Source organism: Bombyx mandarina, chromosome 23 (genome assembly GCF_030267445.1).
Source record: "Bombyx mandarina strain Sakado chromosome 23, ASM3026744v2".
NCBI lineage: Eukaryota > Metazoa > Arthropoda > Insecta > Lepidoptera > Bombycidae > Bombyx > Bombyx mandarina.
In genome coordinates, this window is record NC_143229.1 from 16,310,325 (window position 1) to 16,454,503 (window position 144,179).

Below are 144,179 nucleotides of genomic sequence, written 5' to 3' on the forward strand. Positions count from 1 at the left end.
CACCGGGTGGGCTATGAGCTCGTCCACCCATCTAAGCATTAAAAAAGTAATGAACGGGAAATTCTGTATTACTCTATTCAACACATTAATAGTAATCCCTTATAGGTACATATTCTAGTTTCTATTTACAAAGATCATTTGGTAATTCAAAACTCCGTACCGAAATGAACTTTAACAAAAACCAGTTAGAGTCGTTTTTGGTATATCAATAAAACGCACATGATACTAAACGTGTTCGTTTTAACAGAACTCTGTTATTAGCTGTCAATAAATCAACAAGGTTAACACAATTAAAATTGTCAATAGGAATTGAAAACTCAAGTACGACTCAAACGCTTGGACACAGTTGAGTAACAAAGCAGTCAGGATATTAAAAACATGTCTTTTTTGTAGTGATAACTTCTGATGCGAGGGTAAACCGCTTCGTTACGTAACGCGTTACGGCGTCAGTCTGTCTGGCGTCTCTTTCTTTCTCGCACACGGCAGCGGTACTGAGAATGTATGTAACTCGTAACTATTTATATATCTTTTTTTATATAAATATATGTATTTTTTATTGCTAAGATGGGTGGATGAGCTCACAGCCCAGCTGGTGTTAAGTGATCACTGGAGCCTTTACAGATCTACAACGTAAATGCGCCATCCACCTTGAGATATACGTTTTAAGGTCTCAGTGTAGTTACAACGACTGCTCCACCCTTCAAACCGAAACGCATTACTGATTCACGGCAGAAATAGGCAGGGCAGTGGTACCTACCCGTGTGGACTTACAAGAGGTCCTACTACCACTAAAGTATTATATTTTTGAAGTGAAACTTCTTTAGAATTGTTGGGAGTGATTTCAAACTCGATAAAACGAAAAAATGAAACCTGATATTAAAATATCAATTCTCAGAGGGCGGTACCTCATACTATAAAAGATGATTTACAATTATTTCTATTTAGTTTGTTATCAACAGATGTCGCAGCACGTAATTTCAACAATTCCTGAATCGCGTTGAGGCGATGTTGCACAGTTAATAGACGTTCTCGTATTTCTCTTGCTAAATCATACCTGACGTAGAGATGCCGTGATCATGCAGGTGGTTCCCCCAGGGGGAGGTTGCTCCATTGCACTGTGGAGTGGTTGGTGGTTGACTCTTGCGATGATTCTTATTTTTTATAAGTTTCACTTCTACCGTGTGTGACTTGCACACACACAAAATTTTTTTTATATTCGTTATTCCAATACTGAAGTGCTTGCGCGCTCACTCAGTATTGTTGGCAGCTGCTGGTGGCAGCAACCAGAGCACAGTCGCTGACTCATGGGATCTTCTTAGCGGGCCTCGATTCTGGTGGTTGAAAGACTGATAGTGGACGAAGGAGCCGCTATTGGGCTGTTAATGCTAATCTAGAGGCACGGTCAATCCTTAACAAACCTTCCTCCTTCGTTCCTGCTCTCCTGGATGAGCTTATGAGTTATCCCACTCAGCCTAACTAAGCCCCAAGATTTCGGTGGCATTGCTAAAGCCAATGGTCGACGATAACCACTCACCATCAGGTGGGCCGTACGCTCGCCTTCCTATAATGGCAATAAGAAAAACCAGCGCCTCCGTTTGAAGCCCGTTTTCTCACTGCCTATCTGTTCCAAGAGCTGTATTTAAAGTAATAGATTCGAAAACTACTTTACACCAGATGGACTGCAAACTAGTCCGTGAAACTAAGCGAACAAAAATAAATTCTATTAATTGTTACCTGAAAGTACTCACGCAGTATCACAGCGAGAGGAGAATGTAGATACTTAATTCTATTTACACTGTGGCGTTGTCCACAGACCGAAAATATAATAAGTCGACTTAATTAAAGGTAGGTCAGTTACATTTTTTATTAGTTTGACCTAGATTTACCATTAATTACAAATTAAGACGAAAATATTATCCGAACTGCGTCTAAGTGTATATTAGACTTCAATGCTTCAACCAAAGCGACTTGTCTCAACTAGAGACCAGACTATTACATATTTATGATTTGGTTGAAAAATGTTCACGGTACTAACACTATATGCCCATGCCCAAGCATGAGCTTGCGATGATGATGACGATGATGGCGACAATGATGTCGATAGTGACGATGATGACGATGATGACGACAATGATGTCGATAGTGACGATGATGACGATGATGACGACAATGATGTCGATGGTGACGATGATGACGACGATGATGATGATGATGATGACGATGATGATAACGATGATGACGATGACAATGATCATGATCATGATGACGACGATGGTGATGATGATGATGGTGGAACAGTACGCCTTAAACCGACAGCATGACGAGAATTTTAAACATTTATCATCTGTGCATTTTTTGTATGTCGACGTGAGAACTTCCTCATCTTCTGGTCCTTAGTCCACATTATGGAGTTCGATAGACCATATCCTCTTATCATGTTGCATAGGAATTTGGAAGGATTGTACGACTGGTCGCCGTTCTGACTTCACTCACCTCAGGTTTCTCCAGTAGTAAACCGTCTTAAGAAGGAAGCAACGTGTCTTAAGAAGGAAGCTAAAAGTCGTCGTGGCCTAAAGGATAAGACGTCCGGTGCATTCGTATCTAGCGATGCATCGGTGTTCGAATCCCACAGGCGAGTACCAAAATTTTCCTAATGAAATACGTACATAACAAATGCTCACGATTGACTTCCACAGTGAAGGAATAAGATCGTGTGATAAAAATCAAATCCGCAAAATTATAATTTGCGTAATGGATGTGTTGTGAGTCCCACGGGTAGGTACCACCACCTCGCCTATTTCTGCCGTGAAGCAATAATGCGTTTCGGTTTGAAGGGTAGAGCAGCTGTTGTAACTATACTGAGATGTAGATGTCTATGGGCTCCGGTAACCACCGAACACCAGGTAAAATAAATAAAAACTTTGGTACGTCAAAGGGATTTTATGTTCGACTTGCAAAAGTCTTTGGTTCACGTTAACAACATTGTTTGGGTTAAAGGAGTAGTTCTTGTAGGATCAGTATCTTTGACTTAGTGGCTTGAGGTCGATGACTCAATCGTCTAGTGTAGCGGCCAGCCTTCGAATTGGAACGCACGACTGATTTCCGGTAGATAAATGACGCGACGTCACGGCTATTTTTTTTATAAACGTGGGTGAGACGTGTTGATTTCATTCTAGGCCACAACACAGCCAATCTATAAGTGATAATGGTAAAAAAATAAGTGTTAGTACAAGATTTCTTGCGTTCATCAGAAGAATACTTGACCAGAAGACCAATCGCGATTTTCTTCTGTATAATAAAAAATACCCTACCATCAGTGATTACACAAATGCATATTTTTACGAGTTTGATTTTTATAAGACTATTACTTCATCGCTATATGATGAGCTCTGCTCCGGTGGCGGGAGATGTAATGGTAAAAAGGAAAGTGGTCCTCTCGAACAATTCCTCAGAGCACTCGCCATGGAAAATGTGGTACAAAGACAAAGAGACCGAAGTTCCTCCGTAGACCCAAACAAACATCCTGCCTACTTCTGACTGAAGAATATTACAGCCAAGATATCCCATAATTGTGAACTTCAAATACTTGGTTACCCGCACGTATACTTTTCTTTCCTATACACAGCTACAAAGAATACTTCAACTTTAGAGTTGAATTGTTTTGTGAAACCGAAGATGTTTTTAAGCCATCGCCTTTCTTGCGATCTAAAGAGTCATTCATATTGACGAAATTATATCACGATAATATTTTTTTTTATTGTGGGGCATCCGTTTTAACTGAGTATACAACTGAGATTTAGAACTCACGTCTAAAGATGAATTCGGGCGTTTATGCTGATAATGTCTATGGGCTCCAATAGCCACTTAACACCGGCTGGGCCATGAGCTCGTATACCCGCTTAAAAACTAAACAAAAAGTTTAACGCCGTAATTAATCTACGCATTAAAATGTCTCAGCAAAGTGTGTACTCTAGCGTTTCTTTTATTGCTTAGATGGTTGGACAAGCCCACAGCCCACCTGGTGTTAAGGGATTACTGGAGCCCATAGACATCTACAACGTAAATGCGCCACCCACCTTGAGATATAAGTTCTAAGGTCTCAGTATAGTTACAACGTCTACCCCACCCTCCAAACCGAAACGCATTATTGCTTCACGGCAGAAATAGGCGGGGTGGTGGTACCTAATCGTGCAGACTCACAAGAGATCCTACCACCAGTAAAAATATGTATTTACCAGCGTTTAATAATATTACCAGCTGTGTGAATCTAGCCTTATATTAAACTTGTTCTACACGATTTCAGGAAATACACGCAGTATTTAATCAGCCATTAATACCTTAGTTACTGTAACGGCGCTCCGAGATAGAATTCCTTGAGTAGGTAAGACGCTCCATTGCTTTCCGATCAGCCTTCTAGTTTTCCTAACCCTTATCCCACTAAGTGGGGCGGGCGCAGCGTATCCTCTTTTCCAGAGAGGTCTATCATACGTCATCTCTGCACTAGCACCCTTCTTCCGCACATTCTCTTTCACACAATCCATTCCACTCTTAAAGGTCGCCCCCACCTCACAAATATCTTCCCACCTCACCATACTCTTACCGACTATTAGTCACTACAAGATCCTCCTATAGATATTGCAATTATTACTATCATAGCTTTTTTGTTTCAGTTAAATGAAATGCCAATTTTCTACGTTCAGTAATGCACGGGACGTTTGCCTTTCTCCAACTGAGCTTGGTTTTATGTGCGAAAACCGAATGTGGTTATAAGGTGGGTACAATAATTAATAAATACTGTGTATCGCGACCCGTGGACCACGCTTGAGACACGCGTAAGACGCGAAACATTGTCTATGACAATGCAATGTGAAGGTAAAAAGCCATACATTAAAACACGCGCCGTTACCTAGAATGAATCTAAGAATACTTATTTTCATGTTCGTTCAGCAATGCCCTCAGACAAGAGAAGGTGCCTTGAATGTCCATCTGATACCACATTCGCACATGGACGCCGGCTGGGTCAAGACCTTCGACGAATACTACTACGGAAGTGAGTATATTGTATGAGAAAGTCTGGTTTGGAAAGATCGCGATCATACCAGAAAACTTCCGACTTAACTGGAACGGGTGGGTGTACTTGAACGGGCAGCCGGGAGCGGAAGATTTGCCCACAGAATCCTAGTAGATCAAAAGTAATCCTTTTGTGATTAAATCTACCAACAGATGGGTATCAAGCCCGCTGCGAAGATCCGGTGAGAAACTCAGCCGGCTGATGCTATTGGCTAACCTTTCGGCGAGTTCGGTGACCCGGGCACTAGTTGCTGCTAGCGTTTGTGCTAGTACCACTGTGGCGGGTAGCCATCATACAACGCAAGATAATTGACAGATGCTTGAATCTCGCTTACGACATTTTCAAGATAAAGCGCGTATATAAAAGTTCCGAACAACAACATTCGGACCGTCGGTCTACCGAGCAATATCACCCGCTCGGTGGAAGATCTTCCCTTTGTCGTAAGCCCCAAACTATCTTTATAAATACGGATGGATACGATAATCAGCTAAGACTCCCATATACTCATCACCTAAGCCAATAGCTGTTCACTGCTGTACCTTAGCCTCTTTAATCGATCTCCACCTGCATCCAACGCGACCCAGCGATTTTCAGGTCATCGGTCTATCTGGTAGGTGGCCATTCTACACTACGCTTGCCAGTACGTAGTCTCCATAATATACCCTACTACTAGCAAATTATGTTTGTTGATCCGTTGGTATATTAAACAAAAAAAGCTACTACTTATTCATTCTCCAGTAAATGCCTTAGTAGCATAACGACGCCCACGGAAAGAGAAAGAGTGGCGCTATCGTAGACCAGCCCAAACTATTGAGTCTTGTTAAATATCTCACGTATAGATCAATTGTTTCAGCCAAAACATCGATTAGTTCGGCGAACGTTCAGTTGATATACCACTCCGTTATTTCTGAATTGCTGTATGATAAAAAAAGAAAGTGAGTTCTCTGATTTGTTACTCTTTATCATCATCATCATCATCAGACCATTGCTGAGCCCAGGCCTCTTCGACCTTACACAACTAAGCCCTAAGGTCTTCTCCTAAACCATTTCTAGCCGCCCCTGTTAGAAGAAGTCATCGCTGCCAGAGAATTTCTTACTCCTAAACAGAGAAGATTAAATAGCCCTTACTGATGTTAACTGCTTACAGCAGCCTATATACACTTTGAGATGCGACGTCGAAATCTGAATTGTATTGCCTAGGAGCGCCTCTTGTGAAATAGGAAGGACACAGGGCTATAATGGTTTATAAATTTGTGAGGATACAGGAGAGGGTTTTACTGGTTGTAGGAGATCAATTCCTCTGGTGTGTACCAGCGCTCTGCTTATTTCAGCCGTGAAGCAGTAATGCATTTCGTCCACACACCTAAGCAATAAAAATAAAATAAAAATTTCTTCAAAGATGCGCTTCTTTCATCGTGGAAAGCATTCGTGGCTACGCATTTTGAGTACTTTTTTTTATTAGAAGAAATGCTTTTAAGATATACTTAAAATTTAATCTGCCAATCCAGATTCACCTTCTCCGAAACGTCGTATTTCTGGCGCTGGTGGAAAGAACAGCGTCCTATAACGAGGTCCACCTTCCGTAGCCTCGTGCAGGAAGGTCGCGTGGAGTTCGCCGGAGGAGGATGGGTCCAGAACGACGAAGCGACTTCCGATTATCTCCAGATCATTGACCAATATACTTGGGGATTGAGGTATATTTGTAGAAAATTTAACATACTACTTTCTGTATTCCTTTCTGAAATATTCTGTGGAAATTTGTAATCGAGAATCTGTCAACAGTGAGCAGGACATATTTTTTTAGAAAGGAAGGGTTACAGGTGGCACTAAGGCATTTCCAATTTCACCAGGACGTGGTGAGCGAACAAAGGCTCATCTAGAAAATAGGGATTTTCTAACAGTTGCCTCCAAAGGAGACCCAATCACTCAAGCGTAGCTGCTTCGCGAATGAATCTACTACCGAATCGGAATCGCGACCCGCTGTTAAGATCCGGAGAGAAACTTAGCGGACTAGGAGGACATATTGGGGGTGAACCTGCTCACTTCCAACATAGCAATGAAACTGCAGGAAAAGTTTTAGCACTTACCACTAGCTTAGCTGGCTTCTTATCAAAAAATTTAACTGGCTATAAATTTTCCAGGAAACTGAACGACACTTTAGGCCTGTGTGGTAAGCCTAAAGCGGCTTGGCAGATTGACACATACGGCCACACCAGGGAACAGGCATCTTTACTGGCACAAATGGGCTTCGATGGCTTATTTATCAGTACATATTTCAGTTTTATTTATTTATGGCGTAAACTGGTGGTAGGGCCACTTAAGAGTCCGCACGGGTAGGTACCACCGCCACGCCTATTTCTACCGTGAAGCAGCAATGCGTTTCGGTTTGAAGAGTGGGCCGTTGTAACTATACTGAGACTTTAGAACTATATCTCAAGATGGGTGGCGCATTTACGTTGTAGATGTCTATGGGCTCCAGTGACCACTTAACACCAGGTGGGCTGTGAGCTCGTCCAACCATCTTAGCAATAAATAAAAACTGATGATCAATTTTACGATCCACCTTGTATTTAATGGTTCCCGGAACCTCTAGGCATCACAAAGTTAGCCCTGGATGGCTTAGATTCACAAATCATCCCGGCAGTTGGCGCTGCCGTCGGTATCTAGGTTATTTATCTATACTGCAACTAAACGGCTGGATAGACTTCAATGAATTTTTGTGTATGCTTTCAGAGGACAACATCTGTCGGGTTCGTTAATTTAGTATAAATTCCTCACCTTGTTAAGTTTTAGGTAGTAAATCTAAGCTATGGATCCCATTGACAGAGTTGTGATGTGTGCTACGCATTCTTCTTCTTTTTGCTCTTACTCACTATGCACGTGGTGGAGGCAGTATGCCTTCTTATCATGCATGCTGCATAGGAATTTGGCAGGACCGGCTGCCTAACGTCAACCTTTTTTAAGCTCAATAGGGAGAAACTGTTTCTGTTTTATCTTTTTTTTTTCTTTTTAAACTTATTCTTTTTTGGTTCTATATTTTGCATTTTATTATTTCAAACATTTACACGATTTGGTATCTCAAATAGTGAAAGGATAAAAATATCACATTTGATTTGTTTTTTTCTGTTATGTCAAAAAAAATTATGGTATAAGCTATATAAGTACACTGTGGATATTACAAAACTGTTGAAACTTCATCCTCATGTCACAAAGTGGGTAGCAGCAGACATGTCCATTTCCTTGAGGTCTTTCTATACACCTAGTATTGACAACAGCAGTAGCCCTTATCTTAATGAGTAACAGTTTAATTTCACCAGGTCGGGTCGATCACAAAGAAAGAGAATCTATGATCGAAGAGGATAGAATGGAATTCATTTGGCGTGGTAGCGACGTATTAGGTAAATTGAGATTGTTTTTTTTTATTTATTGCTTAGATTAGTGGACGAGCTCACAGCCCACCTGGTGTTAAGTGGTTACTGGACCCCATAGACATCCACAACGTAAATGCGCCACCCAGCTTGAGAATAAGTTCTAAGGTCTCAACTATAGTTACAACGGCTGTCCCACCCTTCAAACCGAAACGCATTACTGCTTCACCGCAGAAATAGGCAGAGTGGTGACACTCACCCGCGCGGACTCACAAGAGGTCCTACCACCAGTAATTACGCAAATTATAATTTTTGCGGGTTTCATTTTTATTACACGATGTTATTCCTTCACCGTGGAAGTCAATCGTGAGCATTTGTCATGTACACGACGTATTTCTTTACAAAAATTTGGTACTTTACTGGTGGCAGGACCTCTTGTGAGTACGCGGGGTGGGTACCACCGCCCTGCCTATTTCTGCCGTGAAGTAGTAATGCGTTTCGAACATGAACATTTGTGAACATTGTTGAGTACGTATTTCATTAGAAAAATTGGTACCCGCCTGAGATTCGAACAGTGGTGCATCGCTCAACACAAATGCATCGGACGTCTTATCCGTTAGACCACGACGAGTTATATTTATATATATTGTCGAATAGTCCCCCTTCCATATGCTATAGCTATTACCTAGATGAGTCATGGCGGTCCGCGTTTCTTACAATATTCAATAGAAAACTTGCGGTCAGGGGTATTCTAGGGCAGGTGAGTTGCGGCGGTCCTAAGGGACCACTAATTTTGTTTTGGCAAATTAATAGTATCCACCCACCGGGACCGCTCCGGTTCTTAACCTATTAAAAATGTATTTTTCATAGTGCTTTAACTAAAATTAATTTTTTTTTTAGGTAAAATGTCTGATATAATGACCCACACGTTATTCAATCTCTACAACCCTCCTGAAGGATTTTGCTTTGACATACTGTGCAATGACGAACCCATCGTCGACGATCCTGACAGCAAGTCGTACAACGCTGATAAACGAGTAAGTTCTAAGGTATCAGTGTAGTTACAACGGCTGCCCCACCCTTCAAACCGAAACGCATTACTGCTTCACGTCGGAAATAGGCAGGGTGGTGGTACCTACCCGCGCGAACTCACAAGAGGTCCTATTTCATTTGTGGCACAATTTGTTTAAATGGAAAATAATGTGTTTCCCTTCAGGTAAACGACTTTATCGTTCAAATAGAGAGACAAGCAAAATATTATGATCACGACAATATCTTGGTCACTGCCGGAGGTGACTTCACATATCAAAGCGCTGCAAATTGGTTTATTAATATGGATAAATTGATTAAGTAAGACACATTTTTTACTTGTAGACTTGACTCCCGGCTCTCTTGTATTTAGTTTGGTTATAGAAGCCTATAGACATCAGAACAAGTGTCGTTGATCTTATTTCATCTGGTCAAGAAAGCAAACTACAACACCTTTATAAGGGATCACAAATCAAAATATTATGAATTTGATTTCTTCAACAAACATTACTAAGTTTGGCTAATTGTTGTATTTTAGTGTATATTCTACAGTTAACTTGTTGCTTATTGCTTATACCATCAGGCTTTGGTATGAACTTTCCACCGCGGTATTTCCTGAGCACTTTGACGTGTTGTCCTTCAAGGCTTGTGGAGAGCACGCAGCTGCAGTCAGGGACTTGGCTGTGCCCCTGAAATTGCTATTGTTCAGCAACGGTAGAAACTCACCACCATTATGACGTATGCTGCTCATCTACCTACTCCTCCTTCTCCTTGCGTCGTGCTCCTAAGTACTAAGGATTTAACTTTACAGACCACTTTTGGTTGGACTATTAGTCTGTTACTCCATTCCCTCTTATCCTCGTCACCTATCCAGCTCATCTGCCTACTAAGTAGCTACAGACCCTGGTCGCTTTTTATTTTTAGTCACGTGAACACTCATCCGGTCAATCTATCGGACGTGAATATATTCTATTCGTCTCCCTCCTGCTACTTGAAGGCCATTTACCTACACGGACGCAGAGATAAAGCCGTATTCACCGAAAGGGTAAATATATAAACAATTATTCTCGGTGAAGCAGCAGGATTATTATTTTTTGCTACCCATTCCCTGGTAGCCTAAGGGACTATTCCTGCTACTCGCGGACGGGTAGGTGAGCTCGCGGGCTTAACCTGAGAAAATTTGCTAACACTAGCTCCAGCAAGAGCAGTGCTTCGCCAAGTCTACGACCGGATCGGAATCGCGATTCGCTGAAAACATCCGACGAGAGTTTCTCATTGAGTTCAATGGGTTGTGTCCATGGGATCGTGTGTGACTTTGAACGTTGTATTTAGGAGAAGCTTAATTAGACTCACTTTCTCTCAACCTACAGTTTTAATTGGTTAAATCTTAGTTTAGTTTCGATGAAAAGACATTTTTATGAAAAGCTTCAAAATGGTCAATAACATGGACACTAAATTTTAGTTACACATTCTTCATTTGCTTAAATGGGTAGATGAGTGTGCGCCAATCTGCGCACATTAACAACGCAAAAACCACCACGCCACCAAACACGTCAGTTCAATATCTCAGTTTTAAAACACAACGGTAGCTTCGGCCTTCAAACTAAAACGCATCACTGCTTTACGGCAGAAAGGGGCAAGGTGTTGATACCTACTCGTGTGAGCCCACAAGACTCTTTACCAGCAGTAATTTTATCATGATCTCTTACCAAGGCATGGTAGCTTTACTGGGTCCTGACTAAGAAACTTCCCAAGCAATAAATTGCAGTACTGACAGACAATTACATATACAATTCGCTATGATAACCCGCTCATCATCAAAGATTTGTTCATAGAAAAGTTTTTGCTGTGAATTTTCAGTCAGACCACATGCCTTATGGAAGCGATTCATCCACATACTGGTCGGGCTACTACTCCTCAAGGCCAAGCTTCAAATACTTCATTAGGAAGGCGCATGTGTTTCTGCAGGTATGCAATTAGTTCTAATATTTCCTCCTTCATGTTTTCTGGTGAGGTCTTGTCTAGTCGTGAGGCACTGGATGTAGACAACACTGGACCGGTCCTTAAGGCGTAGCTTGGAGGAGATCTAAGTCCAGATGTGGACGACCGTAGATCGACGATTATAATTCATGTAGTTGGCGACTATCTAGTTGGCACTAAAGAAGTCTATCCCCATACACTTCTGTCCACTACATAGGAATTTATTCATAATTCATACATGTCACAGTCGTTTACTCTTGGCAGAGCAGTCTTAATCAAGTGGAATCCTTGTTTATTATAGCCTTGACAGCTGTTCTCCATAATTCGCGAACTGAGGCTCGATTCACGCACTCATTAGGTGGGGTTTTGGTAAGGCTTTTCACTTGATCAGTCCGGCCCATGGGGTTTCGTCCACGAACTCTTTAAGCGTTGGCCCTACCCTGAACAACAAGTTTAGACTCTTAACAATTGATACAAGATCTGTCTATTCCTGACGCAAGGCAGTTAGGTTTGAGAGGTTTCGAGGCTAGGTCAGGCCTAGCCATACAATTTTCAAGAGTGGCGACATACACATTGTGATACCGATAATAATAATTTCAGATCGCAAAGCAAGTAACAGTCCTTGCCCGTATGGGGGATTCGTACGAACTACACCTCCTGAGGCACGCTGTCAACCTCGTGGTACACCATGACGCTATAACTGGTAACACAGCAACGGATATATACCCAGCTTTCAATACAGCATAGAGGAGAACAGCGTCAGCAACGCTGACGTCATCATTTTAAAAACATGGGACCAACCTCTCCGCGTCATATAAAAATAATGATAAAGAAACTCGAAATTAACCCGTAAAAGTAGGAAAACTACTTAGATAAGTAGCTTTTTCAGGAGTAGAAGATGCCCTGAAGCCATGAAAATGCTCGTGTTAGTCAGCTTCATCAGAATTAAATGATGATGAATCGTTTTACTGAACAGGAACAAGTCAGCAGCACGTCACAAACGACTTCCTGAGTATTTTGAGCGAAGCCGTCGATGCTTGCACCAATAAAGTATCATACTTACTCAGGTAATGTTATGTTTGTAAGTTCAAGTGCTAACTCAAGAGATATAAATGTCAATAGGTAATTCCTCCCTTAAATTTTCCTCACTCGTTATTTATTTCTACAGCTTAAGCCTTCGCGGCCTTATTCTAAATACTAGATGTAATTTAAGGGGATATAACCAATATATTTACATTTAATAAGGCTCATTCGCGAAGCAGCTACTCTTGAGTTGTTAGGTCTCCCTTGGCGTTCGGGTAGCTGTTATCAAATCTCGTACCTTCTGGTTGAGCCCTTGCTCGCCCACCTGTCTTTGTGAAATTGGAAAGGCCTCCGGGCCACCAGTAAACGCTCAAACATAAAAAAAAAAATATATTAAGTCCTTTTGAGCCCTCTATATTTTGGACATGTTGCAAGCGCCGTGATGCGGAAGCGGATTGGCTCTGCCCCTGACATTGATGAGGTCCATGAGTGACGGTAACTAGTCACCATTAAATGGGCGTTATTCTCATTTGCCTAAAAGGGCAATAAAATAAGCTTAAAGCTAAAAGCATGTAAACTATTGGTACCTTCTTTAAAGCCTGCTCAGTTAATAAGAATACATCGGTCTTCTCTCTTGTCTGGCCGTAAACACTTCAATAACTCAAAACCATTGTAATGTTTAATCTTATGTCGATCTCAAACAGTCTATTTTTTTGACTCACTTTGAGATTTGAGTTGTCCGGTCTCCGTTTTTAAAGTACAACACCTGTCCCCCATCCTTCGAACCGAAACGCATTACTGCTTCACGGTAGGAATAGGCAGGGCGGTGACACCTACCCGTGCGGACTCACAAGACATCCTACCGCCAGTAATTACGTAAATTGTGTTTTTGCGGGATTTAATTTTAACACGATGTTATTCCTTCACCGTGGAAATCAATCGTGGACATTTGTTAAGTACGTATTTCATTAAAAAAGCCTGCTGTATTTGAACACCAATGCCCCGTAATATCGCTAAACGAAAACCTTGGTAAGAACCCGACGAATAACAGTGTGCGATATTTTTAATCTTGTTAATTGTTCTCAGCAACTTAACTCCGACTTGGGGCGCGGGCAGACGGTCGAAAAACAGCCAGCACTTCACCGTGTGCCATCAATTAAACATCAGCCAATGTAGAGTGAGTTTCAATAATGACACGTACATTTTGAGGATTAGAGCTATTTTCTATTATGCGGGTTTGTGGTTGGCCTTTGATATATGGTAACACACCTGGCCGTTACACTTTTTTGGCCCTAGGTCTTGATCGCGGGGTAAATTGCCTTCGAAGATTTCGTCCCCAGTAATTCGTGCGATTTTCTCAGTCATTAGACTCCACTGCAGTGGCGTAACTATATGGTGTCGGGGCTGACACAATGCCACTGGTGGTAAGGAGTTTTGTGAGCTTCCGTGGATAGGTACCACCACCCCTATTTTTACCGTGAAGCAGTCATGCATTTCGGTTTGTAGGATGAAGTAGCCCTTGTACTGTAAACGAAGTGAACTGTTTAAAAAGGGTGTGATGATTCGATTATTATCTGGCGTAAGTGTATCGTTTCTGAAGGAGTAGAGTTTGAAGGTAGCGAAGCAGCTGCTGCCTTTGAGTTTTTAGGTCTCCTTTGCAGCCGGGTGGCTGTTAGCAAATCCCAGCGCTCCTGGCAAGGGCTTTGCTCGCCCACATGTCCTGGTGAAAGTGGAAAGGCCTCCGGGCCACCAGTAATCCTTGCTTCATAAAAAAACTTTGAAGGTGATAAAATAAATTTGGATGAATAACTAATATTCTGTGTAATATTAATCTCTTACCGCTACTTTCTTGTCAGAGTACCATAAATAGTACATAATAATATATTTATGTATCCTTTGCAATACGCTATAGGGAAATTTTTGTTTCTGCATTTCCCATTTCTCTTACTTCATGTATTTTGATTATTACAAACAATTACACAACAAAATAGTAAAAAAATAAAATATGATTTTACACATATTTTATATTTTAACAACTATCCGTTCCAACCCTAAGTATGGGACTCGTATATTGGCCGGTATTAATTCTCTAATACAATTCTTTTTCAACAGTTCACAGAGACTCAAGAAAGCATGGTCCTGCTAATTTACAATCCGCTAAGCGTCAAGGTCTATCAGCACTTGTGCTTTCCCGTCAAAGCTCTCCACTTCACCATAAGAGATTTTAATGGTATTTCTAATTTTTTTTATCATCGAAGGCTTTTGGTCTCAAAGCTTGTAGCCAGTGATCTGTGCAGAAATGTTATGCCGAAAAGCGACCGTATACGAATGCTTTGTGAGATCAAAATAGTCCCAAGAAAATTCTTGTTTAAAATGTCAGCTACTCTTTGATGACAAGTACTATAAATCTTCTTTGTCTTTACATTATACCACTAGATGGGAACGGCACAGCTAATTTTTATCTTCAATTCTCTTCTATTCGCCGCAATCTCAACATACACTCCTCTGCCTCTCATATCGTCATTCACACACTCCATCCATGTCTTCTTCGGTCGCCCTCTTCCCCCTCCACTTTGTATTACTATTTCTATACATCTCCTAGTCAAATGCATCTCCTCTCTACGCATCATATCACATCATAGTGTACACTTAGAACAATTTAAATGGACCTACTGGAATAATAGTACTACTAATTAAAATCTTGCCAATAACCAAGGCTATAAGACCGCTGAGGACAGGAAAGTAGCTTGGAATTGCACGTGCTTATCGACATCACCATGTTAATGCAGCCACCATGAACCATGAGATATGGGACACGAGGATCAAGCCTAATAGGCTCAATATTGTGAAAAGTATATGAATATTTTTTATCCCCTACTTATTACCCGCTACTTATTACCCTCTACTTATTACCCTCTACTTATTACCCCTACTTATTGCCTCCTACTTATTACTATAATACTTATGACCCCTAACATACTATCGGATATAATAAATGCTTTTTAACATTAACGCAAACTCGTTAAAGTGCGCAGAGATCATTTCTAATTGTGTGACAGAATCTTTAATGAATATGGTATTATCCCTCTACACAGACGAAGATATAGAGTATCAACTAGTGCCTCTCCCGGCTGCAGTACTAAGTCTTACTGGGCGAACGTCTTCGGCGATCCAGGAGCTGTGTTTTGAAGCCGAGAATATTCCGCCCCTAGGCTACACTTCATATTACGTAACGCTTGTCCGTGATCAACTGGTGAGTTACTTCGGTATCTGATTGTCTTCTCCCTGATATGATGATTTGTTAGGACGATAGCCTCGACTACAGTACCTTGGGTTTTAGTTTTAGAATTTCTTTTTTATATACAGTCAAACCTGGATAAGCGAGAGTTCAAGGGAGCACAATCTCATTCTCGCTTAAAGAGGTTTCTCACTAACCCGAGTTTCTCGCTAATGCTCCGTCTGAATTTCATTTCGCGATTTTCCGGATTCAAACGCATTCACTATTTTAAGTTTATCACTTAATGACAGTACTTTAAATTTCCGTTTTGACATGATGCAGAACAGAACTTTCCTTCGCAATTGATTAACGATAAACTGAGTAAGTCCGACAAACAGGACGGTACACAGGCGCACGTATCCATTCAAAAAGAATGCGATAAAATAACAACGTTATTTAGTTCCACGAAATAGATTAGGTTCAATATTGACGAGAAAACAATACAAAAACAATGGAAGGAAGTTCTTTCTACAAAAGTTAAGAATGAGTCATAAAATAGCAGATGTTAAATTTGTAATTAGTTTTTTCACTTGTTCCTCCTGAATAATATAAATAAATAAAGCTCGACTGTCGCTTAAAGAGGTATAGATAAGTAGCAGTCTCACTTACGGAGGTCCATGAGGGAAAAACGACTCTCTCTTACAGAGGTTTCTGTTTCTCGCTAATAGAGGTTTTGGGAGCTTAAAATGACGGTTCCTGGCTATTACTCTCACTTATAGAGTTTTCTCACTTATCCAGTTCTCACTTACCCAGGTTTGACTGTATTTGCAACAGCAAATAACATATTATCAGTCATAATAAACATATTATCTTAAGTGTTATATCCAATAGATCTTAGCTCGAGACAGTTGAAAAGGATTGTTTTGTTTGAATTATTAGTTTGTATCAGTTGTGTTATTAGTTCTGTTATCTATATCACATCTATATGGACGTGAGAGCTATAGTCCGATAGTCCCATTTCAAAAATATACTATTGATGTATGGACATCTTCACTGGTGGTAGGACGTCTTGTGAGTCCACACGGATAGGTACCAGTAATGCGTTTCGGTTTGAAGGGTGGGGCAATCGTTGTAACTATACTGAGACCTTAGAATATAAAGCTCAAGGTGGGTGGCGCATTTAAGTTGTAGATGTATATGGGCTCCAGTAACCACTTAACACCACGTGGGCTGTGAGCTCGTCCACCCATCTAAGCAATAAAAAAAAACAGAGCAACGTGAATGGAGACTCACATTGAGAGTAGAGTCCATTTATATCTTAGTGACTTTCCTAGCTTTAAAACCGGAAAAGAATGAGAGGCGAGGTAGAACATACGTATACTCACTAATATTAGTTAAACAAATTTGCAAAACGATTCTCCAGAGTAGAGGTAGAGAGGGAAGAGGTCGACCGAAGAAGATATGGATTGAGTGTATGTATGATGATAATAGAAAAAGAGGAGTGTATGCAGAGATGACGACTGATAGAGGAGAATGGAAAAGAAAAATTTGCCGGTCGACCCTACCTAGTGGGATAATGTGATGACAAATAAAAAGATTTACCAAGCTAGCCAGTCGCTATATCAGAACATCTCAGTTATAATAAATTTCTACGTCTTATTAAAGCTAATCCTAAAGGTTTCACAATGAAATTTCATTTTAATCTTACCTGTATTAGATGATCGGTACTAGGATAGACTTAATAAAAAAACTTCTCGAATTCAGGAAGAAAACGAATACGCCAAGAAATCAGCTAAGGGCCACGTCGAAGCGGAACAAGAGATTGCCACTTCTATATCCAATGAGGTACTAAATGACATTTTCTAATCTAGCTGACCTCGGTGTAGAAGAAGGACAATTAGTACAGATCTCTGAAGAGGAGTCTAAAGTAGGACAGTAAGTAGCCGAAAGCGTCCTCAGTAAGCGCCCGGTCAAAATGAAAAAGGTACGAATGTAACAGGTTCATTGAAGAGGCCGAGGTCAGGGTCCCTTAACACCACTGCACCACAAATAAAGCCGGTATTCTATGGTATTGTATTTTCTCCAGTTTTCGCGAATCTTAGACCGTCTTATAGATCAGTAAAAGGAGAGATTAAACAATAAAAATAGTTTTGATTAGTATATGGTAGTGATATTAAATCCAGTTTTTTCGAGCCGGAGGCCGAACCGCTTATGAGGTCCACGGTATGTGGGACTGGTCTGCTGATGTTGAGAGCGGACCATGAGCCCAAGGGATGGAATTTAGAGCCCTACCCACTAAAGGACTCTCTTGCGCTCTCACCCAAGCGTCCGATCCCCCCAAGATCAGAACCCGGGTTATTTATTTATTTTTTCCCCCAGTATCTCAAAATCTCGATCGAACAATCCACTGGTCTACTGTCGTCGATCCAGCACGTTGATGGGGTGTCAATAGCTGTATCTCAGAACTTCCACTACTATGGTCAGGGTAAGAGCAGTCAGCAGTCTGGGGCATATAGCTTCAGGCCAGAGACGCAGCGACCAGTGCCGGTAAGTTAACTAAACAGAAAATTATAAGTCGCCAAGAAGCTATTCATTGGAATGTACTAGTAGATAAAATTAAAGAACCATGCTCAAGAAAGAAACGATATTTTTGGTATTTCCTCTCTGAAAAGTTCGACACTTCACAAAATTACTGAATCAAAAAATGCGTAGTTCAGATTCAAAATATAGACTTTAGTGGAGAGAAACGTATCTAATTATGACAGTAAATTACATTTTGCCTTTACTTGCTTTGATACATCGATTTCTATGACAGGTCACCGACAAGGCCACTTACAACGTGGTACGAGGTACGCTGATAAAAGAGATCAGACAAAGATTTAATGATTGGGTGTCCCAGGTCATAAGATTGTACCGTGGCGAGGAGTTCATTGAGCTTGAGTGGATTATAGGCCCGGTTCCTGTAGGGTAAGTGAACAACAGAAGTGATATTAATACTTCTCTCTTCGACTTTTGTCCACCCAATACCGAGTGTAGGTCTTTTCACAACGGTAGGCAGCGGTTTGGAACGGTAGGCAGCGGCTTGGCTTTGCCCCTGGAATTGCTAATGTCCATGGGCGACAGTAACTACTTTACACCAGGTAGCCCGTATGCTGATCTGCCTACAGGGCAAAAAAAATAGACTATAATAAGGGTAGTCCCTTTGCTGTTAGTTTACAACCTCCTTTAGAATAAGCATCGTGAATAACATTCCAGGACAGACTTGGGAAAAGAAGTCGTGATGCTGTTCTCAACTAACATCAGCAACAGCGGAGAATTCTTCACCGATTCCAACTCACGACAGATGATGAAACGGACCTGTTGGAACGAGACGACTAGTGAGTTGAAGCAAAGTTTTAATAAAAGTAGAACTTCTGACATTTAAGCTGGATTTGAATTTATTTATTGCTTGGATGCAACAGTCCGAATCGGCATTATAGAGAAATATATACAAAGTTAATTTGGAGAAAATTTAAGCAGTGTGACGGGTTTATTTGTGGCTTAGATGACTGCCCTAGCTCACGGCTTACCTATGGTGTTAATTGGTTACCGAAACCCATGGATATCAACAACGTGAATGTCGCGACCCACCTTGAGATACGAGTTCTAATTCACAGTTTTACAGTACAACGGCTGCCTCACCTTTCAAACCGAAACAGATGACTGGTTCACGGCAGAAATGGGCATAGTGGTGGTACCTACCCGTGCGGACTCACAAGACTCCTACTACCAGTAATTTTGGTTTTTATTAGACTATATAAACATGTGTCGCATGTCGGGTCGGTCGAGTATAGACGTGTTATAGTGACTTTCGTATTTCTCAAAAAAAAAAAAAAATTATAATAATAAGAAAATGGCTTCGTTACGCATTGAAGAAACTGTTCGCGAGTTACACCAAGTGGTCAGTGATTTGGTTACTAAAGTCGAGCGGTTAGAGCGTGTTATTTCTGAACAAAATACGATCATCAAAAATCAATGTGAGGTGCTGGCTATGACAACAAATACATCGGTTACTGTTGCCGATGACACAAGTACCCACAAAGATAGTGATATTTCTGTTCCTGCGTTAACAAATAAGCAGAAAGTACCGATTCGATTGGCTCGTACTCGGGCCGTGTCAGCAATCACAGCGATGGCATCTGGACGCAAGAAAGGGACAACGAGTGCGACAACAGTATTTCCTACGTCTGCCGCACATTCCGTTTGCACTTTGCATGACAAGCCACTGGATCAACCTTCATCGGATGCCCCTGTTACCCATCACAACGTCACTAAAGCGCAACTATCGCTTTCATCCGGGACAGCTGAGGTTCAATCTGGAACACTCAATGAAAAGTGGGTTGAGGTTAAGTCGCGTCGTTCCCGAGGTCCACCAGCTAATGTACTCAAAGGAACGGCCACGCCCGGAACTATGACCATCGAGGCTGCTGAGAGATGGAAGTATTTACACCTTTATTTTGTTAAGGAGGGAACTACCGATGACATCATTCGCGATCACCTTACGCAGATTTGTAAACAAGATGTATGTATAGTCGAGTCACTAAAACCTCGCGGTAAATACGCCTCTTTCAAAATAAGCGTTCCCGTTAAAATGGAGGGTTTGGTTATGTCTTCGGCAAATTGGCCAGAGGATATTTGCATTAAGCCATGGCGGCGGGGATTTCGTAAGCCCAGCGACATTTAAAAATACAAAAAATATTGGTAAATCGTTTTCAGTGTATATTTTATATCAAAATGTACGCGGTCTTAGATCTAAGTTAAGTTTATTTAAAAAATCACTTTTGAATACGAATGCACATTTGATAGCTGTTACCGAGACATTTCTTGTTAGTTCGGTATATGATGGAGAGCTGTTCCCTAGGGGATATACTGTCTATCGACAGGATCGTGCTAACGATGCAGGCGCGGGTGGCGTCTTGCTCGCTGTTCGCGACACTTTCTCCTCACGCCGTATTACTAATATTGATGGTCTCACGGCGGCGCAGGAGGTTTTATTTGTATTAATAACTTATAAAAATATTAAGTTTCTTTGTTGTGTAGTATACTTACCGCCTAATTATAATAATATGGAGTATATACATGTGTTACAAACCATCGAAAATGCTATTTGTAAACTTGCACCGGTGGAAGTAGTTGTTATTGGTGATTTCAATTTAAATTCTGTGTCTACCTATGTACGCGAGCAATTCGAATATTTCTTAAATTTTTGTAAATTAACGCAATTTAATACTATTCCAAATCATCATGGAGGTATCTTGGATTTCGTTTTGAGTGGACTACACAGAGAACGTGTCTGTGTTGTGAGGGGAATCGGTGCTCTCGTGCCGGAGGACTGCTATCATCCGACGCTTGAAGTATCCGTGCGATGGCCTAGCAGGCGGAGCTGTGTCGGCGCCGGCATGCCCTCCCTCCCTCTATCATCCGATCCAGCCTACGTACTGGATAGCGGCTTCCAATGGAATTTTCGTAAAGCTGATATTAATGTACTATATGCATCTTTTGCTGAGATTGATTGGAGTGACATTGTTTCTGAGACAGATGTCAACATCGCTCTTAATACATTTTATAACAAATTATACTCTATAATCGACTACTGTGTGCCGACCAAACGTTGTATAGTAACAAATCAAACCAATAAATACCCAACTTGGTTTACTTCCGAAATAATACAAAACTTAAGATTCAAACATTTTAACCACAAAAGGTACAAAGCTGAGGGAAAAGAAGTAAATTTAGAATTGTTTAAATATTATAGGAGTAGAATAAAATATCTGATCGAGACAGCGTATAAAAAATATTTGTTGAGTATAGAGAGAGACATCGGTGATAATCCAAAAATATTTTGGAAGTTTATTAAAGATAAGCGACAAAGTAGGCATAATTGTAATAAATATTATGATTACTTGGGAAAACCTGTGGAAGGACAATACGCGGCAGATGCATTTGCAACTTACTTCAGTCAGTTTTCTTAGCCGATGAACCCAAATTAGATCCAACTGAGGCCCAGCATAGTGCAGCAATAACATCACAGTTTTGTTCCAGTGCTCGAGTAGCTTTATTGACTGTAGATAATTCCGACCTGCGCTGTGCTGTGAAGCGCATTAAGCCGTTCTCCGCATCAGGTCCAGATCGTATCCCTTCCTTTTTGGCTAAGGATTGTATAAGTGTGCTTAGTGTACCACTACTACATATTTATAATCTCTCACTCCAAATGCCTACATATCCATCTACGTGGAAGCACACTAGAGTAACTCCGGTCTTCAAGGGTGGTGACCGCACAGATGTGAAAAACTATCGACCCATCGCAGTATTATCAGTATTTGCAAAGATATTTGAGTCCATTATTAATAAACATGTTAGTGCGCAGATCCGGAACCAATTGACTGACAGTCAACATGGTTTTCGAGCTGGTAGATCTACGGCAACTAACCATATTAATTTCGTCAACTATGTTGCTGCTGAAATGGATGCAGGGAAACAAGTCGACGCTGTATACTTAGACTTTGAAAAAGCCTTCGACCGTGTCGATAATGACGTACTGTTGATGAAATTTGCTTCATTCGGATTTACCCCAAAACTCCTCAAATTATTTTCTTCTTATCTCTCTGATAGGTCTCAGCATGTTGAGTTAGCGGGTTTCAAATCTACAACTTATTTTACAAGATCAGGGGTCAATCAGGGTAGTAACCTTGGTCCCACTCAGTTTTTAATCATGATAAATGATCTATCTTCTATTCTCAGTGAGAGGACCAAGTGTCTTATGTTTGCTGACGATCTTAAGCTGTACGTTGGGGTCGGGTGTGATGCTGAGCGCCATGCTTTGCAACGCGACATTACTCGGGTTGCAGAATGGGGAGAGCGTAACCGCTTGCATTTTAATACTAATCAATGCAAGGTCGTTGCTTACAGCCGGTCACGGTCGCCCGTGTTGTTTCCATACCATTTATCTGGAGTCATTTTGAATCATGTGGCAGTTATACGTGACCTGGGAGTTATTTTCGATTCCAAGCTAATGTTTAAAGATCACATACAAAATATATGTAAAAGGGGTAGTGGTCTGCTCGGGTTCATAATTCGTCAGACGCACGACTTTGTAGGCCATCGTGTGATTGTTATGCTGTACGATGCCTATTTGCGAAGTAGTCTTGAATATAACGCACTCGTGTGGGATCCTCGCGAAGCAGTTCAAAAGCTAATGCTGGAAAAACTACATAAAAAATTTTGCAGGTTCCTATTCAAGAAAATGTATGGATACTATCCGTTCTTGTATCCATCACTTTATGTGACTGGTATGGTCGGATTAGATACTCTTGAGCTCAGACGGAAGATGACTCTTGTGGTGCATTATTATCAGCTATTGCATAACAAAATTGATAACTCCACTGCACTGGAATCAGTGTCGTTATATGTGCCTGATGGCTACATGCGCGGATGTATGTGTGGAGGGGTGCGTCGCCAGCGGCAGCTTCTTAGTACTACGCACGCGCGTACGCAGCACACCGCTAACTCCCCGACGCATCGTGCTGTGTCGCTACTCAATGGCTTGCTAGCTCATGCTCCGGAAATGGATATATTCCATGATGGTTTGCAGCGATTTATTTTTGTTGTCAGGAATTACTTAAGCTAATTATTAATAGCTTACAAATGTTTTGGTTTATACTGTTAATTTGTAAGTAGACTAATTAAATAAATAAATAAATAAATATATCATTTCTTTTACACGGTCTTTCATCTATAAAGTTCATGGTACTGACAGTGTACATAACTTCATTAATGTCCCCTCAAAAGCCTCACCCGTGGCTTTCGCCGGAGTTTCAACCAATGACTGTCGGTCCTAGGTGCTATTTATCCAACCACTGCTTCCAACAGTTTCCTTTGTGACTCTATAGTTCCATCAAATTACGGATTTTGAAACTGGGGGGTGGTGGGGGGGGGTTTATTGCAGGATTTATCAAAATATTTTCAATATCAACAGGCCAACAGCAAAAGAAGAGTATCTCGTCATGCTATTACCCAGTGACGTCAAGAATATGTATTCGCTGCGCAAACAGCAGCATTGAAATGTGCGTTTTAAACGACCGAGCCCAAGGTGGTACTTCATATAACGACGGAGAAATCGAGCTAATGGTGAGTTACTTCGAAACTCTGAAATAGGCGTTAAATCTATATATACCTATATATAAAAATGAATTGCTGTTCGTTAGTCTCGCTAAAACTCGAGAACGGCTGGACCGTTTTGGCTAATTTTAGTCTTAAATTATTTGTCGAGGTCCAGAGAAGGTTGACAAGGTAGATAAATATGAAAATGCTCGAAATTAAATAAAAATAATAATTTTGTTTTCCCTTTGATGTGTTCCCCGTCGGACGGATTCCTTTTGTTTGTCTTAAGTTTATTTTATACAAAATTTTAGGTATTTTATTTATCGATTAAGACACTACGAAGTCTGCCGGGTTAGCTAGTAGCATCTAAAATCAAATATAATTGTTTTTTGGCCAGCAATGGAGGACAAATTAATAGACTATGTCTAAATTTCTATGTATATGGGTATATTAAAAAACGGACTTTTGTGAAGCCTATCTGATCACATACATGGGCACTGCAAAGAAGTCCAATCTTGCTTCGAAAAAACCTCATACGCACTGGCTGAAAGTTCCTTAAATATAGTTCCCCAGTCAGCGAGTCAAGCCATGTCCGTGAACCTCTAGAATCCACTAGTCTCCCCTTTCCAGATACATAGAAGACTTCTAACAGATGACGGGTTTGGCTTGGAAGAGAGTCTCAACGAGGAGTCTTACGGCACAGGGCTGGTCGTTAGAGGGAAACACAGAATTCTCTTCGGAAACTTCAGACAAGAACGTAAGTGATTCTATTGAAAATGTGTACTGTTTCAGCCCTATTTCCATAAGAAAAGCGGGTTAAGTAGTGCGAATATCGCTTGAGTTTATTGAACCCGCTTGCCATTGTTTTTATTACATTGATGGCTAAACGAGCCCACAGCTCATTAGAGACCAGTAAGCGTAAATACCTTCTTTGGCTTTGAGACATCAAACTCATCATGTGTATCACAGTTGTATCACTCTTCGCTTGAAATATGGCTATTTCGTGGTAGTAATAGGTTGGTCGTTGATATTTCACCACTTCCAATATGCTCCCATGTGATTCACCAGGCCTTATTATCTTGGACTCCAAAGGGCATCCAATCCCAACCCGAGACGAATCTCGGATCAGGGTAGATAGAGGTCCGCGGTCAACAGCATATAATCCATCACATCCGCCGTTTAATTGTCTTACATTCGTTGCTGATTCCATACCCCATTCCATATGAGTTCCATACCCCCAGTTGAGGAGCTATCGTTCTCGGAGAGAGTATCTCAAGCGGCCAGGCGCTGGAGATATGAGCCGTGGTTGTTCTTCGCGCCCGGAGAGAAGATTAGCAGGAGAAAATGGCAGAATGTTAGAAATAAACGTGTAAGTTGAAATTCTGCAGGGTTTTCTTTCAGTGAATGAGTCCGAACCTCACACATGGTGTCGGCGGCTAGGGGGCACACGAGGCAACCCTTTAAGACCTCAACATAAATACTAAACACTTTTTTTTGCTTAAATGTGCGGACAATCTCACAGCCCACCTGGTGTTAAGTGGTGGCTAGAGCTCATAGACATCTACAACGTAAATGCCGCCACCCACCTTGAGATATGAGTTCTAAGGTCTCAGTTTAATTACAACGGCTGGCGCACCCTTCAAACCGAAACGTATTACGGCAGAAACGGCTTACTAACTGACTGTTTCCGTGTCATCACTGCAACGCTTTTATAGCCTATACGACATTCCTAGAATTATCGAGAACATTCACAAGTCGAGTACTTTCGATATGCATTTCTGATATCTGACAATAGATGGCGTTGTACTTCTCCATTTTTCTAGTACCTTCGATATTTGTTCGGCTATTCAGCGATAGATAGCGTTACTCTTACCGGCGTATCAGTATACGTATTCTGACAGTCTCATATCAAATTAACTTGGCAATCCACTCAACACGGTCAATCGACTGGTCTATAAAGAAAAAGGCCACACTAAAGCCAAGCGATTCGTTAACTTTGCCACAGTACTCATTGCTGAGGATGCGAGGTCTTCCACGACATATCCACATCCTCACCCTGGAGCCTTGGAAATCTGGGAGCGTTCTGTTGAGGCTCGAAAACGTATTGGAAGAATCCAGAGGTACTGTACATTTCAGTAACAAAATTAAACCTTAATCAAACCATTTAAAGCCAAATGAATATAATTCATACGCTTTTATTATTAGCTTCAGACGTATGTATTATATGTTACTATGTAACGGAATCTTTTAACATGATTTTGACCTCCTTCAAAACGTCGCATTAACTCGAAATTTGGTATACTTATTAAGGACCCTCACGCTTTTTTACAATAAAATCATTTTTTCTTCTTTTTACATTATTTTGAATTCAAATTTATTAAATATTATTTTATATTTTTAGTTGGATTTTCTATAAAAGCGTATTTTGTTAGTTCTTTTAAACTATTATTTAGTTTTAAAATAATTCAAGTCACGCTTTTCGCGCCTTTATGGCCCAAATCCAGAAATCTTCAATTTACTAACAGTCTAGCCTTGGACTATCAACCTTATCGGGAAAATGACGAGTGATATAAAAATGGACGCATAGCACAAGAAACAAAGCAAAATTCATTATTAGTTGTCTAAATTAGAAATAATAAAAATTTTCAAAACCGCTTAAATCATAATTTGCGTAATCACTGTTGTGAGCGCCGATTGGTAAGTACCACCACAGCAAAGCATTACTTGAAACACCAGAAAAACAATTGAAGCTTATACTTCAAACCTCAAGATGGGAATTGGCATTCACGCTCTGATTACTATGCGCTTCGGTAACCACTTAACACTAAATGGTCCGTCTGTTATTTCACTCATTTACGCAATACAAAATAAAAGTTAAACTTGTGCATGAGTCTCTGGATAACAAATATAATGAGACAAAACTTAAAAGTTTACAAGTAGCCTCATCTCCAAACTGAAGGCAACAATTCTTTCATATTATTGTATTATTTTCCGGTATACGCTTACACAATTTCGCAATCCCAAATCAGAATCGCAAGATTTGCAACTGCATCTTAAAAACCCTTACAAAAGTTTGCAATCCCAAATCAGAATCATCTTAAAATAAGGCCTTGAAAATTGCACACTTCAATATTATACGCACGACTTGATTTTTAATACGCTTTTTATTTCTTCAGACGTATGTATGTAGACGGATCAACTCGAAATTTCGTATAATTATTAAAGACCGATGACAATTCAACATTAAATAAAATTGAAAAAAAATATTGTAAATTTTAAATTCAACTAAAAAATTAATAATAAATAATAGTTTAAAAAAAGCTAACAAAATATCTGATCAAGAAATCAAAACCCGGATAGAAACTGCTCGAGCCTCTTTTAATAAAATGAGAAAAGTTCTTTGCTGTCGTCAACTGCATATACAGCTCCGAGTCAGGCTACTCATGTGCTATATCTGGCCTATCGTCATGTATGGTTGCGAAACGTGGACCCTGAAAGAGGACACTACAAGACGCCTACAGGCATTCGAGATGTGGTGCTACCGTCGCATGTTACGCATTAGTTGGACGCAGAGGGTCAGGAACGAAACCGTGCTTCAGCGCGTTCATATGTCCCGGAAAATGCTGCCTGCTATCAAAAAGCGCAAGATAGAGTATCTCGGCCACGTGCTCAGGAACGATCGATACATGCTGCTGCAGCTGATAATTATGGGCAAAGTGGACGGAAAGAGATGTGCTGGGCGAAGGAAAAAGTCATGGCTCCGGAATATCCGGGAGTGGACCGGTATTGCCTCCGTCGAACAGCTGTTCCGGCTGGCTGCTGACAGAAAGGAATACAGGAAGCTAACGGCCAACCTTCAGGATTGAAGAGGCACTGGAAGAAGAAGAAGAAAAAACAACTAAAAAATTGAATGAAAAAAATTAATTTTATTGTGGTGCTTTTCAGGATATTATCAATATAACCCTTCTACTCATATCGGTTCATAAAACATTTATAACTACTAATACCATACACCCCACGCTTTTTTACAATAAAATCATTTTTCTTACACTATTTTTAATTCAAATTTATTAAGATTTATTTTCAATTTTTTTTTTGGTTTTTCTATAAAAGCGTATTTTGTTAGTTCTTTTAAACTATTATTTATTTTAATGGTGTTCATTTGATAATGATAAAGGTCGTTTGGCTTCTAGATCACCTCAGCTCTGAGAACCCCGAGGGGACCACGAGAGCCTCCCACATAACTGTGGACCTACGCAAATTATTTGCCGTCCCAATCAAATTGGCGAGGGAGACGACACTCGCCGCGAATCAGTGGCTGGATGACGCAAGACAGATGGATTGGAGCACTAGGTATCTTCGCCTACTACCCTGCGTTAGGCTAGAAAAGAAATTTTTGGTGGTAGGACCTCTTGTGAGTCCGCGCGGCTAGGTACCACCACCCCGCCTATTTCTGCCGTGAAGCAGTAATGCTTTCGGTTTGAAGGGCGGGGCAGCCGCTGTAACTATACTGAGACCTTATATCTCAAGGTGGGTGGCGCGTTTACGTCGTAGATGTCTATGGGCTCCAGTAACCACTTAATACCAGGTGGGCTGTGAGATCGTCCACCCATCTAAGCAATAAAAAAAATGATAGTGACACAAATGAAAGCTAAGTCGGAAACTATATCTTATACCCTCCTATTGCTTTCTGATGATGACCCAAGGTACAAAAGAACTTCGCTTTTCCTACCTGAACCTCACCTTTGTGTGTGGACGCCGCTGTGGAGTTTGGATATGCAAAACTTCTACGGAAGGGATTGATAATGAAAGAGTTGATAATGAAAGAGTACTTAAACTAGTGTTCCTCCCAGTAGTCGAAGTTTGACTATAATTAATTGAAATTATGTTTGAACGTTATTAAGGTTCAAATAAATGGTAGTATGTGTAATGTTTCTTATTTTTTTCTCAATTGATTTAATGTATTTTTTATGCATAATTTAAAAAAATATTAATTTTCTGCACTCCTTCTCTATATTCGAACTACTGAACCATTGGCCTAACGGATAAGACGTCCGATGCATTCGTGTTGAGCGTGCACCGATGTTCGAATCTCAGGCGGGTACCAATTTTTCTAATGAAATACGTATTCAACAAATGTTCACGATTGACTTCCACGGTGAAGGAATAACATCGTGTAATAAAAATGAAACTCACAAAATTATAATTTGCGTAATTACTGTTGGTAGGACCTCTTGTGAGACCGCGCGGATGGGTACCACCGCCCTGCCTATTTCTGCCGTGAAGCAGTAATGCGTTTCGATTTGAAGGGTGGGGCAGCCGTTGTAACTATACTGAGACCCTTGAACTTATATCTCAAGGTGGGTCGCGCATTTACGTTGTGGATGTCTATGGGCTCCAGTAACCACCTAACACCAGGTGGGCTGTGAGCTCGTCCACCCATCTAAGCAATAAATAAAAAAGCTTTGTTATTGCTTAGTAAGGTAATAGTCGCTCGGAACCTTGTATATCCTGGCTAAATTGGAAAATTCCTTTAGCGCAAGTCAATGTATAACTAGTCTCGATCAAAAATGCTTTAGGTATGTCTACAGCGGATCTAATGATGGAGTTACTCACGAAGATGGAGTGACCGAAGACTATGATAACAAACAAACATACCAGACGGACGCCGGGTCAGGTGAACTTATTCTTTTTAGATACGCTATAAAATTATTACATGAGACCTTACAACTCATGTCTCAAGGTGGGTGGCGCATTTACGTTGTAGATGTCTATGGGCTCCAGTAACCACTTAACACCAGATGGGCTGTGAGCTCGTTCAACCACCTATGCAATAAAAAAAACCAAGTCTGGCATTTTGTAATTTTACTGTTACTAAGCAGAAATAGATAAATGACGAGACGTGGTATTGATACTGTGTTTAATGGACGACTGGTTATATAAAGTGATGCTTACAATATGCTCAGTTTAATAATATCGAGGGGTGAAAGGCTATTTGCCTTAAGCGATATTTTGCTTAATATGCAACATTTATCTTTGTAATTAAAGGTGCGTTTTATATTGGTATCAACAGTTCGATGTTTTCAATTGAACTTCAACTAAGTTGAAGCTGAAAAAGTTTTGATTTTGTTATGATATTTTATTTATCTATGATTAGTTATGATATTTTTTTCTAAATTTCAAACATGAAATGGTTCTTCTGTAAAGTTGCAGGAATATCGCTTAAACCAATTAGTTTTTCAGCCCGCGATATGTAATACATAGGTAGTTTTCCAATTACAGAGCATAATGCGACTCAGTGACGCACAATGCCGAATTATGCTGAAGCTTAATTGGAACGTGAATTAGTTTTCAATTGCATCAGCAGAATGCGCTAATTTAGCACATAATTAAAATAATTAGCATTGATTATTTCTAAGAAACTACGACGAAACGAAAGCCTTACAATTTTTTTCAACATTAAATAATATTACTAACGATAATATAAACAAAATTTCGATCAATGCAACTATTGCCCTCTTATACATCGTATTTCACTCTGCTAATGGTTTGCTGGAAGAAAACTCATGAATGAGTTAAGCTCGCCTTTGTACATAGTATTTAGACATTCTTTAAATCTGTTTTTATTGTATTTTCTCTGTGTGTACAATAAGAATAAATAATAATAATAAAGAAAAAACACTTGTCAATTTTCTGTCACTGAGTCGGTATCGATTGCAAGTATCACGCGAGAGCAGTACTTTTGAGAGTGCTCGATTGTGCGAAGCGTTGCTGTAGTTGGAACATTCAACGTTGAGCATTATGCCGCATAATGCGCTCTTGTGCTGTAATTGGAAAACTACCATTGTCACGTGCCTACACGCCAACGACCTCACAATATTTAATGCTAGCCAATCCCACGACAGCTTCGGAAGAGGAAACGCAACGCAGAAGATTCCAGAAATATACGAAACCCAAAAGAACGGTCCGCCGTCACAGACACAAGAGAGCAATCGTCAATAGGGATGCGACAAAAACAACCAATGTAACATCTCGATCGGGGCTATTGAACAGAACAAAATCCGAATTCAATGATTCATTTAGTGACGCAAAATCTTATTCTAATGATACAAAAATTAAGAAGAATAAAGCGAAGTCGCAAAAAGACAGGACGCATTATTCGAATTATCAGAAAAAGATTCCATACGAGAACTACTCGTCTGAAGAGAGTTTATCTTTGAGAAAGATTTCAAAGGTGATTGAAGACGCGAAGACTGAGAAAGGTAATGCTTAGAGAATTTAAACTTTAGAACTACGAATCATAATTTCGTTGCCAAAGCCAGGGTAAAAAATATAAAGACCATTCAAATAGGGTCTCTTTAATGAAACATTATTACTTATATTCTCTTTATCTACTCTTTTTATGTCTCAATTAGTTTTAATAAAAAAAAAAAACATCCTTGTATTTGGATAATCTTCCTTCTCGTTTTTCGACTACCTGCAAAAAGGTTGTAATCTTTCTACCCAGATGTGATACTGGCCTTTTCAATAGCCATTGAGCTTTTTTTATTGGTACAATTTTTCCTTATTAGACCAACCAACCCTCTAGGCTGAGCCTGTGTTCACCCACCTATCCTGGCGAAAACGAAAAGGCCTTCAGCAATAACCCTTGCATCCTAAAAAAAGATTATCATAATTCAAGATCTCTTGACATTAGGCAGCAATTTTCAGGGATAACTTCTGATGACGACGAAAGCGATGACATCACGAAATCTATTTACGAAATGTATTACAAAGTCAAACCCAAAAAGAATGCGTTCAAGCCGTTTCTAAGGAACCCACATTTGAACCACCATACGAAGAATTCTAGAGGAAGTCACTCGAGAAAGAACGTTAATTTGAGAGCAGCCAATCGTGATGCGTCTAAAAGAACAATTGGACGTTTGACAGATAAAAGAAGAAATGTCAAAACGGACGATTACAGTAATGAATCTGAAGAATCTTCAGGTATAAGTAAATTAATTTAATTCAAAACTTTGCATATCTATACTAATATATAAATCTACAGTGGTTTTACGGATGTCACGTTGTAACTACTGAACCATGCATCCGACTGACTTGAAACTTGGTATCCATGTAGAAAATACATGTACTTAATGGATACGCTAATATTTATATGAGTGTTGGACTCCCTACACCAGTTGCGAGAGCGTTAATGAGGAGAATCTTTGTGGGGGTGAGAAATAATAAAGTTAATTTTAAATGCCCAGCGAAGCGGACGGGTACAGCTAGAATGTACATAGAGCAAATATTGGTTACGATTGTTTTCGAGTTTAGGAGACAAAAATAAAACTCAAATACACAGGTACACTCAAAAGTTAATTTACAGTTAAAAAAATTTTTTATTGTCCTCATATGCAGACGAGCATACAGCCCACTTGATGGTGAATGGTTACCGTCACTCATGGACATCAGTAATGCCTGGGGCAGACACAAAGCAATGCCAACAGCGTTTTTCGGCCTTATTATTTTAGGATCCCACGTGTAGTTGAGATTTAACAAGCTATAAGACCTCATAAAACTCATAGCAAGCGTCGTCGATACGTCGACAAGTCCCAATCCCCCGTCCGAATACAAAAACTGTTTATTTTGGCACAGAATATACTAAGATTGATGAGCACAGGGTATATTCATCTCAAGAAGACTCATCAGAGGATATTCAGACAAATGAAGAATACTGGAGAACACAGAAGAACAGACGTAAGAGGTTCGTGTAATGTTTATGACTTGAATTTAAATTTAGAGAAGTATATACCTAGTCAGGTCATAAATTCTGTCACATGTTTAATGTAAAATAATTGAAATAAGTTTATTCATTATGTAACCATTCATATACCAAAATGAACTTAACAAAACATAGATTCTTATGACACTAAAGTTTATTCAAAATGACCTCCGTGATTTTGAATACAGGCCTTCAATCTGCGCGGCCAGTCGTCTATCGCAGCACGAACGAGGTCCATGTCAATATCGGCGGCTGCCTTAATCAAAGATGTCTTGAGTGACTCCAAATTGGGATGAGGCTTTGAGCACGCCTTTTCCTCCAAGTTTTGCCATATCTTGTAATCTAACGGATTCAAATCTGGACTGGAGGAGGGCCAGTCTTCGTGCCGGATGAAGTCGATTTCACGCGCCGCCAGCCAGTCTTGTGTGCTCTTCGCTCTATGAGCTGGCGCCAAATCTTGTTGGAATACCCAGTGCCTGTTATTGAACATGGTATGAGAAACAGGTTCCACAAGGTTCGTCAGGACTGTATTTTGATACACAAATGCATTCGTTTTTACACCTTTCTCACAAAAATGTACCTCTGTTAAGCCCCAATAAGAAACTCCCAACCATGCCATGAGCGAGGATGGAAAATGACCTCGTTGGACACGCGGAATACGGTTGCTCGCTTCTTCACTACTGTGTGCGTACACCTTATCATTTTGTTTGTTGTAGCTCTCTTCTACGGTAAAAATTTTTTCATCCGAAAAAAGAATTTCCCGATATTTTTTTCCCGCGTACCGCTTCAACAAAGCGCGGCATCTCTTCAGTCTCAGGTCCATCAGACGAGCATTCAAACGATGTCCTGTTTTTCTTCGATATGCCCGAAGCCCTAAGTCTTCATTTAACACCCTTTTCACCGTGGTTCTGCTTAACCCCATCTGAAGGGCCAACAGTTTCTGCTTACGTTTGGGATTTCTTTGAATTCGCGCCTTCACAGCTTTTATCACTGCTGGAGTCCTAAGAGACCGAGGGCGACAACTTCTTGACCTGTCATCTACACTAGAGTCTTCATTGTATCGTTTGATGATACGATAAACAAATCTTTTGGTTATGTTCAAATTTTTCAGTATGTTAAAAATTTGAATTGGCGCGTAACCGCAACGATGCAACGCAAAAACTGCAACACGGTCTTCTTTAAGCGTCCACTCCATATTTAAAAATTAGTAAAATTCTAAAAGTATACATTTTTATTTTCATGAACAATTCGAAATTCGAATTCAATAAACTTTATTGTGGCCAGCATTCTAAAAGAAAAGTTTTTACTGTGTGACAATACTTATGACCTGACTAGTTAAGTGATACTTATATAAGTGCTACGAAACATACTAAAAACTTCTTTAATTTTGTCGCGAAGCGTCTAGAAGTTATAGTCGCATTAAGGGAAAGCATTCCAAGCGTCAATTTAAAAATTGTTTTAACACTGCACCATTTTCTCCTGCTACCAACCGATATTAAATTGGTGGTCGGTATGATATAACTATGGAGAGTAGAGGTAAGGAGCACAATCTTGTATAGGGGATAATATGAAAAAGAGTACACCTGTAAACAGCAAGTTATTGTTCTTTTTTTTCTCTCCTACCGATGCTGATAGCCTTGGGGCTATTTCAGTTTCGCCCTAAGGTGTAGGTGACGCGTTTCCGATCCGGTGGTAGATTCTGCGAAGCACAGCCCTTGCTAGGGCTTGTGTTAGCAACGACGTCAGGTTTGAGGCCCGTGAGCTCACCTACTCGCCCAGTTACGCTGACATAGCTTCTCAAGGCTATCAGCTTAGGTAGGGAAAAAAATCAAAAAAGCGTGTAATGCATTAGGTATCGTTCTGTGGTCGGTTTCTAGCTTATTTTGGCCCCAGTTGACGACACACACAAAAAGCTTAATCCAGTGGAGTTCTGTCGAATCAAATCTGTGCTTTGCCGTCTAACACTGGCTGATTTATTTAGCTAAAACTATACACAATTTTCAGGACTTTACAACGCGAAGAATCGGAGAGTGAAGGAAAACAGGATTACCTAATAACTCTGCGTCCGACGCAGATAAGAACCTTCGTAGTTTGGTTTGACAACATTAAGAATTAACTGAATAATTCTTAAATTATTACAAGCACAAAGTTTTGTTTGTTAATAAATCTCTATCGATGTTCGGAAAAGTGTATTAATGTAATAAATGAATCAAACTACACAAACGAATTCATTGTATAAAAGTTTTTTTTTTTATTTCATTTGGCGGAGTTGTTGGAGTAAACATGCACGAGTAGGTATCAAGCAACCTTTTTTGAACGCTGGGGAATCTGTTTACTGATCTTCGGTATGGAGTAATAGACCGGCGTTGGACTCTGGCGCCTCCAGAGAAGAGGGAGAGGAGAAAGACCGAGGTACTCCTCCTCCCTCAATTCCTCCCAGGATACTACTACGCTTTGAGGAAGGCGCGCAAGGCAGACGTCAGCTCCGATTTGAAGTGTAGAGTGGAGTGATTATACCATGCAGACACTTCGTATCTCAAGGTGGTTGGAGACATACACATTAGGTCCAAGCTACCACTACCACTTAACGAGTTAGGATTTTTTTTTCTCCTACCTACGCCGAAAAGTCGGTTTTCCTCCCGCTGTATAGGGAAGAAACTAACTTTTCCTTCCTGGGTACAAGTGCGCATGCGCGTTAGTGGTAAAATTCTCCCCAATTCTTGTACTCGGGTAGTTTGAAATATTGTATTTAGTGTAAAAGTGAAATAAACAAAAGTCAATAAAATTTAATAGTGAAGTATTAAACAAGGATGAGTTCATCAGACAGTTCTTATTCAATTAGTAGTAGATTATTTAAAAATAAAAAAACAGTTAAATTGTTTTTGCCAGGGGGGTCCAGGGGCGAAGCCCTGCCAGGGCTTCGCCCCTGGACCCCAACTCGGTACTCCACGAACTTTCGGCCTGGTAGGATGTACTAATTCAAACTCATGTCCCCTCCCCTCGTCGAGTCGATCACTCATTGCTGAGCATTGTGATACGCCCATCTGTTTTTAATACGCTTTTATTAGCTTCAGACGTAATGTTAGTACGAACGGAATCTTTGAACATAATTCTGACCCCCTTCAAAACGTCGGATTAACTCGAAATTTGGTATACCTATTAAGGACCGATGACAATTCAATATTTAAAAAGTGAAATAAAGACAAATTGAAAAATTTGAAATGCAACTAAAAAATGTAAAATAAATAATAGTTTAAAAAAACTAACAAAATACGCTTTTATAGAAAATCCAACTAATCTCCAGGTCGTCAGAGGGTTTCTTTGCTATATGACCAAAGCATTGGAGCACTATATAGGCATACGATGGATAGTCTAGTCAATTGACCATAAATTATATAAGCTTGATATACTATCTTATGACGTCATAGGTGTAGCTGATCACTGAGACATCGCTTGTGATAGCTAAGCCGTGTCATACAGCATCCAACTTAAGCTTCGGATGGCACTTAACTTATCTGATTTAGCTTAAGGAGTTCAACAGTAAAACAAATGAAGAAAACTCAAAAATGGTTTTATTAACATACACATTCAATCCACATTTCCCAAGCTGAAGAACCCGTACAATAAATATTTTAGCCTATTCTTAACAAAGAACAAAAAAAACACCCTATATTTTTTTACAAACGCAGTAATCCCCCTATAACACGATAGATTGGTTCCGCGTTATAGAAAACGCGTTGTAAGTTTTCTCGCATAACACGCTTGTAATATGATCCCAAATAACGCGTTATATACAAATATACTATACATATATACTTCAATACAAACAATGTTTTTACTAATTATTTATTCATTGGGGACACAATATACATTACAAGCTAAAAAGAAAAGATACACAATAAAAAAACAACAACAAAAAATTTGGCTTGCAACATTTACAATTCAAAGACTAGGAACACGAATTCAATAAATTAATTTAATTTTATAACAACACAATTGACACAAATGTGCAAAGGTACGCGAAATTAATTATGAACTGCCCAAATCATTATAGGTAAATTTCACAGTACAGAAATACATATCGCCTTTTCGCATTAAAAGTGTACAATATCCAAAAATATTCGAAATCGAGTCAATATGCGGAATCATTTGGTATCACCAGTATTTTTCTCATAAATATTGTCAACAGAGCGTAGTTTAGTTTAAATTTTTTTTTTTTAGTTTACCTATGTTTTGACTACTATTAACAAAATTAATACATAATTTTATCTTACTTTAAAAGACAGATAATGTAACAGGTAAAAAATAAATGTTGCCAATATGATTAATATTAAAAACATCACATGTTAAACCTTTAAAATTATATAGTTTCAATGCGAGAAGACGATATGTTTAACGTATGAAATATCCGCGTTATATGGAAGAATACCGGTGCTATACGAGGGACTGAAATCGAGTAATATGAAAATGCGTTATAACAGTTCCGTGTTTTAATGAGGATTACTGTATCATTAAACCCATGTACGTTACGAGAATGCGAACAGAATAAATAGGAAATAAAGAAATAACCAATGACTTTCAACTATGGTACATTCCTACTTCATTTTCAAGCTTAGCTTAAAAATGCAAATCACAACTGACTCTTAACGCATTATGAGTTTTAAGAGATCTCTTATTTACGACAATTTTGGATACGCTTTAAAAAAAATTTCGTTACGTAGAAAAAAAACATATTAAAATGTCGACTATCATTGTATTGAACAAAAACAAAACCTTCGAGATAAATGTAACTAAATACAGGGTGTGCAATTTTTTTTATGAATCTATATATATAAAAATGAATTGCTGTTCGTTAGTCTCGCTAAAGCTCGAGAACGGCTGGACCGATTTGGCTAATTAGCCAAAATTTGGTCTTGAATTATTTGTTTGTTGGAAGTCCAGAGAAGGTTTAAAAGGTAGATAAATATGAAAATGCTCAGAATTAAATAAAAATAACAATTTTGTTTTTCCTTTGATGTGTCCCCGTCGGACGGATTCCTTTTGTTTGTTTTATACAAAGTTTAGGTCTTTTATTTATCGATTGAGGCACTACGAAGTCTGCCGGGTCAGCTAGTCAAATATATTTTTTTAATATAATCAAAGACTGTGCTCACATCGAAAACCTTACAACACCCTGTATATGGTTAGATTTAGCGAATCGAAAAAAAAAAACATTCAGCCATTACAGGTTCATAGTATTTTCATCGCATTGTGCGCTTTGAACGGTATATTAGAAAATATGGCGACAAAATCACATGGACCAGATTACAAGCTCCAAATTGATTCAACAGCAAAGCTACAGTATTTATCGTACATTTGAGTAGCTTTGTTTTAGTGACCTCAAAACAAAACTAAATTACCACATAGACGCAATTGCCCCGGATGAGTAAATAAAAATATCGCTTTTGTAAGCCTTTGGATACGACGGTTGAGAGCCACTGGACTAAATAATAGGATAATAGGATTCGACTCTGCCATAAAGATTTTCATTCCACACTATATCCGCGAAAACGTGTCAATGGCGATTCCCGTCGCTGACAATGTCAGTAACAAAAACTCACCGTGATCTGACAGACAATTCAAAATGTTGTTCTAATTTGTTCTCCTAACAGCTGAGGGCTATTTGCGACTTGACTCCGGATCTGGTCATCAGGGGACCGCATCGGAAACTCTACCACACGATTAGAAGGAATGTTCTGTCGTTTTTTTTTTGTTTTCCAAAAACACAATTTCAAGCTACTTTTGGAGCTTTAAGTTTGCCCTAAAGAGCGCAGTCAAGAAGACATAGGTTTTATAGGAGAATAGACGGTAGTTAGATTTTAGTTAAGACTTAGTATAGGAAACGTTGGAAATAACGTCGAGATGTGAAAAGTTATTTGGTTTAAACGACATTATGCAACTCCACAAGAGAGCCATTTAAAAGTTGAAAATTTTGGAAAAAATATTCAAAACAAAGAAACAAAATTGTTCAGCTATTTGAATGCAGTAAACTTAATTGAAGTCTTTGACGTGACAACGTCTTATAATTCGATGGAGCCGACTGCACGCACGAAAAAACATGATTCACTGAGGCGTTCCATTTAAGGCTTGAAGTGCAAGCGAGAGCGCGCAACGAGCGACAGAGAGGCACAATCGGTTTTCGTCAAGTATGAAGTTCAGTGAAAAGTGAATGTGGTGTCAATTGTTTATAGCAACGATAATTGCGACAATTAAAAAATGAAACCATTCCATAAGTATTTTCTTATGACGTTGTCACGTTCAACTATCGTCAGTAAACCGACTTTACAGACAACCGATTTTTTTTATTGCTTAGATGGGTGGACGTGCTCACAGCCCACCTGGTGTTAAGCGGTTACTGGAGCCCATGGACATCTACAACGTAAATGCCGCCACCTACCTTGAGATATAAGTTCTAAGGTCTCAGTATAGTGACAACGGTTAATTACAAAGATAAATGTCGCGTGTTAAGCGAAATGTCGCTTAAAATAGCCTTTCACTTCTCGATATAATAAAGGCAAGATTAAACTATAAAAATAGTTTTAATTGTGAAACAAAAAAGTATTAATTTATAATATACACTAGGTGTTCTATTTGTCATATAATTTTGTAGGCAGCGAACCGCGACATTGCTGGAGTCCGTGGGCTACAACAACCGCTCTAACAACAATGCCAATTATAACAATAACAATCTAGAAATTATTAATCTACAAATTAATTTTATTAAATAAATCATCCATTTATTTTCAAAACTCTATATAAATTATATTAAAATTCGAATAATCATTCACATCAGCACACAACGCGTCACACGACAATATGTGAGTGGTCGTTGTGTGTCTGTGATTTGTTCGAAGTGTTTTTGGCCCCAAGTGACGTCACGCGCGATCGGACCGCGCTCAGGCGGGCCCACCAGCCCGCAATGAACAGAAAACAATATTTATTTACTAAATCAAGCATAAATAGTTATTACTCTCTTATGAGCTTGTACTTGAATAACCCGCAATGAAATGCTTACGCGACTGACTTTATCTTGCATTGCATTGCGTGCTAAATTTAATTTCCTAATACCCCCCGTCTCTGTTCGTGTCTTAATCTTCGAGAACACAGTTCCCATAAATGCTCTTATATACAATACATAAATTTTTATTATATGTATATATTTATTGTTCTATATCCAAAGCGGATATTTTCCTGACGAACTCCGACCTCTGCGACGGCGTCAGTTCCTGTGAACAATTATTAGTGTTATTTATTGCGGGCACGTATCGGCATCTCTTTCACACTTTAACAGACGTGACGTCATACTATGGCCTTCATTCCATTGCGTTATAGCTACCCCCCCTACCCGCGCCGCACTAGTCTGCCTGTCTGCTGACGGCATAAGTAAACGCCGGTATTTTATTTATGCCATGTTCGTGACGGCAGACCGCGTGACTTGGAGGCGGGCGGCTGTGCGCACCTCAATGTATGAGGTCTGGTAGTCGTACAAGAGAAGTATTATCTCATTCTCTTGTCGATCTAAATTCTATCTATGTAATAATAGTAATAATAAAATAATTTATCGCCTTTGACAGACTTAGATTATTGCAAGTTGAGAAATAAATAAATAAAACACGTGTGGCACTCGGAGACTGCCGCGGTAAAGCTATTGCATAGCATTTTTTATCCACTTAATATGCAATTATAATTAGACAATAATAATTTAATATTAAAACAATAATAAAATAAGACCATGCTATATTTATAAACATTAACAAAAGCAAAACATTAACCCTTCACACTCATAAGCTAGACCGCGCGAGAGAGATGAGCAGACTTTTCATGATGCGCATGCAGTGCGACGTCACGCCGCGCGCTTATTCACAAACACTACACAAGAGCAACGTGTGAATGTGTTGAACGCGAGCTACACGATAGGCGGAGTGGGCGTGTTAGGTTTTATTTTCGTTACGGAATTTTTTGATTCGGTCGCCGCGCTCAAAGCCCGCGATAATAGCTATGCAATAGCTTAAAAATAAATAAAAAAGGCAAAAGGGGATGGCTCAGCTAACGTGTTCTAAATAGATGCATCGGACAGCACTGATTTTCAGTCAGCCCCGTATGCCTGTCTCTTTTTACTACAATTTCCTCTTGAATAATATATGAAATAATGAAACCCTCACCGCGACTAGAGCGTTGGCGGCCTGCAGTATGGCGTCCTGCCTGATGGCCCGGAGGTTCTTCTCCAGCACGGAGTCGACGTCGCCGGCCTGCTCCTCCAGCCACCGGCACACGGCCTCGTTGTCGTGCTCCCACTGGTGGGACTGGAAATAGGCAAACATTGACCATACAGGAACCTGAACGTGATGGAGTGCACGCGAAAATGATATCTCGAGGTGAATTACCAGTGGTAGGACCTCTGGTGAGTTCGCACGGGTAGGTACCACCACCGTCCTGCCTATTTCTGCCGTGAAGCAGTAATGCGTTTCGGTTTACGGAGACCTTACAACATATATCTCAAGGTGGGTGGCGCATTTACGTCGTAGATGTCCATGGGCTCCAGTAACCACTTAACACCAGGTGGACTGTGAGCTTGTCCACCCATCTAAGCAATAAAAAAAAATTGCGTTGTTCACCTGTAACTCCCCCCGGTCCTCTGCGAACCACCTCCGCAGCGTGGGCGCGGCGAGCCCCTGGTGCTGCGGCGCGGGCGGCGCGTGCTGTCCGGCCGCCTGCACGCGCCGCTCCTGCTCGCCCTGCAGCAGCAGCCGCCGCAGCCGCCAGTACAGCAGCCGCCGGGACTCGCGCCACGGGATTATGTCCTGGACAAGTCATTACACGATTAACTACACACATAATATATATTGTTGGAAGAAAATGAAAATACAAAGTGGCAACACTGTGACCACCTTTTTAAGGAGCAGTGTTGGCTGTGCTCGCTCTCTTATCTCGCCAGGTGTCTAATAAGGCCAGCCGGCCAATAAATTGTTTTTAAAAACCCAAAATCCGTTTCTGTTTATTACAATATCATAACTACTTGCTTAGGTGGATGGACGAGCTCACGGCCCACTTGATGTAAAGTGGTTATCAGAACCCGTCGACATCTACAACATAAATGCCGCCACCCACCTTGAAATATAATACAGTTATTTTGTGCAAACATATTTCAAGAACCAAGATGGTCCCACAATCTATTTTTCCCCCTATCTATTCGGTAACAGCCTAAGAAGATAATCCAACTACGCGCAAATAGGTGAGCTCACGGGCTCAACCTGAGAGAGTTTGCTAGCTCTAGCCCTAGCATCTAGCCCTAGCAGCCCTAGATCCGACGAGAAATAATGTCGCACAAAACTTACCGAGATGCAGCCCTTCTCCAGCATCCTCTCGGCGGTGTCGTGCAGCTCTGCGAACTGTACAGCTATCTGCGGAACGACACATAATGACTTATCAGTGTCCGGCCTTTCAGCAGGGTGGCTTCGTGCTTGCGCCCCAGATGCGGTTCCTTACCTCGTGGTAGATGGGACCGAGTTCTTTCTCACGGGCCTTTACAGCCTTCTCGGCTGTCAGCAGTTCGGTCTCAAGCTCCCGGACTCGACCTTCGGCTGTGTGGAGAGGAAAAATACAAGAGTTAAATGCCATGCGAAGTGCCGGGATCCGGGAGTGGAATCCTACTAGTACACATTGTTCTAATTAAATGTAAAAACTTTCAAATTAGCGTAACTGCTAGTGCGTGTTTTGGGTACGAGATATAAATATCGATATATAGAAGTCGATGTGTGAACGTCTCCTATCGACTCAGAAGTGTTGAATGACCCCCTGCCCCGTACAAGTACTCAATATGTTGGGTGGCCCCCCTACCCCACATAAGTACTCAATATGTTGGGTGACCCCCTACCCCGCAGAAGTACTCAATATGTTGGATGGCCCCCCTACCCCACATAAGTACTCAATATGTTGGATGACCCCTCTACCCCGCAGAAATACTCAATATGTTGGGTGCCCCCCCCCTACCCCGTACAAGTACTCACCAGCTTTTCCGATGTCGGTTTTAACCAGGACGTCATCAATGGAACCGCGCCTGTCGAAGTTCTTTGAGATTTCTTTGATCTGCTCCTTCAGTTCTGCGGAGCACCCAGACGAGGTCAACGTGAGGAGTTAGTAAACATATTATGTTATAGCTCTTATTGTGAGTATTTTTTTGTGAATACATATTAAGGTTAAGGCGTTATCTTCGGGTGATGTCCACGGACCGTGCGGATAAAGCAAAATAAAAAACGAACATAAGTTTAAAAATGATTAATTTCTGAAAGAATCCACGACATTTCTTCCGTTTTATATTTTAGAAAAAAAATTTTTGTATAATCTTGTGACATTTCTTAACGAAGATCTACCCAAGATATTACAATCGCCTTAGGGTATTATTATAAATCCTATGCTATCCTTGAGAAGGTCAGAGCTGTTTTTATCGCCATTATAGACTGAAGCAGGCGTCTCACTCAATAATAAGCAATCACCATCGCCCACGGACATCAACAATGCCAAGGACGCCGTGAAACCGCTTCCTACCATAGAGAGCAGATGCTAGGCACTTCAGTACCGTCAAACAGTTCACCGTATGCTCCCCCCGTACCTGATATCCTGGCCGTTTGCCTGAGGAGTTGAGGGTCTAGCCGGTGCATAGTCTTGAGTATGTCCCGCTGCTTGAATTTAACTTCGACTATGCCCTCCGCTTCTAAAACACCGCCTCTGTAATGAAAAAGGTAATGAATAGATTCATAATGATTAATAGATTCATACTGGTGGTAGGACCTCTTGTGAGTCCGCGCGGGTAGGTACCACCGCCCTGCCTATTCTTTCTGCCGTGAAGCAGTAATGCGTTTCGGTTTGAAGGGTGGGGCAGCCGTTATACTGTTAAAAGTGAGACCTTAGAACTCATGTTTCAAGGTGGGTGGCGGCGTTTACGTTGTAGATGTCTATGGGCTCCGGTGACCACTTAACATCAGGTTGCCAGTGAGCTCGTCCACGCATGTAAGCAATCTATACTAATGTTATAAAGCTGAAGAGTTTGTTTGTTTGAACGCGCTAATCTCAGGAACTACTGGTCCGATTTGAAAAAATCTTTCAGTGTCAGGATAGCTCATTTATTGAGGAAGGCTATAGGCTATATAACATCACGCTTCCGCTGCGCGCGCTGCGGAAACGGTTAAATTTTCGCTAAAATAAAATAAAATGACAAAATTGTTCCCCTTTAAAAGATCTAAAAAAAGTCGGCGACAGCATATGTCTATATGTTAAGGTTGGCTCTTTATAACGTTTTTTATGCTAACGAAATTTGTTCTAAAATAAAGCATTATTTGTGAATATGTTTTTATAAAGATGATATTCTACGTAAATGAAGAGGCGGGTAAAATCTAGCGTTATGCCAAACTAACTATTCCACGTGAACGAAGTCGCGGGCAAAAGCTAGTAAATATATAAAGGTAACTGAATCTGTGTTATCTGAGCAGAATGATTTGTATCGGTAGATGGCAGCACCTGGCTTCGGGGTCGGCGTACATCTCCATGCGCGCGCTGTTGACGCTGGGGTCCACCACCGCCCACGCGCCCCCCCGCAGCTCGGCCCCCGGGGGCACGTACACCAGCACCGGCCCCCCCGGCCCCCGCAGCGCCCGCACGATCTCCGCGCCGAACTTCAGGATCTGCTCGTACATGTCTGCGGGCGACGCACTCTCTTATGAACACACTTGTCGAAATAGGACACAACTATAATTACTAGTGGTTCCCCAATAGTCGAAATTCGATTATAATGATTCTATTGTCACAAATTTCGCTAAGACTTGAGATTATAGCTAAATAATATTAAAAGACAAACAATATTGATTTATTCTCAATTTGACCAGACTTTAATAATTAACAAAAGAGTATAATTATGTCAAATACACGGTAGTATAGTAATCGGCAAACATCGTGAGCAAATGACCTTGACTGCGCAGAACCGAATTTTAGATCACTTTGGTGGTGAGGGTGAGGCGCGACGGCAGGGGAAATCGTATCGAGCGCGTTATTGGTAGATCAGTCGAACCTTGCGTCCCGCACCGCGCCTTCGTTCCGCTTGCTCCCAAAAGTACGCTTGCGTACAGTGAAAAGTCTATCGTTATTAATCGTTAAGTTATATTTTGTTATAATTACTTGTTGACTTTGTTGCCATTGCTATTTGTTGAGTGTTTGTTGATTTTTTATAAAAAATACACTATGCCGCGACAAACTGGTGTAGTATTCAAAAGAAAGGGTAGAAAATTTGTGTACGACGTATATTGCTTCATTATAAAACAGGGGAAGAATGATATTATGGAAAAAGTAAAACAGACTTCGGAAGCAACAAAAACATCAGTGAGTACTGTTAGGTGCATTATTAACGAAGCTAAAGGCTCTGGCTTGCTCATCGTGCTTGGGACTCCGGGTAAGAAAAGATCAGGGAAGAAGAAAGTTACCGGAATGGATAGTTTCGTTCAATCTGTAATAAAAAGATGTAATCATAATAACTACATAACAAGCAGCGAGACTCCGTACCGTAGAAAGGCTTCGAAAAATTTAAAGAAGATATAAATTTTAATGGCTCGGAATGAAGCTTACGACGGATTATGAAAGAGCTAGGCTTCAGATGGAAAAAAAGAACAGAAAATAATCGGAAGCTGGTAATTGAAAAAAGTAACATTCGATTACTACGAATCGAATATCTTCAAAAAATAATTAATTATAGACAAAAAAGAAGAACGAACCGACCGAGTCGTAAACTACACCGATGAGCCCTATGTCGACTTATCACGATGATAGCGACTCGGGTGATGAAAACAGTGATGATGATAATGGTCAAGATTACGATAACGAAAAAAAAATTACAAATACCAGCTTCGCTTCGACTGAACGAAGACCTGGCAACAGCTCTAGTTTTGACTTAATAGAAGGAATATCTATTTTACCCCAAGATTAAATTATTACAATTATTAACCTATATTTTTTGTTGATGTTCTAATAAATATATAAATAAATACATATGTTGATTTTAATAATTTAATTGCATTATGACGCAGAGTAAATAATGTTTTTGCACGTGAGTGTACCATGCGCAAACTTACCCCCACTACGTCAACAAATGCTCAAGAAGTTTGCCGGCTATTATATGTGTAGTTTTTTTTTTATAGATTTAATGTATTTATTAAGCTTAATTAAAAAAAAAATTGCATTCTGCACCCCTTGTCTATAATCTCATAAAGTATTAGAATTTTACTTTAAAAATAGTTGTATTCGGCCTAACATTAACTTCTATGTCAATCTCCTACCGACCTTTCTGTCCGCCGCTGAAGCCACGCCAATTGGCGAATATGATGATGGGCAGATTCTCTCTGGAGAAGTCGTTAATCGCCTGCGCCGTCTTGTATGCGGAATCCGGGAACCAGACCTGGTGAGAAACAGTCGAATGTGAACCTTAATATCAAAGAAATCCAAAATATCAGTCCTTCCGTCAGGCATATATTCTGTGGTCCCCGCCCGCTACTAGTGCCATCTATATACGTGTCTCGAACAGACAGGAAGTCGGACTTCTGAAGGCAGCACTATGGAGCCGCGGGGCAGGGGTTGGGCATGTTTACCGTTGAGCGATACATTAAACACCCTATATATGTATTAAAATCTCCAAATTTGTTGTCACTGGGGGCACACTGTCGCAACGGAAGGGTTCTGCCTACCTGTCCGGCTTGCTGCAGGGTCTTGGCTTCAGAGTCCAGGTTGGCAGGGTCGGCGGGCAACGTCAGCTCCACCGTTCTGGTTTCCACGGCGATCACTCCAACCGGGATGCCGCCCAGACGAGCTCGACCTGAAATATCGATATCGATAAATACTTTCGTCAAATCTAAGCTCGTTGATAATTCTTAGTTCAACATCGAATAAATCAATTTAATTCAATATGCTTCATATTTAGATTAAACCGTAAAAGTAATTTTCATTTTAGCTTTTTTTATATTTCATTTTTGTTTAATATTTAGCGTATAAAATTTAGTTTAATGTGGTATGGACATTTGATGCGTAGAGAGGAAATACATCTCACTAGGAAATCTATAGAAGGTAGAGGGGGAAGAGGTCGACCGAAGAAGAGATAGATGGAGTGTGTGAATGACGATATGAGATGACGACTAATAGACGAGATTGAATGAGAAAAATTCGCTGTGCCGACCCCACCTAGTGGGATAAAGTGGAGAAAAAAAGAGATTTTTGTTTAATATTATTATTAAGCTGGACCGACCGGTGACGACAGTCTGCGCCCAGGGGCCCATGATCTCGTCGAAGCTGCCGTGGTCGAAGAACCCTGGCCTGGTGCCGTCCCCGTTGAGCATGAGGCGGGGGTCGTGCGGGCCCCGCGGCGGCACCCACAGCACGGGCCTCTCCACGGGGTCGGAGCAGCGCATTATCGGCACCATGCTCAGTTTGTCCTGGAAACGGCGAGCGCTTTTATGATTTTCTTTTTGAGCAGCGGGTATTTGATGAAACGTAATGGCCGGATCGTGACGCGCTTTCTCGCTTCCATGAGCTTTTCGGAGACGAATACTGATAAAACAGCAAGTCAAAGGAGTTTTACCGCATCATCATCCCACCACTCCCGCTAAGGGGCAGAACTCTCTTCTTACTCAGATATTTTGACATTATGTTTTTTAGTAATTTTTTTTTTATTTATTGCATCGATGGGTTTACGAGCTCATGGTCCACTTGACGTTAAGTGGCTACCGGAGCCCATAGACATCTACAACGTGAATGCCGCCACCCACCTTAAGACATGTTCCAAGGCTCTGTTACTGCTTCACGGCAGAAATAAGCAGGACGGTGGTACCTACCCGTGCGGACTCACAAGAGGTCCAATAACCATTATAAAATATAGACATTGTTTTATCCATACACAAACTTTTTATAACACAAATCCTCTCAAAAGTTTTATTATATGCTAATGTCATTAAAAGACTTAGGTACAGCTCGTGTGACCAAGCCGACTCCGAACCCACCTTGGGCACGAAAGCCAGCCAGTTGACCGCAGTCCGGACGGCGTCCAGGTCGGAGGGCGCCACCGCGTGGGAGACTCCGTTGTGGTGCATGATCTGGACTCCTCCCAGCTGGTTGTTGCTGGCGTACACCGCCCGCCCGAGGACCTTGTTCAGCGCGGCGTGACCGGTCAGGATTATATATGAACTCTCCACTTGTATTACTCTATGACCCAATCTGCAAGCAAATCCATATAAGTTAAGTAAATGCTGCTAAAGACTGCTGTGACACTTGCTTCTTAGGTCAAAGTTGATAATTAGAATCATTAAAATGACCAATAAATTGGGCACGGATTGCATGTCGTTAAAACTAGGTTGAATTCACGAAAATTTACTGCTGGTAGGACGTCTTGTGAGTCCGCCCGGGTAGATACCACCACCCTGCCTATTTCTGCCGTGAAGCAGTAATGCGTTTCGGTTTGAAGAGTGGGGCAGCCGTTGTAACTATACTGAGGCCTTAGAACTCATGTCTCGAGGTGGGGCGCATCATTTACATTGTAGATGTCTATGGGCCCCGGTAACCAACTAACACCAAGTGTACTTAGTATACAAGTTTCAACTTCAGCTTGGTTTCGTTCTTGCGTCACAAAGCGGTTAAACAAAACTACTATAGTTTATCTTAACGACGGTCGCAAGAATCTGTCTTGAAACTTGGGATCAAAGTAGCAATTGCTTTGCACTTCGTTTGCCTCGTTCTTCGAACCGAACCCATGAATTTTTCGCAGCAGAAACTGACAGGACGGTCCTGGTGGTCGAGGGTCCTCAGGGGGTACCAGTCCTGTGACCCCACCAGTCGTTGAACACAGTTGTGTGTGTAGTTGATTGTTCAACCTTCGCTGTAATGATTGCCCTAAGCACGTCATTACGGACCCTCTTGATCCATTAACGGTGCTTTTAGGTACCACAAGCACCGGTCAACGTCCGGGCTCGGCGAGTAAACTAACCCAGAGACGCAGCCCACTGAGTTTCTGGCCGCATCTTCTCAGTGGGTCGCGTTTCCGATCCAGTGGTAAATTCTGCGAAGCACTGCTCTTGCTAGGGCCAGTGTTAGCAACACTCCCGGTTTGAGCACCGAGAGCTCACCTACACGCTAGGGTAACGCTGATATAGCCTCATAGGCGGCGTGGCGGTACCTACCCGTGCGGACTCATAAGAGGTCCTACCACCAGTAATTACGCAAATTATAATTTTGCGGTTTGATTTTTATTACACGATGTTATTCCTTCACCGTGGAAGTAAATCGTGAACATTTGTTAAGTACGTATTTCATTAGAAAAATTGGTACCCGCCTGCGGGATTCGAACACCGGTGCATCGCTTCAACACGAATGCAACGGACGTCTTATCCTTTAGGCCGCGACGATTTCAAATATGATATGACATGGCGTATGAGCCTCTTAAGGAGCTAGAGCCAGTACCTCACAACGTAGGACCCGATGCCGATGGCCCGGCACGTGACGATGGATATGGTGACGATGTCCTCGTAGGCCTGCGCGGTCTCGCCGGCGATGAGCCCCGCGTCCCGGAGACACTCCACCCCCAGCCCGTCCTCCTTGCCTGGACGAAACAAACACCAGCTTTAAGAATGCCCTTACAAATATATTCCGTTTTAATTTTTTTATTTGGACAGTATATTTTTTTCTCTAGCTTTGAGACTATCGTGTTACTATTTTTTTAATGTATTAATGTTTTCGATTTTCAACGTATTTGTTTTTAAACTATTGCATAACTTTTATCGCGGGCTTTGAACGCGAATATTTACGCTTTTTTTTTGATCGTTTTGTTCAGTGTTTTCAATTTTAAGAGGACTCATAATGCACTTTACTCTTACTATTTTTCGACGTATCCTCCGTCAGTGTAGCTGACGTCTGTGAGGATACGCTTTAACAATAAGGTTACAATGAGAGCGGAGACTCCGTACCGATAATATCCGTGATCTTGTATCTGGCCTCCCCCTCGTCTTCGATGAGCTCCGCCTTGACCGCCCCGAGCGGCGCCAGCCGGGCGTAGGCCGGGGGGCTGAGGTACAGATACCGGAAGCCGCGCTCCGGGCGCTCCGCCTCCAGCCACGCCGCGCTGAACTCCGCCTTCACCTCCTCGGCGACTCCGATGCGGGCCCCGGAGTTCACGCTCACGTAGATCTGACAAAGAATCGCACCGGCTCGATACACTTAACCGTAAAATTAAGGGATAATCAACCCCCCCCTCCCCCGTGGGTTTCCCTCAAATAAACTGATTCCCAATACTGTTTGTACCAAGTCAACGTGATTTGATCTAGGGAAGTCACGCTCTAGAAGTAAGGGTATCATCACCTTCCACGCATAAAACCCATTATTATACTGTAAATAACAATATTGTCTACGCAAAATTTTAATCCGTCTTTTGGTTGATTCTAATCGTTAATTTGGTTCTTTTTATTTATTTATTTAAATAAAACACTTAAGTATAATATAATTTAGATTATTAACATACATAACGTTAATAATCTCTCTTTTATAACAGTTTCATTAAAAACAATCACATATTGAAGCGTGAGAGACTATTTATTTGGTTTAAAAGACATTTTTACAACATTACAAAAGAAACCAATTAAAGTTTTAAAAAATTTGGAAAAGAATCATAACAAAAGCTTCTTCAGCTATTTAAATGGAGGAAACTTAATTCAAGTTCAATTAAAAACACCGTATTGTTGATGCTGATACCAAATAAAACGCCCCTTTAATTAGTAAAATAAATGTTGCATTAAGCGAATACTCTCGATATGATAGTCGAAATTCAACTCACCCTCGGTATCTTGAGTTCTCTCGCGTACTGTGACGCCTTGTAGTACACCCAGTCCTCCTGGGGCCCGAACGACCCCATGTAGTGCGTGAGGTCGTTCGCGATGAGAATGATGTCCCGACCCTCGGGGCACTCGGGCGTGAACAGCGTCAGGCGCCACGCCACCATCCCGACCTGCACGACAAGGGGGAGCCGCTGATTCATCATCATCAGACCACGAGGAGTGCAACCGTCCACATCCGGCAGCCGGCTTTCATTGGCACCATATGCAAACTAATACGGCTAAACCAATGGTGGATGGTCCTCTTACGTAGTTACCAGAGTGAATAGACATCTACAGCATAAACGCCGCCACCTACCTCGAGATATGAGTCTATCCATTAAGCACATGTATTTTCTACATGGGTACCAAGTTTCAAGTCAATCGGTTGCATGGTTCAGTAGTTATAACGGAACATCCGTAAAAACCACTGTAAATTTATATGTTAGTATAGATAAGCAGATGGGCGCTCACGTTGTTCTGTCCGGGGAGGCGCGTGACCTCCACGACCCGTCGCTCGCCGTCGGGCTCCACCACCAGCTCCACGAATGACATCACGGTGTCCGGCAGCGGACCTGGACACGAGACCATAGATAATACACATAAACTAGTTATACGAAACTTAAAAAAAAAAATACAATTCCGAACTTGTGTCGAATTTAGTTACGGCCGTTTGCAACACGACCTTTCAGCCTACTTTAATTTTAAAAAAACTATTCCGAAATGCTGTCAAATTTATTTACGGCCTTTTGTGACACGACCTTTTAGCCTACCTTAAAATATTCTAGATAATCACTTATTATACTATTATTTATGTTAATAATAGATTAACTAGTGTAGTTGTTTAATGTTTATTGTGAATAGAATTATTTCCTTACATTATAAGTTAGATTAGTTTTCCTTCCGATGTTGTTTTGTGCTATAGCTGTAAGGAACATTGTGTACTTTGAACATTTATCTTATTTAGTCGTGCGCACATGGCTTATGTTGCAAGCCAGATTTTTACTTAATGTTATTTATTGTGTATCTTTTTTTTAGCTTGTAATGTATTGTGCGCCTAATAAATAAATTAAATAAATAAATACGAATTATCCAGATCTACACAAAATTTCTTCTTTAAATTACTAACATAAGTGTACCGAGAATTTAATGAACATCTTAAATTGACTCGTGACAATTCCCTCGCTACCTTACTTATGGTGTTAAGACTATAGTCAACAAAGTCATCATTGTTATCTGCTTATATGTAGAAAATACTATATTGGTAAAATAAAACAATTCAGATGACATGGCTTATCACATTGACCGGTGGTGGGGTATATTTCAATATAGCCGGTAGAGATGGGTACCACCATCATACTAATTGCTGGCGTATAGAAATCATCTCTTCCAATTTGAAGAGATTTATAATTTTCTCGAGTTTGGTGGTGGTACTTACATTACCCATGGGTGTAACGAGTACAATGTGCTTACTTAGTGCAAGTTTTTGAAGTGAAACTTCTAATGCGACTTCCAACAAGGTTACGTTAAACGTTTAACGTTCTTGGAGAGGGGGAATAGAAAGAGACAGAGCGAGAGTGAACGCGTGGCACTCGCACGCATGCGCGTGGTATATCTGTTACAGCGCGAGCGTTAGCAACCAGTAGCATCCAATATCTTAATGAAGTATTCAAAAAATATATATAATATATTTATTTTTCTAACTATAATTTCAAATTTCAATTTTATAAAATATAAATTCAAATTTAACGGCCGTCTGGTGTAGTGGTAAGTGACATGGTCACTACACAAGGGGGTCGCGGGTTCGAATCCCGCCAAGGGAAGATATTTGTATGATAAATATAAATGTCTTTTCCAAGGTTATGGATGTCTATTAAATATATGTATGTGTATAATAAAAATCTTACATTTATATCCGCTATCTGGTACCTGTAACACAAGTTCTTTACGAACTTATCACGGGATCAGTTAACGTGGCGTGATTGTTAAAAAAAAAAAAAAAATTATATATATATTAAGGATCAAAAACGAAGAAAACCACAATACTACACATCGAAAAAGAAGTTTCACTTCATACTTCATACACGTGCACCAAGTTGCACGAGCACCGTTTTTTTAACATTCTCGATCGCGTAAAGTTAACTCAAATTTGTATGGAGTTGGAACAGCGCCCCTAGCGGCAAACGAAGGGAAGCTGTTCCAACTCCATATACTAAACACACTCAATTCCGGGTGAAGCATTAGAAACATAAGCTAACCATCGACGGTGCCATCTTCGATGCAGTCCCTCCACCTCTTCTCGACAACCTGACGGAACATATCCGGAATGTCGTAAACGTAGGTAGTTCCTTGCGATGTTGCCTGTTCAAAAAAAAGCAATAAATTGCCAATTAAATATCATAATTTTTTACGTAATAACGTCTCTTATAAATCAATTAACACCGCGCACCAAGCACACACGAAAAAGTGTCACGTTCCGCCTGAGCGTGCGAGCGAGAGCGCGAAACAAGCGATAGAGATATACTATATATCTCACCAAAGGGGATAGACTTTACAAACAAGCAATATATATTTTTTAATCTATATTTAGTTTTCGTTTTAACACGATGAGAGTCCAATACATGAGATAACGGCTCTTAGAGTGGTAAGTTGCTACCGTTTGCAACAAGACGCGTTTTTAAAACTAAACCTATAAACAGTTCTGGTATACCAAACCGTCCTCAGGTTGACCGTTGATTAAGAAAGTTTTCGCTTTTTATTATTGAATACAGATATTTTTCTTAGAAAATCGAATAATAATTTATAAATGAACAAAGAAAATACTTTTATGAACGACCTTTTTTTTGGACCATGGACATCTACAACATTTATGCCCCCCATCTACCTTGAGACATGAGTTCTAAGTTTCAGTTTTACAGTATAGCAACTGCCCCCCGTCTTCAAACCGAAACGCATTACTGCTTCACGGCACAAATTATCTATAATGTCACATTTAAAAACTTTTTTATTGCCATTGCACACAACCCACCTGATGGTGAGTGGTTACCGTCACCTATGGACTTGAGCCAAGCTACTGCCCATACTTCAATACTCTCCACAAGCCTCGTTTGAAGAAGGACATGTTATAGCGCTCAGGCAACACCGTGGAGGGGAGCTTATTCCAAAGCCGGGTGGTAATTTGAACTGAAGGTTCAGTGTAACGTTCCAACCGTGCGTGGATCAGGGGAGCTCACCAGGAATCTCTTCTGCTGCAGGTAGTCCTTGGTGAGGTAGGGCGTGGAGATGGGCAGCCCGTGCATCGGTCCCTGACGCGGCCCAAACGAGTGGAACATGATCTGCGGGTAGAGAACTGTGGTGAGTACTGGCTCGGTGGTGCGGCGACTAGCGGCGTTGACTGTTGCACTTTTCGAGCGTTCCCGATTTTACTTACTTTGATATTCACTGCCGCCATTCACCGACAGATGGCGTTGATCTTACCGACGTAACAGTTTATACAAAATAAAACCTTGAGCTGTCAGTAATTAAGGTCGAATTTCGACTAGAGGTCAAACAGAGCTAATGTTAAATGCAATATTATAATAATTTATACTCAAGCTCGGTGGAGTGATGACCTGTGCAGGGTGGCTGGCAGGAGCTGGATAAGAGAAGCCAAGGAACATGCTCAGTGGCGAGCAATTGGAGAGAGATGTCCAGCAGTGGATTGATATAGGATGACGATGATGATACTCACAACACCGATCTTTGGGTCGGATATCTCCTCGTACGTGTAGACATCGAGCGAGTAACCGGAGCCGTTGGACAGACAGAGACGGATATTCTTGGTCGGCGCCCCCGGACCTGCGGTACAACAGTTCGAAGCTACTTCACAATGCGGCAACGGACGCTTAGAAGCGCACGAGGACACGGCTGTAATGTCGCCGCATATACATAGCGGCCGAGTCACGTCATTTGTGGGTATAGATCATGCGCTAATATAAAACTCTTAGCTTTATATATGTATAGGGATGGAGCTTATGTACAATACAATTGAGTGTTCGCTCTCAAGGTGACAGGTGGATAAAATTATCCCGAAAGGGGCTCTGGTGGCAGCTGGTGCGTCAGTATAGTGAAGGGCCAGCTCCGACTTGATTGACGACGCGGACTCACCGATCCTAAGCGTGAACCGTATCTCCGCCTGCAACACGCGCAGCTTCCACAACCTGGGGCCGTACCTCATGACCATACCGAGCACCGACTCCTCGATCTGAAAGCACATTAAGATTTTATTACATTACGAGTGTACGTACACGTCACATGAGTAGTCACAGGCTAAACTTTATAAATGTATACCTGTCTCTTTCTAATGTCACTTTATCGTTACGTCAACTGTCAAATCGTGACGAAGCTAAAATTCAACGTACGAAGTAATCAGAACTGAGGAAGTAGTTTTGAACGCGATTTATAAACAATGTTATTAACCGTAGGAGCATGTTGACATGTCAGCGTCTTCTCACGGCTCTCACCTTCTTTGTGTTCATGTTCAGTCTGCTATTGTCACACAGGAATTACGGCTTAAATAGTGGGTCATGTTTTAAGGAGGTAAGGAGCCAGGGAAGGTCTACCAATGACTTTGTTTCCTACCTAAGCTGATAGAATTGAGAGGCCATTTCAGCGTAACCTTAACTAGTAGGTGAGCTCACGGTGCTCAAATCTGACGACTTTGCTAACACTAACCCTAGCATGAGCAGTGCTTCGCAAAATCTACCACTGGATCGGAAACGCGACCCACTGAGAATATCCAGCGAGAAACTCAGTGGGCTGTCTGTGGGTTATAACAATGAGCGAGTGGATTTGCGCATATGTAGGCCCATTATGAAAATGGCGTTAGCGCGATTCAGGCGTCTGTCAAATGTCTTGTTCTCTATGGGGACTACTGCCACAGTACAGTTACCTTGGCAGGGTCCATGATGACGGTCGGACCGAAGTTCAGAAATATGTGGTTGCAGTCGGTCCGCTTCGCTAGCGGGTGAGAGAACGCCACCTCCAGTTCATCCATGGCTTCCAGCAGCACCCTGTAACAACCACTCTGCTAATTCCTAGTCCCGGACCTACCCAGTCCTAGTCCCTAGTAGGTCCTAGGCCCGGATGAGAAAAGAGGAGGGTTGGGTTGTGGTTCGATCTTTCCACCGCAACACAATCAATGCCGAATATCAGGTGGTGGCTAATTAGCCGGACTCAAATAAGGCTTCAGCGACCTGGAAGAACTAAATCTCTTCCAAAACTACACTGGTGGCAGGACCTCTTGTGAGTCCGCGCGGGTTGGTACCACCGCCCTGCCTATTTCTGCCGTGAAGCAGTAAGTTGCCGGTTTGAAGAGCGGGGCAGTCGTAACTATACTGAGACCTTAGAACTTACATCTCAAGGTGGGTGTCGGCATTTACGTAGTAGATATCTATGGGATCCGGTAACCATTTAACACCAGGTGGGCTGTAAGCTCGTTCACCCATCGATCTTTTCACCGCAAAACAATCAATGCCGAATGTCGGGCGGTGGTTAATTAGCCGGACCCAAATAAGGCTTCAGCGACCTGGAAGAACTAAATATCTTCCAAAACTTTATTATCGTCACCTTTCGCCTTCATTCTGCAGATATTCAAAGCTTGCCTCCTTCGTGATCAAATCCTGGTGTCTGATGATGGAGCGTATGAAGAACCTGTAGTCCGTCACCTCCTGGCCTTTCTTCACCTGGAATCCATTTATGTAAATCTTTAATTCGAATTACGTCTTAACAATACATGTAACTATATCCATAAAATTAAAAAAAAAAACATGTGTGCAATTCATACGTGGTAGAAGTGAAACTTACAAAAATTATAATACAATTATCCTTAATGTCTATGTATATGTAAAATTTTGTCATTAGTAAATAATTGTAAATCATCTTTAATAGTATGAGGTAGCGCGCTCTGTGAATTGATATTTTAACTTCACGTATAATGTATTCTATCTCGTTCTCTCGCCGGCTGAATCCTATACATTTATGTGTTTGTGTCTCTATGGACTTATTTTTTCGTTTCATCGAGTTTGAAATCACAACGATTCTAAAGAAGTCGCACTTCAAAAAAAAAATCCTTTTTAAGAGTAATCATTTAGTTCATAACATGATTGTTCAATATATTTAATGGTATTTTATCCTTCAGCTAAGTTTTAAGTATGTGGTACATAACATGGGTATACAAAAAATCGTGATAGTATTAAAGAGAATATTTAACCAGACATTGGAAATGTTTAAATTCCTCAAGTAATTCCATCAAAATTTACTTTTATTAAGTTTCAGGCGTTTAGTTTTTTATTGCTTAGTTGGGTGGACGAGCTCACGGCCCACCTGGTGTTAAGTGGTTACCGGAGCCCACAGACAGCTACAACGCAAATGCCGCCACCCACCTCGAGACATGAGTTGTAGGGTCTCACTTTTAACAGTACAACGGCTGCCCTGCCCTTCAAACCGAAACGCATTACTGCTTCACGACAGAAGTAGGCAGGGGGTGGCACCTAACCGTGCGGACTCACAAGAGGTCCTACCATCAGTAAAAAGTGGTTTTTCAATATTCGATTTGAGCATCCATTGCGCGTTCGTACCTTCGCCTTCCCCAGGTACAAGTGCATCTTCTGGTTGCTGGTCGGCAGCGCTTCGAGCTCGTAGCTCCTCATCCTGTACAGCTCCAGCTGGAAGGCGGAGGCCGGCTCCAGGTGGCGGTAGATCGTGTCCTCGGTGAAGTCGTTGCGGGCGCGGTACGTGAAAAACTTTGGGAACTGACGTCTGGAGGGGGGAGACGCGTGTTTGGTGAAACAGAACTATGTCAGTATATATATTAATGTCAATTTATATATTAGTATAGATTTAAACCACTAAAGAAATTAAGAGACACAGACGATTTTCATTTTCAGAAAAAACTAAAAGATAATCTTATTAGTGAAAATTATTTTCACATAAATGATTTTCTAAGGGACGACATTGAAAATAATATATGGATTTTTTTATGATTACTTGAATTATGGATGGATGAATGGTAAATTATATAATATCATAATGTCTTGCACTGCACTAAAATTCGCATGTCTAATTATGACATGCTTTGTACATGCTGCTTTTAACTTCTGTAATAACTCATTTTCACTATGCTTAGTGAATAAATGATTTCTTTCTTTCTTCTAATAAGCGAAGTTGTAAGGCAAGGATAGTTTTCCTCACGCCTCATACAGCGTGTTGCTTTTCGTTTGTCAACTAACTTGATGAGCAGCATAAAGGTGATTCTTCGGATCCGCTTGTGATGCAGCTCGTGTCGGTGGGCCCTGCAGAAGTTCCCGAAGCGACGTGAGACGGCGCTGTCGTCCGCCTCCCCGTTGTCCCTCACCCCGATCATCAGGATGTGGATTGGTTCCAACGGCTGAACAACAAACACACCTTTATTATTATTATTTTTTTTTTATTGCTTAGATGGGTGGACGAGCTCACAGCCCACCTGGTGTTAAGTGATTAGTGGAGCCCGTAGACATCTAGAGCGTAATTACGCCACCCATCTTGAGATATAAGTTCTAAGGTCTCAAGTACAGTTACAACGACTACCCCGCTCTTCAAATCGAAACGCATTACTGCTTCACGGCAGAAATAGGCAGGGTGGTGGTACCGCGCCGACTCAGAACAGGTCCTACCACCGGTAATTACGTCAACTATAATTTTGCGGGTTTGATTTTTGGGAACTTTTGAGGGGATCATACTTTTCTAATGACCCTTGTAGATAGACCAGCCTACGAACCGCATGATGGTGAGTGGTTACAAGGTCAAAGGCAGGTCAAGGTCTGCAAACCTTGAAGAACATGTCATAGCGTTCGGGAAACACCGTGGAGGGAGCTCATGCTAGAGCTGGACGGTACGTGGCAGAAAAGTACTCTGAAGACGCACTGTGGATGAACACAGCGACTTTATATAGTAGGCATGTACGTACTTATCCGAATCCCGATCTATATATTAACACGGGAAGCAAAAACTTTGTACCCCTTTTTAATAAAATTGCACGGACGGAGCAGTATGAAATTTCTCACACTTACAGAGAATATAGAGGAGTACCTACAGAATTTAATTTTTTTTTTATTTTGCCTGATAAATACATTAAATCAATAAAGAAAACATTACACACACTAGCGTGTATTTGACACGCACATACACACGCATATATACTCTTATGTTTATTGTCAACACTTTCTTGTTGTTTAAAGTCTGTGGTCAAATTGAGAATAAATTAATATTGTTTGTCTTTAATATTATTGCCTATAGTGTAGTTTTGGCGAAATCTGTCATTATAGAAGTTTATTAGCCTTTGATAATTGAACCATAATAATGTTCAAGCTTATAATTTTAATTAATTAGTCACAATTTGGTAAACTACAAAAAAAAAAAACTTTATTATTAAAGCTTTACAATTTTCGGATTTAAGACGTGTGTACAGGAAGTCTCGTATATGTATTCCTCGTCTAAGGGTAGTTCTAATTGACTCGTCTGACCCTTAACACGTCACAAGCCCTATTGACTGTTCAATTGCCCAAAATGTTATTGGATCCAACACGTGCGGGTTCACAGCTGATCATGAACTCACCACCTCCTCGTCGATGATGTTCTGCTTGTAGTCTAAGCCGACGTTGATGCTCGTGCTGTCGCGGCTCTCGCTGCCCTCCTGCAGCGCCGCGAGATCCTGGAGACAAGCTTATTGACCCTCATCTTCGTTTGACATATTTAACCTTTTGATGTCCAGTAGCCACACGTATAGGGCCTATAGTCTTACATTTACATAACATGTTTACTGGTGGTAGGACCTCTTGTGAGTCCGCACGGGTAGGTACCACCACTTTGCCTATTTCTGCCGTGAAGCAGTGATGCGTTTCGGTTTGAAGGGCGAGGTAGCTGTTGTAACTATATTGAGACCTTAGAACTCATATCTCAAGGTGGGTAGCAGCATTTACGTTGTAGATGTCTATGGGCTCCGGTAACTACATAACACCAGGTGGGCTGTGAGCTCGTCCACCCATCAACGCAATAAAAAGAAACTGTTGATCTGAGGTGAGACGGGTTCACAGCTTGTAGGCACTACAGTGTCTTCGAGTTCGTGAATATACATATAAAGGGTACGTGCAAAGTAAGTACAGGGTACTTGCATAAGGCTATCGGAATCTTTAACCCTTTGCGGTACCTACCCGTGCGGACTCACACCACGTCCTACCATCAGCAATTACGCAAATTATAATTTTGAGGGTTTGATTTTTATTACACGACGTTATTCCTTCACCGTGGAAGTTAATCGAATCGTGGTACCGGCGGTGGTAATGCACCGGCCGTCTTATCCTTTAGGCCACGACAACTTCAAACTAAACTTCACCTCAGATCAACTAATTGAAAATAAAGACCTTCTCAACCGAGGCTCGTGGAGAGTACCTAACGCGGCCGGGGCTTGGCTTTGCCCCTGGCATTGCTGAAGTCCATGGGCGACGGTAACCACTCACCATCACGTGGGCCGTACGCTCGTTTGCCTACTAGGGCATTAAAAAAAAGTATAAGTAGTAAAAGCCACCAACCTCCTTCCTGACCGAGGCCGAACTAGCAAAGTCGTGGACCAGGTCCAGGAGTTCGTCAGCGTACTGCACGAACTGGTCGAACGAGAGGAACGCCGCCAGCGCTCCGGTCCGATGGTGGCACTTGCGCATGGCGGCTGCGCTCAGCTCGGCCGGGATCCCGACCTTGTCCTCGCTCGCGGACAGCTCAATCTCCGATTGGGACAGCGGTATCCTGATCAGGATCAATTGTGGGAGCAGTATTAGTAGCCAGAACAACTTGGCGTCGCTCGGTGGAGCAGGAGCTAGATGTCTTGGGCATAACGTGGGAGGAGCTAAAACAGACCGATGTAAATGGAAGGATTTGATTCGAGACCTACACCCCAGCAGAGGGTAATAGGAAATAATGATGATGAATGATGAGTATTAGTAGTGTCATACCCGATCCTGTGGACCGAATGGTAAACAGTCGACGTCGCCCTAAGCACGTCATTACGGACCCTCCCGATCCATTAACGGTGCTTTTAGGTACCTCAAGCACCGGTCACCGTCCTCGCCGAACCCGTCGCTTGCGACGAAGGGCTCGACGAGTAAATTAACCCTCAGACACAGCCACTGAGTTTCTCGCCGGATATTCCCAGTGGGTCGCGTTTCCGATCCGGTGGTAGATTTTGCGAATCACTGCTCTTGCTAGGGCCAGTGTTAGCAACACACCCGGTTTGAGCCCCGTGAGCTCACCTTTACGTCAAGCAGAAGCTGAAATAGCCTCTCAAGGCTATCAGCATAGGTGGGGGGGGGAAAAAAGTAGTGCTGCTTCACGAACGGTATTGGGTAGGCACTGACACGAAGGATGGGTAACACAATGAGTATGAATATGTACTGCCCGCAGTTTCCAAGATTATCGAAGTATCTCCGAACGTGTTTTGAACTTTGAGTGGCTAGCCTGAAATTGAGAGACTGCAGACCCGCCTTACCGGTTAGGATGTCCTGTGGGCAGGATGAACTGGAAATGTACCACTCCCAGCTCGCCAGATAACGCCAGATGTTGGAGACAGGCGATGTCGTAGGATGTGTAGGCGCGACGCACGTACACCTCCAGAGCTGCGTTGCAAACCTGATGATGAAGGACATTCGCTTTTACCACCTATTTTAACACTAAACAAACCATAACGGTTTAAATTACACATTTTGAACTTCATGACTTTTTCTTACCAATTAATCTACAGTTATTGTACTTTTTTTTTGATTTGGTTTGTTTATTTTGAGTAATACTTGTCATATACCCTCAATGGTAGAAATAGGTACCAGTGAGTCTTGGTATGATCAGTGTTAATCGCAATCAAGCAACTAGAAATACATAGAATAGACCAATTTTCAAGCACCATTATTGGCGTCACCGGCAACCATAAGCAACGTGGACGCGTTCATCTGAAGCACAAGATGCAAATCGAAGGTATAATCCAGCTGTCCATGCCCACCCTTAAAACTAAAATGTATTAATGCGCCGTGACAAAAATTCACAATTGATACATAGGTCCAAATGCGGGTTAAAAATATGCTCTCCTCCTTCTCCTGGCGTCTTTTCCTTGCTGCTGAAGGACGTGACCATAATGTTCAGACAGGATTTTATTTTTTATTATGCCTTTCCAGCGTTTCCGATTATTGGTCGCTTTAAGGTCGCTCATCGTAGAATGGAAATCTATGATCTAACACCAAGTAAATTATTCGGATTACTTTTTTATTATTTAACTGGTGGTGGGATCTCTTATGAGTCCGCACGGGTAGGTACCACCACCCTGCCTATTTCTGCCGTGAAGCAGTAATGCGTTTCGGTTTGAAGGGTGGGGCAGCCCTTGTAACTATACTGAGACCTTAGAACTTATATCTCAAGGTGGGTGGCGGCATTTACGTTGTAGATGTCTATGGGCTCCGGTAACCACTTAACACCAGATTCCCTCATCTATGCAATAAAAAAAAATAAAAAAAACATGTTATAATTATTCTTTCATCGTAAAAGTCATCCTTGGACATGAGTAAAATACCCGTTTTATTAGAGACATCGATGCATGCTTAAAGGATTTGGACCCGACATAGCAAATATCGTTTAATAGAAATACATCGGCTGACTTGGAACAGACCTGCCCGTCTGCTCGTAGCTGGAATAGCCCCATAGGTTGTCAGCGATAAGGTAGGAAAAAAGCTTGGGATAGGAATATTCAAAATATTTCCCAACACAGGACTTTCTACATCTGGGTTGACTTGTAAAAGTCTCTGACATTAAGTACACCAAAGTACTTTTAGCATCTAATCATTAATACGTGAATCAGAAACTTTGGACCCCTTTTTACGAAAATTGCGCGGACGGAGGAGTATGAAACTTCCCACACTTATACGAGAACTAGGTAACACGACAAACGTTGTTTTTCCATATAAATTATTTCTAGGAAAGATAAATAACCTATATACCGACTGTAGCGCCACCTACCGGGCTGATTTGTGAATTAAAACAATCCAGGGCGCCACCCAAACGCATACAAATAAAATCGTTCAATTCGGTCCAGCCGTTTAGGAGTTCAGTGACAAACAAACACACGCACAGAAGAAATATATATAAAGATACAGAAAAGGAGTGCAGAATGTTATATTTTTTTTAATTATGCATAAAAAATACATTAAATCAATAAAGAAAATATTACACACACTACCATGTATTTGACACTATACATATACACACATATACTCTGTGTTTATTGTCAAACTTTTGTTGTTATTGAAAGTCTGTGGTCAAATTGACAATAGACTAATATTGTTTGTCTATATTATTATTTGTCTATAGTGTAGTCTTGGCGAAATCTGTGATTATAGAAGTATAATAATAATCTTTGACAATAGAACCATAATAATGTCCAAACTTATAATTTCAATTAACGACTATAGAGGGACCACTAGTTAAGTTAATTATGACAAAGGAATTAAACATCTAAAGCATCAGCTATTGAATCTAAGCTATAAAACCACAGATGCGTTCTCCCAAATTAATTAATAAAAACATTATCAAAGCGCTCAAGCTTAGAAAGTAATTGCTCTAATTAGGACCTGAAACATTACAGACATCATTACCCTTTGGGTTTTGTTTCAAAGGTTTCATGCCTGGAGGCGTCTTTATTTATTCCTCGCAACCATATACAGGGTGTGGTCCGGAGCAGTTTGTAACAATCTACTACCCATTTCATTAAGCACGATACTATTCCAGAACACTCCAATACTTTAAACTGCAGCTCCAATGAGGCACAAGCCCGGAATGTGTTCAATGTAATATAAATATATTAAATACTATCTGACCCAGCAGACTTCGTAGTCCGGCCGCTGAGTTTCTCGCCGGAACTTCTCAGCGGGTCGCGATTCCGATCCGGTAGTAGATTCATTCGCGAAGCACTGCTCTTGCTAGGGCTAATGTTAGCAACTTCGTCTGGTTAGAGCCCCGTGAGCTCACCTACTAGTTCTGCGAATCTAGTATAACCCTTGAGGTTACTAGAATAGGTAGGAAAAAAATTTGATACGTTTGAGGATTGTGCCAAAATGAAAAATTTCCAGTCTTTTACTATTTTTTTGTTAAGAAAAAAAATCAATACGCATTTACAGTTCAAAACTAAAAATCGCAGGAAAACTAATCACTTTATATCGTGTGTTTCTCTAAAACCTTTCAAAATTGAACTGTAAAGATTTTTTTTATTGCATATATGTAAGGACAAGCTCACAGCCCACCTGGTGTTAAGTGGTTACTGGAGCCCATAGACATCTACAACGTAAATGCCGCAACCCACCTTGAGACATGAGTTCTAAGGTCTTAGTATAGTTACGCTCACAAGAGGTCCTACCGCCAATTAGACAATTAGACAAAAACAAATCACTTAAGCATACTATCTTTTGAGATAGAAACCAGTCAGATCTGACTTCGACTTATCCCTCCCAGTTATGTGCGTATTTTGGCTCAGAGTCACAAGAGAGACACAGAGACTTTGAAGTCGTCGTGGCCTAAAGGATAAGACGTCCAGTGCATTCCTATCTAGCGATGCAACGGTGTTCAAATCCCGCAGGCGGGTACCTATTTTTCTAATGAAATACGTACTTAACAAATGTTAACGATTGAGTTCCACAGCAAAGGAATAACACCGTGTAATAAAAATCAAGCCCGCAAATTTACGCGCATTTACGTTGTAGATGTCTATGGGCTCCAGTAACCACTTAGCACCAGGTGGGCTGTGAGCTCGTCCACCGATCTAAGCAATAAAAACTAAAATAAAATCTTCCACATTTGCAAGCCTGTCCTCCGATATTGACTACCCACTCTAGTCGCAGGCTTTGAAGGTTCGCAGCGACAAACCACACCCTGTACATAAGTCTACGATTAGACTGTTAGGCTATAAAACCAGCCAGTTTCCATGTAAGTTTCTCAGAATATCATAACAGGCGACTTGCTCTTAAAAATTGACAAAATTTACAAGGGTCTGTTAAACTAGTGACGTCATTTGTGGCTAGACCATTCAAAATCAAGAAACGAACGAGATACCGCGTTCGCTTTTAGCCATACTAGATTCCTTTAGGTCGTCGATAACAACAAGTGAACTAACCCACAGATACAAACCACTGAGTTTCTCGCCGAATCTTCTCAGAGGGTCGCATCCGGTGGTAGATTCCACGAAGCACTGCTATCGCTAGGGCCAGTGTTAGCAAATTCTCTCAGGTCGAGCCCGTGAGCTCACCTACCGGTCCGGACTTAGCTGGAATACCCTTTTAGGCTACTAGCAAATAGATTGTGAAAAAGTATATCATCATCAGCCCACAATTTTTAGGAACTATGTCGAACTACATCTTTAAGCCGTTTCACGAGACATACAGAATAATTACGTTCACAATGATAGCCGCTATGATTTACCCAAATCCGGCGACCGAGAAAAGAAGACTTATATACATAGGTAAGCGCAGTTTTCTAAATAAACCTCAGTCGATGCTTCTATTTAACGAATTCCTATCTTGACTGCATAATCTCGATTCGATGAATGTGAGAAGAGTGTTAAAGAATTTGTTAAAATAAATAATAACTAAAAAAAAAACACGCAGGGTTGCCCAGCCTCAAATTAAGTTTCCTTGTTTTATGGGCACCAGCTTCGATCAACAGTTACTATTGTTGATCGAAGGGCACCAGAGACTGACGTACTTATCGAGGCGTAAAAGGCGTTTAAGCGACATTTCGCTCAATACTCGACATTTATTTTTGTAATTAAAGGTGCCTTTTATTTGGTATAAACATCAACAGTCCGATTTTTTTAACTGGACTTCAACTAAGTTTACCCCCATTCAAATAGCTTGAAGAATTATTTTTTGTTATGATATCTTTTCCAAATTTTAAACATTAAATGGCTCTGCTGTAAAGTCGAAAAAATGTCGCATAAACCAAACACCCTTTCATCGATATGTACTTATATAAATAGACAATAACAACCCAGACAAAGAGCAAGCAAACCTGTTCATCACACGAATGTTTGTCCAGGACCCCGCAACCGTCAGGGCGGTAATTATTGCACCACCGAATCGATCAAGTTTTTGAATAAACCCTTTCGATTCGTTATTTAAAGGGACTTTTTGGCGGGAACGCGAGGAGTGAAGTTGTGTGATTTGTTTTATTTTGTCTATTTAGTGTTTCTTCAGGTTTAAATGGGTAATAACGGTGGTTTATTAACTGTTTAATATCTGTGAAAGTGCACAAATGTGGGAAAATGAAACAAAAACGCTAGACGTAACTTCTCGGAATCCTCCAAAAAGCCAACTGAAAAAATCTCAGTAAATGACCACCATTTTACTAAGATTATATTTCATCCCATATCATCTCATCTCATTTCATTTTGTTTCATTTCACTCCATATTATCATTTTTCATAATAATAAGAATATAAATAAAAATAAGACATGACTTAAAGGTCTTAGTTACCAGGTCATAAAATCCGTTGAAAAAAAAAGTTATTTAAAGGACATTGTTTACGTCCGCAGGGCTGATGCTTCTGAGCGTGATCCCGCTAGCGTTTATGATCGTTACGGAAATGTACGAGTTCTTCATAGAGAGCGACCTCAACAACACAATACGACACAGCACGGTCATAGGACCGTTCATAGGAGGATTCGTTAAGGTACATTTATAGCCCACGAGTTTCTCCCCAGATCTTCTCAGTGCATCGCGTTTCCGATCCGGTGGTAGATTCTGCGAAGCACTGCTCTTACTGGGGCCAGTGTTAGCAACACTTTCGGTTTGAGCCCCGAGAGCTCAGCTACACGCTAGGGTGAAGCTGAAATAGCCTCTTAAGGCTATCAGCAAAGGTAGCAAAAAAAAAAACATTCATTATTGGACCATGCAAAAGCGGCGCTAAGTCCCTGTCTAAGACCGGATAACGGTCTAATTCTCCGCAAGCCTCGATTAAACAAAGGAGTGGAAACAATAGAAGGAAGTTCATTCCGAAGCCGGACGGTAAAAACAATTTTTATTGCTTAGATGAGTGGACGAGCTCACAGCCCACCTGGTGTTAAGTGGTTACTGGAGCCCATAGACATCTACGACGTAAATGCGCCACCCACCTTGAGATATAAGTTCAAAGGTCTCAGTATAGTTACAACGGCTGCCCCACCCTTCAAACCGAAACGCATTACTGCTTCACGGCAGAAATACGCGGGGTGGTGGTACCTACCCGTGCGGACTCACAAGAGGTCCTACCACCAGTAATTACGCAAATTATAATTTTGCGGGTTTGATTTTTATTACACAATGTTATTCCTTCACCGTGGAAGTCAATCGTGAACACTTGTTAAGTACGTATTTCATTAGAATAATTGGTACACGCCTGCGGGATTCGAACACCGTTGCATCTCTCGATACGAATGCACCGGACGTCTTATCCTTTAGGCCACGACGACTTTAATTTACATAAGATTTAAGTGATAACTTAATCTTTTCTGCAGTTAATCAATTTCAATATTAAATAGTTCAACTTAGATTATTTTAAATTATCACTTCTGTCGGGCGTCCCGAGAGGCATTTTTATTTGATTTTTTAAATTATAAATCTAGACCATTACATACAATGGATCAATTGTATTAACTGACGGAGCTTTGGTAGGGGCGAGTAAAAGCCCACACGCCTTACGACCCACTTAACTATAACGAAGAAAAGGGTTACGATAATTGAAAGTCTTTCATGAGTGCTCTCGATAAAACGCAACTAAAACGGTGAGGGAATAACATCGTGTAATAAAAAACCAACCCGCAAAATTATAACTTGCGTAATTACTGGTGGTAGGACCACTTGTGAGTCCGCGCGGGTAGGTACCACCACCCCGCCTATTTCCACCGTGAAGCAGTAATGAGTTTCGGTTTGAAGGGTAGGGTAGCCGTTGTAACTATACTGAGACCTTAGAACTTATATCTCAAGGTGGGTGGCGCATTTACGTTGTAGATATCTATGGGCTCCAGTTACCACTTCACACCAGGTGGGCTGTGAGCTCGTCTACCCATCTAAGCAATAAAAAATAAATAAAAAAAACTTCTTTTTTAGGTGGCACTAATGTACTACAAACGAAGACAGGCCAATGAACTAGTCTCCGAAATAAACCGCGACCATCTAGCTTACAACGGTCTGAAAGGAGAGGACAGAGAGATCGCGGCGTCCAGCATCAGAAGCTGTCAGATATACTGCGAGTTGGGCTGGACGCTAATAGTTATGAGTTGCGGCCTGTCCTTCCCGGTCATTGCGATTCTATTGAACATTCACAGTTTCACTTTTAAATTAGACTCCACGAAGCATATGATACATGATATAAACAATCCCTTTACCGACGACCCGGAAGACAGGTCTGTTGACAATTTCCCGTGACCTTTTTTATTACTTACTTTTAAGCCCGAAAAAAATATGATTTGCGTTAACACTGTTATAACTGTACAAGTAATGCCACCTGTCGACAGATGGCAAAAAGAGATATCGAAAAAACCAGAATTGTCTCTCGAATATTCCAGTTTCATCGAGAGAACCACCACCCTGCCTATTTCAGCCGTGAAGCAGTAATGCGTTTCAGTTTGAGGGGCGGGGTAGCCGTTGTAACTATACTGAGACCTTAGAACTTATATCTCGAGGTGGGTGGCGGCATTTACGTTGTAGATGTGGGCCGTGAGCTCGTCCACCCATTTAAGCAATAAAAAATACTTGACTTCAGATGGACGCATGAAACGGTTTAAAGGTCCAAAACAAAAACACTTGTCCGCAGATTTGAGTCACCATTCTTCGAGATAATGTTCGTTTATACGTTTTTCTCCTCGTTTATATACATCATCAACTACGTGGGATACGACGGCTTCTTTGGACTATGCATAAACCACGCCTGTTTGAAGATGAAGCTGTATTGCAGAGCGCTCGAAGACGCCATGAGGAGTGACAGCAGGAGACACGAGAAGATCGTTGCGGTCATTGAAGAGCAGAGGAGGACTTATGAGTGAGTTACTGGTGGTAGTGATGCGTTTCGGTTTGAAGGGTGGAGCAGCCGTTATAACTATACTTAAGACCTCAGAACTTATATCTCAAGGTGGGTGGCGCATTTACGTTGTAGATGTCTATGGGCACCAGTAACCACTTAACACTAGGTGGACTGTGAGCTCGTCCACCCATCTAAGCAATAATAATACTCCCAATAACTTGAGACAAGAGATGAAATGATCACTCAACATCTCATTTACATCATCCTCCCTGAGTCGCGTTCATCTTGTCTGAGGGCCGTGACCCTCTCCTCCCATTATCCTTCTCTGGATGATTTTCGCCATCTTCCTCTGTTTTCGGCGGTATGTATCGCATCGTAGACTGTGGTATCTAGATTTGTGCGGATTTGGTCGCACCAGCGCATTGGATTGCGGCCACGAGATCTTTTGCCTGCAATCTTGCCAGTTACCATAGATTTTTCAAGATTGTCACCGCTCTTTCTGATAATGTGACCGAAGAATGTGCATAAAGACTCATCAAATCAAAGCATGAGAAACTGTTGAGATGGTCCTATCCATGATAAGGCAAAGCTAAGCACCCTGTGTATTCAAATCCACACAACGCCAGCTTATCCTTTTTTATTTCTATTTATGCTAATAGCCTGAGAGGCTATATCAGCGTTACCCTAGTATATAGGTGAGCTCTCGGAGCTCAAACCGGAAATGTTGCTTACACTGGCCCTAGCAAGAATAGTGCTTCGCAGAATCTATCACCGGATCGGAAACGCGACCACTGAGAAGATCCGGCGAGAAACTCAGTGGGCTTTGGGGTTAGTTTACTCGCCAAGCCCTTCGTCGCAAGCGACGGGTTTGACATATTCTTAATAGATTTCATTGTTTTAGGTACATCGCATTAATACAGGACACGTTCAACATATGGCTCGGTCTCATATATGTGGCTACGATGATACAAATGTGCACTTGCATGTATCATATTGTCCAGGTAATATTTTGGAAGCATTTTTTTTATTTCCATCGATGGATAGGCAACTTAAGACTAACGGTGGAACATCGTCAATAAATGGGACCCAGCCAAGTCAAAGCCAAGGATTCCTTACGAATAGAACTGGCCTTTTCTTAAAGGCGGCGACGAAATGTCATACAATTAAAAATCTTTCCAGAGCTTCAACATAGACGTGAGATACATTATATTCGTGATCTCCATAATCCACATCTACCTGCCTTGTCGTTACGCAGCCAATCTCAAATGCATGGTAATTATATTTATTCATTTATTATTTTACTTATTTCTTTTACTGGTGGTAGGAGCTCTTGTGAGTCCGCACGGGTAGGTACCACCACTCTGCCTATTACTGTAGTGAAGCAGAAATGCGTTTCGGTTTGAAGGGTAGGGCAGCCGTTGTAGCTATACTTGAGACCTCAGAACTCATATCTCAAGGTGGGTGGTGGCGTTTTGTAGATGTCTATGGGATCTTACAATGTTATCTTTATTTTTATTTTATTTTATTATATTATCAATGTTAATGAAGATCCTATTCATCCAGGCAGCCGAAACCCCTACCCTGATCTACTGTTGCGGATGGGAGTCCGTATCGGACTTGAGGATCAAGAGAATGATGCCATTCATGGTAGCACGCAGTCAAGTTATCGTCGAGATAACGGCTTTTAACATGTTCGCTTTTGACATGGAGCTTTTCGTATGGGTATGTGTTTTCATTGTATCCAGCTTGTCGAGAACGTTCTCGAATCTTAGAGAACTTAAATTAACCCATACTGAACGATACGACTATGCCCACAAAGCTCGCAAGCAAGTACTAATTTTAACCAATACGTGGCTAACATATGCTACTCCAAAATTAAAGAGTGGACGGTTAGCGTGGTATGGACATGTGATTTTTTTCCTACCTATTCTGATAGCCTTGAGTGGCTATTTCAGCTTCTCCTTAACGTGTAGGTGGGTTCACTTAGCTCAAACCGGGAGTGTTGCTAACACTGGCCCTAACAAGAGCAGTGCTTCGCAGAATCTACCACCGGACCGGAAACGCGACCCACTGAGAGGATTCCGGAAGAGAAAGATGCGGTAGGCAGCGGCTTGACTCTGCGCTTGGCATTGCTTAAGTCCATGGGCGACGGTAACCACTCACCATCAGGTGGGCCGTATGCTCGTCTGCCTACAAAGGCAAGAAAAAAAAAAAAAAAGAAACTCAGTGGGCTCTGTCTATGACCGGAGTTTTCCTTTAAAATCTGCAGACCCTGTATATATAACTAATCACTTTTATCTCATTTCAGATAATGAAAACTTCCTACAGCATGTTCACGTTGATGAGATCTTAGTGAAGATTTATTTTCAGAAGCACATTTCAACATTTGATTATTTATTTATTATTATTACTAGCTGACCCGGCAGACTTTGTAGTGCCTCAATCGAGAAATAAAAGACCTAAACTTTTGTATAAAATAAACTTAAAACAAACAAAAGGAATCCGTCCGACAGAGGACACATCAAAGGGAAAACAAAATTGTTATTTTTATTTGATTCCGAGCATTTTCATATTTATCTACCTTTTGAACCTTCTCTGGACTTCCACAAATAATTCAAGACCAAAATTAGCCAAATTGGTTCAGCCGTTCTCGAGTTTTAGCGAGATTAATGAACAGCAATTCATTTTTATATATAGAGATTATTATTATTATTATCAGTAGACTTATTAGATGAACGTAAAGTTCTATCATGACGACAGGAGAAGGGTACTGATGTAAGGAAGAGAGAGGGTAAAATGGAGTGGAGATATGAGAATAGAATGAAATGTTCTGAGAGCACCCGCATTACGATGTTCACGCTGATGTCTCTGCTGATATCTGTGCATTTTCCTTGTTTGCTAGAATGTAGTTGTGTTTAATAAAAAATAATTAAGAATATTATCGCGTTTTAATATCACACTGTATACGGAATCCGGTAGTGAGCCAGCAATGGAACGCAAATATTTTGTACCCTTGTTGACCTTCCGCGCCTGAGTTCATTTGTACCGGAGTGCCGGCGGTGGGTATAATCGTTTTATCCGCCTTATAATCTAAGCCTCTTGGCTGATTTCAACCGAAGCGTCATTAGATTGTCTTAATTATCATAATAAAACTGCATATATACATACAATACGTAGTCCTCTAAGGAGTAACATTAATTATACACTATTAAAAATGAAAGTTGCCAAAAATATAACCTAATTAGGACCTTCATCCATTAACATTAAAAATCGATTTTATTTTATTTAATTACAGAATATAAATAAAATTGGAGTGTCTGTTTGTAATATCGAAATAACCGCTTTTTACTACACGCATATTATATGAATAAATGTATATGGTACATACACCAAAATAAAATTTTTTACAATTTTTTTATGTCGGCTTGTTCTGGCTATTCTCTAGAACGGCTGGACCGATTTTGACGGGACTTTCATTGATAGGTATCTGATGATATAAGGAGTAACTTAGGCTACTTTTTTAGACTAGTCACCTGCGGTACGAAAATAACCGCGGGTAACATCGCGGGACTCAGCTAGTACAATTCATTTATATACCATCGTCTCTTAAGCTTAGTAAAGTTTTTTGGAGAGCACGCAATGCAGTATGCGCAATAAATCTGTTACAGCGCGAGGTCAACGACCTACAAATTCGTACCGTCAGAAAATAGGGAAACGGCTACTCACCGCTGCGTTCATGTGGTAGAAAAAGTCGTGCAGTATATCGAATATCGAGGTCTCCGACAGGATCAGCTTCTGCAGGTTCTCCGGGTGGAAGTCGTGCCCGTACATGTCGACCGCCGACAGGAATATCGACTCCATCTGGTTGTGACGGAGCTCGTAGGCGGGCTGGTGCGCCGCGATCAGCACCTGCAGCACGAGCAGGTTGTACAGGACCGGGGTAGTCTCGGGTGGGGAGGTGGTTGGGGGGGGGGGCAGTAGCTGTCTCTTTCTTTTTTTCCACCTAAGCTTATGGTCTTGAGAATATCAGCGTCGCCGGGCGAGTAGATGAGCTCACGGGACTCAAACCTGACGTTGCTGTTAACAGGAATCTACCACCAGATCGGAAATGCGACCCTCTGAGAAGATCCGGCGAGAAACTCAGTGGGCTGTGTCTGTGGGTTGACTCGTCGAAGCTCGGTTAAACAACCGGTGCTTGAGGTACCTAAAAAGCACCGTTAATGGATCGGGAGGATCCGTAATGACGTGTTTTGGGCGACGTCGACTGTTTACCATTCGGTCCGCGCGATTTGGTATGTAGTTACCGGCGGCCACGATGAGAGAGTTCTCGTGTCGGGCCGCTTTATCGAAATGGTACCTGTCTCGCTCGTAGCGCGACGCGGCTGTGCTCGGCTCGGTGGAGGGAAGTCAGTTCGTTCAGCGTGGCCGCCAGCTCGTCCGTCAGCCCTGGCTCGTTGGACCACAGGTGGTCTATCAGCAGCGTCACCTGAAACAACACCGCTAGTTTTAGCACGAGCTACAGAACCAAGTTCACGCTTCGATCAGATACCGACCAGCAAATTCTTCTTGGCGACCTGGTTGTGGGAGAAGATCATGTTGGCGACGGCCTGCATGTCGTCCTTGTGGCGCTCGCGGAGGGCCACCACGCACTTGTCGTACGAGCCTGCAACAGAAGCACGCCCAACCCGTCACAAGGTCGCCTGACTTAGCCCGTTGCTGCCTGGTCTTCAACGGCTACCGATTATATCATGAACGCATAATTTGACCGGTTCCATGGTTGTTACTGCGGCAGTCGTTCGTGAACACGTGACAACCAACATAGAGCACGAGGTATTTGACAAGTGCCTGAATCGCGCTAACAAAATTACCAAGATATGTTTGCATTCCGAACGCTATTCTAGACTCGTGCGAGCACACGGCCGCACCCGCCCAAGTGCGCACAGACGTTCCCACTCACCCAGCTGGAAGTTGCTCTCGACCTGGAAGTACTGCTTGAGCAGATCGTGCACGGCCGCCTTCATTCTACCTCTGATCCCGTTCCTGCATTAGACAAACCATTATTAAACACACATGAACTTCTACTTTTTTATTTCTCTTATATCATTAAAATAACAACATTTTAAAATTGCAAAATTCATCTTGAAGAGTATTTATAATTATTTTTTTATTGCTTAGATGGGTGGACGAGCTCACAGCCCACCTGGTGTTAAATGGTTACTGGAGCGCATAGACATCTACAACATAAATGCGCCACCTACCTTGAGATATAAGTTCTAAGGTCTCAAGTATAGTTACAACGACTGCCCCGCCCTTCAAACCGAAACGCATTACTGCTTCACGGCAGAAATAGGCAGGATGATGGTACCTACCCGTGCGGACTCACAAGAGGTCCTACCACCAGTAAGTCGCAATTTAACGTCGGCTGATCAATGTAAGTGGAATCGGCGCGCACCTGTACCGCTGCACCAGCAGCACCAGCGCCTGCGTGCTCATGAAGAACACGTCGCGGTCCGACCTCTTCTGCAGCGACGCCGCGTGGCTGTACAGACAGAACATCACGTTAATTTCTTAGTAATGGCTAGTTATCAATTCGCAGGATCTTCGAATTTTTCGGTCACGTTCGGTAAAGTGGAAGGAAAGAGAGCTAAGGGGCATAATCCTGGTCCGATCAGATTGATACGACATTGGACTCCAGCATCTATGTCGCTATCCACTGCGCGGAGGATAGGAAGAAATGGAGGGACATCATCCTAACGAGACTGCTCCGTAAAGGTCACGACCCTCAGCACTGAGGAACATGACGCAAGGTGTTATCGATATTGAATGCATGAGAATTAATCTTCATCATTTTTTACCCTGGGAAGGGATGAATGTTTGTGTTGGAATTGTAGTTGTCTACGTGTTTTTTTTTATTGCCTGAGCAAGCAGACGAGCATACGGCCCACTTGATGGTGAGTGGTTACCCCCCAACCCCCCGCCCCGACCCCCGATAAAACAAGAATGTCAGCGGATCCGGCGTGTACCACCAGCCCGCGGACCGGCAACTAACTGGTCGATGACGCTGGCTATCTGCTGGCTGGGGAACTGCGCCAGCACGCTGGTGATGTTCCGCTCGTACAGCGCCATCAGCTTGCGGACCTTCTTCTCCACCGCTATGGGGATCCGGCCTGAGGTCGACGACAGCACCTGGGTCAAAGATGTGGAGTATTGAGACGCGGTATCTCTGGTCGTGGAGCTGCTGGGGCTTGTAGACGGTCACCACTGATCATCACAATAAAGAATACCGGCAAAAATCTCAAATTTTGACAAGATTTCCTCGGATATTCAACAATTCATGTGACGTCATTTGTGGTCAGTACTTACGACAGCATACCAACAAATCATATACTGAAACAAGATTGATCACACATAAAATATAAAATCACGTTTGTGATTCATCTGATCAAAACTTAGCATACTTTCGAAGAAAACCAATTAAGTTTTGATTTTTGATTTTGAATTATAGTTTTACTAGCTGTACCCGTCCGCTTCGCTGGGCATTTAAAATTAACATTATTATTTCTCACCCCCACAAAGATTCTCATCATTAACGCCCCCGCAACTAGTGTAGGGAGTCTCCAACACTCATATAAATATTAGCCTATCTATTAAGCACATGTATTTTCTACATGGGTACCAAGTTTCAAGTCAATCGGATGCACGGTTCAGCAGTTATAACGGAACATCTCTAAAAACCGCTGTAGATTTATATACAGGGTGGCCCATAAGTCCTTTGAAAAGTAAAATTTGAATAAAACGAACAGGACGCGCGTGAGCGGTGCAGGGGAAGCGGGGGGAGTAACTTCGGTTTCTGGGAATTTAGTCGCGATGGAGCGTTTTACCGGAGCGGACCGTGCGTTTTGTGTGCGCGAGTTTTATAAAAACGACAATTCGGCAACCGTTGCGCGGCGTAAATTTCGAGAACACAAAGGTTTACACAACTTTGACGACACTCCAACTCTTCAAACGATTAAGAACTGGGTTGCTAAGTTCGAGGAGACCGGTTCGACGTTAGATAAACCGCGGTTGGGTCGCCCAAGGACGTCACGTACGGAACAAAACATAGACACAGTGACACAGTCTATTCGCGAAAATCCGACACAGTCAACTCGTAAGCGTGCCAGAGCATTAAACGTATCCAGGACATACAACGGATTTTGAAGAAAGATTTACATATGCACCCTTACAAAATTCAGTTGGTTCAAGAATTAAAGGAAACTGACGGTATTCAAAGACAAAATTATGCGAATGAAATGTTGAATCGGTTTACTTCCTTCAATAACATAATGTTCTCTGACGAGGCTCATTTCCATCTTAACGGGCATGTTAGTAAACAAAATTGCCGCTATTGGAGCCCCATCAATCCAAAACTTAAGCATCAGAAGCCCTTACATAGTCCGAAAGTGACTGTTTGGGCCGCTATGTCAGCCCATGGTATCCTAGGGCCTTACTTCTTTGAGGATGGCAGAGGGCGCGCAGTTACTGTTACGTCGGAGCGATATGTGGCTATGATCGAAGAGTTTTTCATACCAGAATTGCAAAACTTTTCAGGCTTTAATGCTAGGACGTGGTTTCAACAGGATGGGGCCACTTCTCACAACTCTAACACTGCTATGCCCGTTATCCGTCAACTTTTTCCTGGCAAAGTTATCTCTAAGAGAGGAGACATTTCCTGGCCTCCACGTAGTCCAGATCTGACCCCGATGGATTTTTTTTTGTGGGGCTACCTTAAGGCTAAAGTATACGACACAAACCCGCGGTCAATTGAGGCCCTAAAAGAAAACATCCGCAGAGAAATGACAAGCATTTCAGCAGTGACGTGCCGCGCAGTCATCGACAATTTTAGACGTCGTTTGCAAGAGTGCCGTGATCGCAACGGATTACATTTAGGAGATGTTATTTTCAAAAAATAATTCCCGTTTTTTAAGCTTTTTATGTAAATAAAAATTTAATTCATAATGTAATTAGTTTTATTTTAATAATTTTTTTTTCATTTCAAAGGACTTATGGGCCACCCTGTATTAGTATTATAGTTTTATTATAAAACTAGCTGACCGTTCCTTCATCGCTCGGGTGTTTAACAAAAATTTCAACGATATTTGACGTTATTTTATTTTTTTAAATAAAAGCACGCAATTTAAAGAATATTTTAGGAAATTTTTTTACACCTTGGATTACATTACTGGAGATTTAGTAAGGATCGCTAATTTTTTTCAAAAAAGCCTATGTCACTTGGAAATAGTGTAGCTACCAAACAGTGAAAGAATTTTTGAAATCGGTTTAGTAGTTTCGGAGCCTATTCAATACAAACAAACAAAGAAATCTTTCCTCTTTATAATGTTAGTATAGATCAATAAGATGCTTAGTGAATAGTTATTTGACTATGTAGTCATCCGTTCCAAACTTGTACGGGGGGACCGGTCCCTGTCCCCTTTGGACGCGCTGGTTACCTCCTGGAGCTCCAGCAGGGGCAGCGAGGGGTCCCGCAGGCTCTGCATGAACTTCTCCACGACCTCGCGGAGTCGCGGCGTGTTGTACGGCTCGGGCAAGCAGTACCCTAAAATCAAATTAAAACTACTAATCGTTTTGAAGAAACTATCACAAATAATCATATGGCTCATCGTAGAACATTAACAGTGACAACAGCTTTGTGAGATTTAACGGAAACCAATATAAGACGAACAAAGCCAGGGAGTCCATGGACATCATCACCTAGGAACGTAAGGTAGATTTCAATTTTGGTATATAACAGTCGCCGCACTCTTCAAACCGGAACGTTACTGGTTCGGGGCAGAAATAGACAGGGTACAGGTAACAGCATACCTCCTTTTTTTTTCGAGCATGGGGTTCGAACTTCCTACGAGGTCCCCACGCCTAGGGGGGCACGCGTGGTACGTGGGACTTTACAGTCTGCAGATGTTAAGAGCAGACCACGGGCTCAAAGATGTTTTAAGGCCCTAAGGAGGGGGTGGGGGGGTAGACTCGCGGCGCCACCCGTAATTACGCAAATGATTATTTCGGGTTTGATTTTTATTACGTGATATACGTGAAGTCATCGTGGCCTAAAGGTAAAGACGTCCGGTGCATTCGTATGTAGCGATGCACCGGTGTTCGAATCTCAGGCGGGTCCCAATTTTTCTAATGAGATACGTACTCAACAAATGTTCACGACTGACTTCCACGGTGAAGGAATAACGTCGTGTAATAAAAATCAAACCCGCAAAATTATAATTTGCGTAATTACTGGTGGTAGGACGTGTTATGAGTCCGCGCGGGTTGGTATCACCACCCTGCCTATTTCTGCCGTGAAGCAGTAATGCGTTTCGGTTTGAAGGGCGCGGCAGCCGTTGTAACTATACTGATACCTTAGAACTTATATCTCAAGGTGGGTTGCGCATTTACGTTGTGAATGTCTATGGGCTCTGGTGACCACTTAACACTAGGTAGGCTGTGAGCTTGCCCACCCGCTGCGGGACTCAAACCCCGGCACCATGCTACCCCCATCCGCGAGAACTCACCGGCCAACGTGTTCTCCAGTATCGATCTGTACTTGTTGTGGGCGTGATTCAGCTTCTCCGAGACGGTAGCGTTGTCGTCCAACGAGAACTGGCCCTTGTACGGCTGGGCCGTCGTCACCAGCGACGGGTCGTCCAGTTCTGTTGAAATAAACATTTATCTAAACTAGCGGTCCCTCGGTAGTCGAAATTCGACTATAGTTAATTGAAATTATAAGTTTGAACATTATTATAGTTCTATTATCACATTTCTATAATCACGGATTTCGTTAGGACTACACTACAAATAATATTAAAGACATGCAATATTAATCTATTCTCAATTTGACCAGACTTTAAACAATAACAAAAGTTTGACAACAGACAATAAACAAAGAGTATATGTATGTGTTGTGTCAAATACACGCTAGTGTGTGTAGTGTTTTTCTTTATTGATTTAATGTATTTATTACGCATAATTAAAAAAATAATAATATTCTGCACTCCTTCTCTATATTCTCTATAAGTGTGGGTAATTTCAGACTCCTCCGTAATTTTCGCAAAAAGGGATACAAAGTTTTTGCTTCACGTATTAATATATAGATTAACCAAACCGTTTATAATATTAGTATTTCGACCCAGTGCAGCAGTTAGCGCTCCTGACTGTTGCGTCGAGGGTCGCGGGTTCGATTCCCGCATCCAAGTATTATGTGATGAGCATGTTTGTTTTGTGTTTGAGTGTTTATTATCTATATATGTATATAATTGAACATATATAAGTATGTTTATCTATATTGCTATTTTTGGACCGGTGTGCTTGGACCGAGCTTTTTAACCTTCTCGATAGCGTAAAAGTTAGCTCATATTTGTATGGAATGGGATCGTTTGCGTACGTTCGCCAGTAGGGGCGCTGTTCCAACTGCATACAAAATTGGCTTAACTTTTACGCTATCGAGAACGTTAAGAAACTCGCACTAAGCACACGGATGACCATGTGTTAGTTATTCCCAGTTATATTTACAAGTATGTTTGTTACTGTTGTTTTATTGTATGTATACTGATGAACGAGGTCAGGACCCGCCTAGTGTTAAACGGTTACCACAGTCCGTGGACACCCATATTGAGACTTGAGGCGGATTTCTCATGATCTCCGGTCGACGGATCCGTTGGCGTGGCCGCGCCCCCCGGCTGCCCCCCACCTACCCAGAGTCCCGATCAGGGAGCCCATGTCCAGAACCGCTCCGGGCCGCAGATTCCACGTGACCTTGCCGGATTCCGGGGCGGACAGCGTCATCACCATTTTCATCACCTAATTCGGACAAAAGACAATGTTACAAACGATTACTTACAAATTGGCTTTTTGTTTGTTTATAGCTTAATTGGGTGGACGAGCTCATTCCCCACCTAATGTTAAGTGGTCACCGGAGCCCATAGACTTTATAACATAAATTCCACCACCCACCTTGATATAATAGCCTTCAAACCGAAACGCATTACTATTTTATGGCAGAAACAGGCAGGTTTGTGGCACCTACCTGCGCAAACTCACAAGAGGTCCTACCACCAGTAATATGCCTACCTGTTTACGACTCTATAATCTTTATTATGAGTCTATATGGATCCTGCTCGTTTCTACCATGTAACATACATCCGCTTGCCATTTATGTGAGCGTTTTTGGACAGGTAGCGTGAACTTAACAATTCTCAGTAAAAACTGAGACTTTAGAACTATTATTTCAAAGTGGGTGGCAACATTTACGTTGTAGGTGTCTATGGGCTCCCGTAACCACTTAACATCAGGTGGGCTGTGAGCTTGTCCAGACATTTAAGCAATAAAAACACACGTACCTCGATCTCAGCGTAGGGCTGTCCCTTGTCGACGTGCCCTCCGTCTTCCACCAGCGTGTTGATCAGCTTCCCCGCTGAAGGGGCCCTCAGACTCGAAGGGTCCTTCTCCTTTTCGAAGACCACCGTCTGGTTTCCTATTACTATCCTGTACTTGTCCACTTCGTCTTTCAAGTAAGTCGTGAAGGAGGCGCCGTCCACCGACAAGAGAGTACCTTGATATGAGAGAAATTTATTTAACAAAACATACAAAATTGTACATATCACGCGTGGTAGAAATGAAACCTTCAGAGATATTTCTCTAACAAACTAAATCGATAGAGGAAAGGTTATTTGGTTTAAACGATTTTTTTGCAAATTTACAGTGGAGCAATTGAAAGTTTAAAAAAAAAAAAACTCATAACAAAAAAACTTCTTCAGCTATTTGAATGGAATAAACTTTATTGAAGTTCTATTAAAAACATCGAACTGTTGATGCTGATAGCAAATAAAACGAACCTTTAATTACAAAATTACATTTACACAAACATAGCCCCCTGTCCTGAACGCTCTCTCGTAAGAGTATAGTCACCCGCTCAGCAGACTATAATTACCCTCCGTAGAGATTTTTTTTATCGCCCTTGCAGGCAGACGAGCGTACGGCCCGTCTGATGGTGAGTGGTTATCGTCGCTCATGGACGTCAGCAGTGCCAGAGGTAGAGCCAAGCCGCTACCTACCTTTTGAGTACTCTCCACAAGCTTCGTTTGAAGAAGGACAAGCATACGTGGCAAACAAGATTTCTGGAAACGCACTGTGGATGAACGCAGTGGCTCCAGGAATATGCCCCCCTCCAAAGAACACAGTCGTGTCGATGTCCCCCCGTCTACTCACCGCCGTCGGTCAGCTTGTGCACCTCCAGCTCCTTGAAGCTGCCGTTCATGGCCAGGAAGTAGGACGTGAGGCCGGACTTGGTCGCCGACACCTTGTACTTGTGTCCGCTGTGGATGAGCTCCACCTCCACTGTATTCGACAGCTGGCTCGACCCTTGGATCTGACCTCTGAGCGGAGAACATACTTGTCGGTGAGTGCTTGGGGCGGCGTGAGGGTGAAACTTATGACTTAACGAAAGAATTTTGAAGCCGATAATCAACAAAGCTAGGATTTCCTGCACCGGGCTAGGAATTACGTAGGGGGGACCACGCCCACCGGCCTGGGGTCGGCGCAGGAACCACTTCACCACCGAGTCGCGTCAGAGTGCTTTAAAAGCAGACTTACCAGCCCGGCGAAACCAGGTTATCCCCCTCAGGTTACCGGCGGTTAGGTTAGCATCAGCAGACGCGTCTCTGAGGCATAGAGATCGGAGACACCACAGACCGAAACTCAGGACTGTTTTTTTTTTGGAGTTTACTCCTTTAGAATCGATTTACATATATAGGCCCGGGGTATGAAAATTATGGGGACCAAAATCGTACTAGCATGTCACACGAAATGCGTTATGCGCATGTCACACGAAATGCGCGCCGGGCTGCTGCGCCGGCAGTCCGCCACAAAGCCTCGTACTGATCGCGCGTTTCTCTCATTATTGTATTTTCATATATTTGTTAGTCGTTTGTTTTGTGTCTCGTTAATTTGTTAATAATCTGTAGTGTATCGTGTTGTCGTAATATAGAACTATTTCTCGTATTGTTTCGTTTAATTTTTTATATCCAGTAAACTCCAGTCGTGCGTCGGAGCGGACACACACACTTTTTTTTTTTTATTGCCCTTGTAGGCAGACGAGCATACGGCCCACCTGATGGTGAGTGGTTACCGTCGCCCATGGACTTCAGCAATGCCAGGGGCAGAGCTGTATTGATACAGCACCAGTGTTCTGATTATATCCAGTGCGCATCAGTCTCACATCCGCAGTCACTCACAAGTGTACGAACTCTAAAGCGGGTCGTTGTATTGACTCAATGATGTCTACGGACCTCTATAACCACTGCACAACAGACGTGAAGCAATAACTGAATGAGTTTTAATTTTTTTTTGTTGCTTAGATAGGTGGACAAGCTCACAGCCCATTTGGTATTAAGTGGTTACTGGAGCTCATTGACATCTACAACCTAAATGCACCACCCACCTTGCGATACAAGTTCTGAGGTATAAGTATAGTTGCAACGGCTGCCCCACCCTTCAAACCGAAACGCATTACTGCTTCACGGCAGAAATAGGCGGGGCGGTGGTACCTACCCGTGCCGACTCACAAGAGGTCCTACCACCAGTAATTTGTACTTCCATAAGAGATTTATAAATGAAAGCCCCTCACTTCTCGAGCGCGCTCTTGAACTCCTGGAAGTTGGCTGTGATGATGCTGTCAGCGATCAGGATCGAGCCGCATATGACGCCCAGCATGATGTCCGGCTTCTCCGATTGCATCTGCGAAGGTAAATCGAGTCATTTACTTAATTATATTTGATATATATTATAATATACTAAGCTGATAGCCTTGAGAGGCAATTTCAGCGTAACCTTAACTAGTAGGTGAGCTCATGGTGCTCAAATCGGAGATGTTGCTAACACTGGCCCTAGCCAAAGCAGTGCTTCGCAGAATCTACCACCGGATCGGAAACGCGACCCACTGAGAAGATCCGGCGAGAAACTCAGTGGGCTGTGTCTGTGGGTTAATTCACTCGTCGAGCCCTTCGTCGCAAGCGACGCGACGGGTTCGACGAGGACGGTGACCGGTGCTTCCTAAAAGCACTGTGATATATATTTGATACTTTAATATTCTATATATCAAATACTTCAGTTTCGAATGAACGATACAATAATATTGTGCGAACTACCGTTTACCTATAGCGCGATATGGTAAGCTCTAGTGCAGTCCAGCTTTATAAGTAAGCTCATCGACGCCAGCGAAGCCAGGGGCACAGCCAAGCCATCACCATACTCTTCGCAAACCTCGATTAATTAGAGGAATTGAGTATTACCTGTGTGCTTAGTGCGAGTTTTTTAACGTTCTCGATAGCGTAAAAGTTAACTCAAATTTGTATACAATTGGAGCAGCGCCCCTAGCGGCTAACGTAGGCAAACGATCCCATTCCATACAAATATGAGCAACTTTTACGCTATCGAGAACGTTAAAAAACTCGCACTAAGTACACTGATAAGATACGGGTTACTGCACTCACCCTCTCCGCAATAAGAGCGTCCAGCCAGCTGGTGTCGATGTTGTTCTCCTGGAAGGAGGTCGTCTCCAGCAACGTGATGAGGTACTCCACGGTCGTTCGGAAGTCGCCCCGTATGCTCAGCTCCTTGAGGGCTATCACCAGGTTTCTGTTGGACAGTCGGTACAGGCCTTCAATCAGACGGAATGGGTAGGAATCCCGCTATCAACTGCAAATTTATGTTATACCTTATCGACATTCATGTTTGAAACTAAAGTATGCTGTAGACGTGTATAGGTTGGACCAGACCAGACCGTATTTATAGGTCTGGAGGCCTCAAGGGCAACAGACCAACAGGCAACAGGCAACGCCCCCTGGCCCCAAATTATTTTCCAAATAAAATGATATTTCAATAAATAATTCATTGTGATACCACTTAGATTTTCTTAGTATTTGACAAATATAATCGGAGACAAGAATTATCTGAAATTAAATTTCGGAGAAAGGAAAAGATGTTTACTAGTGTTTACTTGTTGGAATTCGAAAGATTTCTTTTTCAAAGTCTCTATTGTGGGGGCCCTCCGTTGGTGGAGGCCCCGAGGCTTTCGCCCCAGTTGCCCTCCTCTAAATCTGGCCCTGCCGAAGACCTCCCAATGAGCGAGTGGTATTTAGTGTGCACTCAGAGCAGCATCGTAATGGTTGGTACATATGTTACTCACTCTCTGGCCTGCTCCCGGGTCTCGCCCCAGGAGAAGCAATGGCCGAACTGCGAGTCCGCGAACTCGTGCAGGCCGCCGGACGCCGCCACGCTGAAGTAGCCCCACACGTTCTTCGAGGACCTGAAGTTCAGCTCCTGGACCGTTCCAGAAGAAGGCTTGAAGCCTGAACGAAAAAGTTTTCATCACTTAGATGCAGGAAAGGTTTAAACGTTTTGTTGCTGTAGTAGTAAGCTGAGAGCAATAATATTGAAGAGTGACGTCACTGTACACCATACAGATTATAATCGACAGACTGAAAGGATATTTGATTTAAGCAACATTTATCTTTGTAATTAAAGGTGCGTTTTATTCGGTATTAGCATCAACAGTTCGGTGTTTTTAATTGAACTTCCATTAAGTTTACTCCTGGTGTTAACCGGTTACCGGAGTCCATAGACACCTACGACGTAAATGCCGCCACCCACCTCGAGATATAAGTTCTAAGTTCTCAGTATAGTTACAACGGCTGCCCCACCCTTCAAACGCATCACCGTAGAAATAGGCGGGGTGGCGGTACGCACCCGTGCGGACTCGAGATGTCCTACTACCAATAATATCTGAGGACGTTTTTTTCAAATTTAATGCTTTAAATGGCTTTCCGGTAAAGTTGCAAAAATATCGCTTAAGCCGAATAAGTTGCCTTTCATCCCTCTATAGATGCAGTCTTCATTTTCGCAACTCTTACAAACCTTCGTCCGGATTTTCCGAGGTGATCCTGGCGGCGATGACGTGGCCCCAGGGCGAGGGTCGCTGCTTCGGCTCGTCAAAATCGATCTGGGTCATGCCCCACGGCGACTCTCCGTATAGAAGACGTATATCTTTTATATGGTACAGAGGGAGACCCATAGCAATCTGTACAGAGATAATCAAGTTATTTGAGACTAGAAAAAAAGATATTAGTATTAATTATCTTAATAGAAAATGAGAAGTTTAGATAATCATTTTACTGATCGTAAGGCACGAGTCTTGCGAGTCCACACGAGTAGGTACCACCGCCCTGCCTATTTCTGCCGTGAAGCAGTAATGCGTTTCGGTTTGAAGGTGAGTCAACCTTTGTACTGTAAAACTGAGACTTAGAACTCATGTCTCAGGGTGAGTGGCGGCATTTACGTTGTTGAGGTCTATGGACTCCAGTAATCACTTAACACTAGGTGGACCGTAAACTCGTCTACCCATTTAAGCAATAAATAAAGTAAAAAAAAAATTTAGTAGAACAGCCAACATAATATATATAAAACTAGGCAATAAATTAAAGATTTACAGACTACGCTAGCATTGGACCCTACTATACGGTAAGCCGAGTTATAAAAGACCTTGGTCTACTCTAGTCTACTCTGGTCTACTCGGTAGAGCGCTTGTCTCTGTGTAATTCCACACCAAAACTACTTTATGAGCTTTCACAAAAAGAAACCACTAATTTAATTCTGAACACAAAAAGACCCCGGTCTACTCTCCCTCTTTACTCTACCCTTCTATTAACTATACCAAAAACTACATACCTGAAGTTGTGCGGCCGGTAGATTCACGTCCGCCACCATCTCTGTGCAGGGATGCTCCACCTGGAGTCGAGGGTTCAGCTCTAGGAAGTAGTAGGAGCCGCTCGAGGGATCGTACAGGTACTCCACTGTTCCCGCGCTAACGTAGCCCACCATCTTGGCCAGACGCACCGCGGCCTGCGAACAGAACGGTAAGTGAGAACAGCTCTCTTGCTAGCTCTCTTGAGCTCACAGCCCACCTGGTGTTAAGTGGTTACTGGAGCCCATAGACATCTACAACGTTCATGCGCCAACCACCTTGAGATATAAGTTCTAAGGTCTCAAGTATAGTTACAATGGTTGCCCCACCCTTCAAACCGAAACGTATTACTGCTTCACGGCAGAAATAGGCAGGGTGGTGGCACCTACCCGCGCGGACTCACAAGAGGTTCTACCACCAGTAATAGTGGTTGCGCACTTCAGCCATGCCAGGGTCAAGAATAAGATGCTGCTGCCTAGCTCGTCGTCTCTTTACAGAAGAACGAAAGCATACCGAGAAGTGTAAGGCTATCTGGTACTGTTACGCGTTGGGGTTCAGGATAAATAAAAATTCTACTGAAGTGTAAATTAACACTGTATTTATCTCAGGACACTTAAAACATTTCACAAAAACTTTAAAAGTCTCAATTCGTCTCTTCCACTTCGCCTCAGGTGATCCATTCACTGTTTCGCTTCGAGTAGTTCCGATTACTAACCGACCGCGTGCCATCTCTGCAACGCTTTTCTAGTCAATACGACATCCCTAAAATAATCGAGAACATTCCTCACAATTCGAGTATTTTCGATGTGTAATTGTTTCCGCTATCTGACAATAGATGGCGTTGTACTTCTCGAGCGTTTTAGACGTTACTAGAACCTCTGATATTCGTTTCGCTTAATCGGCGATAGATGGCGTTACTCTTACCGGCGTAACAGTATTATAAGTTCCAGTCTACTCTATTCAAATAAAATTGTTAGGATAATTTTTTACAAATTTTAAACATTAAATGGCTCTCATGTAAAGTTGCAAAAATGTCGCTTAAACGAAACAGCCTTTCACCCCTCGACATTCCTATCTTAACTAGTAGCATCGGATTGATGAGGAAAATGGAGTTCGTAGCCCGGCTACCTCGAGTTAAGAGACTCACCTTTTTTTTTTTTTTTTTTTATTGCTGAGATGGATGGACGAGCTCACAGCCCACCTGGTGTTAAGTGGTTACTGGAGCCCATAGACATCTACAACGTAAATGCGCCACCCACCTCGAGATATAAGTTCTAAGGCCTCAGTATAGTTACAACGGCTACCCCACCCTTCGAACCGAAACGCATTACTGCTTCACGGCGGAAATAGGCGGGGTGGTGGTACCTACCCGTGCGGACTCACAAGAGGTCCTACCACCAGTGATAGGACTTAGTCACCTAAGAGACTATAGAACGTAAATGCTCATCCGTCTACAGGGGACTTGAACCTCATGTCTCAAACTCACCGATCGGGCGTGAGTCTATCAAGGGAAACTTAAGAGATACCTTCTCCATCTCGATGAAGACATCAGGCTTCGCGACGGCGGCCGGTGCTTCCTCGATGATCTTCTGATGGCGACGCTGGATGGAGCAGTCGCGCCCGAAGAGCGATATCGCGTTACCTGATCGGTTTATGAAACAAATAATATTGTAATAAAAATAAATAATAATAAAAATAGTGTAAGAAAAAATGATTTTATTGTAAAAAAACCGTGGGGTGCATGGTATCGCTAGTTATAAATATGTACCTGTACTGTAGGCGCGCGAGTTCATGTCCATCCTGAGGAATGCGGTAGTGCTGTGACCTAATTAATTATGGTAATGTCGATAATAACTACCGATTTAGTCAACAGCTGTCAATTTGATTTTATGTAACTCAAGGTAATTTTGCAATTTATGAAATAAAATAAATGTGATAAGTAATTACTTGTTTATTTCTATCAGAGAAAAATATTTTTAAATTCCAATTCAATCACTATCGAATTCAAATTCAAATTCAAATTCAAAATCATTTATTTCAACTTGGATGTCATCAAAAACACACTTGTTGAATGTCAAAATGTAAAAGAAAATGTTAACTCTACCACCGGTTCCAAAAAAAAAGCCACAGTCCTGAGAAGAACCGGCGAAACAAACTCAGAGGCCTTTTTTTTTTTTTTTTGTATTTTCTCAACTATTTTCTTTTTTTTTTTAACAAGAAAACATATTTACAGTATACAAAAAAACAAGTCAAAAAAATACAATTCAAATAAATAATAATAATAATGAAAAATGAAAAGGCCAGGAGCGAACGCCTCATTCCCACGTAGTGCCATCTAGTAAAAAATCCTTAACTTTATAATATGCCTTGTTGCACAAACGTTCCTTGACAGTTTTCTTAAATCTATGAACAGGTAGTAGTTGAACGTTTTGTGGGATCTTGTTGAAAAGCTGTACACCCAGCCCCCTGAAAGAGTTGCTTATTTTCTTAATTCGAGCCGCCGGCAACGCAAGCCTATGTTTGTTCCTAGTGTTCACATTATGCAAATCGCAGACTCTGGGGAATTCTACAATGTTTTTACGCACGTACAATAAATTTTCAAAAATGTATTGGGACGCTAAAGTTAGAATTTTGATTTCCTTAAACTTGTCCCTCAAGGATTCCCTCGGGTGCATATTATAAATATGCACGAATAGCCCTCTTCTGCAGGATGAAAATCGTTTCGACATCGGCAGCATTGCCCCATAGCAAAATGCCATAGGACATAACACTATGAAAATAACTGAAATAAACTAGACGTGCCGTATCTTCATCAGTATACGTTCGTATTTTTTTTACCGCAAACGCTGCAGAACTAAGTCTATTCGCTAACTTGCATATGTGAGGACCCCACTGCAGCCTGGAATCAACTGTTATACCAAGAAAAACTGTCGAATCAACAAGCTCCAGTGTCTCTCCACTTACAATGATATTAGTGTCTACTTGTCTAACATTAGGTGTGGTAAATTTTATACATTTTGTTTTTTTGTTATTTAATAACAGATTATTAACACTAAACCAATGTACCACGCGCGAGATAGCATCATTCACATCGTCATAATCTTCCAATTGTCGTTTAATTTTAAACAATAAGGATGTATCATCAGCGAATAATACGACCTCGTGACGGGTTTCAATAAACTTTGGTAAATCATTGATGTACACAAGAAATAAGAAGGGACCCAATATGGAACCCTGAGGAACACCCATATTAAGGAAAAAGGAAAAGGAAAAGAAAACCGACAGATTAGAGTCTGAATCAGTATGTATCTTTTTTCAGTAGTTTTTTTTTCTATCTGAACTTGTTGGAAGCGGAGTAGTCATGGTTAAATAACACAATAGCGTTTGCGTAAATTTTCGATAGCGATAAGCGCGCGTCACAACCGTCACGGACAACACTCGACATCAAACAAATGCGGGGAGGCGGGCGGGGAGGCGGGCGGGGGCGGGGCGAGCTGTCCCCCGCGCATCGCCTCTGGCCCCGATGGACATGAACTCGCGCGCATACAGTACATACGTAGGCCTTTTTGTTAAATAATCTGTGACATGACAGCTTACTAGGGTTGACAAAATTTTTGGCTTTGATATTTAGTTATAATTTTTACGGAGTATTTTGTAACACGTTGTCTATTAACAGCCTCAAATGTTGTTTACTATGAAGAAAGCTTTTTAAGTCGCTGGATCGAACTAACCGTACTGGTCTGCGAGGAGCTGCACCTCCAAGTGGCGGGCGGACTTCGCGAGCTTCATCACGAATATAGGGGAGCCCGGGACCTCGGCTTGGACCTGCACCAGACAATAACATTCAATATACATATGGACTTTTTGGCGGGAAAGCGAGGAGTGCAGTTGTGTGATTTGTTTTATTTTGTCTATTTAGTGTTTCTTCAGGTTTAAATGTGTAATAACGCTGGTTTATTAACTGTTTAATATCTGTGAAAGTGCACAAATGTGGGAAAATGAAACAAAGGCGCTGGTCGTAACTTCTCGGGATCCTCCAAAAAGTCCACTGAAAAAATCTAAGTAAACGACCACCATTTTACTGAGATTATATTTCATCCCATATCATCTCATCTCATTTCATCCCAGTTGATTAATGTCTCAAATTAATCATCTTCATTTCATTTCACTCCATATTATCATTTTTCATAAAATTAAGAATATATTTTAAAATAAGACATGACTTAAAGGTCTTAGTTACCAGGTCATAAAATCCCTTAAAAACAATATACAAATTGCTTCTAATATAATGTTATACTTTGGGAGGTGTTAAAGGAAAACGTCTTCTTGCATGTATTCCATTTTAATTATCACGTTAATCCTAGTTTACAATTATGAAGAAGCCATGTTTCTGGGTGGTCCGCCTTATTAGGGGACATACGAGATTACACCTATTAATTATGTTATATACTAAGTACTATTCTAATACTATGCCATGCTATGCTATAATATATAAGTATACACACTTCACAAATTCAAATTAGGTATTAGTTATATCTAGTGTATTTTTTTATGATTGAAAGATTACTGGTGGCCCGGAGGCCTTTGCAGTTTCACCAGGGCAGATGGCCAGCAATGGCTCAACCAGGAGGGGTGGAATTTGCTAACAACTGCCCGAGCGCCTCTGAAGGAGAGACCTAACAACTCAAGAGCAATTGCTTGCTTGCTTCGCGAATGAATCTACTACCGGATCGGAATCGCGACCCGCTGAGAAGATCCGGCGCGAAACTCAGCGGGCTGACATATATCTAGTGTCTCATTCTAATGCGAGCGTAGCTTATACTATCTTTCCGTTTGAATACCACAATTCATTTATTATTTGTGATGACTAACAAAGCCGCAATATAAGCGGCAAGGTCGTTGACCCCGGGCATCAGCTGATTTATTTGCTTTACAAGTCGCTTCACTGAGACCATACGGACCTGTCTAAACATGTTGTTGAAGTCATCCGGATTCTCGACTTTCCTTATACCCTTGCCGCCGCCGCCTTCCGACGCCTTGATCATAACGGGGAATCCTGCGCAAATCGAGAATCAAACGTAAGTAAATGTAAATATAGACTTGTGTCTACTGCAACCCTTTGAATTTGAGATAATATTTCTTGAAGATAGGCTTTAGCAATTTCTTCTGACATTTTCTCCTTAAATTTTTATTATTGCTTAGATGGATGGACAAGTTCACAGTCCATTTGATATCATGGTCACTGGTATTAAAGTAGCTTTTACAGTGCAACGCCTGCCCCACCCTTCAAACCGAAACGCATTACTACTTCGCGGTAGAAATAGGCAGGGTGGCGGTACCTACCCGTACGGACTCACAAGACGTCCTAACACCAGTATTACTTCTCATCATTCATGCGATGAACAAATTTGTTCACTCGGTGTCTGTTCAATTTCTTATAGGATGTAATCATATGCACAGCCTAGTTTCTCGTATACTGTCAGCGATAACCTGATCTTTATCTTAAATTAGTTCTTACCAATTTTCTGTGCAGCCTGCAGCCCGTGCTCCGGTGAGGACACGCAGCCCTTCGAGAACAGCTCCGATGATATCTTTATCTTCTTCGAATTGTATTCGGCCTTCAGTTCTGTCGAACGGAAATAATTCGCACGGCTAATAATAGACCGACTGACAACTATAATTAAAATTCAAAGCGAGTTAAGCATCTAGATTTATTACAAAACCATTTATGTACCAATTTCAGAGTTTTTAATTGTTATTCTAGATGGAGAAACTGTTATGTTTGCCTCTTTAAGTCGTGTAACAAGACTTTATGGAGGGTAGAGGTAAGGAGCAGCATATTGTATAGGGAACTAATTGAAAATGTGTCCGACTGCACACATCAAGTTGTTGTTGGAAGACTCACCGAAATAGCGCTAGTGTAGGAAGTGGAAACGATATGAATACAGCGGTATAATTAATTAAATCTTACAAGTTGTAAATGATAAAACGCTTTTCCGGTTTCCTCACAATTTACTTTTGTGTTTGGTTTGTCTATTATTTGAATTGAGTTTTGTCTATTATGTGTGTGAATAGTGCTAAGCGTGTGATTTTTTTTTTGTGATACCACCTGAAGTGAATTTTGTTATTCTTGATGTCTCGATCACTACACTAATAATGTTATTAACTAGTGTCCGTCCAATATCCGAAATTCGACTGTAATCAGTGACACCTCAAGGCTTAGTTTCATTTTAATGCATCACATTTTCTCATTAGTTGCTACAGAACATGATACAACACAACTTTTTTTTTTATTGCCCTTGTAGGCAGACGAGCATACGGCCCACCTGATGGTGAGTGGTTACCGTCGCCCATGGACTTCAGCAATGCTAGGGGCAGAGCCAAGCCGCTGCCTACCGCTTAATACTCTCCACAAGCCTCGTTTGAAGAAGGACATGTCATAGCGCTCGGGAAACACCGTGGAGGGGAGCTCATTCCATAGCCGGATGGTACGTGGCAAAAAAGATCTCTGGAAACGCACCGTGGATGACCGCAGTGGCTCCAGGTAGTATGGATGAACTCTACTCCGGTGGCGGGCGATGCGATGGTAAAAACGAGATGCCGGTATCATCTCGAACAATTCCTCAGAGCACTCCCCATGGAACATACGGTACAAAATACAGAGAGATACGTCCCTCCGCAGACCCAGAGGTTCCAAACGATCCGTGAGAATGGGATTATCGACAATCCGAACGGCCCTCCTCTGTATGGAGTTGTGAATCTGGTTAACGTCATTTTCACCATAACGTAGCGTATATACAAGTTCCGAACGTTCGGACCCTCAGTTTACGAAATAAGTTCCCCCGGTGGATGTGGAAGATTTTCCCTTTGTTGTTACTCTAAAAGTTCTATTGTTGACATTTGAAAATGAACTCTGATAGTTAGAAAAACAAAAACATGTGAGAGAATCACAAACTCAGCAGAGAACTGTATGTAAAGGTATTTTTATTATTATTTAGAGTTGATTGAAATATAAATAACACAGTTTATGTATTTAAAGAAACATTAAAATGGAAATAAAATTGCATAATGTTCCTAGACATTACGGTAGATGCTACCCATACACGGATCACCCATACATACCATACCCTAATAATACAATTAATTGAAGTGATTTAACTTACTGCTTCCGCTCCAAGGTAGGGTAGGTATGTCCGCCGTCTGAGCCACAATGGATGATGCGATTTTGTCTCCAAGCGCCCACATGGCCTTCTCCGGGGGCCTATGAACACAACCCCGGCTCGGTGCAACAGCTCCGGCAACTTGGGGTTCTCGGAAGCGTGACCCCACCCAGCCCATACGGCCTGGAAAACCATGGATACGATTGATTATACAGCGAGCCACTATGCTTCTGCATTTTAAGCTGAGTATATAGCATCGCTTTGTGCTTAATTAAACTTGCACATTTTTCAAAGGAGTAATGACAATGCAATAATTTTATATATCAAGTCATAACAATCAGATGAAGGTAACTAGAATAATGGAATTATTAGTGGTTTCAATCAGATGAAGGTAACTAGAATAATGGAATTATTAGTGGTTTTTTTTAAAGTATTTAAGCCATATTTACTTTAAATACCAGATCTAAATAATTTTGGCTCTTTTTGCATAAGGCATAAAGTCTTCATTATATTATGTCTTTTCCAGCCTTCAAACCAAATCTTTGTATCACGGTTGACGTTGACAGAGTTGTGGAGTATGCTCCAAAACACCCTCATCATCATCAGCCCGCAGTCGTCCACTGCTGGGCATAGGCCTGTCCCAATCCACACCACAAACACACAAACACCCAACCACCAATAAAAACAACATACCTGAACTTGTGTTCTAACTGCTATATCAACGATAAGCTCCACATTGGCATAATTGTTATTGTTCGATCCACCAGGCACTGGCACATAATGATCAGCCATCTTTATGTATTCTGCGTTTGCTTTCAGATCTTCCGGGGTCACCTGGTAACAAAATTGTTCTGTACTTTTTTGTGCTTGTTGTGGAGATGAGTTTACGGCATCATGATGTTACTTGCTTTGGGAAACCCATAGATTTTAAATTACACGAACTTTGAGAAGTTAGAACAAAGTCTGAATTATATATATATATATTTTTTTTTTATTGCCCTTGCAGGCAGACGACCACACGGCGTGACACGGCCCACCTGATGGTGAGCGGTTACCGTCGCCCATGGACTTCAGCAATGCTAGGGGCAGAGCCAAGCCGCTGCCTACAAATGATCCATATTATTTGAATATTACTTACCATAACCACAAATCTCACAGCCCGTTCGTTCTTGAACATCTCGTAGGACCATCTTCGAATTGAACGCATGCATTTTACAGCACCAATACCGTTATTAGCTATCAATATCTGTAAAATAACAATTATATATATTACATTGTTTATTATTCTGTATAACTACTCCTGTTGTCTACTGAAGATACCACTTACTTACTACTGTCTATACTATAGGTAATAGTATTGTAAACAATATGTTTCCTAATTAAAACCTTCCTGAGTAGCTACTCTGATTTCCGAACCGAAGATCGAAGCTTTTACAGTCGGTGATTGTCTATCATTATTTAGCGATAATATATTAAATAACCCTAGTTTTTGTTGGAAGTCGAAGCAAAAGACCGAAAGTTCTACTTGATCATATGTCCCGTCGAATTTGGCATTACTCAGGGTATATACAAACTCAAAATGTATACAAACAAATTCTTACTTTATTTATTGGCTTTGTACCCTGGAACCGTCTCACAAACTCTTCTGGAGTGGCAACTGTAAAATCCTTTTCTTGGAAACGCTGACTGTGCACCACTGTTCCTTGGGACATAGATGGCCTGTCGATATTTAATGAATGTTATTACCTCGGAAGAATGTGGTTTATCTGATTAATGTAATTAGTTACAGAATGTTATATCTCACTATATTTCAATACTTTTAAGACGTATTTTATGTTCATTACATTAAGCAGACAAGTTGCAATTAGTGGTTCTGTAGAAGGTAAAACATAGTATTTTTTCCTTATCACTTGACTTACAACCACTTTGAGGAATGGCTTAAAAATCATAATAATAACAGTTATTTTAACCACCAAAACAAATTCATAATAATATTTAAAAAGCTACAATATGCCTTACTGCCAGTTAAAATGCCTTTAAAGTTTAGTTTTTCAGCTTAAGCTAATCAGCAGCAATCATCAAAATAAATAAAAGAAAATAATTTTAGTACAAAAACTTTGAAGTTTCTTACTGAAAAACAATAATCATTCAATTATAATTTTTAATGTTCACATTGTTCTTATTCTATGACATCTCACATGCTTTAATACATTTCATCTTGATTCATTTTTGGTGAAACCAGCACAACCTCTCGTGGTCACTAGCAGTAGGTAGACAAAAAGAAATAATTAAGTGGTTTTTGTTTAGATTGCCTACAAAAATAGTGCATACAGGTTTTTTTTATTGCCCATGTAGGCATACGGCCTACCTGATGGTTACCGTCGCCCATGGACTTCAGCAATGCCAGAGGCAAAGCCAAGCCGCTGCCTACCGGATCAGTACATGTTGCAATTTTCCTTGATACCAACGAATGTAAGCAAAACTAACTGCATACTATTATTATATTTTTCAAGAAAAAATAAAAGATACCCTCAGCTGAAAATGTTACAGGTGTTAACTCCACTCATGCATTTATGGTGTGTACAACAATACATTCTGCACACATATTAATAATAATAATACATTATATTTTATATGGTATATCCTGCAACAACTCAGTAAGTTGATTTTAATCGTGGATTTTAAGACTGTTAATTTGGGTAATTGAAAATCTTAACTTATTTTAGAATTAAGTAGGTATTCCACTTTTTTAAATATAATACATTCTACCTAATTTATAACTAAAAAGACAATAATAATACTTATTCTAATAGAAGTTACAAACACTGGTTATTGACCAGAGCAAATAAAACCTATCTGCCATTAAATTTAAATGTAATCTAACACCTACGTCATACTTATGTATGTATGTATATTATAAAATTAAATCCTAAAAAATATGTGTAATCTTTTCATTTAACTGCGAAATTAGTTGAAAAGGGTAAGTACCTATAGTTAATGTGTTCTTAATAATAAAAACAGTATAACATTATCGTGTCATAAAAAAAAATTAATTTGGTACCTGTAAAGCGAGGGTTACTTAATAATTCACTAAGAATGTTATTAGAAAACGTCTTTTATAACAGTAAAAAGTGAAAACGTAGCGACACACTTTGTACGTGTTTTAACCAATTTGCCATTTATTTTTCACTTTAATATTTATTTAAAACTAAAGAAAGACATTTTATGTACGCATTGGCAATGTTACAAAATTAATTTACTAGTAAAATGTAATTAAAATAGTTTCCGATTAAAAGTAAATTTTCTCTAACCTGTATGGCGTATCAGAATACAGTCCGTTCATTGAATTATACATTTTATTTAAAAAATTAAACACACACACAACTGACACAAGTCACGTTAATTCTGTTTATAAATATTTTTATATTAATCTTTATTTATGAATCATGAGAAAAAAAAAACATTACTTGCGCCCGTAGTAGCAAGCGAATGTTTTTAATTATTTTGACGTACAAAAACCCAACCAAAGTACCCGCGTGATGATCGTACGATCGCACTATCTTGGTCCCTCTCATAAGTTAAGCAGCATTAGAGCGAGATCACTATATATCCTTATGTGCCAATCTGAGGAAATTGCAATGAGGTTTGCAACAGAAACCGTTTGGAATTCTCAATAAATAGTGTTGGGTCAAGCTCGATCGATAATAAACATGTGAAATGACACAATTAACGTTCGCAGCTGATGCAAAATATCAGTTCGTAATTATAGCTACATAATCAATTGCAAATGCTGATGTGTTTATAAACATTAAATAGATAAAATAAAATAACTTAAGTAGGGATTGAATGATAGCGAACTTATCTATCGATTCTTGAGGCTTTTAAGTCTATGCTACCATTGTGTTTTAGAACTGTGAGTTTCTAGGTTGTGTTTACAATCTAAGAATTTGTTTTTGGGTATACATATTTCATTTACGGCTAAACTCTGCTGCCGTAAGTCAAGCGATGACAGACTTCTATGAGAATACTATCATGCAGAACCAAGGCATGGTAGAGAAAAAGCTTTACGATACAGTTTATAATAAATTTCACTCCCTTTTCCTGATCCCAAAGTATTTCAGGCTTCTTCGTATATTCATTTCATCGGGAAAGGGACTGAATATAACGACGTCGTATCTGTTCTACACATTCTAGATAAACTTTACAAATAAGCAACTAGTAAGATAAAGGACTGTGAAAAACCCCATTCTCCGACCCAAACAGTTAACAGCGCCATCAAGGCGGGCTTTAGATAACCCACCGACAGAGGACCCGTTTTTTAGACCGAGATGCTTACAGTCCCAGTACAGATTAGGGCATAAACAGGGTAACGCTAACGATGGTATTATCGCCCTAGACACGTCATTTCGGATCCTCCCGATCCATTAACGGTGCTTTTAGGTACCTCAAGCACCGGTCACCGTCCTTGCCGAGCCCGTGGCTTGCGACGAAGGGCTCGACGAGTAAATCAACCCATAGACACAGCCCACTGAGTTTCTCGCCGGATCTTCTCAGTGGGTCGCGTTTCCGATCCTGTGGTAGATTCTGCGAAGCACTGCTTTTGCTATGGCCAGTATTAGTAACACTCCCGGTTTGAGCCCCGTGAGCTCACCTACACGACAAGGAGAAGCTGAAATAGCCTCTCTAGGCTAACAGCATAGGTATGGAAAGAAAGTTACACTACCACTCGAGTTCTTGACCTCAATTTATAAAAAGTAACTACAATTATTTAATTGTGGTTTTATTAGTGTTATCGTATCAGGAATAAGCAGCACTACGAGAACGCGATTATATAACTTACCATAGACACACCAAATATTAATTAGGTTCATGTGGTTCATAGATAATGCACTAAATATTATATAGTTTCAATGCAAATATTGATGGCATCTCCGGAAATTCTTGATTTTAAATAAGGTACAATAAGAAAAAATACTCATTTGTTGTCAATCATCTATAACAAATAAGCTTGTAATATGGGACGACTGACTTCATACATTACATGCTAGTGAAATTTTGTATAATTCAAACGGGTCATTGTACGTTAGCTTACAGAAGTTAGAAGGCGTTCAAAGTTCAGTATCGCGAGGTAATCTACCCAACTGGTCAAATAAATAAAAAATTTAGCTCCGATGCACGATTATTTAACATTATTATTATTATTATTTTTTTTATTTTTATTTATTTAACACTAAATAATAATGACTTACAGTTAACAGGTGACAGACTGCGTAATTATAATCTAGGAGTTATTCACGTTCCAATTTGCACTGATAAGTTTATTAGGTACCTACTTGTAATGCATAACAAAATCCCGCGTAAAATGAGAAAATCGCTAGTTTCCCGCGCATTTCATAAATGAAATGCCGTTAAGACGTGATTAGTTTATTTAATGAAAAATGAAACAAACAACGATCATCTTTGACGAACCTGTCTTTTTGTACGACGATATGTCATTGTCGTCCTAGGTTCTTTTTTGTTTCATCTTAATAACTAAAAGTGATTTTAATCCTTTTTCTTATTCAATCCGCATAGTAAAATCAAGTAGGTACTTAGATGCATTATTATAACTAACGAACAGTTGAGTTTACTTGATAATCCATATTTTGCAAGTCATGTACCTACTTAATGATAGATTTACTTGAATACTAACATAGTCCTTGTTATTTGTAATATTAACACTATGAGATTATGATGTTTTGAAGAAGATTTTTATTTTATTATTTATTTATTTATTAATGATAGATAAACAAGGTGCAAGGTTTTGTTTTTTGTTCAACAGACATTACAAGTAAAACCTTGATAAATTGGTACAAAAAAGTAGCCGGACGGACTATAATAACGCAATAAGGTGACGCAGTAGATAATTAGTTTCGTTGAGTATGGAAGCGATAAGGAACATTATTGTCTGCGTCGTTTTTATATTTTTTTTTACTCTTGTAGACGTCGTGGCCTAAATGATAAGACGCCAGGTATCAAGCCATCGACTCTGCCAATGTCTGAATCCCGCGGGCGGGTACTAATTTTTCTGATAAAATACGTACTTAACAAAATATGTTCACATAAGACTTCCACGGTGAAGGAATAACATCGTGTAATAAAAATCGAACACGAAACAGCTACAGTTTGCGTGCTACTAGTAGGGGTCTTGTGAGTCCGCACGGGTAGCTAGCTACCCGCCACCCTGCCTATTTCTGCCGTGAAGCAGTAATGCATTACGGTTCGAAGGGCGGGGCTGCTGTTGTACAGTAAAACTGAGACTTAGAACTCATGTCACAAGCTAAGCGGCGGCGTTTACGTACATTAATGCTTGGCTCCGGTAACACTATATGGGCTGTGAGCTGCTCTACCCACTGAAGCCATGAAAAAATTAGTGCCGCGGTCAGTAACGGTCTCAGTGTGCTTACTGCGAGTTTTTTAACGTTCTCGATAACGTAAGAGTTAACTTAAATTTGTATGCAGTCGGAACGTTTGCCTACGTTTGCCGCTAGGGGCACTGTTCCAACTGCATAGAAATTTGAGTTATGATTCTATCACCGGATCGGAATGGCGACCTACTAAGACGATCCGGCGAGAAACTCAGTGGGTTGTAACTATAGGCCACCCATGGTTATACCTATCAGGCCCTTGACAGACTTACATAGTCTCCAGCGACACTATTCTACTTAACCTTAACACATAATTTTATTTAAAAAAAAAACCAAGTTCACTCACATGGATAACCAGTTTCATAAGAAAAAAAAAACATATTATGTTTTAATTAATTATTGAAACATCAATCATTAGTTCAATCAGAGTGTTTATTTATAAAATCATTATAATGCCATTAAGGATCGGCAACGAACACGGTGTTCCGAATTATTGAGGTATTTTTGTTCCGCAATAAGAAATCAAAGCAGAAATACTATTGTTTCTTAGCTCGACTATTGTTACTGGCAATGAATTATGGTGACGTTCAGCCTATTTACCTTCAGATGGTGCCTTCTCCATCATCAGAGACCGATCATTAATTTAAGGTAATAACGTTAATATGCATTTTTTTCGGACTGAAGGCCGCACCTAGGAGGTTCGTCGGGTATGCGAGACTTGACAGATCTGCAGATGTTGGGAGCAAACCGCGGGTCCAAGGATATTTTAGGGTCTTACCTACCAAACGACTCCACTAATGTAAATTTGCTTAGCTTATCAGATGTTCTAGGAAAATCTATACCCGGATACACTTCACACAAGATCTATATCGCGTGTCGACTTTTCCAAGATCATTATTAATTTTAGTTTCACATAACTATCACGCCTTTTTATTTTTATTGCTAAGATTGATGGACGAACTCACGACTCACCTGGTCACCGGAGCCCATAGACATTTGCAACGTAAATGCGGCCACCCACCTTGAGACATGAACTTTAAATCTCAGTTATACAGTGCATCGACTACCCCGCCCGTCAAACCTAATGCACCACAACAGACCTAGGCAGGGTGTTAAAAGACCGCCAGTAATTACGCATGTATTTTTTTCGGGTTTGATTTGACCAAGTTGTTATTCCTTCACCGTGAAAATCAATCGTGAACATTTGCTTCGTATGTATTTCATTTGAAAAATTGGTACCCACCTGCAGGATTCGAAAACCGGCCCAGTCGTCTAGCTTTAAACGAATGCACCGGGCGTCTTATCCCGCAGGCCACAACGACTTAAATGCCTGACTGAGATGTTCGATCTTGGGCTTTCTTATGCCGCGTTGCATAGACGATGGATTACACAGCCCTATCTATTGTGATGCTACGAATAGAAAATGCGACGCTTCTACATTATCTAGTTTCGACTTAAAGCGTAGGATAGCCGTTGTCGTCCGAGATTACGGCGCAGTTATCTGCATCATCAACGTTTTCTCGTCATTTCGGATCCTCCCGATCCACTAACGGTGCTTTTAGGTACCTCAAGCAATGAGCGTAGCGGTTCTAGATAGCAGGCTTGTTCTTGTTCGAATCCTGTCCTACTTCATTATCTCAATATTTATCTCGAGGGGTGAAAGCGGTGAAAGGTCGCATCATTTTTTTTTCTATTGTTTAGATAGGTGGAAGAGCTCACAGCCTACCTGATTTTAAGTGGCCACTGGAGCCCATAGACATCTACAACGTAAATGCGCCACCCACCTTGAGATATCAGTTCTAAGGTCTCAGTATGGTTACAACGGCTGCGCCATCCTTCAAACCGACACGCATTACTGCTTCACGGCAGAGATAGGCAGGGCGTTGTTACCTACCCGTGCGGACTCTTAAGAGGTCCTACCACCAGTAATAAAGCCAAAGTCGCTTAAACGATTCGGATTTTGGCTTAATACACAACATTTACCTTTATGATTAAAAGCGCGCTTTATTTGGTATTAGCATAAAGAATTCGATGTTTTTAATTGAGCTTCAATTAAATTAACTCCATTCAAATAGCTGAAGATTTTTTTTTGTTATGATATTTTTTCGAAATTTTACCCCCTGTAAAGTTGCCAAAATTTCGCTTAAGCTTTTGCACCCCTCGATATAATTCGTCTGTCCGGCTGTATGTTAGTGAACTCCTCTTGAACGGCTGAACCGATTTTGATTAAAAAGATTCACAAACCGATTAGCTACAAAAAATATAATAAATAATATTTTTTTAATAATAAAAGTTTGAAACTTTCGGATTTAAGACTGTTGTGTACAGAAAGTATGTTGGGTTCGCTAGGGAAACGTTTAAGTTTATATTAAAAAGCTAATCTTTAAGAATTCATACATTACCAATTTTTTCCATCTCTCATTTCAGACCTGCACGTTGAATAAAGGTTGTTTATTAATGTAATTATTCGAGAAAATACTATTACTACTGCTCTCCTTAGATTTTAGCCACGGCGACCACTTCAACTTTAATTGTCACGGTGTGCTCGTGTGTGGTCAATATAGCCGATCTTTCGTCATTACGGATCCTCCCAGTCCATTAACGGTGCTTTTAGGTACCTCAAGCACCGGTCACCCTCGTCGAACCCGTCGCTTGCGACAAAGAGCTCGACGAGTAAATTTGCCCATAAACAGCCCAGTGGCTTTCTCGCCGGGTCAGAGGGTCGCGTTTCCTATCCGGTGGTAGATTCTGCGAAGCGCTGCTCTTGCTAGGGCCAGTGCCAGCAACACCTCCAGTTTGAGCCCCGAGAGCTCACCTACACGCTATGGTAAAGCTGAAATAGCCTCTCAAGGCTATCAGCATAGGTAGGAAAAAAAATAGCCGATCTTATTCCTAAGCGCTCGTGCACAATTGCAGACAGGCGAGTACACCGTTATAATAGTTGTAAGAGGGAAAAATCTAACTATGTAAATGGCTTTGCAATATACTAAATTGACGTCACACCTTACTATGCTCGCAGTGCATACCGGAACATAGCTTCAAACACAAACCAACGCCGTGTTTGTTAAGAGCCATAAAAGTGTTTTTTATAATTTTTGTAAACATTGTATACAGTAGACTTTGTCGGAAATATAATAAACAGCTCTGTAATTAAGTAGATATTATGACATTTGTTGCAATAACATTTGCCCGTGAATTCCATTCGAACATCCATAATAGCGTTGAGGTCAAATTATCGATAACAGATGATGACAGACATTTTCAAGTAGAATCAAGTCTCAGAATTATCTAAAAAACAAACAAGGCTTCTGATACGTATAAATTTGGTTTCAACGTTGATCGGTAATCTATTAAATAATCGAACACAAATGACGATATGGGCTATATCAGGATATCGTTGCTTGAAAGGCAAGCGTGACTAAGCGACAATCCGTGAACTTTACAGTAGACTAATTTAAAGTTGAAATACCTGAAAACAAATTTTATTTTAACGAATCTAGCTGTAGTAGAATCTAGCTAGTAGCTGTAGGATTGAAATGATTTTAATAGACCTAGAAATATATATTTTTTGCGCATCGAATATGGTTATTGCCTATCATTTATGTACAAAGCAGTTATTGTCGCTTAGTCACGTTTGCCTTTCAAGTGTTTATATGGATATATCAGGTAGGCCCGAATGCTCGTCTGCCTACAAGGGCAATAAAAAAAAGAACATTTATGAACACGAGAGATAATAATCTGTGTTAATGCGCGCGCCATTTTTAAATTTAGGTCATTGTTTACTCCCGTTGAATGCATATTAAGGATTGCTTTACAATATAATTAAATCGTGCATAATTCATTAAGATATTAGTTAAAAGCATTTATTGCGGGCTGTCAAATTAAAATTGAAGTGCCTTTAAGACGATATTTTTACGTAAATTCGACGGTCATGTCATTTTTTCCCGCTGAAAAATTTTGTAATAGCTAATATAAATTGTTGGCAGCATCATACCTACCTACCTACAGTAGCTACAGATAAAGGCTTTTCGTTATTACGACAGAGAATTATTCTAATTTAGCATTCGATTATTGTTTTACAAGATTAGATAGGCAATCTTAAACACGAAACAGTATCTTTATTGAAACTTTTAAGTATTATCGATTTTTTTTTTCGTTAATGATTACTTTGCATATTAAAAATACTTTGCAGATAAATGACATTGACAAATTTAATCAGTAATTCTTTATGATTTCTTTACTTTTCTTAAAATAACACTAAATTGAAATCAAATCATTTTTTTTTATAATACAATGCCTTGTTTTAGAAGGATAGCTGGTAGGAGAATACTGCTGGCCAGGCGGATTTTCCGGTTTTGCCGGGTCAGGTGAACATGCATTTTTTTTTTTTTTTTTTTTATTGCCTTTGTAGGCAGACGGGCTTACGGCCCACCTGATGGTGAGTGGTTACCGTCGCTCATGGACTTCAGCAATGCCAGGGGCAGAGCCAAGCCGCTGCCTACCGCTTAATACTCTCCACAAGCCTCGTTTGAAGAAGGACATGTCATAGCGCTCGGGAAGCACCGTGGAGGGGAGCTCATTCCATAGCCGGATGGTACGTGGCAAAAAAGATCTCTGGAAACGCACTGTGGATGATCGCAGTGGCTCCAGGTAGTATGGATGAACTCTACTCCGGTGGCGGGCGGTGCGATGGTAAAAACGAGATGCTGGTATCATCTCGAACAATTCCTCAGAGCACTCCCCATGGAACATACGGTACAAAATACAGAGGGAACCGAAGTCCCTCCGCAGACCCAGAGGCTCCAAACGATCCGAGAGAATGGGATTATCGACAATCCGAGCGGCCCTCCTCTGTATGGAGTCAAATGGAAGAAGCTGGTATTTGGGAGCCCCAGCCCAGAGATGGGAGCAGTACTCCATGCGAGGCCGGACTTGTGCTTTATAAAGCAAAAGTCTTTGTCCAGGCGTGAAGTACCGCTTCGCTCTGTTGAGGACTCCCAGCATTTTGGACGCCAACTTGGCTTTGCCTTCCAAATGACTCCGAAACTGGACATCGCTCGAAATGTCGACCCCAAGTATCCCGATACTCTCGGAAGGTTGCAGGGATACTCCTTGGAATTGCGGCGCCATGACAAAGGGGTCCTTCTTCGCAGTGAACGCGCAAACTTGTGTCTTTATCGGGTTGAATTGAACCAAGTTCAATTCACCCCATTCGGAGACTCGCCCCAGAGAGTTCTCCACTTCAGACACAAGTTTTGATCGTCTCTCTTGCACCACGCATGGTCTCAGCTCAGAGGTAGGATTATGTTAACAGCTGCCCGAGTGCCTCGAAACAAGAGCTGGCATCTCAAGGGTAGTTGTTTCGTGAATACAACCAAAATGCCATTACCTTACTTATTGAATGTCAAATTTCATCATGTCAACTGTACTAGTTATATAAGAGCCATAGGGTTAGAACCGACGGAGGAAACTTCCAATTTATTTTTTATGTTTGTGAGATTACTGGTGGCCCGGAGGCCTTTGCAGGTTTATCAGGGCAGGTGGACGAGCAAGGGCTCAGCCAGGATGGGTGGGATTTGCTAACAGCTACCCGAGCGCCTCCAAACGAGACCTAACAACTCAAGAGTAGTTGCTTCGCGAATGAATCTACTACCGGATCGGAATCGCGACCCGCTAAAAAGAACCGGCGAGAAACTCAGCGGCCTGATGCTTAGGTGAGGTTGCATGTCGAACTCTTTGCCGAGTTCGACGAGTACGGTTACCGAGGGCTTCCAATTTCATCCACTTTTAATTACTCTTTTCCTCTTTTAAATGCACATTAAGAATTACATTACAAAACATTAATAAAAAGGAGCGGTGCTAACCTTTAGTTCTTATCTCATTTGTTAAGTAAACTTGCTATTCGTAAAGTATTACGGATAAATACCTAATCATTAGATGCGATGACATTTTAGAAAACGAAAACCGGTAGGCAGTCAATCGCACATCCGCTAATTCATTAATGAATTAAATACCTACGTTATTGTAGAGTAATTAATTTCTATGTTCCATTGCTATTCCACGCTTTGGTTTACATAGCAAGGCATAGACAGCCAGCTAGTTTCGGCGAACGAATCAAAAATCTGAAGATGAATTCGAAGATATATCCGACGTTCAACTGAAACGCACTACAATTTACAGCCCTGGCTTCTACCATATTTGACGCCGTCTTCACCATTATCGTCACAAATCCCACGCTTGTCTCTAGACGCGACAGCCTCGTTTGAAGTTCGGCGTCGCTCGCGCTAACTCCTATAAGGAATCACTACATAGTTTAAAACAAAGTCGCTTTCTCTGTCCCTATATCTGTCTGTCCCTATGTATGCTTAAATCTTTAAAACTACGCAACGGATTTTGATGCGGTTTTTTTTAATAGATAGATTGATTGAAGAGGAAGATTTATATGTATAATAACATCCATTAAATAGTGGAGAAATCAATAATACATTACAGTTTCCGAAGCGAAGCGAGGGCGGGTCGCTAGTTTCATATAATAATAAACAAAGTCATTACTACGAACGCAAGCAAGCGACAAAATGTTTTGTTTTCATTATGTAATACGCGCTGGATTTCCTTATCTAGATGAATGTTATTGAGCATAAAACACGCCAGATACGTACCTAACTGATTAATTTAATAAAATTAGTGGCTCCAGGGTCGACCCACGACTGCATGCCTTCATGCTCATTAGGTCTGGTTAAGTAATAGACGTTTATCTAAACACGGCTGTTGTGTGTGTGCGCCATGTAAATAATTTATAGTTCAATGTCAATATAATTTTTCCTCTTGTTCAATCGTCATTTATCCGATCCGAATTAGGCAGAAGGTTTTATTTAAAATCGTTCTAGATTGAACTGGTTTATTATTATCCGTTCAATGTTCGAATATCGATTCAGACTATTTTCAAATTAGGTTTTATTTTGAAGAGAAAAAAAAGTATTGCGAATTCCGAAAATTTTTGTTTATCAGTTATATCTGTGACACGATGACTCCTTAATGAGTTAAAGAAATATGTTGACAAACAATAGTTAAGAGGTCATCTTTGGGCTTGCAGTTCGCTTCCAACATCTGCGGACCGTCAATACTCACTTAGCGCGCGCTCTAGACTAGAAAATTTAAAACAATAGCGAATAAATAAATAACCGGGAACAAATCACTAACGGTCGTTCGGCCCCAAATTATTTCTTACTTAATTACGCCCATTTCTACCGTGAAGCAGTTGCGTTTCGGCTTGAAGGGTGGGGTAGTCGTTGTAACTATACTTGAGAACTTAGAACTTATATCTCAAGGTGGGTGGCGCATTTACGTTGTAGATGTCTACTTAAAATCAGGTGGGCTGTGAGCTCGTCAATCCATCTAAGCAATAAAAAAAAAGTTTTAGGATTCTCTGTATTATGGGTACAGCCTTGAGAGGCTATTTCAGATTTACCCTAACGTGTAGGTAAGCTCTCGGGGCCAAACCGGAATGTTGCTAACACTGGTCCTAGGAAGTGCTTCGCAGAATCTACCACCGGATCGGAAACGCGACCCACCAAGAAGATCCAGCGCGAAGCTCAGTAGGCTGGGTACAGAGACATATATTATACTTACATACGTTTAAATATATAAGTATATTGATACCAAAAACCCAGACAAAGAGGATGAAAAAGAGCAAAAAACCTGTTCATCCAACGAACATTTGCCCAATGTGGGAATCGAATGTACGAACCTCAGTCAAAGTCAGTTTTTTGAGTCAGTCAAAGTACAATTAGGATTATTAATATTTGCAAACTAAATATAAAATGTAAAATAATCATATAAAAAATATACCTTGTTTTTGGGACCGGAGGTACTTTATTTTGATTTTCAATAGAATATTCTATGACATTCAAATTCAAATAATTATTTGTTGTTCTTTCTTTAAATATAAATTGATTTCCGCTATAATGAAAACAAATTAGGCGAGTTTTGTGAATTATGAAAATGATTTAAAGGATATATTTTTGACGTGATAAACAAACACGTATACGAAAAATTCTAGAAATCTTGTTTATACAAACATTACATAGAAATAATATTAATGTATTTCCTTCAACAGTTCTGTCGCTTGGTAACAAATGAATAATTAGTATCTTAAAAAATAGAATAACAAATATTTCCTTTCGCAGTTCCACTGTACGTAGGCGAAATTAGGAACACAAATCGCAGGTTCGATAACGGACTTTACATGAAGTTTCAAGTGTCTCTAACTTTGACAATTAATGGCCCTTAACCTATAGACACAGCCCACTGAGTTTGTCGCCGGATCTTCTCAGTGGGTCGCGTTTCCGATCCGGTGGTAGATTCTGCGAAGCACTGCTCTTGCTACGACCAGTGTTAGCAATACTCCAGTTTGAGCCCCGTGAGCTCACCTACACGTTAGGGCGAAGCTGAAATAGCCTCTCAAGGCTATCAGCGTAGGTAGGGAAAAAAATGGCCGACCAGACTGGCTCTTCCGGGAGCCGGTAGTGACGTTGAATTGGCCATTCAACCGATTCGAGAAGTAAGTTTCGAAGGCATGATGATAAAAAAAATTGGTACCAATAAAAGACTTACTGCAGAGTTCCAACATTAGGGGGTTTTAAGAGTCGACTGTCCACTCTTTCCTCATTCTTCCTACTTTCATCCCCTTCGTTTTCCTCAGGGTCCGTGTTGAGAGTCATCTGAAACTTCTGCACGAGGGCCGAAGGTATGACCTCTGCTTCGTCATCCTCGAACGACTTCGGCTCCTCGCTCTCGCCGAGGACGAAGCGCTTCGAAGTCCTCCTCTTCAGCATGTTCAATTTATTTCCAAAGTAATCGACTAGCGTAGTCAAATTTTTCAGCACCGCACCGAAAATATTCATGAAACGTCACGACATCATAAAAGTAGCGTTAGCAGAAAACCAAAAAGTGTTGGGATTTTTAAATTTCACTAAAAAAAATCACAATCGAAAATCCGTTTAATTATTTTATCGATGTTTTTATATCGCTTTATCGATAACGCGCCCGCTCTTACAGGTCCTCTCACACCGGCGCGCTGGACTGTACTGAAGTCTGAAGCGTCATTTACTTCGAACGATGTACAAAATATCAAAATCGAAGCTAAACTCAAATAAAATTGACTTTAATTATTCGTTAATATGCGTATTTTTTTTCTTTTTCTTTTATACGCCGAAATAGCATTGGTCATTTTTAATACGCTTTTATTAGCTTCAGACGTATGTAACGGAATCTTTGAACATTATTTTGACCCCCTTTGTCGAGTTTTGGCAGCAACCCGAGTGAAGCGTCACTTGAAGTTTTATTTTAATGTTTTTTTAATAGTTAATTGTGATGTATAATATGTATACAAATTGGGTGTTGTTTTGTGTATTAAACGTCAATAATCGTTGTTCACGATTATTGAGGCATTGGAAAAGAACTGTGGCTAACATAGCAGTGACTGTTTTTTTTTTCAAGATAGAAGGTCTCGGAAATTCATGCACATTCAATGTGCTATTCATCGAGTTGACGTCAAAACTTCCAAAAAGCAATAAAAAGAGATACACCGGCTTTTTATTGAAATAAAATGATTGAGAGATTACTGGTGGCCCGAACGCCTTTCCAGTTTCACTAGGACAGGTGGGCGAGCAAAGGCTCAGCCAGGAGGGGTGGGATTTGCTAACAGCTACCCGAGCGCCTCCGAAGGAGACCTAACAACTCAAGAGCAATTGCTTCGCGAATGAATCTACTACCGGATCGGAATCGCGACCCGCTGAGAAGGTCCGGCGAGAAACTCAGCGGGCTGATGCATGGGTTAGGTTGCACGTCGACCTCTTTGTCGAGTTCGACGAGTACGGTTACCGGGAAAAAATATAACTACGACAGACTGGGCTGTATAGGCTACGCTCTTTGCCTGATTATTGACGAATTTAAAAACAACAACAACAACAATATTGTTGCCGGCTTCCGGATTTCATTTCATTTTATTATTATTATGAGGATATAATAATAATAAAACGTACGTAAGGGCTTATTTCTAGCAACATTAACCACAATTAACTTATTTAATACTGTAAATAATGATGAGAGAAATTATTGATTTCGAAAAAAAGCAATTAACAACTTAATTTTAGCTGCAGAAAAAAACAGATTTCTCTTAAGCCTGGGTGAGAATATAAAAATCGTTTTCTGAATATGAAACGATATTTCTTTGTCTATCAAATTAAGTTAAAACCATCATCATCGACAACTTTTTAGTGGCCCAAACGCCTATAGAAAATGGGAATTGTCCTTTGGTATATTTATTAAGGACCGATGACAATTCAATATTAAAAAAATAACTGAAAATTTTGAAATTCAATTAAAAAATGAAAAATAAATAATAGTTTAAAAAAACTAACAAAATAATACGCTTTTATAGAAAATCCACTAAAAAATTGTAAATAAATTTTAATAAATTTGAATTAAAAATAGTGTAAGAAAAAATGATTTTATTGTAAAAAAAAGCTTGATTGACGCTGCTATCTTAATATGAAATACGGGATATAGGTACCCTTCATATAACGCGGTAGATACGTTCTTAGTCCCGCGTTGTGCAAAGCCGTGTTGTATGAGACTAAAGGCCAGTAGAGAAGGAAAGTAATTTTTCTCAATGAAACATCTCGACTATGCCTGTATGTATTTTTTACCTATCAAACATAAAAAATATCAGTAATAAGCATAATGTAATTTTCTAAATAATGCTGAAAAAATAATTTCGTTAGCGTGTTGTACAAATACCGTGTTAAGAGTTTTCGAGATTTTTTTCTTTTCGCGTTACAGTGGAATCGTTTTGTAAAATACCGTGTTATAAGAAGGTAGCCTGTATATTAAAAAAAAAAGAGAAACTACAAACAATACTAGAGTTGTTATTGTAAATAACGCAACCATTTGAATTATATATAACACTATTTATGTCAAAATATATATACACACAGACAAGCTTTTCAAATAATATATTAACTTGCATACAACAATCTATTTAATATTATCTAGCAAAAACTGTACCCATTTTTACGAAAATTGCGCGGATGGAGGAATATGAAATTTCCCATACTTATAATGAATATAGAGAAGGAATGCTATTTTTTTTTAATTATGCATAAAAAGTACATTAATTCAATAAAAAAAAACACATTACACACACTACCATGTATTTGACACACACACGCATTTAAACTCTTTTGTTAATTGCTAAATTCTGTGGTCAAATTGAGAATAGATTAATATTGTTTAAATCTGTAATTATAAAAGCACAAATCCTTGACAATAGAACCATAATAATATTCAAACTTATAATTTCAATTAATTATGGTCGAATTTCGACCACGGGGCGACCACTAGTACAATTAGACGTTGTCCTTAAAATTGAAAAGATCATGGAACTCAATTCTAGGACCGGTCTAAATCTATCCTCAAACCTACTCAGAGATCCGCTCAAATGCACACAAAACTATCATCAATAATGTTAAGATAAGACTCCATTGATACTGTTCTCTCGATCGACTCTCTGTGCTTTCAGGGATCCCAAGCACCGGTCACCGTTCTTGTCGAACCCGTCGAAATTAAAAGCCTACTGAGCTTCTCGCGAGATCTTCTCAGTGGATCGCGATTTGAATTCTGTAGTAGATTCAGCAAAGCACTGCTCTTGCCTACTGTCACAGCTAGGTAATCCTAGAGAAACTTGTACTATTTTTTAATTATTATTGCTTAGATGGGTGGACGAACTCACAGCCCACCTGGTGTTAAGTGGTTACTGGAGCCCATCGACATCTACAACGCAAATGCGCCACCTACCTTGAGATATAAGTTCCAAGATCTCAGTATAAATAGTTACAACGGCTGCCCCACCCTTCAAACCGAAATGGATTACTGCTTCCCGGCAGAAATAAGCGGGGTGGTGGTACCTCCCCGTGCAGACTCACAAGAGGTCCTACCACCAGTATTTTTCAATTTGTTAAAATATAAAGCAAAACGTTCCCACTATTAATAACCTAACAAGTTATTTGGTGCAATTTTCAATATTCATTGTAGATTGCATCTTAATTAACTTAGTGCTTAGCTTACTACGAGACCCGGTTGTGAGTTAGAATTAATTAATTAATTAATTGCGATAAACGAGTTTATTATGTCTGCAAATAGATCGGAGAGTTCACGAAGCGCCTCGACTTGTGAGGATTGCATGATTGTGCCTCTTGAGTTAGAAATAGGCAAGACTACCGATTGGGAGGGCTAATTTTTTTAATTGCCCGTATAGGCAGCATACGGCCCACCTGATGGTAAGTGGTTATCGTCGCTTATGGACGTCAGCGACGCACTCCGCCAAGCTACAAAACGGGATCGATGGAGACAGCTGGTTGACGGAAGCGGACGGAGTCACGATCCTCAGCAGTGAGGGACCGATCGAAGAGAGAGAGAGAGAGATGGACGTCAGCAATGCCAGGGGCAGAGCCAAGCCGTTGCCTTTTTTTTATTGCTTAGTTGGGTGGAGGAGCTCACAGCCCACCTGGTGTTAAGTGGTTACTGCAGCCCATAGACATGTACAACGTAAATCCGGCACCCACCTTGAGATAAGTTCTAAGGTCTCAGTATAGTTACAACAGCTGCCCCACCCTTCAAACCGAAACGCATTACTGCTTCACTGCTTACCGTAAAATGCAGCTGATGTTGTTCTATAAATTTGCCGATTTTATTTTGTATTAACCATTCCTTCTTCATAACCAGGCGTCTTACATATCAGGCTACTGTCGCTCGTTTCATCCGCTTTAGGCTTATGCCGTCATAGCAATTAGCTAACCGCCAAAGTAAATAGTTTTGGGCTTAAGCGACCTTCACCTGTAAGTGTTACGTTGCTAAATAACTTTGTTTGTTTTGTTCTATACAAACACGTATGATGTTCGAAGATCAGCGGTATAGGTGCCCCTTAACAGCAAACTAAGAGGCGAATACTTTTTTTTTATTGCTTAGATAGGTGGACAAGCTCACAGCCCACCTGCGGTTAAGTGGTTACTGGAGCCCGTAGACATCTACGACGTAAATGCGCCACCCACCTTGAGATATAAGTTCACCCTGCCTATATCTGCCGTGAAACAGTAATGCGTTTCGGTTCGAAGGGTGCGGGAGCTGTTGTACTGTTAAAAGTGAGACCTTAGAACTTTATCTTAAGGTGGGTGTCGGCATTTACTTTGTAGATGTCTAAGAGCTCCGGTAACCACTTAATACCGGGTGGACCGGTATGCCACCAATCTACAAATAAAAAATATATATTTAATCTGCATTATTCTTCGTTTTTGAACCTGTTCATTGGAATTGCTTAATCCTTGACTTATACTGGTAAGAAATCACAAAACTCACAATAAAGGAAACGCAGTACATTTTCAATCTAGAAATAAAATGTTACCAACATAAAAATGCTAACTCGATATAAATAAATACGCTTCGAAAATAGTGTTGTGCTTGCTCTTTACGTACTATATAATATTTTTTTGTCGACGCCGCGACGTCCAAGTCACTAGTTTGTAATGTTAAAAGTTATGCGGTAATAATTACACACTAGTTGCGTAACTACGTAATTAAAAAAAAAACACTGTTGCCGCTAATTCACGGAAGCTATTATCTATTCTTTGAGATTGAAATAATAGAAAAAAAATACATGTTTTTACGTCATATTTTCGACTGACGCGGTGGCTTAGTGGTTATATAGTCATACCATCCGGCCTCGAAATAAACTTCCCTCTTTTTATTGATAAGATGGGTGGACGAGCCCACAGCCCATCTGGTGTTAAGTGGTTACTGGAGCCCATAGACATCTACAACGCAAATGCGCCACCCACCTTGAGATATAAGTTCTAAGATCTCAGTATACATAGTTACAACGGATGCCCCACCCTTCAAACCGAAACGCATTATTGCTTCACGGCAGAAATAGGCAAGGTGGTGGTACCTACCCGTACGGACTCACAAGAGGTCCAACCACCAGTAATTACGCAATATTCCTTTTTTTTCTACCTATGCTGATAGCCTTGAGAGGCTATTTCAGCTTCACCCTAACGTGTAGGTGAGCTCACGGGACTCAAACCGGGTGTGTTGCTAACACTGGCCCTAGCAAGAGAAGTGCTTCGCAGAATCTACCGCCAGATTGGAAACTCGACCCACTGAGAAGATCCGGCGAGAAACACAGTGGGCTGTGTCTATGGGTTAATTTACTCGTCGAGCACTTCGTCGCAAGCGACGGGTTACAGTAAAATATAAGATAGTTAACATGTTGCAGCTATTTTTTATTTTTTATTTATTTATTTATTTATGTACACACAGAAAACAAGACAGAGTAATAGGAAAATTATGTACAAAGGCACTGCTTATTTCTTTGAGAAATCTCTTCCGGCACACCTGCGAGAGGATAATGAGAATAATAATAAAAAGCGATGAGTGTGTGTAGAACAAATAACACATAACTAAAATAACAAATACAACATGAGAATTATAGTAATGCACATACACATAGCAAATATTATAAGTAACACAGTAACACTCGTATATGCGAAGAGTATAGAACCATGATCATTCGATTGATGAGAAATAAAATTGTTTGACCTTGTATATTTAAAAACAGAAACAGACTATCTAGTGCTAGCTAGCACTAGCTATCTAACTATCTAGCTATCTAGTGGCCCAACCCCTTAAACAGAATGTGTATAAGAGAAACGACCTAGCTCGTTTTGTCCTCTCGCTCCAAGGTCGAGTGGTTCGTGAGACGCTCTCTCTATTTTCTCACTCTCGCTCTTCGTAAATTGTTATTTTCTCTCTAGCCGTAACGAATCTGTCGCGAGTTAAATTTTACTCTCACGCGCCTAAAGAAGTTTTACTTCAAAAATATTTTCTAATCGCTAGTGTTTCTGCTATTCTGCCTATTTCCGTCGCGTTCCAGTTTGATCAGATGCATCGTGATATCATATTATTGATATTTAGCCGTCATATATCATAGCTAGTGGTGGTTCGTGTTATGTCTATTTACTCCGGTAACGATTAAACATTAAAATGGCTATGAGCCGAAGCAAGCAGTGAACTCGTCTGCTGAATCGCGAGGCGACAGGAATCGCGTCTAAATCTAAGATGCTGTACGTCCATGACGTGCAAGACCATTGTCGTGACATGTGAAACTTAATCTATACTAATATTATAAAGAGGAAAGATTTGTTTGTTTCGAATAGGCTCCGAAACTACTGGACCGATTTGAAAAATTCTTTTTCCATTAAAAGCCGACATTTTCCCTGATGAACATAGGCTACTTTTTTTTAAAAAAAATATATTTTATTTTTGGAGTTTACTCCTTTAGAATCGATTTACATATATAGGCCCGGGGTATGAAAATTATGGGGACCAAAATCGTACTAGCCTCTCTCGTGTTAAACGTCCAAACCGCGGCGGCGCCGTTATTTTGCCTCCGTGTTGACCGCAGGTGTCACGTACGGCGCGTCGCCCGGATTTCGGGCTTTTAACAGATAATCATAAAATTATAGTTTACTCTTTCTAATACATTTAAACTGTAACCAATGAATTTACCTTCTCTCTCACTGAATATTTACGACAAAACAACTGAAGGGGGCTGTGTGAATCAGTGTGAAATTCGAGCTCGGTTCGGTCGCACGTATTTGCGAATTATATAAAAATAACGGTTCAGTGAATTTGTTTATTGCTTAATAATGGAATTGTAAGTGTTCTTTCATTATATTTTACTAACACGGAGTAAATATTATTTGCATTTTATGACAAAAACAGTCTTTGAACCAGCGGCCTCGTCATTTTTTGAACCTAACGGTCGTCTTTAGTTCGTCGTTTTTAATAGAAAAATTAATAAAATCCAAACGATTTTTTGTAATGAGATCAATATTTTAATGAACTTAAATATAAGTATTACAAAGGACGTGTATTTTAGTCGCAAATATAAAAATTTCGACTTCAAAGATGTGAAACACACCTAAGCGTCCAGATTACGGATTCTGAACACGTCGGGTTTGACAGCCGATGTTCAAATTTAAAGATACGGCGCAGCAATCTGATATAAATTTCAATCAATTTGATATAAAAAAAATATTAATTTCTTTTTTTTTGTTTTAGATATTTGATTTTTTTTAATTTTGTACCAGTGATTGGATTCTTTGCATAAGCCGACTTCTTGAACTAATTTATACTTTTTTATTTGCATAGATGGGTGAACGAGCTCACGGCCCACCTGATGTTAAGTGGTTACTGGAGCCCAGATACATTTGCAACTTCTTTTTTTGTTTGTTTTATTGCATAGATGGGTGGACGAGCTCACGGCCCACCTGATGTTAAGTGGTTACCGTAAAAAGTTGATGATTTGTCATTGTTACCATCCGTATTGTTGCACAATACTAAAAAAAACGCTGCATGTGTTGTACACTTTTTTTTGCTATTTGGCGAGATACAGCTCGTTCACACATGGTCTCCATTCCACTGCCTTGCCCGAACGGGCTCTTGACGCGCACCCTAAAGTGCCCCGTTATTTATTACAACTACGCCGCGCGGCTCCGTTATCACAAAACCCTTCATTGTACCTCAAGTTGTTATTGTTTAACACTAGCAAGTGTTATGTTTAGTATGAACTATGCTTTACGTTGAAGTATTTTGTTTATTAGTATTCAACTACGTATTCAACTACGGTGTAGAATTATGATACACTGAACACAGAGATAACGCGTTTTTGAGCACGACTTGTGTATAAATAATAATATCTCAAAAAATTAAGCGATTACATAGGTTTTTTTATTTAAAATTAATTTTTTTAAACTATACAAATTATAATAAAAAATAGAACCATACACCTGTCCATACAAAATAATTTATTTACACCCCTTTAATTTTGCGTAAAAATCTGGCGGCGCGAGCCGTAATTCTAGATAAACTTTACGTGTCAGAGATACGCAAATACAACAGTCAGATCTACAATAAAAATAATCAACATAACTAGACTAATATTCTCACTAAATAAACAAAAATCATAGCGATAACATTTACCATTACTGAGAAAAATAAAAATTAGTGCAACAGTTCTCATTCACACAGTGAAATCACTTTCGTTTTACAGATTTTTTTGTTCTACATACCATACAATACAAAAAAACAATTACTATACAACATGGTACTTTTAAAGCCCTTTCTAAAAAGGTATAACACTTGTACATTGGATCGCATTGTACAATGTATTCAAAGGAAAACAAAAAAAAAATCAGATCTCTCAGTGCTCCAGCCTTAAATTGCACCAAGGACACTTCAAATTTGAAATTCAAAACTCTTAAAAGTTAGTTGACATATTTTGCTCATGTTTTTTACTATTCCCGCTGATAATAAGTTGATCTAACATATTAATCGTATTTAGTATGATAAAACAGGAAAAAAATAACAAAAAATGAGAGTAAAATTATGGCGTCAGCGAACAAAGCAAACGCCAAAATGTATCAGGTTTAGAAAAGCCTAAATTTTGTGTCTCATGCTGAAACCTTTATTTTTATGTATTAGTAGATTACTTACCTTATAAACAACAAAAGACCACGTAAATATAACCACCAAAAGTATTAAAATTATTGGAATTAAGTCACAATAAACACGTTGCTACGCACTCCCGCGATTCGACACACACTTAAAAATTTCTATAGCTGTTTCCTTTTTTTTGTCGAACGTTTTTGCGTAGTTTGGTCTTCGATCAATAATAGTACTAGATTAAAGATCAGGAACAAAAATAAGACGCTCCAGTGGCCACGTTTGCAGACACGAAAACATCTTCATTTCTTAGAAAAAAGTTTAATAATGTTAACGACTTCAGTTTATTCTAAACCTTAATACTTAAACATAAAGTTTAATTACCATTGCAAAATATATGTATTTAGGTCCTTTCGTCAGAAAAAGAATATTATGGAATAAATTTAAAATGTCACTTGAACATAAAAAGACATCAGTACAAAAATATTTATTCTAAAATGAGACTTAAGGCCTAATTTATAAGGTTAAAAATATTAGTTTAGAGAAAAAATACTTAGTGCATTAATTTTGTCATAAATAAATATGCATTTACTTTCTTCCAAATAAGCGCCACTACAGTTTACAATAAGTAGTTTAAAAAAAGTAACTCTATTGAAAAAAACAAGAATTTTATTTTTGCGGGAAAAATATTGCCAGCTTCAAAATTTTATATTTATATTTTTTTTTTTTGTATTTTTTTTTTGTATAATTTTTTTTTTTTTTTATTTTTTTTTTTTTTTTATTTTTTTTTTTTTTTTTTATTCTTCACGATAACATTGAAAAAAATGTTTATTTGACCTATCAATCAAATAGGTTCAAAAAAAAAAAGCAAATCATAATGTTTATTTTTTATTTTGAATAAGTCAATAAACATATAAGTATATATATCTGTACTTTATTAGCCTTCGTTGTTATTTTTCACTATTTTTAAGAATTTTTTTTGTATGTTTTTTCTTCCAGACATGTGGCTTTTTCGTTGAAGTGAATGCCCGGTTTCATGTAAATCTTGAATAATTAATTATTATACCACTTGCAAGCATATATTTTGCAAAATCTTAGTTTTTTTGAGACACTGTTTTTTGCACTAATTTTGAGTGTCATATTTGAGACGCTCATACTCAAAATCTATAAAATAAAACGACATGTCCATGTTTAAACTGGCTTGGCAATAAGCTTAAATTATTGGAAACAAAACACTTTTTGTCCCTGTCGTCAAAAACGTATTCTAATCAAATGAATTATGAGACCCACTCAAGTGACATTTGAAGTAGGTCGTTTATTTTGAAACGCGTGTTGTATAAACAAAATGTATGGGAACATGTGCCACTTTTATCGTGTTTGTATTAAGTACGTTAGTTTGTTTAAGAACTTTATAATATTACATCCAGCAAGCGTTTTAATTTTTTTTTATCGGAATATGAAAGTTAAATTTGCGTACCCCGTATTATTTTTATTAGAACTGTTAGGTGTAGTATTAGACATTACATAAAGAAATCTATCTTCTTGATAAATCCAATTGGAATTCTACAAAATTCCAATTAGATTTAGAGAAAATGTAGTTTTTCTAGATCTAGGTCTCGTGCCGCGCCGTTCGTGTTGATAGGCCGTACTACGTACCCACACGACGGGCAACGCGCGTTAAATGTCATTTCCACAGCTTAACCCGAGAAAGGCTAGCATGTCACACGAAATGCGTTATGCGCCTGATTGGCTCCTGATTGCGTGATGCGTGCGCGCGCCAATCAAAATCGTACTAGCATGTCACACGAAATGCGTTATGCGCCTGATTGGCTCCTGATTGCGTGATGCGTGCGCGCGCCAATCAAAATCGTACTAGCATGTCACACGAAATGCGTTATGCGCCTGATTGGCTCCTGATTGCGTGATGCGTGCGCGCGCCAATCAGGAGCCAACGCGCGGCCGCGTTATCGCAGGTGACGCCGGGCTGCTGCGCCGGCAGTCCGCCACAAAGCCTCGTACTGATCGCGCGTTTCTCTCATTATTGTATTTTCATATATTTGTTAGTCGTTTGTTTTGTGTCTCGTTAATTTGTTAATAATCTGTAGTGTATCGTGTTGTCGTAATATAGAACTATTTCTCGTATTGTTGGAGTTTACTCCTTTAGAATCGATTTACATATATAGGCCCGGGGTATGAAAATTATGGGGACCAAAATCGTACTAGCATGTCACACGAAATGCGTTATGCGCCTGATTGGCTCCTGATTGCGTGATGCGTGCGCGCGCCAATCAAAATCGTACTAGCATGTCACACGAAATGCGTTATGCGCCTGATTGGCTCCTGATTGCGTGATGCGTGCGCGCGCCAATCAAAATCGTACTAGCATGTCACACGAAATGCGTTATGCGCCTGATTGGCTCCTGATTGCGTGATGCGTGCGCGCGCCAATCAGGAGCCAACGCGCGGCCGCGTTATCGCAGGTGACGCCGGGCTGCTGCGCCGGCAGTCCGCCACAAAGCCTCGTACTGATCGCGCGTTTCTCTCATTATTGTATTTTCATATATTTGTTAGTCGTTTGTTTTGTGTCTCGTTAATTTGTTAATAATCTGTAGTGTATCGTGTTGTCGTAATATAGAACTATTTCTCGTATTGTTTCGTTTAATTTTTTATATCCAGTAAACTCCAGTCGTGCGTCGGAGCGGACACACACACTTTTTTTTTGGTGTCATGTGTGATTTAATGTTTCCGAAGCGAAGCGAGGGCGGGTCGCTAGTAATTTATAATGTGACGAGAGAAACCAAGGCGCGAAACTAGCTTGCAAAACGAATCGCGCCGGTCTCGTTGGTCAGTGTGATTAGTGCGAGATTTTTAACGTTCTCGATAGCGTAAAAGTTAACTCAAATTTGTATGCAGTTGGAACAGCGCCCCTAGCGGCTAACGTAGGCAAAAGTGTCAACTCCATACAAATTTGAGTTAACTTTTACGCTATCGAGAACGTTAAAAAACTCGCACTAAGCCCCCTTCACCCATTAAGAAGATTTTGTGTTTGAAAATCGCCATCTCTATGTTTGTATATGTACTTTTTTTTCGTTTTCTCATCACAGTTTTCGATTCAATATTCTGTTTTATTTTATATTCGAGATTATCAAGAATTTTAATAATTGCAACTATATTAATCTCTATTACTGTCTTCTAACACTTCCGCCATCCGTGTAGGTATGCCATACGTTTTATCACAATGAAAGTATACACAAGAATTTTTAGACTTGCAAAACATAACCGATAAGGTGAAAACATAAAAATTACATTTCAAAAGTCTAAACATCCATCGTAAGCGTCATAAAGTCTAGATTCAATGAAACGTTTGAACAACAGAATTGCCGACGTATCAGGTAATGATTTAGCAAGCATGAAGGTCGCGCAATCTTAACTGTTGAGTTAAGATGATTCTAGAGTATTAGAGAATTAAGTATTTAACGCGTTCGCTGCATTTTCATCACATTGGAAAAATTTGTACCTGTTTACGGGATTTGAAACGGTATAATCTCATCACTGGATACTCACACGTACTCACACGTACTCACATGGTCTGCTTACCCTTAAGACCACAATGTCTTAGGTCTAATCAACCACAAGAATAAAAGGCGGGCTCTCTGCAAGCCAGCACTACTATATCACTTAAAAGAATTTGTGCTCATAAACTTAAACAGTACTTCTCTTCTTAAAACACCACTTGAAAGCTCTAATTTTTTTATTGTTTAGTAGGGTGGACGAGCTCACGGGCCACCTGGTGTTAAGTGGTTACCGGAGCCCATAGAAATCTACAACGTAAATGCCGCCACCTACCTTGAGATATAAGTTCTAAGTTCTCAGTATAGTTACAACGGCTGCCGCACCCTTCGAACCGAAACGCATTACTGATTCACGGCAGAAATAGGCAGGGTGGTGGTACCTAGCCGTGCGGACTCACAAGAAGTCCTACCACCAGTAATTACGCAAATTATAATTTTAATAAGTCTATAAAACAATTTAAAGAGTCCAACAGTTGACTAACATTTCACCTTCAGTAAAAATTTATTGTCGTACACAGCTTGATCAAAATTCGCATTGCATAAATACAGCAAAAGATAATTCGACGCGTCATCGTCCGAACATTTACGAAGAATCAACAAAACATTGCTATTAAATCCACATTATATCTGATAAAAATCTTAATATTACCTCAATGCATCACGTGCGTGCAGATAAAATGATACACCTCAGGATTAACGTTTGTTTATTGGGAAATCGCACGGGTAGGTACGACCCGCCCGTTTCCGCCACAAATCAGTCATGCGCTCCGTTTTTGAATAACTGGTGGTAGGACCTCTTGTGAGTCCGCACGGGTAGGTACCACCGCCCCGCCTATTTTCTGCCGTGAAGCAGTAATGCGTTTCGGTTTGAAGGGCGGGTCAGCCGTTGTAACTATACTGAGACCTTAGAACTTGTATCTCAACGTGGGTGGCGCATTTACATTGTAGATGTCTATGGGCTCCAGTAACCACTTAACACCAGGTGGGCTGTGAGCTCGTACACCCATCTAAGCAATAAAAAAAAAACAATATTATTACGAGCTGAGGTCTGGGATAAATATAAGCTCTTCGTCGAATTATTAATTAAAACTGCGGGAATAAGCGCCGCAGGGAAGATCTTCCGCCGAGCGGGTGACATTACTCAGTAGACCGACGGTCCGAATGTTGTTCGGAACTTGTATACAGGGTGTCCCAGAAAGAATGGATAATCCTGAAACACCTCATAGTAGAGCTATTGGGGACTAACAAAATAAACAAAATACGCTTTTATAGAAAATCCAACTAAAAAATAGAAAATAAATTTTAATAAATTTAAATTAAAATTAGTGTAAGAAAAAATATTTTATTGTAAAAAAAAGCGTGGTATACAAAAGAGTAGGTATGCATGCGTGTGTGTCAAATACATGGTAGGTAGTGTGTGTCATAATTTATTTATTGATTACATAAATTTTTAATGCATAATTTAAAAAATAATTAACACTAGAGGTCCCGTAGTAGTCGAAATTCGACTATAATTAATTGGAATTGTAAGTTTGTACACTATTAAGATTGTATTTTATACTTCTATAATCACAAATTTCGCCAAGACTACACTATAAAAAATATTAACAAAGACAAATAATATTTAATCTATTCTCAATTTGACAACAGACGTCAAGAACAAAAGTTTGACAATAAATAGTATGCATGCGTGTGTGCGTCAAATACATGGTATGTAGTGTGTGTAATGTTTTCTTTATCGATTTAATGTATCTTTTATGCATTATTTTAAAAAAATATTAGCGTTGTGCACTCCTTCTCTATATTCTCTATAATGTGGGAAATTTCATACTCCTCTGTCCTTTGTTTCACGTATTAATATATAGGTAATAAATAATGAGATTGATTCGAGCTATTGTCTTTCCAAAATTTCATTTAAATGTAGTCTTATTTCCGCGGGTTCTAAAGAGACCTTCCACATGTCCATGTCTCGAACGACGGATCTTGTAGGTTGTATGATACTTAAGTTCTCTAATGCTGACATGTTTTGTTTGTCACTTGTATAGAAATGCTATTTTGGAATATTTATAAGGTTTTAGTTCGATGATTTCTTTTTTTTATAGTGTAAGTTGGTGTACATAATAATAATATGTGCGTATTGTGTAGCTTTTGTTTTTTTGTGTAAATTTCTAAATTTCTCTTTTTTTCTTCCTTTATTCACTTTCTACTTATATGTGATTTTGATGGTGGAAACATGTTTGGTTATTGTTTTAGCTATTTTTGTAAATATTACGTTTGTATTGTACCTACTATCGGTTTCCCAAATAAATAAATAAATGAAATAAATTAATTAATTTTCTCGTCGCCATAAACGCTAACTCGATAATGAGTTTTTAAACATTAAATTTATGCAACTTCCAAAAAAACATTAAACATTTGACCTTCAGTGTTCACATTTCGTGTACATTACTTTGAAATACGTAAGTATCTAAACGTCACTTAGACTTGAACTTTGATATTGGGAAGTCTTTGTTAGTCGGTAAGGCAAAAAAAAAAAAAATTTGCGTATATACAACAGATGGGCAATGTCTTGCGCGATGGGAAATAGCAAAGTAGAAGGAGAGAGACCCCGCGGCCGATCAACTAGTCGCTGGTGTGATCAACCACCCAACTGCGCTGCCAGTCGCGACCGCCATTCGAGAAGCTGAGACCCGGAGGAGGTAGAAAAATCTCACGAGACAGGCCACGGTCAAGTTTCAGGGACACGATCTTCAGTAATGAAGAAAGCGTTTGAAGTCGTCGTGGCCTAACGGATAAGACGTTCGGTGCATTCGTGTTGAGCGATGCAACCGGTGTTCGAATCTTAGGCGGGTACCAATTTTTCTAATTAAATACGTACCTAACAAATGTTCACGATTGACTTCCACGGTGAAGGAAAATAACATCGTGTAATAAAAATCAAACCCGCAAAAATATAATTTTCCTAGTCTAGTATAGTTACTGTAGTTACTATAGTTGCTGTAGTCCTAAGATATTGTTACATATGCCCTTCGACAATAACGCAATATCGATAATAATCCACCGTGGTTACCGTCGCCCATGGACTTCAGCAATGCCAGGAGCAGAACCGAGCCGCTCGGTCTACCGTTAAGTACTCTCCGCAAGCCTCGTTTGAAGAAGGACATGTCATAGCGCTCGGAAAACACCGTGGAGCTCATTCCAAAGTCGGATGGTACGTGACAAAAATGATCTCTGGAAGCACACTCGGTCAAGTTAGAGTTAGGTTTTATTCCCACTTCGACTGCAGACTTTTTTACTGGTGGTAGGACCTCTTGTGAGTTCGCGCGGATGGGTACCACCACCCTGCCTATTTCTGCCGTGAAGCAATAATGCGTTTCGGTTTGAAGGGTAGGGCAGCCGTTGTAACTATACTTGAGACCTTAGAACTTATGTCTCAAGGTGGGTGGCGCACTTACGTTGTAGATGTCTATGGGCTCCAGTAACCACTTTACACCAGGTGGGCTGAGAGCTCATCCACCCATCTAAGCAATAAAAAAAAAAGAAACGATCTCTTAACACATTGTTTGAAATACAAATAATAGACGAAAATTAAATCTCATAGTTTCATCTTAAAGAGCGTAAGTTGGTTTTGATCAAATAAATGAATATTTATATGAGTAATATAATTTACATGTTAAATGTGTTTCGGTTTAATATACCTAAGCGTCACAAGCGTAAATAAATTTAGAAAATTTGGTTCTGTAAATGTTATAATCAAACGGATATTGGAACATTCGCATAACTTATCAGATATTTAACAATAATATCCGACATATTTTTGGTAAATTTGTAACACCGAAAGAATAAAACGGGAAAATTTTAAATCAATAATTTCGTAGGTACTCAAGCTACGTTAGAAATATTTTGATCACATTGCCATTTAAAGTGAAAATATTTAACTCCTAATAAACTTAATAAGCCGTATATAAAATTGTTAATATTCAAAAATAAACATCACACCACTAATCAGGACTACAACATAACAAAAACAACGAAACAATAAAAATCCCAACACTTTTTTGCAATTTTAATGAATTGGCGCGAAATATTTTGACACTTCAAAGTTCAAATCACGGTAGCACATCACTTAAGTAATTTTACTCACAAATTGACATTAATTGTACGAACAGAAAACGTATTAAACCGAAATCTATTTGTATTCATACAAACACACGTACACGCTTTGAAAATAAAATATTTTTCCGTCAATCTACCACGACGATTGAATTAATACTAAGACAAATTCTATCCACACCAAAAAAAGTGTTAGTTACCGCCAACATCAAAGTGACGTTGCAATGTGGCCGTGAACTTTACTGAACGGATAATTTAAAATACTAGATGCGTTCCATAAATACAAATTAGAAATTATCGCCTTCTTCCCATATACACAGCCCACTGATTTTCTCGCCGGATCTTCTCAGTGGGTCGCGTTTCCGATCTGGTGGTAAATTCTGCGAGGCGCTGCTCTTACTAGGGCTAGTGTTTACAAGTTCTATTATGCCGAGCCCCGTGAGTTCGTCCGCCACTCAAAGCTTCTTGAGGCTATTGACGGGTAAGCAAAAAAAAAACAGTTGACAGAGAATGACCGAGAGCGTGTTACTAATTAGTAAACGGACAGTCAGAACTTCGAAAATATGAGGTTCTGTATTTTTTTTATTGCCCTTGTAGGCAGACGAACATACGGCCCACTTGATGGTGAGTGGTTACCGTCACCCATGGACCCTACCGCTACCGCTTAATACTCTCCACAAGCCTCGTTTGAAGAAGGACATGTCATAGCGTTCGGGAAACACCGTGGAGGGGAGCTCATTCCATAGCCGGATGGTACGTGGCAAAAAAGACCTCTAGAAACGCACTGTAGATGACCGCAGTGGCTCCAGGTAGTATGGATGAACTCTACTCCGGTGGCGGGCGGTGCGATGGTAAAAACGAGATGCCGGTATCATCTCGAACAATTCCTCAGAGCACTCCCCATGGAACATACGGTACAAAATACAGAGGGAACCGAAGTCCCTCTGCAGACCCAGAGGTTCCAAACGATCCGTGAGGATGGGATTATCGACAATCCGAGCGGCCCTCTTCTGTATGGAGTCAAATGGAAGAGGCTGGTATTTGGGAGCCCCGGCCCAGAGATTGGAGCAGTACTCCACGCGAGGTCGGACTTGTGCTTCATAAAGCAAAAGACTTTGTCCAGGCGTGAAATACCGCTTCGCTCTGTTGAGGACTCCCAGCATTTTGGACGCCAACTTGGCTTTGCCTTCCAAATTACTCCGAAACTGGACATCGCTCGAAATGTCGACCCCAAGTATCCCGATTCTACTATATTCTTTATACGTGCTACATCAGAACTTTTGGAAGCGATTTTGATGATTTTTTTGATACTTTGGCTTTAATAGTGGTAGCTAACCGTGCGGGCTCACAAGAAGCCACCAATCAGTACCACCGGGAAGTAGCCGTATTAATGGTCTGGTCTGGTACTAGTCGTACGATCGGTGTACCGGAGGGACGAAGCCTCGTAGGGAGGCCCAAGTAGCTGGTCTGACCCTATGGAAGGGGATTTACGTGAGCTCCAAGTGCTGGATTGACCAGGTGTTGCGTAGCGCGGGGATAAATGGTGGGGTTTATTGTCGGAGGCCAAGACCAGCTTCAAGATCATAGCGTCAGCGCAGTACGAATTGAGTGGACACACTGTACATATCATCAGTAAAGTACACGTCATTTCGGATCCTCCCGATCCACTAACGGTGCCTTTAGGTACCTCAAGCACCGGTCATCGTGCTCGTCGAACCCGTCGCTTGCGACGAAGGGCTTGACGAGTAAGCTAAGAGACAGTCCACTGAGTTTCTCGCCGGATCTTCTCAGTAGGTCGCGTTTCCGAGCCAGTGGTAGATTCTGCGAAGCACTGCTCTTACTAGGGTCCGTGTTAGCAAATTCGCCAGGTTTGAGCCCCGTAAGCTCACCTAATCGTCCGATAACGCTGATATAGCCTCTCAAGGCTATCAGCGTAGGTAGGAAGAAAAAAAAACAGTAAAGCAACTGAGATATTATCAGCAACTCACCTTAGTCGACTCCTCTTCTCGGCCAAGGCTAGCTGTTGAGCTGGAGTCAACATCCTCCTGATGTTCGCTGGAGGGGCGTTGGGGAATAAGTCTCTCCCCTCGTGGGCCGGCCCGTCGTCCAGTCCCGGATCGGATTCATCGCCAACAATAAATGTAGGCTCTACCTGGAATCAAACACATACTTATATAGGTAAATATCAAAATAAAATAAAGGCGAGATTAAACCGTAAAAGTTATTGTCATTATGTTTTTTTTATTTCTTTTTTTCATTGCTTAGATGTGTAGACGAACGAGCTCACGGCCCACCTGGTGTTAGGTGGTTACCGGAGCCCATAGAAATATAAATGCCACCACCTATCTAGAGATATGAGTTCTTAGGTCTCAGTTTTTACAGTTGTACTGTAATGTAAGTAATGTAATGTTGTAATGGACCTAAAAGACAAGACGTCCAGTGCATTCGTATGTAGCGATGCACGGGGTGTTCGAGTCCCGCAGGCGGTTACCAATTTTTCTAATGAAATACGTACTTAACAAATGTTCACGATTGAGTTCCACGGTGAAGGAATAACATCGTGTAATAAAAATCAAACCCGCAAAATTATAATTTGCGTAATTACTGGTGGTAGGACCTCTTGTGAGTCCGCGCAAGTTGGTATCACCATCCTGCCTATTTCTGCCGTGAAGCAGAAATTCGTTTCGGTTTGCATTTCGCATTTACGTTGAAGATGTCTATGGGCTCCAGTAACCACTTAAAACCAGGTAGGCTGTGAGCTCGTCCACTAATTTAGGCAATAAAAAAAAAGAAAAAAGTTAACATTGATTTTAAATAAAGAAGATTTAAAACATTGAAAATGCAATCGTTGTCAAATACTTGTCAAAATTATCATAATTCGAGGGTTAAAAGACTTTTTGTTTTACGCGACATGTTTTGCAACTTTACAGGAGAGCCATTTAAAGTTTAAAATTTGGAAAATCATTAATAACTAAAAAACTTCTTCAGCTATTTGAATGGAGTAAACTTAATTGAAGTTCAATTAAAAACATCGAACTATTGATGGTAATACCAAATAAAAGGCACCTCTATTTACAAAGATACCTAAATGTCGCGTGTTAAGCGAAATGTCATACCAAATATCCTTGCACCCTCGATATAGTGTATTATCTGTGCTTGTCACTTAAAATATTATACTCACATTTCGTCCTTCATCGGAGTCGATTTTTTCAAAATTATCGCTCTCGCTCGACGAACGCTGCTCCTGTGGTAATTGGACGGAATCGTCCGCCATGTTATCTGTAAAACAAAAGTTTAGATTTAAAAGTTAAGACTTATTGTGTTTCTATCGCAGCAAAACGTAATCAAAGTAGATTGCTATTCAAAATGAAAAGGCGTTACTCATTGTTTATGCTTCATTTTTTTTTTGTTTTTTCGTGTTTCATGTTTCTCGCAACGTACATCCAAATAAATTATTATTATTTAATAATACTTATTATTAGTACTTATTATTAATACTTATCACTTGCGCGGATGAGAATTAATGCATTGCCATTTAAAGTACGATTGCTGTTACAATACAATTTAATTTGCATGTGTCAAAGATTGGTAAGCCTTTTGCGCTCGAATGCCCATTGCTCAAGTTATCGAGAAAAAATAAAATGACAACTGACAGATTCCATTCGTTCAAACGTCGAAGAATGCCGGGAAATATCTCTGACGGTAAGCGAAGGAATTCCATAATTAAATTCCAACGATCCACGGTCGCTTAATGGAATTTTATTGATAACGCCTCTGTGTAATGTATAATGGTTAAAGCTTACGATCGATTTTATTCTCGTTGATTTGCATAGTATTATATTAATTTACGCAGATGGTTTCGTGATTCACGCGTGAGCTAATAAATCTGTGTTTACACCGCAGTATTAATAGCGTCGCCTGTATTTACGCATTTGAACAACAGCTGTAGGCTTCAAGTCAATTTATTTGAACCCCAAAAGACACACTGGTGTTCTCTGCTATGGGGCAGGGCAGTCCAAGGAGTTGGTATTTATTAATAACTATTTAGTATTTTTTTTATTTGTTTAGAATAATAATTTATGAACAAATATAGAGCCGTTGCCTCCCTATGACATGGCACTCCTTTCGACATTCTATCAATATCAGGAACTTTAGGCGGGAACGCGAAAAGCGAATTCTGTGAATTACTTATTAAATTATATTAATTTAATTCGTCTTCAGGTTTAAATCTTAATAAACATGGTTTATAAGCTGTTTAATATCTGTAAAAGTTCACAAAGAGCACTTTTTTATCCTACCTAATCACTGGTATCCTAAGGGGCTATTCCAACTTCGCGCGGACGGGGAAGTGAGCTCACAGAGTTCAACCTGAGAGAATTGTTAACCCTAGCCCTAACAAGAGCAGTGCTTCGCAGAATCTACCACCGGATCCGAATCGCGACCCACTGAGAAGATCCGGCGAGAAACTCAGTGGGCTGTGTATGGACTAGTTCGCTCGTCGAACTTTTCCTCGTAGTCGACAAGTTCGACGGGGTCGGTGATCGGTGCTTGAAAAGCTTAAATGCACCAAAGAGTTCAAATGTTCGAATGAGTTCATCTTCATGCTCCGAGTTGAAATTAAAAGTGTTTGAAGTTTATCAATAAGCTCACAACAAAAACTTCCATTCAAATCGCATACCTACAGATTATATCATAGTACATAAAAATTCAGGCTAAATTAAGTATCTGTTTCAATAAGCGCAATGATTACATCAGACAACAAACAAAGATCAAATTATAGTTAAAAAGATATTAAATCAACGGCTACCCCACCCTTCAGAACGAAACGTATTACTGCTTCACGGCAGAAATAGGCAGGGTGGTGGTACCTACCCGTGCGGACTCACAAGAGGTCCTACCATCAGTGAATAAAATAAAAACGTATGAAATTTCGGGGGCTAAAAACAAAGGGAAGATCTTCCACCGCATGATATTGCTCGGTAGTCCGACGGTCCATATGTTTTTTTTGGCTACCCATTCTAGTAACCTCGAAGGGTTATACTAGAATCAACGTATAGGTAAGTTCAAGAGGCTCAGCCTGGCGAATTTGCTAACACTGGCCTTAGTAACAGCAGTGATTCGCTGAATCTACCACCCGAACCGCGACCCACTGAGAAGATCTGTCGAGAAACTTAGTGAGCTACCAAATTTTGATATTCGGAACTTGTATATAATATGTAAGCTTATCTCATAAAATGTCGTTAGCCAGGTTCAGGCCTCTGTCAAATATCTTGTGTTCTACTCGTATAATAATAGCTACCGCCACAAAAATCAGCTGTATTTTTTTCTCCTTGAGGACAGTCAACGTTTTGTTTATGTATGCCTCAAAAGCTCGCGTCTTTTTTGGCTCGTAAATATTTGTAACATGCGCAAGGCATACCTACTATAAAATTATCAGAACGTATGAACAGATATATGAGGCCGTCGCGGCGCAAAAGTGACTCTAGTTATTATGGAGCAATGAGGTTAAAGTTTTCATGAATTTGAATTTGAGTAGGCAAAAAAAACAATAGGCGCAAAAATAATGCTTGCAAAGCAATCTGTTATCTATAGGCGAAACTATGGATAGGCCGGTTTTGCATCAAAATTTATTATATTTTAAATTGCATTAAACATCTATGCATGATTATGAAAAAATGTGGGCTAGGCCACTTTTGCGCTGACGGCCTCATATGAACATGTTGATTCGCTTAGCACAAACATCAAACCTGCATGCAATCCTGACCTTTTTTCTTGTCCTTTCTCTGTCCTGTTTGCTGTTAATTTTCTTAATTAGGTTATGTCGCTCCGTTTTTGATAAGCGATGTTTCGATAGTGAACTTTCGATAATGATTTGTTCGGTTATCGCGTGTCGCATACGTAATTATAGTTGTTGCAAAGCTCGAGCGCGCGTCGCCTTTATTCGTAGTTGTAATCGTAAATACACATTTTTGTTAGTGTGTGTACCCGACGGAGCGGTCTAGTAGCTACTACATTGACGCGTATACAGATTGCTCACTCAACAACTAAGGACGGCGCGCAGTGGTACTTTGCAACGACTATACGGTTGAATCTGGAGGGACTATTCTAGCTTCACCTAACTGGTAGGTGAGCTCATGGGACTCAGCCTCAGAGAATCTTGTTAAAATCTGCCCTAGCAAGGGCGGTGCTTCGCTGAATCCACCACCGGATCCGAAACGCGACCCACTGAGAAGATCCGGCGAGAAACTCAGTGGGTTTTGTCCGTGAGCAGTTTTCAAATTTATTCAGATGTTTCGTAAACGAATTCCTACCGCAATTACATCACGGTTGGTTATCTCAAGGCGCGCATTAAAATTATTGCGTAAAACAACGACATTTCAAACAATAACATTGTCGTGTCTGAAAACTGACCTTGGACGTTATTAAATAAATTTAAAAAACGCTGAATTAGAATCATGATTAATCTAAAAATTACGTTAATGTACCGTTTAATATAATATAAATGAAAACTTTATAATTGTGAGCCCGCAATCTAACCGCAAACGCGCATTGTAATATAAACTGTATATCGACGCTTGAAAGGCAAACGTGACTAAGCGACAATAACTGCTTTGTACATAAATGACAGGCAATAACCATATTCGATATATCTAAGTCTATTAAAATCATTTCAATCCTACAGCTGCTAGCTAGATTCTACTACAGCTAGATTCGTTAAAATATATTTTGTTTTCAGGTATTTCAACTTTAAATAATTAATTAGTCTACTGTAAAGTTCACGCATTGTCGCTTAGTCAGGTTTGCCTTTCAAGCGCCGATATATATAATTAAATTTTCGGATCGCATTTCTTTATACTGTGTCAGGAATCGCCTATGCATCTTCATTCATTGTGCTGTCGAGATGAACTGACCGGTTATTGTTCTCGTCAAACCTGTCGCTTCCGACGAAGGGCTCGACGAGTAAATTCTCACTGCTCTTGCTAGGGTTAGTGTTAGAAACGACGTCAGGTTTGTGCCCCGTGAGTTCACCTACTAATTCTGTGAATCTAGTATAACCCCTCGATGTTAACAGAATAGGTAGGTAGTAATTATTTGCCGCGACATTCGATTCTGGAATACTAGATTAATTAACGCTATGACGTGTCTGTCTTTAAGCAAAGCTAGTTTTCAAATAAAATTGTGATAGATATCACATCGTGATTGCTGGTAACCACTTAGCACTAGTGTTAGAACCACCACGTTCTCGATAGCGTAAAAGTTGACTCAAATTTGTATGCAATTGGAAAGTTTGCCTACGTTTGCCGCTAGGGGCGTTGTTCCAACTGCATACAGATTTGAGTTAACTTTTACGCTATCGAGAACGATAATAAACTCGCACTAAGTATACTGTTGGGCCGTGGACATGTCACTCTTTTACGTTATTAAATAGGAATGCCGTCTGTCGAATGACCTCTTTCCTGAAGTTCCGAGCATAGCTCTGGACTGTGGTGTATTGTCCAAGCAATTATAATAATGACTTACAATTATTGGAGCGTATGTGTTAAATATCGTTACGCGGGTAAGAGTGACGCCATCTATCGTCGAATAGAAGAAACGAATATCAAAAGGACTAGTAAAATCGAGATCGCTCGAGAAGTGCAACGCCATTTATTATCAAATAGCGGAAACACATATCGAAACGACTGGCCCTATACAGAATGTTCTCGATAATTCTAGGGATGTCGTATCGACTGTAAAAGCGTTGCAGAGATGATACGGAGGCAGTTAGTAATCGGATCTACTTGAAGCGAAACAGCGAACGGATCACCGGATAAAGTCGTCGTGGCCTAAAGGATAAGAAGTCCGGTGCATTCGTATCTTGCAATGCACCGGTGTTCGAATCCCGCAGACAAGACCAATTTTTCTAATGAAAAATGTTCAACTCACTCAAAAATGTTCAATGAACTGCTGTTCATAAATGACTTCCATGGTGAAGAAACATCGTGTAATAAAAATCAAACCCGCAAAATTATAATTTTCGCAATTACTGATGGTAGGACCTCTTGTGAGTCCGCACGGGTAGGCACCACCACCCTGCCTATTTCTGCCGTGAAGCAGTAATGCGTTTCGGTTTGAAGGGTGGGGCAGCCGTTGTAACTTTTCTGAGACCTTAGAACTCATATCTCAAGGTGGATGGCGGCATTTACGCTGTAGATGTCTATGGACTCCGGTAACCACTTCGCACCAGGTGGGCTGTGAGCTCGTCCATCTATCTATGCAAAAAAAAAACCTGAAGCGAAGCAGAAGAAGCGAATTACGAATTGTAACGAGCTCTGTAAGTGTTTTAAGTGTAAAATTTTTTAATTTGTACTTCGGTTGATGTTTTATTTATCCCGAACCCCAGCGCGTAACCAATATATTGGTTGTACCCGATTCATGTGTGTGTGTGTGCTTCCCATACGCACGGGAAGAGACCATCCATCTGTCTGCCAATCAGGCCACAGACGCCTGCTGCGGAAGAGAGAACAGCCCAAGAGAGTCCACCGACCTAACCCTGCCTTAATGTGTCTGTATTTCAACATTTTAATACTATAATCGGTTATATTCAAATTTACTAAGTGTATTTATTACCTATAGCTGACCCGGTACACTTTGTAGTGCCTCAATCGATAAATAAAAGACCTAAACTTTTGTATAAAATAAACTTAAAACAAACAAAAGGAATCCGTCCGACGGGGGACACATCAAAGGAAAAACAAAATTGTTATTTTTGTTTCATTCCGAGCATTTTCATATTAATCTACCTTTTAAACCTTCTCTAGACTTCCACAAATAATTCAAGACCAAAGTTAGCGAAATCGGTCCAGCCGTTCTCGAGTTTTAGCGAGACTAACGAACAGTAATTCTTTTTGTATATATAGAAGATAGTTCAAATTTATCGAGCAATAAAAAATAAAAATTATCTATGTACTTGATTGAGGTTATCGAATGTCAAAAGTCAAGTTGTCGTGCTGTCAGTGTCAGCTGTCACGAAGTGTCCATTCGTTGCACATCTGAAGGTGAACCGGGACAAACGATATCAGCCGAGGAAGTGCTTGTCTGTTTGTCGTGGAATATTTTTGTATGGTTCGTTTAATTGTGCTCTTGATAAAGATTTTTTTTTCGGTAGCATTGCTATTTCTTATTGCGACTCAATGTGCTTAGTGCGAGTTTTTCAAAGTTCTCGATAGCGAACAGAGCCCCTAGCAAACGCCCCTAGCCCGTAGGCAAACGTTCCAACTCCCTACAAATTTGAGTTAACTTTTACGCTATCGAGAACGTTAAAAACTCGCACTAAGCACACAGGTCCGTCACAGCGTTATTGGTATCGCCGTGTTCGATACATTGAATTCAAACCACCTTTGAGAGCAATACAATGTTTTTTTTTTGTCTTGGGCCTAGGAGCATACGGCCCACGAATTATCTAAGCAAAAGTAAATTGCAAACATATGTTCTTTAAAATTTAAGACTATACAAACACGAATATTTCCAATGAAATAAAAATTGTCTTTTTAATTGCTAATATGCGTGGACGATCCACGGCTCACCTGGTGCTAAGTGGTTACCGTAGCCCGTAGACATCAACAACGTAAATTAATCTTATCCAATTTTTATTTGCTTGAACGGCCGGTTCGTTCTTTATCGTCAATTTAGGTATTTTAAGAAGGGCATTGAAAAATGACCACTGCCAGTGTACAGACGTCCTCATTCCTTTTCTTTTTTCAGTTTCGCCCTAAGTGTATTATTATCAGATAATAACCATAGATATGGTCCAACCAGACCATAGATATGGTCTCGCCAAATAACGTTTGTCAAATCTCCGACACTTTTCGGCGGGAACGCGAAATGAAGTAATGAAACGAAATGAGATGAGATGATATCGGATAAAATATAATCTCTGTAAAATGGTGGTCATTTATTGAGACTTTTTCAGTGGACTTTTTGGAGGATCCCGAGAAGCTACGTCCAGCGGCTTTGTTTTATTTTCCCACATTTGTGCACTTTCACAGATTACAGTTAATAATTAAAAACAGTTAATAAACCACCGTTATTACACATTTGAACCTTAACAAACACTAAATAGACAAAATAAAACAAATCACACAACTTCACTCTTCGCATTCCCGCCAAAAAGTCCTTTATATCATAGTTATAGGCATCACCATAGGGAGGGAAGGGGGAGAGCGGACTTACAATCTTTCCGGCCCCAATTGTCAACCTCACCTGCACGCGCGGATAACTCATCATCCGCGGCGGTATCTTCGTGTTACCGCGGTCCTCCTGCTAGATAACGGACGAGGCAATGGCGACCGAGTAGTGGCGGTATAACCATAATCCTGGCCAGTGGTCAGAAGAGGCTTCAGAGGCCTTGGGGTTCAAATAACCTCAAAAAGTCTGGTGCAGAAGGCAAGGGGAAACCACTGCAACTACTTTCCCAAGAAAATCGTCATGGAAGTAAACATTATGGAACCACGATTGCCATGCGAACCGCCTGGCGACCGGCGCTGCATCGCTTCCGGGGCATGCGGTGGGAAATGGGCTACCGGCCACGTCGGAGTAGGAGACCAGGCTCCGCGTGGAAATAATGTTACTGGAAACTCTGCGGCCTTACCTGTCAAACTCCGAAAAATTCAGAAGATAGGAACATGGAACGTGCGTGGTTTGCTGAAACCCGGTAAGATTGACATTGTGGAAGGGGAGGTGACTAAGTGTGATTTGTGTATATGCGGACTAAGCGAAACACACTGGAGAAACAGCGGACATTTCTTCACAGAGAACCATGCTGTATACTTTTCTGGAAATGACAATGATAGTCAGAACGGGGTGGCAATTCTTGTTCCAAGGCATAAGAAAAATTGTGTAATAGGATACGAGCCAGTTAGCGACCGCATCATATCTATGAAACTGAAAGCGTCGCCTGTAAACCTAAACCTTATACAGGTATATGCCCCTACTAGCACTGCACTACTCGAAGTTTTGGAGAATTTTATAGAGAACTGCAGATAGTGATTGCGAAAGTCCCCAACAGAGAGCTGCTTGTTATAATGGGTGATTTCATTTCGAAAATTGGAGCTAACTCTAATTTGTATAACAACTGTGTAGGGAAATTCGGGCTTGGATTGCGAAACGAAAGAGGTGAAAGATTGATGCGGTTCGCAAATGAAAATGGCCTGACCGTGGCGAACAGCTTATTTCAGCACCACCCTCGTAGACTGTACACCTGGACATCACCTGGAGGAAAGCACCGTAATCTGATCGATTATATACTAATTAGATCTCGTTGGCGCACATCTGTTCTTAATGCCCACACACTACCTGGGGCCTGTTGTGGTTCGGATCACGAACTTCTGGTCGCAAAAATTCGACTGAAGCTCAAGGCTGCCCGATCTCCTAGAGCGCAAAGGAGGATCGAAGTAACAGATAGGGCAAAGTTTACTGCGGCGTTCGAACGGAAATGGACAGAGTGGACTGACGTCAATCACAATGAGGCTACACCGGAAATGTTATGGAGCAAGGCTAAACAACTCATTCAAAATGCAGTAATAGAGTCCAAACCAATATCGGAAATGCGCAAACGCCAACACTGGATGACCGATGGTACGCTCACCCTGATTGAAGAGAGACGTCGAAAGAAAGCTCAAGGCATAGACACGAACAAACTGAATGTATTGTCTGCCAATATTCAGGCCAGCTGCAGACGAGATCATAACTCTCATCTTCGTAACATTTGTGAAGAGGTCGAAAAACATGCTATGAAGCATGAATCTAGAGATCTCTACCACAAAATACGGTTCATTACCAAATCACTGCCATCTAAGACCTGGGCTATTGTAAATGATAAAAACGAACTGATAACAGAGTTGGATCAAATCTCTGAAACATGGAAGAGTTACTGTCAATCGTTATTCCAGGATCCACAGTCACGGCAATTTACAAGTACAGATCCAAACGATGAGGACTTGGAGCCAAGCATTCTCCTGTCTGAGGTTAGGGCTGCTATAAAACACCTCAAAAACAGGAAAGCGACTGGTAGAGATGCAATTCCTATTGAAACAATAAAAGCCTTAGGAGAACGCGGTGACCACATATTTCATAAGATATGCAACAGGGTATGGCAGACGGGAGTTTGGCCGTCGGAATGGACACATACCGTGTTTACTCCCCTGCATAAAAAGGGCTCTACGAAGAAATGTAACAACTATCGTCTAATTGCTCTTACATCACATTCTAGCAAAATTATGTTACATATTCTGAATGAGCGATTAAAAACCTATCTGTCCAAAGAGATTGCTCCGGAACAGGCCGGTTTCGTGAGGGGGAAAGGCACTCGGGAACAAATTTTCATCGTACGTCAGATAATTGAGAAAGCAAGAGAATTCAACAGGCCGACATACATTTGTTTTGTTGACTTCTCCAAAGCGTTTGACTCGGTGAAATGGCCTGTTTTGTGGAAGACCTTACTGGATCTGGGGACACCGAAACATCTTGTGCACCTACTGAGACGCTTATATGAGAATGGTACGGCCTCGGTGCGCGCGGATGACGTTCTCTCTGATAACTTCCATCCAAGTGCTGGGGTTCGCCAAGGTTGCATTGTATCGCCGCTCTTATTTAATGCGTACACAGAAATCATAATGCGCATCACTTTGGAGAACTGGACAGATGGTGTAGCAATTGGGGGGTATAGGATTGCAAACTTGCGATACGCGGATGATACCACCTTGTTTGCAACTGATGCGCAATGCTTGGGGGAGTTACTGTCGAGGATGGAACGTGTGAGCCTTGAGTTTGGATTAAAGATTAACCGCAGTAAGACCAAGGTGATGATTGTCGATCGCGCTATGAATAACTCGCCGGACGTGACTCAAATAGCGGGTTGCGACGTGGTCCAGTCCTACATATACCTTGGGGCGTTAATCTCAAATAATGGCGGATGCATGGACGAAATCAGAAGGCGCATGGCTGTCACGAGGTCGGCGATGGACGGGCTGAGGAAAGTATGGAGAAATAGAAACATAACCAAAACCACAAAGATCAGGCTCGTTAGAACACTAATATTCTCTATATTTCTATACGCTGCTGAGACGTGGACCGTGCGAGACGTGGAAAGGAAGAAAATAGACGCTCTGGAAATGTGGTGCTGGAGAAGAATGCTTGGAGTTTCGTGGACCGACTTTCGTACAAATGTCTCGATACTTCAGGAACTCGGCATCAAGCAGCGTCTATTTGGTATAGTACAGTCTCGAATGGTGAATTTCTTCGGACACGTTTCGCGACGAGATGGTCGGTCCATAGAACGCCTCGTTGTACAGGGAAGCGTTGATGGTACAAGACCGCGCGGGAGGCCACCAATGCGGTGGACCGACCAAATTAAAACTGCAGTGGGAGGTCCCTTAAATGAGTGCAGTAGAATGGCTTCGAGCAGGGAGAGATGGCGCGACATCGTGAGACGCATCAAGTCTGCCCCTTCCAACACTACATGACGATCACGACCACTCTGTCAAGAGTGACACGACTGAGAAGAAGAAGAAGGCATCATAGATAATAAATTTAATAAATACGAGGGCTGCACTAAAAGTATCGTTAATGGAATATTTCCACTGTTCCTGTCATATTAAAATCTTTTTAATTGAAAACTCCTTGGTTTTAAAAATCGAATACCATTTATTTATTTAAAAATTCTCGGTTTTCGATTCTCGGTCTTGTCACGAGGTTTTGTCAAACTTGTTTAGTCGCTGAGAAAATGGTATTGACTCGAGAAAATTCAAGAGCGATGATTTATTATGACTTTCGAAGTGGTTTAACACAAAAACAGTGTGTTGACCGGATGATTTCTGCATTTGGTGATGAAGCCCCATCTAAAACCACAATTTATCGCTGGTTTGCTGAGTTTCAACGTGGACGTGTCAAGCTCAGTGATGATCCCCGTCAAGGTCGTCCAAAAACTGCAGTCACCCAAGAAAACGTTGATGCTGTGCGTAAGCTGATTGAGGAAGATCGACATGTGACATACCGCGAAATTCAGGCAACTTTAGACATTGGCATGAGTCAAACACAAATAATCTTGCATGAATAATTAGGTGTAAAAAAGTTGTTTTCCCGATGGATACCGCATTCGCTCTGTGAAGAGCAAAAAGTGGCTCGCGTTACTTGGTGCGTCAGAACTCTCGAAAGATTCCACGCAGGATCCTCAAATGCTGTATACAACATTGTATCAGGTGACGAATCCTGGATATACGCGTACGAACCCGAAACAAAAAACCAGTCACGAGTTTGGGTGTTCGAAAATGAGAAAGCCAACAAAAATTGTTCGTTCACGGAGTGTGGCAAGAAAAATGGTGGCCACGTTTGTCTCCAAAACCGGCCATGTTACGACTATTCCTCTTGAGGGACAAAGAACGGTTAATGCAGAATGGTATGCTAGCATTTGTTTGCCACAGGTCGTTTCTGAACTCCGTAAAGAGAACTGCAACCGCCGCATCATCCTCCATCACGACAATGCGAGTTCTCACACTGCGCACAGAACAAAAGAGTTTTTAGAGCAAGAAAACATAGAATTATTAGACCATCCGCCGTACAGCCCCGACCTAAGCCCTAATGATTTCTATAGTTTCCCTAAAATAAAGAATAAATTGCGTGGACAGAGATTTTCATCACCTGAAGAAGCTGTGGACGCCTACAAAACGGCCATTTTGGAGACCCCAACTTCCGAATGGAATGGTTGCTTCAATGATTGGTTCCATGGTATGGAAAAATGTGTCAAATTTCGCGGAGAATACTTCGAAAAGCAATAAATACATTTTTAAATAGTAATGTTGTGTCACTTCGTTAATTCTCGAAATTTTCAGTGCCGCCTAGGTACTAGAGGTCCCGCAGTAGTCGAAATTCGACTATAATTAATTGGAATTGTAAGTTTGTACACTATTATGATTGTATTTTATACTTCTATAATCACAAATTTCGTCAAGACTACACTATAAGAAATATTAACAAAGACAAACAATATTTAATCTCAATTTGACAACAGACGTCAAGAACAAAAGTTTGACAATAAATAGTATGCATGCGTGTGCGTCGAATACATGGTACGTAGTGTGTGTAATGTTTTCTTTATTGATTTAATGTGTCTTTTGTGCATTATTTAAAAAAAATATTAGCATTGTGCACTTCTTCTCTATATTCTCTATAAGTGTGGAAAATTTCATACTCCTCCGTCCGCGCAATTTTCGTAAAAAGGGATACAAAGTTTTTGCTTCACGTATTAATATATAGATATGGTTTTTAACTCGTCATTGTAAGTCGTATGTCCATCAAAGAGGTTGAACGCCACGACAGCTAGGTACGTCTAAGTTTGTGTTTAACGAATTTTTTGAACGACATTCTCGCCGACTCCAACGACGTGCGGTTATCTTGAAAATTTGCAGACGCGTCAAGGCCTGATGACGATACGATAATTATATGACTTCGCTCCAATATAAGATGAGCGGAGATGGATGTGTGGATTGACAAGAATGGACAAAATAAGGAATGAGTATATCAGAGGAAGTGCGAAAGTAGCCCCGGTATTTAAAAAATTAAAGAACGGACGGTTAGCATGAAATGGACATGTGATTTTTTTTCCTACCTATGCTGATAGCCTTGAGAGGCTATTTCAATTTCTCCTTAACGTGTGGGTGAGCTCGGGGCTCAAACCGGTAGTGTTGCTAACACTGGCCCTAGTAAGAGCAATGCTTCGCCGAATTGTTCGAGATGATACCGGCATTTCGTTTTTACCATCGCACCGCCCGCCACCGGAGTAGAGTTCATCCATACTACCTGGAGCCACTGCGGTCATCCACAGTGCGTTTCCAGATATCTTTTTTGCCACGTACCATCCGGCTATGGAATGAGCTCCCCTCCACGGTGTTTCCCGAGCGCTATGACATATCCCTCTTCAAACGAGGCTTGTGGAGAGTATTAAGCGGTAGGCAGCGGCTTGGCTCTGCCCCTGGCATTGCTGAAGTCCATGGGCGACGGTAACCACTCACCATCAGGTGGGCCGTATGCTCGTCTGCCTACAAGGGCAATAAAAAAAAAATCTACCACCGGATCGCTATCGCGGCCCACTGAGAAGATCCGGCGAGAAACTCAGCGGACGTTGAGCATATTCAATCGCAACGTTGAATCTCGGAACAGGTCGAGTTGATTATGTAAATTAGTTTAATTTTGCATAATTTACGTCCATATTGAATTATGTGTTTTTTTTTCTTTCTTCCTTAGCCGGGTGAACGAGTCCTCGGCATGGTATTAAGTAATTACCGGACGTAGACTCTATGTGAATTCCAGCGGGGGGTACCTTCAGACATAAGGTCTCTATTGCATATGACGGAGAGACTGGTGCCAACCGAGAGGTCCGCTCTGTTCGGCTGCTCGAGCCTGAATGTATTGTTTTTTTTTCCTACCCGTTGTAGTAACCTCGAGGGGTTATACTAGATTCTCCGGGTGAGTAGGTCAGCTCGCGGGGCTCAAAGCTGACGTCGTTGCTAACAACAACCCTAGCAAGAGCAGTAATTCGCAGAATCTACCACCGGATCGGAAACGCGACCCACTGAGAAGATCCGGCGAGAAACTCAGTGGGCTGTGTCTGTGGGTTTATTATGCGACAATAGTCGCATGTATAGTAGAAAACTGGGGGTACGTAGTTTATTCATGAATTCTCTTGAGTACCGTTTTAAGCAATTTTTTACAAACGTTGGACTTATAATAGTTTACTTATAATAGTTAACCAACAATTTCAAAATTAAGGAAACAGTTAACTTTAACTACTTTAGGTGAAGTAAATAATAGTGTTGCGCCGATATTTGTATATTAAAACACTACGAGGGCACTCGAATATAATTCTATGTATTATTATTTTCTATAGTAAATTTGTAAAATTTAAATCTAGATATTGTCAAATAGTGCACCGCGCCATACCTGCTGTATCTTTTTCAGAATTTCTGTAGATAAGCGGTTGTCTGGAAAAGATCGATTTTGGCGATAAAACCGCCCATTGTACAAATAAACCTATTGACTGTTTTTGAATGTTCATTGTGTTTTAGTGTGCAACTGGCTCTTTCTCTCTTTAAATGTTTAATATTATATCTTATCCGGTGTTGATATACTTACAATGGATTAGATAATACAAACCGACTTACAATCTGATTTATCTCATCTTTAACTTCTGTCTACCTGAACATTTTAAAATCAAATTAATATCAAATGTTGCCTTTCATAAATTCGCTTTAAGAAACTTCAAGTTACGAGAAAATTCTAACATCAACGCGCATCATCACGTTTTAGTCAGATCTATCTGCCAATGAAACTTTCTTCCGAATCGATTTAGACGTTTTTGATATTAATCTAAATAAACCATTTAAAAAACGTTCAGTTCTAACACTAGGAGCAGGCTTAGGGACCCCGGAAACCGTACTCGTCGAACTCGGCAAAGAGTTCGACGTGCAACCTAACCCATGCATCAGCCCGCTGAGTATATCGCAGGATCTTCTCAGCGGGTCGCGATGCCGATCCGGTAGTAGATTCATTCGCGAAGCAACTGCTCTTGAGTTGTAAGGTCTTCTTCGGAGGCACCCGGGAAGCTGTTAGCAAATCCCAACCCTTCTTGGCTGAGCCTTTGCTCGTCCACCTGTCCTGGTGAAACTGGAAAGGCCTCAGGGCCACCAGTAATCCTTCAATCCTAAAAAAACACGCATTTTCGAGTCTTCGATGCGATACAACAGATGATTGTATCAAACAATTCTTTAATAGGTCGATAACTTTTCATTCGATTTCAATAAGAAGGCATCATCATCATCATATCCTGTGATGCTATGGACAACGCAAATGAGAGATGATATCTTAACCTCAGTGATTTTGTATGAAAACGGTTGTTGTTGCTACAACGCGCATGACACCTTCCCGTCGCAAACAAGCAACAAGATCTCACGGTTGCCAAGAGAGAAGCGACTTTTTGGCGGGAACGCGAGGAGTGAAGTTGTGTGATTTCTTTTATTTTGTCTATTTCATTTTTTAAGGTTTAAATGCGTAATAGCGGTGCCTTATTAACTGTTTATTATCTATGAAAGTGCACAAATGTGGGAAAATGAAACAAAGCCGCTGAACGTAGCTTCACGGGATCCTCCGAAAAGTCCACTGAAAAAGTATCAGTAAATGACCACCATTTTACTGAGATTATATTTCATCCCATATCATCTCATCTCATTTCATAATATCATTTTTCATATAAAAAAAGATGTATAAAAAATTAGGCTGTATGGTATTGACACCTTTGCCTTTTCAGTTGGAAAATAAAACTACTACTACTACCAAAAGAGAAGCAAATAATAATAATAATATAATAGAAAAACCGAATTACGCATCACGAAATAATTTAATTTATACCTACGTTTGGTTTTATATGCAAATCACTCGTAGCAGGTTAACGATGTCATTGACAAAACACATTTGAATATGGTAAATCAATGAACAATTTATACGTAAGAGAGAGAATGTTCCCGATGTTTAATCGGGAGCGTTTGCTTACTGGCTAGCAGTGGAATGAACACCTTTTCCTTTCCTTTCGTTACCTTTTCCCTGCTAATTAGCTGTTAACCTAAGGGGCTATTCCAGCTACGCCTGGACGAGCACGTGAGTTCACGGGCTTAGCAAGAGCTTCTTCGCTAAATCGACTACCGGGTCGGAATCACGATCCACTAAGAAAGTCCGGCGAGAAACTCAGTCTGTTGTGTTTATGCGATAAATTGCGGGTCGAACCTTTCGACACGTTATTTGATGAGAACGGTGACCGGTGCACGCGATTCGCACCCACATAGACACCCTCCAAACCCTCCAATCATGTTTTTCACGCACCGGAGCACCGTGGTTTGTGAGGAACGTCGACCTACAGAACGATCTGGACCTTGAATCGATCAGGAAATACCTAAAGTCAGCGTCGGAACGGTAATTCGGATTATGATAACCGCCTCATCCTTGTCGCCACGTTGACTACTCCTCTACTCCAGCCCATGCAGCAGCTAGTCACCGTTAACGCCCTAGACACGTTCCTACGGATCAATCAGATTCAATTATCCATTCATTAGATGCCTTTAGCTCTAACACTAGGAGTAGGGACCCCGGTAACCGTAATCCAAAGAGTTCGATGTGCAACTTAACCCATGCATCGGCCCGCTGAGTTTCTCGCCGGATCTTTTCAGCGGGTCGCGATTCCGATCCGGTAGTGGATTCATTAACGAAACAGCTGCTCTTCGGTTGTTAGGTCTCCTTTAGAGGCGCTCGGGTAGCTGTTAGTAAATCCCACACCTCCTGGCTGAGCTCGTGCTCGCCCACTTGTCCTAGTGAAACTGGAAAGGCCTGCGGGTCACCAGTAATACTATATCTTAAAAAAAATCGATCATAACTGAAGATGATGCAATATTGAGTAGGGTTTTATGACAACTGGTCAATCAGGAAAACTGACTCATGGCAAAATCACTTATTTCTCTCTTGTACTATTCTAAAGACGTACCTATTATTGACGATTGACAAAATTTTACATTTGCATACATATAATAAATATTATCTCAATTTTAGCTTATTCTGAGTTACAACGTAATTGTATTATCAGTGCGATATCTGTGCGACGGAATATTTCAAGGTAAATTTCATGAACTTAAAAAGGTCTGATTAACTTCAAAGTTTCCTATTCCAAGTTCAAAGTTTCGCTGAATCTACCACCGGAATCACGACCCAATGAGAAGATCCGGCGAGAAACTTAGTGGGTTTAGTTGATGTGATAAGTTGCGCGACGAATTCTTCGACACGTCATTCGATGAGAACGGCGACCGGTGCTCGAGAATGCCTAGAAGCATGGAGATTGTATAGAAAGGATCCGAAAGGACATGTTTAGGACGACGGTGGTTGTTTGCTGTCCCCTCGTCTAGATCT

At 40.7% G+C, this 144,179-nt stretch overlaps 5 protein-coding genes across 8 annotated transcripts in view; 2 read left to right on the forward strand and 3 right to left on the reverse strand.

The window, feature by feature from the left end:
- Positions 1-4,630: 4,630 nt before the first annotated feature.
- On the forward strand, positions 4,631-34,767 carry LOC114246541 (lysosomal alpha-mannosidase). Its single transcript, XM_089737643.1, has 29 exons — positions 4,631-4,771; positions 4,948-5,050; positions 5,925-6,006; positions 6,580-6,765; positions 7,213-7,337; positions 8,389-8,469; positions 9,340-9,476; positions 9,656-9,789; positions 10,393-10,513; positions 11,329-11,436; positions 12,049-12,151; positions 12,425-12,515; positions 13,558-13,648; positions 14,584-14,701; positions 15,567-15,724; positions 17,453-17,533; positions 18,068-18,235; positions 18,504-18,655; positions 18,944-19,065; positions 23,703-23,854; positions 24,458-24,584; positions 25,069-25,196; positions 25,833-25,947; positions 28,021-28,180; positions 29,407-29,504; positions 30,733-31,089; positions 31,538-31,813; positions 32,465-32,573; positions 34,596-34,767. Exons 1-29 carry the CDS (start codon positions 4,703-4,705, stop codon positions 34,705-34,707), a joined length of 3,864 nt encoding a protein of 1,287 aa, XP_089593769.1. The 5' UTR covers positions 4,631-4,702; the 3' UTR covers positions 34,708-34,767.
- A 1,378-nt stretch (positions 34,768-36,145) lies between these two features.
- Positions 36,146-96,063, reverse strand: ACC (acetyl-CoA carboxylase). Of its 2 annotated transcripts, XM_028179099.2 has the most exons (52): positions 95,860-96,063; positions 94,150-94,267; positions 93,687-93,794; positions 93,242-93,382; positions 92,552-92,731; positions 90,907-91,014; positions 90,350-90,444; positions 89,120-89,213; positions 86,915-87,030; positions 85,373-85,546; positions 84,563-84,725; positions 83,835-83,997; positions 83,140-83,284; positions 82,275-82,384; positions 80,858-81,024; positions 79,990-80,201; positions 79,345-79,450; positions 78,166-78,303; positions 77,098-77,204; positions 74,658-74,794; positions 74,061-74,147; positions 73,566-73,648; positions 73,162-73,271; positions 72,966-73,094; positions 72,335-72,517; positions 61,071-61,210; positions 60,121-60,331; positions 59,148-59,243; positions 57,784-57,941; positions 57,133-57,313; positions 56,123-56,238; positions 55,446-55,566; positions 54,662-54,758; positions 54,246-54,352; positions 53,749-53,850; positions 52,774-52,876; positions 50,990-51,090; positions 50,479-50,649; positions 49,616-49,835; positions 49,113-49,251; positions 47,660-47,873; positions 46,909-47,095; positions 46,355-46,482; positions 45,954-46,068; positions 44,145-44,322; positions 43,240-43,355; positions 42,638-42,730; positions 42,117-42,211; positions 41,966-42,031; positions 41,246-41,431; positions 40,793-40,933; positions 36,146-39,856 (listed from the first exon to the last, which is right to left on the reverse strand). In XM_028179099.2, exons 5-52 carry the CDS (start codon positions 92,724-92,726, stop codon positions 39,791-39,793), a joined length of 6,450 nt encoding a protein of 2,149 aa, XP_028034900.2. In that variant the 5' UTR covers positions 92,727-92,731; positions 93,242-93,382; positions 93,687-93,794; positions 94,150-94,267; positions 95,860-96,063; the 3' UTR covers positions 36,146-39,790. The 2 variants fall into 2 exon arrangements, with proteins under 2 accessions (XP_028034900.2, XP_089593770.1); XM_089737644.1 differs by lacking the exons at positions 93,242-93,382; positions 93,687-93,794; positions 94,150-94,267; positions 95,860-96,063 and having other exon boundaries at positions 92,552-92,608.
- On the forward strand, positions 64,565-71,836 carry Or-14 (candidate olfactory receptor). 3 transcript variants are annotated; one of them, XM_028179100.2, is made up of 9 exons: positions 64,565-65,072; positions 66,144-66,280; positions 67,696-67,991; positions 68,402-68,626; positions 69,510-69,609; positions 69,788-69,880; positions 70,172-70,330; positions 70,917-71,006; positions 71,309-71,836. In XM_028179100.2, exons 1-8 carry the CDS (start codon positions 64,955-64,957, stop codon positions 70,959-70,961), a joined length of 1,173 nt encoding a protein of 390 aa, XP_028034901.2. In that variant the 5' UTR covers positions 64,565-64,954; the 3' UTR covers positions 70,962-71,006; positions 71,309-71,836. The 3 variants fall into 3 exon arrangements, with proteins under 3 accessions (XP_028034901.2, XP_089593449.1, XP_089593448.1); XM_089737323.1 differs by having other exon boundaries at positions 71,312-71,836; XM_089737322.1 differs by lacking the exon at positions 71,309-71,836 and having other exon boundaries at positions 70,917-71,146.
- LOC149500228 (acetyl-CoA carboxylase 1-like) lies at positions 92,926-94,775 on the reverse strand. The gene is made up of 5 exons (XM_089737668.1): positions 94,759-94,775; positions 94,150-94,267; positions 93,687-93,794; positions 93,242-93,382; positions 92,926-92,943 (listed from the first exon to the last, which is right to left on the reverse strand). The coding sequence occupies exons 1-5, from the start codon at positions 94,773-94,775 to the stop codon at positions 92,926-92,928; spliced, it is 402 nt and encodes a 133-aa protein (XP_089593794.1).
- A 30,120-nt stretch (positions 96,064-126,183) lies between the features above and the next one.
- The window catches only part of LOC149500229 (uncharacterized), a 29,311-nt gene continuing 11,315 nt past the window's right edge, over positions 126,184-144,179 (reverse strand). Inside the window, exons 2-3 of the mRNA XM_089737645.1 lie at positions 127,381-127,478; positions 126,184-126,351 (exon numbers count right to left, since the gene is read on the reverse strand). Of these exons, the coding sequence (XP_089593771.1) occupies positions 126,184-126,351; positions 127,381-127,478 (266 nt within the window). The remainder of the gene's footprint in view (positions 126,352-127,380; positions 127,479-144,179) is intronic.

What these genes read in the sequence shown, in the direction of transcription:
- LOC114246541 (XM_089737643.1), top strand. Translation starts at nt 4,703, where the DNA reads ATGCACGGGACGTTTGCCTTTCTCCAACTGAGCTTGGTTTTATGTGCG. An exon ending in GCGTGGTAGCGACGTATTAG is followed by an intron (nt 8,470 to 9,339) that starts GTAAATTGAGAT and finishes TTTTTTTTTTAG; the next exon opens with GTAAAATGTCTGATATAATG. An exon ending in CACCATAAGAGATTTTAATG is followed by an intron (nt 14,702 to 15,566) that starts GTATTTCTAATT and finishes CCCTCTACACAG; the next exon opens with ACGAAGATATAGAGTATCAA.
- Or-14 (XM_028179100.2), top strand. Translation starts at nt 64,955, where the DNA reads ATGTCGAACTACATCTTTAAGCCGTTTCACGAGACATACAGAATAATT. An exon ending in TCATAGGAGGATTCGTTAAG is followed by an intron (nt 66,281 to 67,695) that starts GTACATTTATAG and finishes CTTCTTTTTTAG; the next exon opens with GTGGCACTAATGTACTACAA. An exon ending in ACATGGAGCTTTTCGTATGG is followed by an intron (nt 70,331 to 70,916) that starts GTATGTGTTTTC and finishes ATCTCATTTCAG; the next exon opens with ATAATGAAAACTTCCTACAG.
- ACC (XM_028179099.2), bottom strand. Translation starts at nt 92,726, where the DNA reads ATGGGCTGGGTGGGGTCACGCTTCCGAGAACCCCAAGTTGCCGGAGCT. An exon ending in CGAGAGCAACTTCCAGCTGG is followed by an intron (nt 73,272 to 73,565) that starts GTGAGTGGGAAC and finishes CTTCTGTTGCAG; the next exon opens with GCTCGTACGACAAGTGCGTG. An exon ending in TCGGTCCCATCTACCACGAG is followed by an intron (nt 42,032 to 42,116) that starts GTAAGGAACCGC and finishes GTCGTTCCGCAG; the next exon opens with ATAGCTGTACAGTTCGCAGA.
- LOC149500228 (XM_089737668.1), bottom strand. An exon ending in GTACAAAGCCAATAAATAAA is followed by an intron (nt 93,795 to 94,149) that starts GTAAGAATTTGT and finishes GTTATTTTACAG; the next exon opens with ATATTGATAGCTAATAACGG. An exon ending in CTGTGAGATTTGTGGTTATG is followed by an intron (nt 93,383 to 93,686) that starts GTAAGTAATATT and finishes TTTTGTTACCAG; the next exon opens with GTGACCCCGGAAGATCTGAA.